General features: G+C 41.2%; 8 protein-coding genes across 12 annotated transcripts; 3 read left to right on the plus strand and 5 right to left on the minus strand.

Moving 5' to 3' along the window:
- The first annotated feature begins 11539 nt into the window (after positions 1 to 11539).
- LOC116883042 (olfactory receptor 7D2) lies at positions 11540 to 12478 on the plus strand. Its single transcript, XM_032883909.1, has one exon. It carries the CDS (start codon positions 11540 to 11542, stop codon positions 12476 to 12478), a length of 939 nt encoding a protein of 312 aa, XP_032739800.1.
- A 14205-nt stretch (positions 12479 to 26683) lies between these two features.
- On the plus strand, positions 26684 to 27619 carry LOC116883043 (olfactory receptor 7D4-like). Its single transcript, XM_032883910.1, has one exon. It carries the CDS (start codon positions 26684 to 26686, stop codon positions 27617 to 27619), a length of 936 nt encoding a protein of 311 aa, XP_032739801.1.
- Positions 27620 to 49772: 22153 nt separating this feature from the next.
- Positions 49773 to 50704, plus strand: LOC116883044 (olfactory receptor 7D4-like). Its single transcript, XM_032883911.1, is given in 2 exon segments — positions 49773 to 49971; positions 49974 to 50704. Coding segments are annotated over 2 exon segments (930 nt in total).
- Positions 50705 to 54327: 3623 nt separating this feature from the next.
- LOC116883051 (olfactory receptor 18-like) lies at positions 54328 to 56441 on the minus strand. Of its 2 annotated transcripts, XM_032883922.1 has the most exons (2): positions 56426 to 56441; positions 54328 to 55256 (listed from the first exon to the last, which is right to left on the minus strand). In XM_032883922.1, the coding sequence occupies exons 1-2, from the start codon at positions 56433 to 56435 to the stop codon at positions 54328 to 54330; spliced, it is 939 nt and encodes a 312-aa protein (XP_032739813.1). In that variant the 5' UTR covers positions 56436 to 56441. The 2 variants fall into 2 exon arrangements, with proteins under 2 accessions (XP_032739813.1, XP_032739812.1); XM_032883921.1 differs by lacking the exon at positions 56426 to 56441 and having other exon boundaries at positions 54328 to 55272.
- Positions 56442 to 68200: 11759 nt separating this feature from the next.
- On the minus strand, positions 68201 to 69127 carry LOC116883053 (olfactory receptor 18-like). The gene has a single exon (XM_032883924.1). It carries the CDS (start codon positions 69029 to 69031, stop codon positions 68201 to 68203), a length of 831 nt encoding a protein of 276 aa, XP_032739815.1. The 5' UTR covers positions 69032 to 69127.
- A 12887-nt stretch (positions 69128 to 82014) lies between these two features.
- LOC116883049 (putative gustatory receptor clone PTE01) lies at positions 82015 to 82889 on the minus strand. Its single transcript, XM_032883918.1, has one exon. The coding sequence runs from the start codon at positions 82872 to 82874 to the stop codon at positions 82044 to 82046; it is 831 nt and encodes a 276-aa protein (XP_032739809.1). The 5' UTR covers positions 82875 to 82889; the 3' UTR covers positions 82015 to 82043.
- Positions 82890 to 89456: 6567 nt separating this feature from the next.
- On the minus strand, positions 89457 to 90419 carry LOC116883050 (olfactory receptor 18). Its single transcript, XM_032883919.1, has one exon. The coding sequence runs from the start codon at positions 90285 to 90287 to the stop codon at positions 89457 to 89459; it is 831 nt and encodes a 276-aa protein (XP_032739810.1). The 5' UTR covers positions 90288 to 90419.
- Positions 90420 to 108006: 17587 nt separating this feature from the next.
- On the minus strand, positions 108007 to 120110 carry LOC116883030 (zinc finger protein 699). 4 transcript variants are annotated; one of them, XM_032883889.1, is made up of 6 exons: positions 119687 to 120110; positions 115604 to 115656; positions 114394 to 114520; positions 110975 to 111073; positions 110268 to 110451; positions 108007 to 109910 (listed from the first exon to the last, which is right to left on the minus strand). In XM_032883889.1, exons 2-6 carry the CDS (start codon positions 115649 to 115651, stop codon positions 108452 to 108454), a joined length of 1917 nt encoding a protein of 638 aa, XP_032739780.1. In that variant the 5' UTR covers positions 115652 to 115656; positions 119687 to 120110; the 3' UTR covers positions 108007 to 108451. The 4 variants fall into 4 exon arrangements, with proteins under 4 accessions (XP_032739780.1, XP_032739777.1, XP_032739778.1 ...); XM_032883886.1 differs by having other exon boundaries at positions 115604 to 115692; XM_032883887.1 differs by having other exon boundaries at positions 119572 to 120110.
- Positions 120111 to 123730: the final 3620 nt, after the last annotated feature.

Here is a 123730-nt window from a genome sequence, read left to right on the forward strand (position 1 = left end):
TAGCTCTGATGAGGCCCACCCACATCAGAAAGGGCAATCTTCTTCACTCTGTCTAGGGGTCTGAATGTCCATCTCCTGGACAGAAATACCCTCACACACACATATACCCAGAACTGACCAAATATTTCCCATCACAGAAGCGTATGGATTGTATCTGATGATTGCAACTAAAAGGTAACAGCCTGCAGAACTTAAACCTCTCCACTGGGATGCAACATTAATGAGTCTGATGGTGAACTGGGAGTAATGTTCACCGTCTGCAGGCCACTGATGGAAGGCAGACGTGCTGATGACTCCAGCAAAGTGTTGGAGATCCTTTCTTTGATTCTGAGTATGTGCTCTCGGTTGTGGTGGTGGTGGTGGGGTGTGCATGTGGCAGGCATGCAGAATGAAAGATCTGATTTAGGGCCGATTCTTCAGATGTGAGAAGAATATAATTAGCCTAGCTGACAAATGCAAATTTGATTGCTTTGGGACTCCAAAGCATCTGAGGGGCATCTGAGACCTTCCATGCAATAGGACATGAGGAGTCAGGAATGGGTAAGGATGACTGTGATGCAAAACTTATCCTGAAGATCGGTATTTCAGGAGAATCTGGCTGTCTTTGGTATCAAAATGGCAACAAAAATTTTCACTGAACACCTTCACTCACCAGTGAGGCTTTAATTCAGGTCCTTATAGCTTCTCATATGGGTCACACATGGGCTGGCACCCTCCTTGCCCATTATGCAGGAGAGATCAGGATGGTTCCCACCTCATCATTGTTCACATCTTTTAAAAGTCTTTCAGCGGCTCAGTATCCCTCCAGGGGAAGGTCCAAACTCCACTCCCTTTATGGTTTGGCTCCTGTCTTCTTGCTCTGGCCTCATTACTGATTCCCCAATCCCCTCCTGTCTTCTGATCCATCCTTTGTATTAAGGAGGAAATTACCCAAAACTTTTAAATTACTCAAAAGGATGGCTGCATTTCTTTTTTTTTTTAAGATTTTATTTATTTATTTGACAGAGAGAAAGAGATCACAAGTAGGCAGAGACAGGCAGAGAGAGAGAGGGAAAGCAGGCTCCCTGCTGAGCAGAGAGCCCGATGCGGGGCTCGATTCCAGGACCCTGAGATCATGACCTGAGCCAAAGGCAGAGGCTTAACCCACTGAGCCACCCAGGCACCCGGCTGCGTTTCTTTTGAACACTACCTTGAAGTATTGCAGAATGGGCCAACTTAACTCTCCCATTTTAAAAAAAAGATTTTGTTTATTTATTTGACAGAGAGAGAGATATCACAAGTAGGCAGGCAGAGAGAGGGAAGCAGGCTCCCTGCTGAGCAGAGAGCCTGACGCGGGGCTCTATCCCAGGACCCCAGGATCATGACCTGAGCTGAAGGCAGAGGCTTTAACCCACTGAGCCACCCAGGCACCCCTAATTCTCCCATTTTCTGAGGGAATGTACCTTCATTTGCTTGAGACCTGGACAGTGTGACATCAGTGCTAACACATAGGAGATTAATAAACTTCAAGTGATTTTTGTCTAGTAGAGATGCAAAATGTTTCTGTTCAGCTAAGAAGATCACCCCAAAGGTTATTGTTCCTTGCCCTGTGGGACAATGAATCTCCATCTAGTAGAGAAGATAACACCAAAAGCTACAGGGTTTAAAAAAAAATTTTTTTTTAAGATTTTATTTATTTATTTGAGAGAGAGAGAGAGAGCATGAGCACATGAGTCAGTGGCAGGGACAGAAGGAGAGGGAGAAACAGACTCCCTGCTGACCAGGGATCCCAATATGGGGCTCCGATCCCAGGATCCCGAGATCATGACCTGAGTCAAAGTCAGACACTTAACGGACTGAGCCACCCAGGTGCCCCAATTTTTAAGAATTTAAACAAGGTGCCAGGGCCTCACATCATTTTTATGGCAATGCCCTATCCCCTTTTTATGAGCTCTTTTTAAAAAATTATTTATTCCTTTGAGAGAAAGAACATGGGCAGGGGGAAAGGCTGAGGTAGAGAGAGAAGCTGAGCAGAGAGCCCAATGAGGGGCTTGATCCCAGGACCCTGAGATCATGACCTAAGCCGAAGACAGATGCTTAACTGAGTCACCCAGGTGCCCCCAAAGCTACAGTTTTATTTTCCTGTATTTCTGCATCCAACTTGGAAACCTCATTTCATTATTCCTTTCCTACCTGTATAAATCCCTGTTCCTCAAATGCTCTGCAAACTAGCTTTACTCTCTTGGCTTCCTCATTAATAAATAAGTCTTTGACAAATACTCACCATATATTTGTATGAGAGTCACATTTTTATCTATCAGAAACTAAGGCTTTGACATCAGATACTCAAGAGTTCTTACGATTCTAGGTACACCCTATGCAATTTTGTAGCTCTGGACCTTTGCATTTACCTTCCCCTGGAGACTTCTTCCTGCCTATTCACCTGGGAAAGTCCTATGTCTCCTCCCACACTCTGTCCTGAAATCTTCATTGACGTGCCCCAGGCAGTGCTGACCACTCTCTCTTTGCACCTCCTCTGTGCCTTCTAGACACCGGCCACATGTGGGGCAAGCTGTCACAGTGCCTGCATGGGTTTGATCCTAAGGCTTTCATCTTCTCAGGGAAGCAACACATTGTAGTTTCCCCCTTATATGCGGTACCTAGCTCAGCGTTAGGCATAAGGGAGACACTTCGTACATGTGTAAAGTTCCCTCTAGAAAATAAAAGGGAGGGATGCTCAAGTGGGTAGAGACCAAGGGGGAGACCGAGAACTAAGAGGCAGGGAAAGGAGAACAGAGCTGGAGATGAGGTAAGGACATAATGCGCAGTGGGGCTTTGACAGCCCTGTCCAGAGCCAGGGACTTTTTCTTGATTTGGGTGGGCTTTTCCTCTCTGCATCTCTACCTATACGCCAGGAAAGCATGCAAGTGAAGTCTTTGGCCCTTGTCTTACCTCTTTGTCACTGCAGTTTCTGAGCAAGGCTAGGGCAGCACAATGGTACTGCTGAAGATTTGGGCTCTATTATATTAGCTTCTCCCAATGGAAGACAAATAAGGGCAGAGAAGCAGGGACCACTAAGCATGGGGGCCCAGGGCCAGAATGACACCTGGCCTGGCCCAAGGGCATTTCCTTCTGACAAGGGAGAGGCGACCCTGAGGTGAAGGGCACAGGAGGATTCTTTGGGGCTGCATTTCCTCCCTTCTCATTAAATAAATTGCTCTTTTGATTGTTTCTGGAGACTCCCCACCCCCTCTCAAGGGGTAGGGAAGTGAATTTTCTGCCATGTCTACACCCTGGGAGAAGAGTTGGAGCCACATGTAGGATCTGCACAACTTCCCCCAGCCCCGGTTCCCCCCACCCCCGGACATACATGCACGTCTTACAGCCCCACTCCTCAGTCCCTACTGGGATGTTTTCTCCCTAAAATATTCCTCTCCTCTTGGGTGTGGCCTCCAGGGTACTCAGCCTCCCTTAAGGAACATCTCACTTCATCTCCAGTTTCTTTACAAATCTAAGGATTGAGAAACATCTTTAGTCAGGTCTTTTTTTTAAGATTTTATTTATTTATTCAGGAGAGGCCAAGAGAGAGAAGCAGAGGCTGGGAGAGGAGTGCAGGCTCCCCACAGAGCAGGGAGCCCAATGCAGGACTCATCCCAGGACTCTGGGATCATGGCCTGAGCTGAAGGCAGATGCTTAACCCACTGAGCTACCCAGGTGTCCTGGAATCATTCTTTTAAATGTTTTTCCAGCATGATCTCATTTATATAAAGGCCCAAAATGGACAAAGCAAATCTCTGGTGCTGGATGTCAGAATAATGATGATCTTGGGGAGTAATGTATATTTCTGGGGTGCTGGCATTGTTCCAGAGCTCAATCTGGTTGGCAGTATGCAAGTATAACCACCACAGAGCATCATCAAGCTGTATAAACCTATGATTTGTTTATCCTGTCTGCTATATTTTAATTAAGACATTCACTTGAAAGATTTCCAGGACACATCCTTAGTTCACACATGCCCTCTTAAGCAACAGAACCATTATTCCTAGACAGATTTCAAGGATAATTTTGATTGCATCCCTTAATAATAATAAGATGCTGTTGATAGCAACTAATTTTTGTAACGGGACAACACGTGTAGGTAATTAATAGTAAAAATGAACTATTTTCATTTTTATGCCCTGGGTGGCTCAGTCATTTCAGAGTCCAACTGTTGATTTCGGCTCAGAAATCAGGGTCCTAAGATCAAGCCCCACGTCCTGACTCATCACTCAGTGGGGAGTCTGCTTGAGATTCTCTCTCTCTGCTCTTCTTCCTGCTCTCTCTCTCTGAAATAAATAAATATATATTTTTTATTTTTAAAAAGATTTTATTTATTTATTTGAGAGAGAGAGAGAGATCACAAGTAGGCAGAGATGCAGGCAGAGAGAGGGGGAAGCAAGCTCCCTGCTGAGCAGAGCCCGATGTGGGGCTCCATCCCAGGACCCTGAGATCATGACCTGGGCCTAAGGCAGAGGCTCAACCCACTGAGCCACCCAGGCAACCCATAAATAAATATTTTTTAAAAAATGAATATGCATCAATTTTAGAAGTCAGACAACTTCTTATATATATATAATATATATCGCTATATATTATATATATGTATGTGTGTTTGTATATATATTATATGGTATATCATATATATGCACTGCGAATTCCCCACCACTTCACCAAATCACTCTATTATTTTCCATATTATTTTGCACACACTATATTATATATAGTATATATAATAAATATAATATATATTAATAATTATATATTAACAAATATATATAAAAGTTACCATTTTAACCACTTTTAGTACACAGCTCAGTGGCATTAGGTACATTCACATTGTTGTGCAACCATCCCCTCCATCCATCTCCAGAACTTTCTCATCTTTCCAAGCTGAGACTCTGTACCCATGAGACAATGACCACCCCCACTCCCTGCTCCACCCCTGGATCCCGCCATGTCTTCTCTCTCTGAATTTGACTACCCTAGGAACTTCCCATAAGTAGAGTGATACAGTTTCTGTCATTTCAGGAGTGCCCTATTTCACTTAGAACAATGTTTCCAATGTTCATCCATGTCCTAGTGTATGTCAGAACTTCTTCCTTTTTTAGGGTGAATAATATTCCCTGTATGTTTACACCACATTTTGTTCATCTGTGAGTCTCACAGTGGATACTTTAGTTGCTTCCAGCTTTTGTCTATGTGAATAAACTTCTGTGAACGTGGGTGTTTAACCAACAGATATTTTAAAGCCTTTTTTTCCAGATTTGTTCTTATAACTTTGGTCAGCTACAGGTATTGGTCAGAACCTTACACAGAAAACAAAGAGAAAGATTTTTTAGATGGATGATAAGACATATTTTTTCAGTTAACAAAATTTTGTTAGGAAAATATCAGGAAAAGTCAAAAAAGGATATTTTTAACATAGGGCGCCTGGGTGGCTCAGTGGGTTAAGCCGCTGCCTTCGGCTCAGGTCATGATCTCAGGGTCCTGGGATCGAGTCCCGCATCGGGCTCTCTGCTCAGCAGGGAGCCTGCTTCCCTCTCTCTCTCTCTCTGCCTGCCTCTCTGTCTACTTGTGATCTCTCTCTGTCAAATAAATAAATAAAATCTTAAAAAAAAAGGATATTTTTAACATAGAAGTTTCAACTGAATGATTGTCCACAGTCTAAATAAAGAATATCAGACAACAGTTGATTCAAATTTTGAAAAAATGCACATAATTTTCTTTAACTGAGTCTTGTGGTGTAAGAGACCCTGTCCAATTAATGTTTTGTTACATTTTTGTCTCAAGGAATTTCTAAATTTATTAAGCAATGTGTTCTGTTCATAGCGTAAAAATATGAATTCATGTCATAGGTTTTTTGAATCTTGCTATTGTGAAGTTTTTGCTAAGACTATTTACTAAAAGGGATGAAGAAATTTCCCATATAATATTTGAAGTCTTATAGTTATGGTTCCAATGGCTGTTGGGTTATACCACTGAGATTACAAATGCTTGTTAAGTTTTATATATATATACATATCGTAGAAAGCTATTTATACTTGTTGACAGGAAAATTCAGCTACTCACTAAAGTTGTGTTAATAATACATTTGACTTTGATTTCATTATTCCAGTTTTAATTTACTCAACTAATTAAGAATGATACATTTCACTTATAATTAAGAGTAAATAATTTTTAAAATAAACGATTTACTCATTTTTAAACATTTTTTAAGTAGGTTCCATACCCAGCTCATGGCTTGAACTCACGAACCTGAGATCAAGACCTGAGCTGAGATCAGAGTCAGTGCTTAACAAACTGAACCACCCAAGTGCCCTTGATTTATTCATTTAAAAACATATGGCAGAACTTGTTTTTATGGTAAATCATGGAATATCAGTTGAATTTTCTACAATCAACTGGAGTGCTTCCTTTGTCATTTAAATATTTTCTCATGTCCAAAATGAAAAAAATACATGGTATTACCTTCCCTCTATTGAGAACATTCTTGACAGATGAAGAGGTCACTTTTCTGCACTCAAGAGGTCAATTTCCTCACTGCTGAGCCACCCCCCAGTCCCTGTATAAGCAGACTCCTCCCCACCCCTTCACCAAATCACTCTATTATTTTCCATGTCAATAAATCCAAAGGACATTGTTCAGCCTTTACTACTTGACCTAGTGTCATCATTTTACACAGTTGACCCTCCCTCTCTTGAAGCAGGACTGTTTATCTACACACCGTGTTCGATACCATATAGCCTATACAGTCACAGTATGGTCACACGAGATTCACTGAGACAGGCGCATCTTTCTTTCTTCTGTGTTACTTTGAGACAGGCCCTAAGTACTGTGGCTATGGGGAGATGGGTCTTTGCAGCAAGGACACATTCCTGAGGGGGAACCTCTTTTCCTCAAAGGCAAATCCATAGTGATGAAAGCTCTTCCAAGAAAGAATAAGCCCATGAGGACAGAGAGATCCATCTGGCTCCAAAGCTGCCTTCCTGGAAAACAGAATTAGCACACACGGGTCTGTTCTGCCATTTTCTCATTACCCCAAAGGAGTTGAATGACTTGAAGAACAGCCCATCAGAGGAACAATTTATTTAATGAAGGGCAAGGAGAAATCATCCCCCCAGGGACTTGAGAAACCATAAACACTTCCCTAGCATCCTCACCCATAGTTCAGCGACACCTGACCAGGAGGAGACTGCCCCTGTGCCTCTCACAGATATGACTTGGTGACAGGTTCTCTCTCCCTGCCATTCTCTGGTATAGAGTCTGTCATCCGCATCTAATAGAGGAGAAAGAGGTTACACAAATATTTCTTTATGCAATGCCAGCCAGTTGAGTCACACGGTCCTAGTGAGTACTGGGTGTGAAAAGGAGGATTAAAAATCAGTTGGGGGAAGGAGGTAGTAGGATGGATAATGACATGGCTGGTTTGTTGTTTTTTTTTAACCTCGGGAATTTATTTCCCTGGTTATTTATGTCTTTTTGGATTCCACTGCTACTATTTTCTGTCGCTGCCAGCTCTAATGGGCCCTCATTCTGGAAACTAGCGACTTCTCAGTGTCACTGGCATGGGCACTTCCTCAAGTGGACTCTTAAGAGTTTCTAACCCACCTGCTCATGGCTTCCTTGTGCTTCTCTAGTGTGGTAGCTCTCAAAATGGAGTTCCTGGAGCAGCCGCAGCAGCATCTCCTGGGAGCTTGTTAGAAATGCATCTTCTAGGGCTCAGTGGGTTGAGCCTCTGCCTTTGGCTCAGGTCATGATCTCAGGGTCCTGGGATGGAGCCCCACATCAGGCTCTCTGCTCAGCGGGGAGCCTGCTTCCCCTTTTCTCTCTGCCGGCCTCTCTGCCTATTTGTGCTCTCTCTCTCTCTGACAAATAAATAAATAAAATCGTTAAAAAAAAAAAAAGAAATGCATCTTCCCAGTCCCTGCCCAAGACCTGCTGACAGAAATTCTGGGGGGAGACCCAGAAATATGTTTTAGCAAGTCCTCTAGGTGATTCTAGTGTGTGCAATAATTGAAGGATCTCTGTCCAGATGGATATCTGCTTCTCCACCCCACCACCACCATGACTTGGTTTCTACCAGGTTGTATACACTCTGTGATTCACGAAATACGTACTGAACTCTCACTCTGAGCCGGGTGTTATCTATGTTGTCACTGCAGTTGTGAATAGGCCTTTCTCTTGTCTTTCCTATTGATTGTTTACAGATCCATAAGAAGCTAATGACATTGATTCATCCTAATTGTGTTTAAGTTGACTTTCTTCAGTGTTGCAGCAGCAATCACAGCAGCAGCTGACAGCGGCCAGATTTGCTTCTGATTTCCTAATATATCGCATCCACTTTTCTGTCTTAGGGCATGTCTTTTGAATAATTGGAGACAATGTTAAATAATTACAACAGCATTTCCCCTTTCAGCTTTTTGTTTCCTTGGTCTGTTTCTTAGGGTTTAATAACAGACCTTGGATTAACCCTTGCTTTAACATAGCTATTCTTGATCACCTTTTGGCAGTATTCTTGATTCCATGGGAGTAAAATTTTACCCTGTTCCCTTTCCATCGGTAACTGTTAGATTTAATTAAATGTATTTTGATTTGTTTTGAAGCTATATTATTTTCTGCATCAATTGATTCATGCTCCATGAATCTTTTTCTGTTTCAGTTTGTTGCTTCCACAGTCAATGTGAGATCAACCTGTAGCTTTCTGGTTTGTAATATATGTGATCGTTTTTGGTTTCAGTCTTTATTCCACTTTCCATGATGTTTGAGTACAAAGCATGGGTGGGGGGGGTGTGAGGAAAAGTAAATTTTGTAACATGTGATCTGAACTTGTGTGGTTTATGATTCAGTGGTGAGAGAGACAGATATTAAAGAATTCCATAAGTAAATGTGAATATATAGTTATGATTTGTGCAGTGAGGAAAATAGCAGGAGACTATAAAGGCATGGATTAGGGGACCACACATGGTGGGCAGGGAAGGCTCAGGGAAGACTCCTCTGAGGAAGTGATGTTTCATCTGAGAAATAAGGACAGGGATGATCACAGGAAAGACAAAGGCATGCAAGAGCCCCGACAGGGAGGGCAGTACTCCACGGGCATGGTTGGGGGAAGAATCACAACATTTTTAGAATTCCTGAGAAGGCAGAAGTGTTGGTGCTTCAGGAGGGAAAGGCTGGTGTGGCCCTTAATAAGACTGGGAAGTCGGAAGGAACCAGCATTGACAGGCAAGCATGGAAAGGCTGTTAAAAGATAGAAAAATCTCAGACAGATCTCCCTTGTGGACACGGAGGCAGACATTGTCAGGTGAAAGCTCTTTCCAAGAGATTTGTGTTGCTTCTGCCTGAGACCTAGAATGCGTTTCATCTAGGACCACTTTAGACTAATTCCCCTGGCTGAGGTTTCTAGGGAAGTGTGAATGTGGGCTCTAAATCTGTGAATGGTCACCTCACCTGCGGTGGCCTTAAAAGTTTGACTCTTTCCTGACAACATCTCATGGATGGGTTTTTCTGTTGTTGGTTTGGTTTTTTTTTTTTCTTTTTTTGGACTGGGCATTGTGTGAAAGTGCTACTTTTTAACTTTTAATTTTGACCTCATTTCAGATTGACAGAAAAGTTGGAAGAACAACATAAATAGCTCCTATGTATATCCTTGACCAGATCCCCCAAATGTTAAATTTTACCACCTTTACTTTTTCTTCAACCATTTTTCTCTCTTCCTCTTCTTCATATGTGTTTTTAGAACCATTTGCAAGTAAGTCACACTGCAAATATGGTACCTCTTTACTTCTCTTTGGTATTCCCTAAAAACAAGGACATTTTCCTCACACAACCACAATACAATGATCAAAATCAAGATAGTAACATTGATATAATACTACTACAAATTTACAGAACTCATTCCTATTTTGAAAATTATCCTGAGGCAAACGAAGGTCCAGGATCATGCATTTCTTGATTGACACATCTCTTAAGCTTCCTTTAATCTGGAACAGTTCTAGACTATCTTTGTATCTGATGACATTGGCATTTTTGAAGGGCACAGGTCAGAACTTGTATAGAATGTCCCTCAATTTGGGTTTGTCCAATGCTCCCTAGTCTTTAGTTTGAAGTCCTGCATCCTTGGCAGGAATCTCAGGGAAGTAACATTGGGTCCTTTCCGGTGCCTCCTACCAGGAGGTACATAACGTTGATGTGCCATTTTGAGGCTCCATAACCATGCGACAGGATTACTATAAAATGGATGCTTAAGATAGGTGGTTAGGATAAAAACAGAGAGGGAGGCAAACCATAAGGGACTCTTAACTCTAGGAAACAAACTGAGGGTTGCTGGAGGGGAGGTCGGGAGGAGGAGATGGGGTAATTAGGTGATGGGCATTAAGGAGGGCGCTTGATGTAATGAGCACTGGGTGTTACATGCAACTGATGAATCATTAAATTCTACCCCAAAACTAAAAATATAATATATGCTGAGTAAATTGAATTTAAATTTAAAAAATTTTTAAAAAGATAGGTAATCAAGAATTCTGAACTCAATGCTGTAGGATTGCATTTTACTTCTGTTGTTATAAAATGGATTTTTTTTCAATTTTGGGGGGTTTGTTTTTATTTAAATTCCAGTTAGTTAACATATAGTATAATATTAGTTTTAAGTATATAATTTAGAGATTCAACGCTTTCTCTGTTTTGTTTTTTTTTTTTTTTTAGATTTCCTTTATTTGACAGAGAGAAAGAGCAAAAGCAGGGGGAGTGGCAGAGAGAGAAGCAGGCTCCCAGGTCAGCAGGGAGCCCAATGCAGGGCTCCATCCCAGGACCCTGGGATCATGACCTGAGCCAAAGGCAGATGCTTAACTGAATGAGCCACCCAGGTGTCCCTGATTCAACACATTCATTCAACACCTCGTGTTCATCACAACAAATGTACTCTTTAATCCCCATCACCTATTTAACCCAACCCCCTACCAGCTCCTCCTCTGTTAACCATCAGCTTGTTCTCTATAGTTAAGAGTCTATTTCTTGGTTTCTCTCTCTCTCTCTCTCTTTAAGATTTTATTGATTTATTAGAGAGGGAGAAAGAAAGCATGAGAGTAGGAAGGGCAGAGGGAGGAGAAGCAGACTCCCTGCTGAGCAGGTAGCCCAACATGGGCCTGGATCTCGGGACCCTAAGACCATGATCTGAGCTGAAAGCTGATGCTTAACCAACTGAGCCACCCAGGCACTCTGGTTTTCCTCTCTCTTTCCACTATAATTGTTTGTTTTGTTTCTTAAATTCCACACGCAAGTGAAATTATATATTTGTCCTTCTCTCGCTGACTTAGTTTGCTCAAGATAAGTGGATGGCATAAGAGATGCCATTTTTTTTTTAGATTTCACTTATAAGTGAAAGGAGACCCAACACTTACACAAAGTGACTGACTTCCTAAATAACGAGTGAAAGGCATGGCCAACATTTTTATTACATGGAGGGTACCAGTTTCCTGCTCATTCGTGTTGCTCTTGTCTCTTCCTTTGTAGCTATATCAGGTATATGGAAGCAAGAAACCGAACAGGAATTTTAGAGTTCATCCTCCTTGGGCTCTCTGAGGATCCAGAACTACAGCCCTTCATATTTGGGCTGTTCCTGTCAATGTTCTTAGTCACTGTGCTCGGGAACCTGCTCATCATCCTGGCCATCTGCTCTGACCCCCACCTCCACACCCCCATGTACTTCTTCCTCTCCAACCTGTCTTTGGTCGACATCTGTTTCAGCACCACCATAGTGCCCAAGGTGCTGCTGAACATCCACACAGAGAACAAAGCCATCTCCTACATGGACTGCCTCACGCAGGTCTATTTTTCCATGTTCTTTCCTATCCTGGACACTCTACTCCTGACTGTAATGGCCTATGACCGGTTTGTGGCCATCTGCCACCCACTGCACTACACGGTCATCATGAATGCCCGCCTTTGTGGCCTGCTGGTTTTTATGACCTGGTTTGTTGGTGTCATGACATCCCTTCTTCACATCTCTCTGATGATGCATCTAAGCTTCTGCAGAGACCTTGAAATTCCACATTTCTTCTGTGAACTGACACAGATTCTCAAGCTGGCCTGCTCTGATACCTTCCTGAACAGCACACTGATATACTTTATGACTGGTGTGCTGGGTGTTTTTCCCCTTGTTGGGATCCTTTTCTCCTACTCACAGATTGCTTCATCCATTAGGAAGATGTCTTCATCCGGGGGGAAGCAAAAAGCATTTTCCACCTGTGGGTCTCACCTCTCAGTAGTTTCTTTATTTTATGGGACAGGGGTTGGGGTCTACTTCACTTCTGCAGTAACTCATTCCCCCCAGCAAGTCTCTGTGGCTTCGGTGATGTACACTGTGGTCACCCCCATGATGAACCCCTTCATCTACAGCTTGAGGAACAAGGATGTGAAGGGGGCTTTGGGAAGGCTTCTCAGTAGAGTGACCTCTTGTCTGTGATGGATCTCTTGGCCCCAGGACTACGAAGTTTTATGGATCCCAAGGGAAAAAACTTTGATTCTAAAGTTTACTCTTGAATCTTGCAAACCCTCTTTCACCTAATCCTGAAGAATCTATGACTGCTCTCTCCTAGTTTCCACACACTTTTAAACAATTAACTTCCACGTTATTTATCTGATGATCTTTCTGCCCTCTCTGCTGTCCAAAAAGTATGTCTTCAATCTTCTCTCTTACTTCCTCACAAGTGAATTCTAACTTGGATTTGGAGCATTTACTTTAGCCTTGTTATCTCAGATGTTGGCAGAGAATGCTAAACTATTGATAATTTACCTTAACTTGTTTCTATGTGCTTTGTTATAGATCTGTGTTGTTCATGTGCATGTATTACCAACAGTGTTTTGGGTTTTTTTAACTGGATAAAATACATATCAAAATACAGTCAGTGTTTCAGTACTTATTATATGGGAAGCCTATGTTAACTTCTCTCTACTATCTTATGAGATTTTCCTCAATGGGAATGATTACTGTCTTCATTTTAGAGTTATGGAAATTGAGAATCTAAGAGCTTAAAAATCTTTCCCAACATTACAGAGAGACCAAGTGGCAAAACCAGGATTCAAACGCATAACTCTGACACTGAGCCCATACTTTTAGAGCAGGCTGCCCAGTTTTTCACATGGATTTCAATGTGTACAGTTCAATGGTGAATTTTATTGCTTGGTTGACAATATTTCTGGTTATCCTCTCCTATTGGATACCCAAAAGAATGGCATTTTCTTTGTCCCTTGAAGTTAAAGGTGGTAATAATAGGTTTTGATGTGTCCACTAAAATATGAATGGAAGTGGTGGGTCCATTCTAGACTGAAACAGTTGAAGAGCTGGTACATTATACTTCATGTTCATTCTTCCCTTGAGATAGCTATTGTGGATGAAGACATCACAAGATCCAAAGAGTCTAGAAAGCTGGCCAATACGTGGGGGACTCCCCTGGATGGTTGCCCAAGTTGGTAGACACTTTTCAAGAGAAAGAAACAAGATTTTACCCAACTTTTGTAGCAACATGGATGGGACTGGAAGAGATTATGCTGAGTGAAATAAGTCAAGCAAAAAGAGTCAATTATCATATGATTTCACTTATTTGTGGAGCATAACAAATAGCATGGAGGACAAGGGGAGTTAGAGAGGTGAAGGGAGTTGAGGGAAATTGGAAGGGGAGGTGAACCATGAGAGACTATGGACTCTGAAAAACAATCTGAGGGGTTTGAAGGGGCGGGGGGTGGGAGGTTGGGGGAACCAGGTGGTGGGTTTTAGAGAGGGCATGGATTGCTTGGAGCACTGGGTGTGGTGCCAAAACAATGAATACTGTTGTGCTGAAAATAAATTTAAAAAAAAAAGAAACAAGATTTTGTTTCATTAAACCAGAATTTGTTCTTTAAATCATTTATTCATTAAATCAAAAATTTTAGTTCTGTTACACACACCGTTGCTGTTTTCAACAATAGAGCCTAATCTATTCTGACTGTTATCTATCCCAAAGCTGGAAATCCACATTTGAGCATTTGTCTACTCTGATGATTTTTACTATCATGCTAAGATTAAACTGAGATCACCTTTTTCATTCCTTTGTGATCCTTCCACTCTTTATTGAGAACTTTAATTCAATTTCACATTAATACTTATACACACAAAAAATACACATGTACATATATATATGTTAATCTGTACATGGCCCACATCCTTAAAAGAGGAGAATTAATTTATTATTGTACCATAAATGCTCGCTCTCCCTCTCTCTCTCTTTTTTAAGAGAGAGTTGTGGGGAGGGACGAGGAAGAGGGAAAGAGACAGCTTCAAGCAGACTCCATGCCCAGCACATTAGCCCAATGTGGGGGTCAATCTCACAGCCCAAGATCATGACCTGAGCTAAAATCAAGAATCAGATACTTAACTGACTGAACAACCCAGGTGTTCCCAGAAATGCTCTTTCAATGGAAGGTAAGTTCCTCTGAAGAAGTAATACTTTCTACGGTAGCCTTGGAGTCCTGTATAACTTAAAATAAGACTGGCACTAACCACTTAGAGGACTGTAGGAGATATCACATTGTCTAACTGGACCCTTCAAGAATATTAGTCTAGTTCCCAAAATGGTAATTTGAATAGGGTTTTTAACTTATAAAATCTCACTTCTGTAGTGTCATAATTCACAATCTCCTTCCAGTATGAGATGTCATATCTCTGACAGGACATGATTTGGATTGGGATTTTGCATCATACTGTTAATACCTTTGTCCATGTATTGTAGCAAACAAATTTTTCAACAGTTTTTTCCTAGAGTTCAGATTCGTCTCTTCATTTCTAAAATGTACTCTACCAACGATATATTTCTGTTCAGTGAGAGGTAGAAATCTATTCTTTCAAAATGAAAAAACAAATCCTTTCTCACACTTTATGTGAGTCCTTTCTTTCCCACTGACTTATAAAGTCACCTTTTAATTTTCAAATTCTCAAACTGCATTTTCTACCTGTTCTGAGGTCAGGCATCTGATCCAATTCCAGCTCTGCCATTCGTAAGCGGTCAGCTTCTCTCTACATCTGTTACTCATCTCTAAAATAAAAATGATAACACATGTAAGGGGGTGCTGTTCATAGTAAATGAATAATGATAAAGACCATGGTGTTTACTATTGGTTTTGTTAGTAGGTTTTATTGACACTGTTATGTTTTTTTATATTCATATCTGATAGGGCAAGTCTTTGACTGAGGGTGCCATCAGACACTTAGCGGGCCCTTTACAATTGCTATTTAAGTATTTTGATTGGCAAAGAACATGTAGCTCAGACTCTAACGGGATATTTTTTAGAGGGAAACGTGAACTATGAGATCATAGCTAGAGAGAGAAGAACTCCCACTGTGAGGGAAAACATGATCACCTTCAAATTTCCCACATTGGAATAGAACTGTCAAGCACAGTTTCCATTTTATTATGGTTTTCGCTCTCCCAATTAGCTAAGCTGTTTAGAAATAAAATAACAAGGGGCATCTGCCTGGCTCAGAGAGTGGAACATGAGATCCTTGATCTCTGGATTGTAAGTTCAAGCCCCACACGGGGTGTAGAGATTGCTTAAAATAAAAGTTTTTTTAAAAAAGTAAGTAAGTAACAAAAGAAATGATTATTTAATTAGAATCTTTGAGCTTTCAACCTTGGATGTCCCTGAAAGGTTAGATGTTTCTTGACTGCCCTTTTGCTCCCAGGTCACTGACCAGGGCAGTAAGGATAATATTCTTGTCCTGCTGACCCCAGGTCTGCTTGGATCCCATAACAAACACTATTTCTGGAGCGTACCATCCATCCGTACAACCACATTCTTCTCCCCCACTATAATCTGTGTGATCCATTTGGGCTCCCAAAGGAAAGAGGAATGTCTAACGTGTGCACCTGAGGTTTTGCTAGCAGTAAGTCCAGGAACAAGGACGTAGTGGCTAAGAGAATCTAGTGAAAAATCCTTAGAGATTTTATATTTGTGACCTTGAAGCGGACTTCAGACTCTAGAGTGAATTAAATAATGTTGATGATGATAACAGATGTGCTTATCTTATTTATAAATTTGATGGTTAATGTATCCCATCAACTCTACCCCCTCAGATTATTAACCAGAATCTGAGTTTCACTTCCAATTTTTTTAGGGAAGAAACATGCCAGGTTGGACCAGACACTACTCTCTGATCCAATTAGCTGTTGTCAGCGGGTAGGACCACAGAGCAAAGTAGGGCCTGAGCACCACCAACAGGCACAGATTTGCTACAATATGAAAGAAATCTGGGGAAAAGGCAGAATCATCCAAGACAAATTTCGGCCCAAAAGAAAATGGTCAAACCATTGATGTGCTGTGTCTTAAATGGACTGATTCTGACCTGGACATCCAGAAGCCGATGGTTCATTGGGATAGATCTGAAAACAATGACTTGTTTGTGATAAAGATCAGAAGGAGAGAATAGATTATCCCCATATGATATCCCCATATGATAATGGCTTCTGTAATCCTTCTTGATGAACGAATATTAGATTGGTAGTGAAAATGTTTGATTTGTTTTTCTTTGGACATTAATATCATAGGAATATTTTTATTTTGGGGGGCTTATATTTGATTTTTGTGGCTGTTACTTTAAAGCAGACTCCATGTCAACATGGGCCTTGAATTCATGACCCAGAGATCAAGAGTTGTACGCTCTACAGACTGAGCCTGCCAGGCACCCTTCCAGTTTGTTTATTTTAATTAATTAATTAATTAATTAATGCTAATTATCCAATTAGCATTGCTTTGCCTGTTTCCTGGCAGAGTCATCAACTAAATGCGAGCAGGAAAACAAACAGGTGTCTCGGAATTTTCTTCTTGGGACTCTCTTCTTCAGACTATTCTTGTCCATATTCCTGGTCACAGTCCTTGAAAACCTACTTATCATTCTCACCATCAGCTCTGGCTATGACCTCCACTCACCCATGTACTTCATCCTCTTTCACCTGTCTTTCTGACATTTGTTTCAATTCCATCATGGTTCCAGAAATGCTGGGGAACATCCATACAGAGAACAAAGCCATTATGTTTGCAAGCTGTATCACTCAGATGTATTTTTTCATAGTGTTTGGGTATTTAGACATTTTCATTCAGACCACAATGGCCTATGACCAGTTTGTGGCCATCTGCCACCTCTTACACAACATAGTCATTGTATGATCTGTTTTTAGCCAACTTTGATCTGACTATACACAGTGAGTCCGTACCACATGGTAGGCACTCAAATATTTGTTAAATAATGAAACCAAATATGACTAAGAGGTTATAGATTCATAGAGGTAGGAAAGAACTTCATGTCATTCATTTCACTTCTTAAAATTTTTAAATGAGAGGATGGATTTCCTTCAGCAAGACTGAATTCCCAGGAATGGATCCACTGATACCAAGGACTGTTTGGGGAAAGATAGATGACTCATTCTGCAAGTACATAATAGAACTTAAACTCTACTACAGTTGTCTAGGAACAAATGTGCCACTTATCTTTTCCTTTATTTCATTAAAAAAATTTTAGTTTTTTTAAAAATTCCAGCATAATGAATATACAATAACCGATACCAAAAGACTGAGATTATTCCCTGCATATTCTCAGATCACAATGCTTTGAAACTGGAGCTCAGTCACAAGGAGAAGTTCAGAAGGAACTCAAACACCTGGAAGCTAAAGACCACCTTGCTTAAGAATGCTTGGATCAACCAGGAGATCAAAGAAGAACTGAAACAATTCATGGAAACCAATGGGAATGAAGACACTTCGGTCCAAAACCTATGGGATACAGCAAAAGCAGTCCTAAGGGGGAAATACATAGCCATCCAGGCCTCCCTCAAAAAAATTGAAAAATCCAGAACACAGCAGCTGTCTCTACACCTTAAAGAACTGGAGAATCAACAACAAATCAAACCAAATCCACACATAAGAAGGGAAATAATCAAGATTAGAGCTGAGATCAATGAGGTAGAAACCAGAGATACAGTAGAACGTATCAATGAAACTAGAAGCTGGTTTTTTGAAAGAATCAATAAGATTGATAAACCATTGGCCACACTAATCCAAAAGAAAAGAGAGAAAGCCCAAATTAATAAAATTATGAATGAAAAGGGAGAGATCACAACTAACACCAAGGAAGTAGAAACAATCATCAGAAGTTATTATCAACAGTTATATTCCAATAAGCTAAGCAACCTAGATGAAATGGATGCATTCCTGGAAAACTGTAAACTCCCAAAATTGAACCAGGAAGAAATCGACAACCTAAATAGACCGATATCTAGCAACGAGATTGAAGCAGTGATCAAAAACCTCCCAAAAAACAAGAGCCCAGGTCCTGACGGATTCCCTGGGGAATTCTACCAAACTTTCAAAGAAGAAATAACACCTATTCTCCTGAAGCTGTTTCAAAAAATTGAAGCAGAAGGAAAACTTCCAGAGTCTTTCTATGAAGCCAGCATTACCCTGATCCCCAAACCAGGCAAAGACCCTACCAGAAAGGAGAATTTCAGACCAATATCACTGATGAATATGGATGCTAAGATTCTCAACAAGATCCTAGCAAACAGGATCCAACAGCACATTAAGAAGATTATCCACCATGACCAGGTGGGATTCATTCCTGGGCTACAAGGTTGGTTCAACATTCGCAAATCAATCAATGTGATAGAACAAATTAATAAGAAAAGAGAGAAGAACCACATGGTCCTCTCAGTTGATGCAGAAAAAGCATTTGACAAATTCCAGCATCCGTTCCTGATTAAAACACTTCAAAGTATAGGGATAGAGGGAAAATTCCTGAACTTCATCAAATCTATCTATGAAAGACCCACAGCAAATATCATCCTTAATGGGAAAAAGCTTTCAGCCTTCCCGTTGAGATCAGGAACATGACAAGGATGCCCACTCTCACCACTCTTGTTCAACATAGTATTATAAGTCCTAGCAACAGCAATCAGACAACAAAGAGAAATAAAAGGTATCCAAATTGGCAACGAAGAAGTCAAACTCTCTCTCTTCGCGATTGACATGATTCTTTATATGGAAAACCCAAAAGACTCCACCCCCAAACTACTAGAACTCATAAAGCAATTCAGTAACATGGCAGGATACAAAGTCAATGTACAGAAATCAGTGGCTCTCTTATACACTAACAATGAAAATACAGAAAGGGAAATTAGAGAATCGATTCCATTTACTCTAGCACCAAGAACCATAAGATACCTTGGAATAAACCTAACCAAAGAGGTGAAGGATCTGTACTCAAGGAACTACAGAACACTCATGAAAGAAACTGAAGAAGACACAAAAAGATGGAAGACCATTCCATGCTCTTGGATCGGAAGAATAAACATTGTTAAAATGTCTATACTGCCTAGAGCAGTGTAAACTTTTAATGCCATTCCAATCAAAATTCCACTGGTATTCTTCAAAGAGCTGGAGCAAATAATCCAAAAATTTGTATGGAACCAGAAGAGACCCCAAATTGCTAAGGAAATGTTGAAAAACAAAAATAAAACTGTGGGCATCACGTTACCTGATTTCAAGCTTTACTACAAAGCTGTGATCACCAAGACAGCATGGTACTGGCATAACAACAGACACATAGACCAGTGGAACAGAGTAGAGAGCCCAGATATGGACCCTCAACTCTATGGTCAGTTAATCTTCGACAAAACAGGAAAAAATATACAGTGGAAAATATACTGTGTTATATTAATCTCAGGTGTATAATAGAATGATTCAAAAATTCTATACATCACTCAATGCTCATCATGATGAATGTACTCTTAATCCCCTCCCTTATTTCACCCATCTTCCTCCCATATCTTCTCTGGCAACCACCAGCTTGTTATCTATATTTAAGAGTCTGGGTTTTTTGTCTCTTTCTTTGCCTTATTTGTTTTGTTTATTAAACTCCACATATGAGTGAAATTATATAGTATTTGTCTTTCTCTGACTGATTTAACTTAGCATTATTCCCTCTAGATCTAACTATGTTGTTTTAATGACAATATTTCATTATTTTTTATGGCTCAGTAATAGAATTACCATATGACTCAGTAATTTCACTACTGGGTATTTACCCAAAGAAGTAAAAAACACTGATTCAAAAAGATATGTGTACCCTTATGTTTATTCCAGATTTATTTACAATAGCCAAGATATGGAAGGAAGGCAAGTGCCCATCAATAGAAGAATGGACAAAGATGTGGTCTATATATACAATGGAATATTACTCATCCATAAGAAAGAATGAAATTATGCCATTAACCTTTGTAGCAGCCATCCACATCCTCAATGGAAGCTCATCTCCCCATTAGTACTTACTAGCACTTACTATGGACTGAAAGTTTCTGTTCCCTCAAAATTCATACATTGAAACCCTAACCCATGAAGTGATGATATTAGGAGGTGGAGCCTTGGAAGGTAATTAAGATTAGATGGTCATAAAGATAAACCCCTCAGGAATAGAATTAATATTCTTATGAGAAGCACAAGAGAATTTGTTTCTTCTCTCTGCCATGTGTGGATACAATGAGAAGTCAGCCATGTGCAACCCAGAAAAGGGCTTTCACCCGAACTTGATTCTCCTGGCACCTACTCTCAGACTTCTAGCCTCCAGAACTGTGAAGAATATTTTTTGTTGTTAAAGCCACCCAGTTTATGATATTTTGTTATAACAGCCCAAACTAAGACATCACTCTTCAAGTAGATGAAAGAATTTGTATAATCCATCCATTTTATGATACAATTTCCCAAATAACCAATATCCTTTCTATGCACTCCAATTTGTCCACTTTCCTGTTTATCAAAATTGTTTTAAATAAGGCTTCCATATTTTTTCTTCACAAGTTGCATCTACTCCAGGTTTTTCCTATAGTAATTTTGTGATATTAGTAATTTGAGACTTATTATCCTGCTTTAAAATAATTATTATTTGTCTTAGGAATAGGTTCAGGGTTCAAATTCAAAAGTTTTGAAAGTTTTTCATTAAAAAGTTTTGAAAAGATAGAACGTGCAAAATACCTACTTATCCTTATTTTTTAATTTTTTTAAAGATTTTGTTTGCTTATTTATTTATTTATTTATTTATTTGAGAGAGAGAGAGCATGAGTGAGGAGAGAGGTGTGGAGGGAAAGAGAGAAGCAGTCTCCCTGGGATCTTGACCTAAGCCAAGGCAGATGCTTAACAGCTTAACCAAAAAGCCATTCAAGTGCCTCCAGTCTCATCCCTATTAAGAAAGGAAGGAGAGAGGAAGGGAAAAAATTGTGTTTATTGTTGGAAAGGTTCAGTTTGATATGTCTGTGAAATACCCCACAAATAATTTCCACTTGGTAGTGGCACGGGTTGATCTCATGGTCTGTTTTAATGGCCTTAGTGGGAGAGAATTGGTTATAAAGGAGCATGTCAGAAAGACAACATTATGCTTGGTTCAGCCTTACTCAAGATCCTTAATTTCTCAGTGTGGCTCCCACTTCCTAAAGACAGTTCTTCCCAAATCCTGATGTTCACGTATCACAAACAAACTCTCATGGACCCTATACACATGGCTGCAGGTCACTATCCAAATGGTGATGGGGTGGACAGTAAACTGGGGCTGGGTTGCCAACTTCTCCCTTCAGAATTATGGGGTTATTCTCCAGATTCAGGGAGTGAGGTCTTCTGACAGCTCCCAGCCTTTAGCCCTCTCAAGAGAATTGCCCTCACCTAAAGGAAGCTGACTCACTTACCCAAGATCACACCACTCGAATCTCTTGCTGTGGGAGCATAACTGCCTGAGAGCCATCTGTACCCACCACTCTTTGCTCTGAGGATGCTGCTGGCTGCTCCCACCCATGGACTGAACACAATAGGATACCAGTGTATGCCAATGTCATGCTCAAACAATAACATTCATGACTGGGGTCAATTAACTCTGCCAAGACGGTGACTGCTCTTTCTGCCATGAGGGACCTCAAGTACCAGGCAACTGCATAACTTGAAGTTCTATGGGACTTTTTTCCATGTCCCTGGAAGTGCTACCCCTGTAGGTGTCAAGAGCTCTAAAGCTGCTGAGGCCAGAGTTGAGGAGACCTGAAGCAAATACTGCCCACTCGGCTCACTTGGACATGACATTAGAGAGGGCTGCTTCTACTAACAAGCCTTGATTTCTGGACCGACATACCCTACACATCAGTGATACAGCACCTTATGATTGTCATTGATTTAGATTGTACATGCATGCTGTGAATTGTGTAGTCAGTATGTGTTGTGTACTCAAATGTCTGCAGTAAATATGATTACACTCTTTGAAATGAAACATGTTCCCTTATTTTCTATTACACAAAAATTTTATTACCTATCCATACTCCATGATTTCTTTATACAATGGTTTACCTCTATCCTCACCATCCCTGACAAAATTTATAGGTGGTTTATATTGGCATCTCTATATCATCCATTCATCAACCCACTCTACCTGGATGGTTTATGACCCTATTCCTCATGTTAGAGATGAAAAATGGAGTCCTCCCTAGCCTCCATGTCACCAGCAAATGTCAAGGGATATTATCAGTCCTCATTTGGTTAGTCCTTTTGACAGAACCAAAACTATTAACCACTCTGCTTTTCTTCAGAAAGAACTTATTTGCCCCCATAACACTGTAGACACCAAGTGATCTTTGAAATCTTCAAAGACTTCTGAAGAGATGAACATCATGGAACGTTCACTCCTGGGTTTGGTTCTCATTGGAGTTAAACATTCCTTGGGTGAAACCTTTCATTTAAGTCAAACCAGAGAAAAGACTTTCCCCTTGAAGAAAATATATTCATCTTGGTCAGCTGTTGTCTACACAGACATAGCATTATCTGAAATTTTTCCGTTCTTTCATCTTTCTATCCCAAGGGAACAGAATTGTTCAGAGAGAACACCAGGAGAACAATTTGTTTAATGAGAAGCTCTAAGAACTTAACCTTTGAGATTCTAATAACAGATCCCTTCTGCCCCTTTCCTACAATTCTCTGTTGTCAGCCTAGGGGAAAACCCAAAAGGGCTTCTCCAAGGCAGACTACAGAGAAGAGAAAGCTTCAGTGATAACCCTCAGAGAGGGTAGGATCATTGCTTCCCAGTCAGGGCTGGAAGAGTATGAGGGAAAAGGGTGAGAAAGTGGGCACTGAGCTTTATCTGTAAAATAATGAAACAGTCCCATATTTATTAATCAACAAAGCTGAAGTTTCTGTATTTAGAAGTTGCTTTACTTGCTACTTAAGTCCGTCTTTTCTAGCTCATGCTAAGTTTCCTCCTCTCTTTCAGAGTCTAGATCTTCTCTCCAGTAAGTTATTTTCCAGTGAGTCTCCTCCTCTTCTCTATTCTTACGCATTAATTGTAGGCTCCTGTTCAACTGCCTGTCCCACTATCTATTAATTAACTACTCACTGAACATCTGTTAAACACAAGGTATTGACTATTTTGTTCCTCCTCTGATTGTAGTTTTCTATTATATCCCCTGACTTACTGATAGCACTTAATAGTTCTGTATTATTTTTTTTTCCTTTTGTATCCACTATATATCATAAATGATGTCATTATTTCGGCATTTGACACTCAGGCTAATTTCCTTTTCTCATCAATCTCTTTAAATGTTCATGAGAATGTTGAATGATTAAAGTTGGAATGAACTGCCTTGGCCTTTCAGGAATTTGACACAAATATTTCAGTATTTTAATGTAAAGCATCCCATTGGCTGCAATTTTCAACAGCTATTCTTCACTGGGTTAAGAAATTGTTCTGGGATGCCTGGGTGGCTCAGTCGGTTAAGCCGCTGCCTTCTGCTCAGGTCATGATCCCAGGGTCCTGGGATGGAGTCTCACATCAGACTCCTTGCTCGGCAGGGAGCCTGCTTCTCTCTCTGCCTCTGCCTGCCACTCTGCCTGCTTGTGTGTTCTCGTGCTCTCTCTCTCTCTCTCTCTCTGACAAATAAATAAATAAATAAAATCTTATAAAAAAAAAGAAAGAAAGAAATTGTTCTTAGTTTCCTCCTTAATGAGAAGCTCTATCCTGGCAACTAACTACAGGAATGGCTACTATATTTTCCTTTTTTTTTTTTTAAGGATTTTATTTATTTATTTATGTGACAGAGAGAGACACAGCAAGAGAGGGAATATAAGCAGGGGGAGTGGGAAGGGGAGAAACAGGCTTCCCACTGAGAAGTGAGCCCCACGTGGGGGCCAATCCCAGGAGCCTGGGATCATGACCTGAGCCAAAGGCAGACGCCTAACTACTAAGCCACCAGGCACCCCACCCCTTTTTTAAAATGATTTTATTTATTTATTTTAGAGAGAGAGTGATAGATAGAGAGTGCATAAGAGGGGGTAGCATCAGAGGGAGAAGCAGAATTCCTACTGACCAGGGAGCCAATGCGGGACTCGATTCTGGGACTCCACTCTGGGATCATGATCTGAGCTGAAGGCAGTCACCTAACCACCTGAGCCAACCAGGCACCCAGCTGCTGCATTTTCTCAAATCCATTTTCTATTGTGATTATGGTTATAATTCCTCTTCATTTCCCTTTATTTGTGGTGAGCTGTTTTTGCAAACATCCTAGCATTAAACATCTTTCCATTCCTAGAATAGGTATGACTTGTTCATGATATGTTACTCTTTTAAGTAGGTATGAATGCATTGCATTTAACCTTACTATTCTATTTTGTGTTCACATTCAGGTATACGATGAGCTTGAAGATTCCCTTTTTTGCATTCTAGTTGACGCTTTTGGTCTCAGTCTTTATTATACATCTAACATTTGCATGTGTTGAACTACTATGTGCAGACACTATGTAAGTCCCTGGGAAAACAATGGTGAGCAAAAACAGCCTCCATTTCTAGCCCATAAAATACATATATATATATCTAGATATCGATAGATATACATTATATATGTAATTTTTATATATAATTACTAACATGATAGGCACATTAAGGAATAGTACAGGAAGCTCCCCATGTGCTCCTCATGTACTCTGTCCCTCCTGAACCTCACTGTCTGCTCTCCATCTCACTGGCCTCTTAAATCCCTTCCATTACCAAGCTCACCCAACTTGGGGAAACTGCAAATTCTATTCTTTCTGCCCAAAATGTGTCCCCTCTCCTTATTTCTCTTAATTAATTAATTACCCATCCTTCCTCTAGCAGCTCAAATATTCATATTTCAGAGAAGTCTTTTCTACCTACTGTCCTAAGCTAAACTGGTCCTCAGTGGTTCTGTTTTCCTTTTAATTAATTAGCATTCTATAGACATTAATAATACTAAAACTTTTTCTATTATTGAGATGTAGGCATTTATTTTCACATCTTAAATTTTCCTTTCAATTTTTAGGATGGTTTGATTTATAGAAGCTTTCAATATTTTTTATCAAATCAATCTTTTTTGCAATTAACTGTTCTGATTTTTAATGTAACACATTCCCACTTGTGAGCATGAACATATAGTATACACTCTCACACATGCTTTGTATTTCATTTTAATGATTTGTGATGATTTGTGATTTTCCCCCTTCTTATTTATGTAGTCCATAGGCTTTTTCTTCTTTCTTGGAAGAATCCACTTTGCAGGTGGTATCAGAAAGAGAGAAGCATAGGGGTTTCATTAACTAGAAGTGCTACATGGTAGTCAAAAGAGGTAACATACCTGTTGGGTTTATGATGATCAGAATTCCATCTTCGATGGCTGCCACAGTTTAAGTAGAATATTGATAAACGATAGCCATACAAGACAAAGTTTTTGTAATGGTAAGAATGGAAGCCCACATTTGTCAAATGTCCTCTGTATGTCACAAGAACCACACTAGAAACATTACATGCATCGTCTCATTCAATTCACTCCCCGGGCTTGCAATGCAGGGAATATTTACTACTCCCATTGTAGAACTGAGATATCTGCAGCTACAAGAGATTATCAACTTTGTCAGGGTCACACAGAAAGTAAGTTGGTAGATCAAATTTTTTATTTCAGAAAGTCTTACTCGAGATCCCTTTTTCTAAATGACAGTTCTATAATACTGTATTTGAGGACCGTTATTTACCAAAAAGTGATTGCCATAAAAGGAATACATTAATGAAAATAGTTATTTATTGACATTGTACTGTGCACAAAAGCATTTTGAATCATTATTTTAAAAAGGCAATAGCAGTAAACACATTTTTAGGGGAGAAAAGATATTTTGAGAGTTGACTATGACATCAGTAGGACACACCAGGTTGCAGAGTGAAGGTTGTTTGAGTTGAAAACCTATCTTAATCATTATGATAGGGTTATCAGAATAAAGAAAGTTATCAAAGATCTTAAATGTCTTCAATTATTTTGGAAGACCATCTCAAGGAAGAAACCGGTTTATATCCACAGATTTGAATAGAAGAATTAGAACCAGTAAGTAGCAGATAAAAAGAGAAAGATTTCTGCCAAGTCAAAGAGAGTCTGAATGATTATGCACATTTAGAATGGAAATGGGCTACCACTTCAATGAGTGGATCACTGGCATTGGAAGGACTAATGAAGGGTAAAGGATGTCCATGCAAAATGGGATCAAAGGTAAATACTAGGAAGTGCCAGCTGGCTATTCATTGAAGGTCGCTTTTGTCTCCTTCTCCAGCAAACACACCAGCTACATGGGAGCAGGAAACAAGACAGAAGTATCAGTATTCCTCCTTCTGGGCCTCTCAGAAGATCCAGAACTGCAGCCTCTCCTCTTTGGCTTGTTCCTGTCCATGTACCTGGTCACTGTGCTGGGAAACCTGCTCATTATCCTGGCTATCCTCTTTGACCCCCATCTCCACACCCCTATGTACTTCTTCCTCTCCAACCTGTCCCTTGTTGACATCTGTTTCACCTCCACCACCATCCCCAAGATGCTGCTGAACATCCAGGCACACAGCAAAGATATTTCCTATATAGGATGCATCACTCAGGTGTATTTTTTTATGGTTTTTGCTGGAATGGATGATTTCCTCTTGACGGTGATGGCTTATGACAGGTATGTGGCCATCTGCCACCCCTTGCACTACACTGTCATCATGAACCCACGACTCTGTGTCCTCCTGGTTCTGATTTGTTGGCTCACCATTTTCTGGGTTTCCCTGATTCATATTCTACTGGTAGGGCAGTTGACTTTCTGTCCAGGCACGGAACTTCCACATTTCTTCTGTGAACTGGCTCAGATTCTCAAGGTGGCCTGCTCTGACACCCTCATTAATAACATCTGCTTGTATGTTGCCACTGCCCTGTTGTGCATGTTTCCTCTCACCGGGATCCTCTTCTCTTACTCTCAGATTGTCTCCTCCTTAATGAGGATGACCTCCACTGAGGGCAAGTATAAAGCATTTTCTACTTGTGTGTCTCATCTCTCTGTAGTCTCTTTGTTCTATGGCACAAGCCTGGGGGTCTACCTCACATCTGCTGTGACCCATTCTTCCCAGAGAAGCTCGGTTGCCTCAGTGATGTACACTGTGGTCACCCCCATGCTGAACCCCTTCATCTACAGCCTGAGGAACAAGGATGTGAAAGGAGCCCTGCGAAGGCTCAGCAGAGCAGCTTCATGTCCATGATGGGCCACTTGCCTCAGAACCAAGTGGACATTGGGGACTGCAAAGGGAAATGTGAACTTGAATCTGTCTTCTTCTCTTCTCATAGACATGTTTGATTTATCCATTCCCCAAAGCTCCCATGAATTCTCTTTTATTTGTTTTTGTATTAGTCTCTCCTCAGCAAATCCCTCCAAAGAATTTTCTCACTTGTCTTCTCTATATGATGTCCATAAAATTCCATGTTTGTCTAGCTTTCTTGTAGCCATTCTTAAGATTTCTAACTTTAGGCTTAAGCTACCTATCCTATTGTGCTGCTGTGGTTGCCCCCCAAATTATCCTCTAAAACATTGAGGTTCTTCACCTTCATTTATTTGCGTGCTTGTTTTCCCCACAAGAAATGGAATGAAATCATGCATGATCATACCAAAGTGTTTACCATATCAGAACTGTGCCTCTTTGTTCCTTCACATGTTTGACTTTACGTCACCTTGAAAAAAATGTCCTGAAGACATTTCCCCTCATTCACCTGACTTCTCAAAAGAAGAGAGTGAAACTGAGTTGGACTATAACCTAGCTAGCTGACACGGAGTTTCTATCCTACTTTTTATATGAACAGTGATGTGATTTTCAACTTCAAAATAAGAATCTAGGGGCGCCTGGGTGGCTCAGTGGGTTGGGCCTCTGCCTTTGGCTCAGGTCATGATCCCGGGGTCCTGGGATCGAGCCCCACATCGGGCTCTCCTGCTCAGCGGGGAGCCTGCTTCCCCCTCTCTCTCTGCCTGTTGCTCTGCCTACTTGTGATCTCTGTCTGTCAAATAAATAAATAAAATCTTTAAAAAAAAATAAGAATCTAGATTTCCGTGATTATATTCATAGCAATATGCTGCCTAGGAAACCTGAGATGTAGCTTCATTCCTTGTGATCCTTTCACCTTTCCTTCCTTCCTCTCTTTCCTTCTTTTACTTGATTTTTATTTCTCATATATGCAATTTTAAGATACACCCTCTAAGATCCTAAAACATGTGATAATCAATACAATAGAATAAGAGTTATTCTCTCACATGGTTTAATTTTTTTTTCTGGGACTTTCTGGAGGTGTCATCAAGAATGGTATTTACACACATGTAGAATGTGTTCAGAACTTAGCTCATCTGAGAAGAATGTTGATAGAATTGAGTGTTCAGTGAAGGATGGAGTGGTAGATGCTGTCCACATTTCTCCACATTACCTGGGATCCTCCCTACATGTCCACCGCATGACTGCCAAATGCCAGCCTCAGCCAGCACCAACTTTGCCCAATAGTAGTGGCAAAAATGCCAGGGAATTATGCCCCAACAAAGACAGCCCTTGATGGAGAGTTATGGGGTTTATCATGTCTTTCACTCACTGGCTAGGATATTTCTGAGGCTTGTATTTTGTAGCATTTTCCAGAATTTCCCTACAGGATGAAAACCCTCTCATTCCCTGTGGAAGCTGACTTAATATAAAAGTAACTGATGTATTTTCTTCCATGTGTCACTTCTCCTCTCTCTCTTACCCATGTTCCATATCCCTTGCTCCTTCCAATAAAGTGCTTGCACATAAATTCTTGGCTCAGCATCGGCTTCTCTGGGAACCCAGAACAAGAAACTAAGGCAAGTGGTAAAGCCTATAATGTATCAAAAAACATCAGGAAAGGAGAAACTTTTGGAGAAAAAACAAAGGGAGCTAAGTATTGAGAGTATAGTTAGGACTGTAAAATTACTCAAAAATTAAAGTTTGTTAGAGAGAAAAGACTAATTTGATGTGGCTTCAATTCACTTTGATTCCATTAAGTCTAATCCATTGTGAATTTATTTTCTGCTGTGTACACATTGAGGAGGGAACCAAATGATTGCAATACAGAGTGGTGAGCATAATAATATTGGTGTGTCAGATCCTGTTGAAAACAAAGGTAAAACTTTTCTACCCACCCTGAGGAATTTAAAAAAATTCTTTAAATTTTTATTTAAAAAATATTTTTATTGGGGCATTTAGGTGGCTCAGTTAAGCATCTGCTTTCAGTTCAGGTCACAATCCTAGAGTCTGGGATTGAAGTCTATATCAGGCTATCTGCTTCCTCTTGGAAGGACCCTGATGATTACATTGAGTTGACCCAGATAATTCAGGGTATATTTCCCATCTCAAGATCCCTAACTTAACAGTACTTACAAAGTGCCTTTTGTCATCTAAAGTAACACATTCCCAAATTCTGAAGATTAGTACCTGGACATTTTTGGGAGGCTATTAATCAGCTTACCACAGGAGATGTGTGATTTAGAATTTGCCAACAATTAGTTGATAAGGCCTTGAACTGAGAATATGGAATCTGTCACAGCACTCCTTGCTGATTTTCAGTGGGCATGATCATCTCATGGTCCTGTCTCACATAAAGATAAGGTTGCTCTAGACAGGTGAACTTAGACAACAAGTGATAGAAAGGAATTCCCTGATTCATCTGAACATAACCAAGCAGAGGCTCAGCTGGACACTGGCACAACTAGACACTGGGGCTCAAACCCCATGAGGATTTCCTTTCAGGCTATCAGTTTTGGTTTCTCAAACTGGCCACTTTCGAACAGAGACATGGAGGCCAGCAGCTCTCACAACTAACACCTCACAGCTGTACTATTTAAGAACTGGAATTACTTTGGCTACTCATGTGCCAAAAAGAAGAAAGGAAAGGAAGGAAGGAAGAGGGAAAGAAAGGAGGAAAGAGAGAAAGAAGAAAGAAAAAGAAAGAAAGAAAGAAAGAAAGAAAGAAAGAAAGAAAGAAAGAAAGGGAAAGGAAAGGAAAGGAAAGAAGGAAGGAAGGAAGGAAGGAAGGAAGGAAGGAAGGAAGGAAGGAAGAAGGAAAGAAAAAGGGAAAAAGAGGGGAAACATCTGAGGAAATTATTCTGATCTGCACAAATATGTTCTCTTTCCAGCTTGGGCCAATCAGCTGTGGTCAGAAAACAATGTTATTAGCAGCCCCTTTAGAACAACATTCATTGTTTACTGAGTTTTTACTGTGTCAGTCATATTTTAGCTTCAACCACTGCAAGGATAAATAGGTACAGGTGTATGGGAAGAGTGGGTTGTCTATGTCAGTCATATTTTATGTCAGTCATATTTTAGCTATATGTCAGTCATATTTTACCTTCACTGCAAGGATAAATAGGTACAGGTGTATGTAAATAGGTACAGGTGTATGTCCTATTAAAAAGCCTGTTCATAATAAATCTCATTGAGTACACATTACATTTGTGAAGAAGGTGAATGCACATCTAGGGGTGGAGTGCTCTGGACAGATAGTAATGTTAATGTCAAAGACGCTGAGGTGGGACTTTCTTTTTTTTTTAAGATTTTATTTATTTCACAGAGAGAGAGAGATCACAAGCAGGCAGAGAGGCAGGCAGAGGGAGAGAGGGAAGCAGGCTCCCCGCTGAGCAGAGAGCCCGATGTGGGACTTGATCCCAGGACCCTGGTATCATGACCTGAGCCGAAGGCAGAGGCTTAACCCACTGAGCCACCCAGGCGCCCCGAGGTGGGACTTTCACTGGGGAGGATGTGGCTGGAGTGGAGAATGGGATCATAATGCAAGAGGAAGACAGGTTTCCACAGGGATCATGTGAGTCTTTCCCTAACTTTGAAAAACTTTTGCTTTCATTTGTTCCGAGTGATGTGAGGAGATATTGTAGGGTTTTGGGCAGACTCATGACACCATAAGACTTAGGACTTCAAAGATCATCCTAGCTGCTGGGTTGAGAATGGGTTTCAAGGTGTGATGCCTGCTTGGGGCCGACAGCAGCAAGCAGATGAGATACATATAGCTACGGCCAGGGTGGTGCTAGTAGTGTAAGGGTTGAGAAGTGGTCCTTAGGGCTATGCTCAGGAGGTAGAACCAAGAGGATAGGTTGTCTGTCAGGACATGAGTATGAGATAAAGAGAGGAGCCAAGATTGGCTCCAGGGTTTGGAGCCTGAACCATGAAAGAATGGAATTGTATCCATTGAGATAGGGAGGGCTATGGTGGAACAAATATGAAAGGAAATTGGACATCAGAAGTTCATGTTTTGAAAACTGAGAATGTTGAAATTAAGATATTGCAAATGGATAAATTTTATAGGATTCCACTTATATGAGGTACTAAGAGTAGTCAAACTCACAAAGACAGAAACTAAAATGGTGGTTGTCAAGGACTGGACGAAGGGAGGAAATAGAAGGTTAGTGTTTAATGGAAACAAAGCTTCAATTTGGGAAGATGAAGAAATTCTGGAGATGGATGGTGGTAATGGTCGCCCAACAATGTGAATGCACTCAGTGCAAGTGTGTAGGAATGTGCACTTCAAAACGTCTAAAATGGTACATCTAACCACAATAAAAAACATCAAGCAGCACAAAAGGAAAAAGAAAAAAAAAGAGATCTATTTTATAATGATATTTTCAATGTCATTATTAAAATAATAGGGAATGATTGGGAGTTTTGATAAAATTTTTAACATTATTCCTCTACTGTTTAGACCAGGGTTTCTCAGCCTCAACCAAAAAATGACATTTGGGGTCTGTATTGTTTGTCATAGGAGGCTGTTCTCTAATTTTATGATGTTTAACAGCATCCCTGAGCTTTACCCACTAGATGCTAGCACCATGTTGTGATAACCAGAATTTGTTTCAGAGAGGTCAAAATCAGGCCAGCTGAGAACACTGGAGTAAAACAATTCCATGAGTGCAGAAGTTGATGGTGTTAGCTTTCAAAGAGATGAGATAACAGAGAAGCAACATTTGGGGGAAGATAAAACATCTTAGAAAGAGGTTGAAGGGCCTGAAGAAAACCCCATTAGCACCATTATTTTGGAAGACAAATGATTGGTCTGGTGATGATCAGTCTGTGCAGATGGTAGTATAAGTCAACTACTTGTAAGGAGAGTGAGAGGTTCCTGTTGTGAGAGTCAAGTTAGGTAAGCTAATGCCTGGCTGAATCCTACCCAAAACCTTCAGTTCTCATTACATGGGCCCTACCAGATGTATGTTCTCACTGAACACAAAGCTATTCACCCCATTAGCCACCATTGTAATTAAGTAATTACTTGTATAATTATTTTATTAATGACTGCCTCTTAAAAACCTTCACCTGAGCTTTGAATCCCATCCCTTTCTAACTTTTGGGGGAACTTACGCTTCATTTGTCTTTTTTAATCCTGTATATTCCAATGTCTGAATGTAATGTTATAATTTCCAATAACATGGGAATGTTCCACATGCCCATTTCCTTCAGTAGAAATATAACTCACTCATAGACCTGTACTCTCCTTTGGGCATTGCTCCAAACTTCAGATTTGGTCTATACATGCTACTTCTGTTTCCCTCATTGTTCACTGTCTGTTTAACCAACTAATCTGGAAATCTTTCCACCTCCATCACAATTTCTCTCCCTAAGGTCTGCAGAGAACTCAGGTGCCCAGTAAATTCTAAGGGGGTATTTCCACTCTTCAAACGCTTGGTTTTTCAGGAGCAATGTCACTAATGACTACATTCTGTTTCTTGAAATAGAGACCTTCTTTCTCATGCATTTCATTTTTGTTACAATGGGATTCTGCAGGTCAACTCTGCTGGGTTTTTTTGTGGGGTTTTTTGTTTGTTTGTTTTTAAGATTTTATTTGAGATAGAGAGAGAGAGTGAGAGCATGAGCTGAGAGACAGAGAAAGAGCGAGCAGCAGGCTCCCCACTGAGCAGGGAGCACTATGTGGGACTCCTGGCATCATGACCCCAGCTGAAGGCAGCCTCTCAATGGACTGAGCCACTCAGTCACCCCATCTACTGGGTTCTTTGTAACATTAACACATCCATCAGGGAGAAACTCCTAACTTTGAAATTAAATCCCGTGAAGAAGGGGAGGCAAGAATTAGGGTAGATTCTTTTTTTTTTTTTTTTTATCCCAAGAAAATAATGTTGGGTCTGTAATCAAAGGAATGAGACTGATACAAAGCAAAAGTCAAGCAAAGCTTTATTTTGCGCCAAGCATCGAGAATCAAACTGACCATTCGGGGCTTCTTCTTACAGAGAGGGCCTCTCCCTGCCTTACAGACTAACTTTTATAGAGCAAAGGCCATGTGGTTGAGCCTGGCCACACACAGGTGGCCAATGAGATTGTAACACACAGAGAAAACTGCACAGCCATGCTAGGTCACACACAGGCGGCCAATTGAACTACAATTCACCCCATAGTAGCTATTTGAACTAGCCTATCACCTTGGTCAGAATTGGCGCCCATAAGGCACCCAGAAGGCGCCCAAAGGGTGGGGTCCACACTCCTTGGTATTTGGGGAGACAGTATGTGCATCCCACTGATTGGATGTCTCTACCTGGCCTGACCCGCCCTTGTATTTGGGTTCTGTTACCTGGGACTGGTTTCCTGTACTGCTTTTAAGTCAGTCCCCCTGGCGGGGTGGGGCAGGGTCAGTTTAAGTTTTACTGCATCAACAACAAAATGGCGGTTCAACCAAGATGAAGCTGCTCTGGCTAAATACGCCCTTACAATAAGATGGTGCTTATTTATTTAGTTAGTTTTATTATTTATTATTTTTTATAGGACCATATATCCTTTGTAGGAAGGTAAAGCTTTTCTAACCTCCAGGAGCATACTCTCTTTGACTGCCTGTGTTTGGATGTACCAAGTAAAGAAGGAATAAATGAAGGAAAGAAATTTGCCTCTCTGCATAGCTATTTTCGGGGAAACAAAAGAGGAAGAAAATTTCATTTCTATTATTCTTTTGATCTTAATTGTCTAAAAAGTACTATGACAGTAGAACAATTTATTGAATGAAGTGCTCTGAGAATTCAGCCTCCAAGTTCCTGGAAACTTTGAATAAGCTCTGGGTGTCTCCAAGGCAGATCATGTTGGGCCTCCCAGAGACATGGGTGGTGAATTCTCTGCCTAGATCATCTCCTTGAAATTTCTGGGGGAAAGTCACTGTAGGAGAAAGAGCCAGGGCAACCAGGGATTTCCCTGATGCCATCTGAAAGAGTCCCGGTAGCCTAGTAAAGGCTCAGGGTGGGGTCGGGTTGCGACATGTAAGCCGTGGAGAAAAACTTTTACTAGGCCAGAGCATTAGGGACACAAACCAGAGCGGTGTCTTTCAAAGTCTCTCCAGATCAGCAGCATCTGCATCTCCTGAGAGCTTGTTAGACATGTAAATTCTTTTTTTTTTTATCATTTTTTTAAATTTATTTTCAGCATAACAGTATTCATTGTTTTTGTACCACACCCAGTGCTCCATGCAATCCATGCCCTAATACCCACCACCTGGTTCCCCCAACCTCCCACCCCCCACCTCTTCAAACCCTTCAGATTGTTTTTCAGAGTCCATAGTCTCTCATTGTTCACCTCCCCTTCCAATTTCCCCCAACTCCCTTCTCCTAACTCCCCATGTCCTCTGTGCTATTTGTTATGTTCCACAATTGAACTACAATTGAACTACATCATAAGTGAAAGCATATGATAATTGACTCTCTCTGCTTGACTTATTTCACTCAGCATAATCTCTTCCAGTCCCGTCCATGTTGCTACAAAAGTTGTGTATTCATCCTTTCTGATGGAGGCATAATACTCCATAGTGTATATGGACCACATCTTCCTTATCCATTCGTCCGTTGAAGGGCATCTTGGTTCTTTCCACAGTTTGGCATGTAAATTCTTGACCTTCATCCCAGATATACTAAATCAGAAACTCCAGGGTCAGGTCCAGCCATTTGCATTTAATAAGCCACCCAGGTGAATCTTATGCTAAAATGAAATCAGTGGCCTGAAGGGATTTGTTGAAATGCTTGATGACCGGGCTTGGGGCTGCACCTTCAAAGGTCTGAGGGCTCTCCATCACCAAAATCTTATCTACAAACAATGATACATCTGTCTTTTGCTTTACAAAGCTTCTGTCCCCTCTCTTTGTCTTTGTTTGAATTATCAGAATGCTAGTAAAAGCTCATGGTTCATTGCAGCAGCCCTTGCATACTCATTAGTCATTTCTTGATATACCATGTTCAGTTGACCATTTCTCTCATTTAAAATCCATTATGATTTAGGGGCGCCTGGGTGGCTCAGTGGATTAAGCCGCTGCCTTCAGCTCAGGTCATGATCCCAGGGTCCTGGGATCCATCGGGGCTCTCTGCTCAGTGGGGAGCCTGCTTCCTACTCTCTCTCTGCCTGACTCTGCCTACTTGTGATCTCTCCGTCAAATAAATAAATCTTTAAAAAATAAATAAATAAATAAAAATTATTATGATTTATCATTTTGTTTTATTTTTTAAAGATTTTATTTATTTATCTGTCAGGGCTGGGGGGACACAAGCAGGGGGAGCTTCAGGCAGAGGGAGGAAGCAGGCTTCTGGCTGAGCAAGGAGCCCAATGCGGGACTCAATCCCAGGACCCTGGCATCATGACCTGAGCTGAAAGCAGGTCAAGCCACCCAGGTGTCCCACGATTTATCATTTTAAAGATAAATCCTTATTTTTCTAGTTCCAGAGTCTGCATCCCCTGCCTCTTTCCCACATACACACCACCACCTACAGCAATGGCTATTAAAGATTATCAAATACATTTTCTGCCTATTGAACTGCTGTCTTTTTTGTCAATCTAAAATTTCCAGGAGGCAATAATTTAGCCAAAGTATGTATTTGGGATCAAAGAATCGCAATTTGGGTACACAGATTTTAGTAGCAACCCAAATAGTGTTCCACCACCAAGAAAAAGTCAGGGTTTTTTACAGCAAAAAGAGAATGCTCACTGCTTACAAGGAATTTTGATAGGTGTTGGTGGCAGAAAGCTAATCTTGGCTAAGGCTGTCACTAAGCAAAAGTGTATTACTATAACATGTCACAGGTGTTGAGGCAGGTGTAAAAATCTTTGGAATTTTTACAATTCTACCTTCAAGGAGGAGTATAGGCCCTCTCCTTAATGGCTTCCCAGGTCCATTTGAAAATACCTTGACATAAATGACTCCACTGTATTTCAACTTTTACTTTTTGTTTTGATATTCTTTTTTTAAGATTTTATTTATTTATTTGACAGACAGAGATCACAAGTAGGCAGAGAGGCAGGCAGAGAGTTGGGCGGGAGAGGGGGAAAGCAGGCTCTCTGTGGAGCAGAGAGCCAAATGCGGGGCTTGATCCCAGGACCCTGGGATCATGTACTGAGCTGAAGGCAGAGGCTTTAACCCACTGAGCCACCCAGGTGCCCCTTGTTTTTGATATTCTTTAAAAACAAAAACAAAATGGAATCACTTATGCCAAGCCTCATGTAACCAAACAGAGATTTAATTAATCAGCTGTCCCAGAAATGGAATTTTAAAATAGATAATCAAAATCACCTCATCTGCACTAGTTAAGTGACCTGCCTGGTGGGGCCCCTGCCACCCCTTACAGAGAAAATAACCTTGCAATACCCAAGCCGCTTTTTTGCTTAGTATAGCTGCCTTGTTCCTACTCCCTTCTGCCTATAAAAGTCTTTCATTTTGTATAGCTTCTTAGAGCTCCTAGGATGCTGCCCAGTTCAGTTAATTTGATATTTTATATATATATATATATATATATATATATATATATATATATATTTATTTATTTATATATTTGTATATTTATATTTATATTTATAAATTCATATTTATATTTATAAATTTTAATATGATGCCAATGCAGCAATAACTAGCACCTCTATCGTGTTATATATTTACCCTTTCTGTTTAGTGGTTGGAATAATTAAGTTCTAATCTCTTAACAGGTTTGGTGATTATAATACAGGATTGCTGTCTCTATTCACTATACTGTGTATTAGGTCTCTAGGACTTAGAGACAATGCCAAAAACAAAACCTAACCAAGATAAAAGTGTACTTTTAATCCCCTGTATCTATTACACCCATCCCCTTATCCACCTCCCCTCTGGCAAACACCAGTTTGTTCTCTGTATTTAGAGTCTGTTTTCTTGTTTGTCTCTTTTTTTTCCTTTGTTCATTTGTTTTGTTTCTTAAATTTCACATATGAGTGAAATCAAATGGTATTTGTCTTTCTCTGATTGACTTATTTCACTTAACATTACACCTCTAGGTCCATCTACATTGTTGCAAATTACTCTAGGCCCATCCACATTGTTGCAAATGTCTTTATTTCTCGTGGATAAATAATATTTCATTATGTGTATGTATATATGTGTATACACACACACACACACACACACACACACATATATATATATATATATATACACACCTTATTTATCCATTCATCCTTTGACAGGCACTTAGGTTGTTTCCATATCTTGGCTACCGTGAATACTATAATGAACATGGGAGAGCAGGTATCTCTTCCACATCCTTTGTTGTTTCAAAACCTATCATGTTTTTTTCCCTCACTTTTAGAATTTTAATGTGATTTAATTTTTTTTTAAAGTCTATCTTGTAAGGTTTTACAGGCGAGATACACACAACACCAGGCGAGATAGGCACAAGGCAAGGTTTATTAAAGGGGCCCTCGGGCGAGGTTCCTCGACTCAGGAGAGGAGAGTCGGGGAAGCTGAACCCAGGAAGGAGTTGAGTGAGCTTTTATTGGGCCAAGGCCAGGTGGGGACTCATAACCATATTTGGTAAGGTTAGAGATTGGGGGTTGGAAAGTCCAAAGTGGCTGGTTTCTGTTTCTCGCATAAGTTTTGGTTTACTCAAGGTGATGTGTCCTTGATAGATGTCCTTCTGGCGGTAAAGTCCTGGGTAGGGGGAAGATGGCAGTCTGGCGGCCATTTTATTGTTCCTCCTGCATTCCCAGGGCCACCAACCCAACATTCTGACTTTTTAACAGGGGTGGCAATTCAGATCTGGCTACTTCTTGCTGGCAGAGGGCATCGTCATAGGGTTCCTCAGATGTGGGCAGGCGGGAGTAGGGATGCAGGAGGAGCTGATTCACAGTGACTCTGGAAACCTCAGGTATGTGAGCCTGGGCCACTGAGGTAATCTGTTGCTGTAGGGATGCCAAGGACTCGGCTGAGACCTCGATGGCTGTTCAGAGCTGTTCAGATAAATCTAAGGTAGCGTCTATGGAGTGGGCTAAGGCCCCGGTGCCCAGTCTGGTGGCCACTAAGGAAGACGCTAAGGAGACCCCGATGACCAGGGGAAGAAATACAGCCCTTTTCTGTTGGGGGTGGGTAGTGAGGATGGCCATTTCCGTTAGGGCTGGCACCCTCCGGGCTGGCAATCTGTGGTGACCAGCTGACTGGACCGTGTGGTATCCCCATGGGTCCATCCAAGTTTCCACTAGAAATAAGTGCCACCTGAACCCAGGGTCACCAGAGAGGCGGCTATGAGGAAGGAAGAGGGTGAGGAGAAGTGGTGTGGGAAATCCATAACCACATGGGCCCCAGGGTCTGGGAAGTCCAGCCATCCTGTGGTGGAGCTCGCTTTAGGCTGGAGATGTGTACCCACGGGTGGTGCCCCAGAAGTTTTGCTGTGGTGGGAGTTGTAAGAATAACTGGCATATATAACATAATAACTGGGGGTGGGTCCACCTGGGCTGTAAGGACTTTGGGTGAAATCCTCGTAGGAGAACCTGGTCCCCGGGATTTAGGGCCTGGGGGAAGTCTCCGCCCCAGCTGTTGGAGGAGGGGATGGTCGCATATGCAAGAGCCCATAAAAGGACTAGTAGGAGAGTCAGATAGGGAAGATAAGATAGGAGGGGTGGAGGAGAAGCAGGGAGGTTGTGATGGAGCAGGAAGGGCCTGCCATCCAAGAGTTCAAAGGGGCTGAGATCCTGTGCTCGCTTCAGCAGCACATATACAAAGGGGCTGAGTCCTGATGGTCTGGGAGGAGAGGCCCTGAGTCGGGTGAGTGCTAGTGGGAGAACAGTTAGCCAAGAGAGGCAAGTTTTGAGAGTGAGTTTAGTGAGTTGCTCCTTGAGAAGGCCTTTGGCCCTCTTGACCTTACCTGAGGACTGGGGGTGATAGGGGATATGAAGTTTCCAGGTAATGATGAGGCTCTCGGAGACTTGTTGTGTGATGCTGGAAATGAAGGCTGGTCCATTGTCCGATTGTAGGGTTCGAGGGAGTCCAAACCTCGGGATGATGTGCTCAGTGAGAATCGTGGAAACCACGTCTGCTGTTTCCTAGCGGTGGGGAAAGCCTCGATCCAGCCTGTGAAGGTGTCCAGGAGAGTTAGTAGGTATCTGAAGTTTTGTGTCAAGGCATGTGAGTGAAGTCAAGTTCCAGTCCTTGCCTAGCTGATGCCCAAGGAGCTGATGGGTGGGTCCTGGTCTGCGGAGGCCGCCCTGGGTGTTGACCGCAGAACAGGTTCGGCAAGCCTGGTGTACATCCTTAATGGTCTTTTGGAGGAGAGGGTGGTAAAAGAGAGGTTGGAGAAATTGGTATAGGGCCTTTGGACCGATGTGGAGAGACTGGTGGATGTCAGTAATGAGGGTGTGGATTAGGCCATTCGGGAGGGCAATCTTGTCGTGGACATAATACCATCCCCTGTTGCCTAACCGGCCACCTAATGTCTCAAGGGCCTGAATCTCCTCATCAGTGTATGAGGGACTGTGGGGAGTGTTGAGGAATAGGAGGGGGGCTAGTGAGGAGTTTAAGGCCATTTGTCGGGCAATAGAGTCGGCCTTGTTTTCCTCAGAGATGGGGTCCTTGGAGGTCTGATGGCCATGGCAGTGGACGATAACCACTTCAGTAGGGTGATTGAGGGCCTCAAGAAGTTTGGCAATGAGAGGTCTATTGATTATGTGGGTTCCCTTGGTCATGAGAAATCCCCTTTCTCACCAAAGGACAGAGTGGGTGTGGGTAATAAGAAAAGCATATTTGGAGTCAGTATAGATGGTGACCTGTTGGCTCTTAGATTAGTGAAGGGCCCTGGTGAGATCCACGAGTTCTGCCTTTTGAGAAGTAGTCCTGATGGGAAGAGGGGCCGCCTCTATGACCGCGTCTAGGGTGACTACCACATAGGCAGCATGTCGCTGTTCATCCGGCGCTATAAGGGAGCTCCCATCCATGAACAGAGTGCGATTGGGGTCAGGCAGCAGCTGATCCAAGAGTCCTGGATGGGAGGTAGTAAGTTCTTCTAGGAGTTGAGAGCAGGAGTGGGAAGGAGTGGTGGTAGACGAGGGTGTTGGCAAGAGGGTGGCGTGATTTAGGCGAGGGGAGACCGAGAGTGTGACCTGGGGGTTTTCTATGAACAGCAGGTGGTAGAGCTGAAGATGGGAAGGAGTGAGTTGTGCCAAGGAGTTGTGGCTGACTAAGTCTCCCAGTCGATGGGGGGAGAAGACTGTGAGGGGCTGTCCTAAGGTAAGATTGAGGGCCTCCTTTGTAAGAGAGATGGCTGCCACTAAGGCCCTGAGGCAGGGCTGCCATCCCTGGGTGGTAACATCTAGTTGTTTGGAGAGATAGGCCACCACCTGGTAGGTGGGACCAGTCGGTTGGGCCAGGAGGCTGGTGGCCAGCCCAGACCATTCATCAGTGAAAAGGTGAAAAGGTTTTGAACGGTCAGGCAAGGCCAGACTCAGTCCGGAAATGAGGTAGCTCCTGAGCTGGTAGAACGACGTCTGACGGAGCCTGGGTCGGTTAGAGGTCCCTGTGGTGTGTCTTTGGCAGCCCGGTATAAGGGCCGGGCCAGAATGGCGAAATTGGGAATCCAATGTATAAAAAAGCCCACCAGTCCGAGGAATGACAATATGTCCTCCGAGTTCTGAGGAGGTTGTAGGTCTTGTAGAAGGCGAATATGATCTCCTGTGAGGGATTTGGAAGTGGGAGTTAGTAATATTCCCAAGTAGGTGACTGAGGGGGTACAGAGTTGGGCATTGGAAGGCGTCACTTGGTATCCCTTGGTGCCCAGGAAATTGAGCGGAGTGGTGGTATCCTCCTGAGAGGAAGGGAGGGAGGGGCTGCAGAGGAGGAGATCATCTACATATTGGAGGAGAGTGCTGGCCATGAGGGTGCACTGTTGGAGGTCTGTGGCCAGGGCCTGACCAAAGATATGGGGGCTATCTTGGAAGCCCTGGGGCAGGGCCGTCCAGGTCAATTGTCCAGAGATATGTGTTTTGGGGTCCTCCCAGGTGAAGGCAAAGAGAAAATAGGAATCTGGATGGAGGGGGATAGTAAAGAATGCATCTTTTGAGATCCAGGACTGAGAAGTGGGTAGTTCATGGGGGTACTTTGGAAAGGAGAGTATAGGGGATGGGAACCACTGGATGGAGTGGGACTACTGACTTGTTGAGGAGGCTTATGTCCTGTACCAGGTGATAGACTCCTGAGGGTTTTTTAACGGGAAGGATAGGAGTGTTGCGTGGAGAGTTAATGGGGATAAGGAGACCCTGCTGTGGAAGGAGGTCAATGATAGGCTTAAGTCCTCGGCGGTGAGTCATTAAGATAGGGAACTGTGGGCGGGATGGAAATGTAGACTCATCCTTGAGTTGTATCTTGACTGGGGTGTGGTGGGTTACTACCACAGGTCTGGAAATATCCCATACCTGTGGGTCTATGGAGGGGAGACAGTCCGGGATAGAGGGTGATTCAGTGCGGAGTAGAGGGAGGATGAGTTGAGCAGAAGTTGAGGGAGAGGGAGAGACCTATGATGGCTTCAAGTTTATGGAGGATGTCCCTGACTAATAGAGGGATGGGGCAGGAAGGGATGATAAGGAAGGAGTATGAGAAGGGGAACCCATCCAGGCGGCATAAAGGGGGGGATGGCTTTTGGAGTGGAGGAAGTACCGTCAATTCCCATAACTGCGACTGGGGAGGGACAAGTAGGACCCGAGTAGGAAGGCAGGATGGAATAGGTAGCCCCCGTGTCCAACAGAAAGAAGATGGACTTACCGGCTACCTGGAGTGTGACCCTGGGCTTGGCGTGGGTGAGAGGGGTGTCTGAGTTCGGGCTCCTTCGATCATCCTCCAATCCAAGAAGTTGAAAAGCGGGACTTACCATCTCAGGGTCACCCCTACATGGAGGTGCCAAGGATCCCCCGAGGCTGGGGCAATTCGATTTCCAGGGGCTCATCATGTGACACTGAGGGCATGGCCTAGTAGGCACTTTGGGATTAGGGCATTGACGGGCCCAGTGTCCTCTGGCTCCGCATTTGAAGCAGGTCCCCAGAGGGATACAGTTTCCCCTCTGTTGTCCCCCAGAACCTGCCGGCCTCAGGGCTGCTACCAGGGCTTGGGTCTGCAGTTGGACTTTCTGTTGGAGTCTGGCTTGGCACTTAAGTTCCGCTGCCTCCTCTCGGGAGTTAAAGACGTTAAATGCCATTTTCACCAGATCAGAAATGGGAGTTTGAGGGCCCTCCTCCGCTTTCTTTAATTTTTTCCAAATGTCGGCAGCTGACTGAGAAATAAAGTGGGTAGCTAAAATAGTCGCTCCTGCCAGGGAGGCCGGGTCTAGGCCAGTATATTGTGTCAGCGCCTCAGTAAGTCTGTTTAGAAATATGGCTGGGTTTTCATTGGGTTCCTGAATGATTTCCCTAAATTTATCATGACTGACCACCTTGTTGGAGGCTGCCTGCATGACGCCAATGAGGCACTCGACCATGCTGTCGCGGCACCGGTGGCCGTCTTGGCCATTCTGATAGTCCCTTCCGGGTTCTATAGCTGAGACCGCCTGAGCGCCAATGGGCAGGGTGGCATCAGTGAAATGGACCTGATCAGCATGTTCTCAGGCAGCAGCCTGAATGCACTCCCTCTCCTCTGTAGTGAGGGTGGTGGTTTGGACCACATGTAGGTCGTGCCAGGTAAGGTCATAGGCCTGGACCAGATATTGGAATTCCTTTATATAGTTATCGGGGATGGCTGAAAAGGAGATGTGAGGGGAGAGTTGGTGGGGGCAATACCAGGATGGGAAGGGGTAAGTTTTTTCAGGAGTTGGGATAGGAGTTGGGAGGGGTAGGGGTAAACGAGGACACCGGTTCAAAAAGCCTGAACATAAGGGACCTTGGCCCATCTGCCTTGGTGTCTGCTGAGGTTAGCTAGGTCTGTGAGAATTTGGTAATCAAAAGTGCCTTCTGGAGGCCATTGGGATTGATTGTCTAATTGGTACTGTGGCCATGCAATGGTACAGTAATGTATGAGACATTGCCTTCACAGGTCCTGGTCCAGTTCCAGGGTCTTAATGTTAGCCAATAGGCACCCTAGGGGTGACTTGGGGTCGAATTTGGATTGGGAGGTCCCCATGATTCCTTGCCGGGCAATCTGAGGGTTGGAGGAAGGAGTCCCCTCGTCCAGCACTGGGTTGCGGAGAGACAGTGCCGACTGCTGCAAAATTAGCACGTCTCCCAATTCCCGGAGTCTTGGAGGTCTCCTGGTGACCGGCAGGGTCCGCCCTGACACGGCCGTGATTAGGACAGGGCTTTCTGGAGAGACTTGGAATCAGGGAAAACTCACCACGGCTTCAGAAGTGGCATTCAGAGAGACAGGTCCAGGTGTGAGTAGGAAGAGGAGAGCCTCCTCACCAGGGTGTGGGCTCTATCTCCTCCCGGGTTTGGGCACCAAATGTAAGGTTTTACAGGTGAGATAAACATGACACCAGGTGAGATAGGCACAAGGCAAGGTTTATTAAAGGCGCCCTCAGGCGAGGTTCCATGACTCAGGAGAGGAGAGTCAGGGAAGTCGCACCCAGGAAGGGGTTGAGTGAGCTTTTATTGGGCCAAGGCCAGGTGGGGGCTCATAACCATATTTGGTAAGGTTAGAGGTTGGGGGTTGGAAAGTCCAAAGTGGCTGGTTTCTGTTTCTCCCATAAGTTTTGGTTTACTCAAGATGACGTGTCCTTGACAGATGTCCTTCTGGAGGGAAAGTCCTGGTTAAAGGGAAGATGGCGGTCTGGCGGCCATTTTATTGTTTCTCCTGCATTCCCAGGGCCGCCGACCTAACCTATCTAACAACTTTTAGAGAATTTGCTACTTCGACCCAAATTGTTCTTTGAAAAACTCATCAGACCCTCTCTCAAGGCATTAGCCAGTGACCTTTTCTTACTACCCTGGCTCATTCACATTTTAACTCGGGGATCTCACATAGTACCAGACCCAGGTCGTTTAGTAAAGATTTGACTAATTAATTAATTAGTGACACATCTAGATTCAAAGCCCCTACCAAAATCTTTCACATCCACTTACCTGACACCCTGACTCTTTGCCTCTTCAGTATTTTTCCTAAGGACTAACAAAGTGCAGAGGTCATTGGGACTTTCCGGGATCTGTTGTTCAGTGTCTTGGGACAGTGTTTCCTCAAATGTCTGATTATTTGGCTTTTAAACGTAGATTCTCAAGATCCATCAGTTCCAAGTCCAGATATATACCCTTGAAAACTGAGGGCAGAAACTCAAATTGATTCTTGCCAATGTTCCTACCAGCATTAGCATTATGGTATGAACAATAGCTAAAAGATGAAAACAGATGAATGGATAAAAGGAATGGGATATATACATACAATGAAATATTATTCAGCCTTAAAGGGACTGAAATTCTGATATATGTTGCAACATGGTTGAATCTCAAAAACATTATGCTAAATGAGATAAGCCAGACACAAAAAGATAAGTGCTGAATGATTCCACTTTCATGCGGTACCTAGAATAAACAAAGTCACAGAGACAGAAAATAGAACAGAGGTTTCCAAGGGTTGGGGTGGTGGGGGGAGGAGGAAGAGGAATTGTTGTTCAATGGAGACAGAGTTTCTATTTGGGATGATGATAAAGTTCTGGGAATGGTGTGTGGTGTGATGATTGTATAATATTGTGAATGTTCTTAATGCTACAGAATTGTACATTTAAAAATGCATAAAATGGTAAATTTTGTCATATATATTATTGTGGACATGTATGTATATCCACAATAATATATATATTAGATATATAATATATATCCATAATAAAAATATAAACAAAAATAAAATAAAGTAAAATTGTTGTAATTTTTTTTCATAGTAGATTCTTAGCCTCTTTTCCTGGAGATACTGAATGGGTAAGTCTGGAGTAAGGTGGGAAGCTATACATTAACACTAGATCCAGATGATACTTTTGATAAAGCTTACCTTTTGAAACATTGCTCTAGGGAACTGTTCCCAGAAGATTGTCCTAGAGACCACCAAATTTAGAACTTGTGAAAAATCCAAATTATCAGACCCAAACCCAGACCTACGGAGACAGAAACTTGGAGATGAAACCCAGAAATATTTTTAAACAAGTACTCAAGCTCATCTTGGTGCAGGCTAAAGTTTGAGAACCATTACTTAGTGACTCCTGGGACCCTTCACCCCTCAACCATCTGCTTAACATGAATACTACAAGTCATTTGTCCCCAAGAGGAGACCTAAGAAAGACTGAAGAGATTCTTCCAAGAGAAAAAGGACCCAGGAGAGAGGAGTCACAGCCGGCCCCAGTGTTACTCTCCCAGGGCATAGGAATTGGCAGGTGAGAGACCCTTTCTCCTGTGGGGTCTCTGCCTTTGAGGAGTCAAACTGATCAGAGAATGGAAAATCTATTGATCAATTTGTCTAACAAGTTTCAGAGGGGATTCAGTCCCCAGGGCCACAAAACCTGTAACACACTGACTTATAGTCACTAAGGCCCATGTAGCACTTTCAAGACACACAAGCCTTCTCTAGGAGAAATCAGTCAGGCCCTGTATAACATGCCTGCTCTGTATTTCTTCTCTTTTGGGAAACAAATCTTTCTTCACTACCCACCCTCCATGAGAGAACAAGATTCAGGAGAGTTGGCCCCTGTGGTGAGCCCACTTTGCCAAGCATGCACAGCCTAGTAAGTGTTGTGGGAAATAGGGAAAAGAGGTGTTTGGATATAAAGGGCATTGACTACTGTTAAGCATATGGCAGGGACATCATGTGATATCTGTGCAGGAGCTCTAGTGGCCAGTTGCTTCGGAGGGTGAATGGGTACACTCCTTGTTCAAAGTTGCTGTTGTGAGTGAGTTTTTACTTTGGTTGCATGTTATTTGGATGGGTGATTGATGGTGATTATAGGGATGAGGAGGAAGAGGCAGATCACCCACTCTTGGATACCATAGGACTTTCCAGAACCACACTGTGTAGTGACACTGTTACCAGTTGGAGGTGTACCAATGGATGCCTCCAGGTACTAACAGACTTTTACCATGAGGTATTGATTTGTTTTCTCCTACCTGGTTCCAAAACTCCAGAGCCTCCACCTTCACTCAGCCTAGACAAATCCTTTCTGAATCCTTCTTTGCCACCTTCATTTGTTGGGGAACACCTCCTGTTTCTTCAAAAGGACCTGTCCTTCTTCTTTCTTCACCCTCATCTGTGTTTCTTATAGAGATTTTCAAGAGTGAAGAGTCCATGTTCCCTGGTATCCAAGGTTATGGTATATGAAGACGCAGGGTGGATAAGGGGGGAAAGAGAAGCACACAGGAAGATCCAACATCCAGTCCCCCCTTGACATTCTACCCTTTTTCTCTGGGAACATCCTGGGAGACACTGAAACTTGCAAGTCCCTATCTCATAGTTCCTGTGATTGCACTTGGGTATCAGGTCTCATCCTTAAGTAGGGACATGGACTCATTAACAAGACATTGGACTAATTTATTCACCTCTTCAGGCCTTTGTTCTCTTCCTAAAACAAGTGGGTTTGTCCCTTCAACATTAATGATGTGATGATTCCCAGCCCTATTTCCTTTTGCCTGCCTTAAATCTAACTTTAACTCCAGGCACCAGGGAAAATTGTGATACAGATCATGTTACTCCTTTGTCACATGCCCTACATGACCCCTATCCTTTATCCATTGTTTTTTTCAAGGTTCCCAGAGATGTGGTCCCTGTTCATCTCCAACCTCATTCTTCACTGTTCCCATGTCCCACTTTTGTTCTTCAGCACATCGCTGAGAGCACTTTGTCCTATGCTGCTTTTTGTGTATGGACATTTTCCCTTGCTGCCTTCTGTGCCAGATAAACCCAGACTCAATCATCAACCTAGACAACTCCTTGCCCAGGGATCTCTTCCTCCAGGAATGCCCCCCTGACTCCATCACTTCAGACTAAATTTGGGGCTCCTTTCTGTACTTCACTTTGCAGACTGCCTTTATCTTAGCATTTAACTCACTGTATTACAATGTTAGGTGTCTACATCCATTAATGTCCCTGGGAGGTGGGGTTCCTCAGGACAAAACCACATCATTAATCGTTTTATCCCCAACAGCTAACACTTAGCCTGTCCCAAAGACGCCCTTCTTGCTCTGGACACTAGAAACAGAAAACAAACATGTATTTGGTACATGCATAAAGGGGAAAGTATAAATGACAAGTGGTTGTATCCTCCACTTTTAATTTCTAACCTCTGGCCCTAAGATAAAATGTTTCTGATGTGTGGGAAACTCTTCTTAAGATGAATGCTATTCCTCATTCCCATCACTCATTTGAATCACAGTCCAGCCCCTATAGGAAATGAAATTGTTTTCCTCGATTCTAATCCAGTTGATGATGTTAATGCACACAACATACTCCAGGAAATAACCAGAATTGTGGGCATTTCCTGTGCACTCTCTGACATACTGCTCAACAGAACAGATTAGAAGGCAAGAAAGTAAGCCACACTTACTAGGGGTCAAGGGAATCTTTTACAAGCTCTCATACTTGAAAGATGAGTCATGATCCTCTCACCAGCGCTCAGCAGAGGTGATTGCAAACTGCTCACCCCACCAAGGGTCCGAACAAAGATGTTCATTCATAGTTAAACAATTTGCCTCTGATGTGATCATTTTTATCATTCCAGAGACACTATCTGCTTTGGGGTTTTTGTGAGTTTTCTTTTTTTGAGATAAAATTGGCATGTAACATTATATTAGCTTCAGGTGTACACCATAATGATTCAATATATTGCACATATAGGGGTGCCTCAGCGGCTCCGTTGGTCAAGAGTCTGCCTTCGGTTCAGGTCATGATCCCAAGGGTCCTGGGATTGAGCCCCACATCAGGCTCCCTGCTTGGTGGGAGCCTGCTTCATTCTCTCCCTCTGGCGCTCCCCTTGCCTGTGCTCAATCTCTCTCTCTCTCTCTCTCTCTCTCTCTCTCAATCTCTCTGGCAAATAATTAAGTAAAATTATAATCTATATAAATATATATATATAATATAGCATATATAATATTTGATGAATTAGCAAAATAATTCCAGTTAACATCTGCCACTACACAGTTACAAAAAAAAATTTCCTTGTGGAAAACTTTTTTAAGACTTTGTTTCTTTATTTGACAGAAAGAGTGAGAGCACAAGCAGGGGGAATTGTAGGCAGAGGGAGAGGGAGAAGTAGGTTCCCCACTGAGCAAGGAGCCGGATGCAGGACTTGATTCCAGGATCCTGGGATCACGAACTGAGCCAAAGGCAGACGCTTCACTGATGGAGCCACCCACTGAGTGATGAACACCACTGAGGATATGACTCAAAATTCTGTTTGTGACCTTAGTATTATTTTATCTTACAGTACTGAAATGGTTGAAACCTTGATACCTATGTTTTCATTAGACATTTTCACCAATATTTAAGTTCACAGATGAAAGATATTTTGTCAAGCAATAATAATGTCCAGGAAGCATCTGGCTCTGTCCCTCCCTGCAGGATGTTGATGGCTCCTGGTACACTAAGCGTTAAGAATTTGTTCATGTGGTTTATCATTTGGTAAAAACATTCTCTTTTTCTTCCTTTCTTTATTATTGAAGAGTAAACCTACATTCTACTCATCCTGAAATAGTCTATCCAGATATTTGAGAGACTCTCAAATATTCTCACCTCTGAGACATATGTATCTGATCCTTTTTTGGGTTCCAGACAAGTTGGATAATCCAGATTAAGTTACTGAGGTTCACCGGGCCTCATGTTCCACATTTGTTTTAGAGAGAGTTTGGACCATTTTATCGCTAAGGTCTAACATGGTTCTTAACTTTTTAGATTTGATGGTTCTAGATATATAGGATAAATGAGTGTCCCAGAGGCCAATGGACAGGGGTTGATCAACATTATTAACTGTTGCATGTAATGAATAACAGAATGTAGGATTCCTAAACTTTGTAATGTTAAGGCTATTATGCACCATACTTCCCTTCAAGAAATAAAAATAGTAGAGAGATTCTGTAGTCTATCTAGTGCCTATTTCTTGGTCATTCCCTGCTTCTTTCATCTAGCTGATGAGTTGGCAACATGGAAGCAAGAAATCAAACAAGTGCATCAGAATTTTTACTCCTGGGATTTTCCCAAGACTCAGTGCCTCAACCCCTTCTCTGTGGTCTGTTCTTGTCCATGTACCTGGTCACCGTGCTTGGGAACCTGCTCATCATCCTGGCCATCAGCTGTGACTCCCACCTCCACACCCCCATGTACTTCTTCCTCTCCAACTTGTCCTTGCTGACATAAGTTTCATCTCCACCACGGTCCCTAAGATGCTGATGAACATCCAAACACGGAGCAAATCCATCACCTATGCAGGCTGCATCACCCAGATGTATTTTTTTATGGTTTTTGGAGGTATGGACACGTTTCTCCTCACTGTGATGGCCTATGACCGGTTTGTGGCCATCTGCCACCCCTTGCACTACCCAGTCATCATGAACCCACAGCTCTGTGGCCTCCTGGTTCTCATGTCCTGGTTCATCAGCTTGTCATACCCCCTGACCCAGAGTCTGTTGATACTTCAGCTTTCCTTCTGCACCAACCGGGTAATTCCACACTTTTACTGTGAACTTGCTAAGGCCCTCACGCTTGCCTGCTCAGACACATTGGTCAATCGTATCCTGCTATATATCATAACTAGCCTTCTTGGCATCATTCCCTTCTCTGGGATCCTTTTCTCCTATACCCGTATCACCTCCTCAATCCTGAGAATCCCATCAACTAATGGGAAGTACAAGGCATTTTCTACCTGTGCATCTCACCTGTCTGTGGTTTCTTTATTCTATGGGACAGGCCTTGGTGTGTATCTCAGTTCTGATGCATCTTCCTGGAGGGGCATGATTGCCTCGGTGATGTACACTGTGGTCACCCCAATGCTGAACCCCTTCGTCTACAGCCTACGGAACAGGGACCTCAAAGGGGCTCTACAAAAAGTTTTGGGGAGAACAATCTACATTCAGTGATGTGAATGCTCGTGCTGGGTTTTTGAACTGACAGGAACAGCAGCCCTTGGCTAATGAAATCCTGCCTCTTGGTGACATTGAGTTTTACTTCTCACCCATCCTTCATAAGTGACTTTGCTCAGAATTGCTTAGTGAGTACTTTTTCTGATGTACCTTAACCTCTTATGTTGACTGCTCTGTTTTCCTCACTCCAACTCTCCACATCCCCTCCTTTTACATTCCTATTACTACACCTCAGCTTGGATTTCCAATCTAGCAGCCACTTTAAGTACCAAATCAGAATAGTTGCATAAGAATTAAGAAGTAGTGCATTTTATCAGTAACTATTGCTAGTTCCTTTACTAAGCACCTTTGGTGTGCCAGGCTGCAGTAGGTGTCTGGAACACAGGAGTGAAGTGGAAAAAAAGAAGACAAAAATCTTTGCCCTCATAAAGCATAAATCCAGGATCTCAGTTTCTCTGATTACATTATAAGTCCAAAGAGACTATATACACTGATGGGTAAATTATTTATTTTGTTATTAGTAAGTTTGAACTTTTCTCCATATGCTTATTGAGTGCATTTCTAAACAACTCTGAGTTTGGGTTTCCAGAGTCCTTCAGCTTTTCAGTGGGTGCCTCCCTGCTGCCCCAGGGAGACACTGAATGAATGAATGCTCCCATTGCTCTTCTCCTTGCCTTGAAATTTCCCTTTCCTGAACTAAGTGTTGGGTTTGTAATTCAAAGAATATTATGGGCCATTTCAACTACCTTGGAACTGTTTTTAAATTTTCTCAAATAAATGTTATTAGTAACAAGGTGTCCCACACAGAGTTCCTTGTGAAGCAGACAATTAGACAATGATTAGCACACAGGATGTTTACCAGGCAGTGCTCCTGGAATCAACAACTGGGCAAGGGCAAATGTGTAGTAAGGAATTTGGCCTCATCTAAAGAGAGATAAGGCTTTGTCCCAGCTCCCAGGGGTAACTTTTAAACACTTGAAATTTCCTAGTGATCTGGAGTGATTGACTATTCATGGAGGGCCTCATAGACCACAACTCATAGTTTATGCTAATGAAATGGCTCAGGATGGAGGTTGTCCATGCCAAAGAGACCAGCCATGTGATGAAAAGGCTGGAGTTTTGGGGAAAGAGATATCAGCCCAGCCTTAGGAGGGAGGCTGGAAATTGAGCTCAGCCATATAGGCCATATTTCAACTAATCATATCTATGTAGCAAAGCCTCAATAAAAATTTTAGACACTGGAACTCAGATGAACTACCTGGTTGGTAACAGTCTTTGAGTATTGTCACAGATATCGTCCCAGGAAAAGGTAACGGATCTGAACTCCAAGGAAAGAAGATAACAAAAGGCTTCACATATGGGATGTTCTAGACCTTGTATTATGTGTATCTTCCTTTGGCTGAATCTAATTTGTATCTTTTTGCTGTAATAAAACTGCAATCATAGTATACTGCTTCTTGAGTTCTATGAGTTATTCTAGTTCATCATCAAATCTGAGGTAGTCCTCTCAGTTTGAATCATTCTAGCAAATTATCGAATGTGAAAAAGTTCCCAAATTTGTATTCAACTGGTCTGATGTGAGAGTGGACCTTGAGATCCCTGAACTTGTGGCTGGTGTGAGAGGGGAGGGCAATCTTGTGGTCGGCAAATTTTTTGCAACAAGGAATTACATTGGAAAAAGTCAAGCCAAACTGACGTCCATCAAAGACCTCTGAAAACGAGCAGGGAGCTCTGGAGGTAAGAGGATGTCTTAAAGTTGGCTGGAATTAGGGCAAAGGGTACAAATGTTTACACCCCCACATCAAACAGTTATCAGATGTGGGTTGCCTCAAGAAGGAGGCATGACCTTGCTGAGGCAGATCCCTATAGGGGTTGAATTCCGAGGGTTGAGGAACGCCCAACATTTGAAGCAACATGTCTCTTATTTCTGACAGGAGATCTTTGTTGTCATTGTGGTTGTTGTTTTTAAGATTTTATTTATTTATTTGACAGACAGAGATTACAAGCAGACAGAGAGGCAGGCAGAGAGAAGAAGTGAAGCAAACTCCCATCTGAGCAGAGAGCCCAATGTGGGGCTGGATCCCAGTACCCTGGGATCACGACCCCAGCCAAAGGCAGATGCTTTAACCCATGAGCCACCTAGGTGCCCCTGTTGTTGTTTTTAATTGTGGAAAAAATAACATAAAATTTACCACCTTAACCACTTTTAAGTGTATAGATCAGTAGTAGTAAGGACATTCACAACCATCACTACCATCCATATCTAGAACTTTTCTACCATCCCAAAATGAAACTGTCCCATTAAACACTAATGCCCCTTTTCCCTACCCCAGCTCCTGGCTCCCACCATTCTACTCTCTGTCTCTGTGAATTTGACTACTATACTCCTCTTATATAAGTGGAAGTATACAGTATTTATCCCTTTGTGTCTAGTTATATAATGTAACTGGGGAGAAATTAGATGGAATAGGAAGGACAATCATCAGGAAAATTAGGATCACCTCTGTTCTGGTAGTTTCTCTCCCATCTATTCCTTGGGAATTGTACACCCCAGTTTTCCTAGGGAAGTTCCAGGAAACTTGATAACTCTTTATTCAAACTCAATATTAATAGTGTCTCATTTCAGCTTCAGAAGGAAATTCAGTGGTTATCCTATTCACTCAGAAATATGATAAAGATGGGACTCTGGGAGGCCTAGTCAGTTGAGCATCTGATTCTTTTTTTTTTAATTTTTTTTATTCATTTATTTGACAGATAGAGATCACAAGCAGACAGAGAGGCAGGCAGAGAGAGAGGAGGAAGCAGGCTCCCCGCCGAGCAGAAAGCCCAATGCGGGGCTCGATCCCAGGACTCTGGGATCATGACCTGAGCCGAAGGCAGAGGCTTTAACCCACTGAGCCTCCCAGGCGCCCCGAGCATCTGATTCTTTATCTCAGCTTGGGTCTTGATCTCAGGGTCGTAGTTCAAGCCCCATGTTGGACTCCATGCTGGGTGTGAAGCCTACTTTAAAAAAAATCTGATCAAGATCATTAAGGCACAGAAATGTATTAGATGTTTTGAACCTTAAGGTAGAATTAGATCCTCCTAACAAATGAGGGTGGGGCAGAATCATAGGAAAATAACAAGATGGGGCACCTGGGTGTCTCAGATATTTACTCTGCCTTTGGCTCAGGTCACGATCAAGCCCCATGATGGGCTCCCACCTCAACAGGGAGCCTGCATCTCTCTCTGCCTCTCCCCCTGCTTGGGCTGTTTCTCTCAAATGAATAGGTAAAATATCTTTTTAAAAAGGAAAAAAACAAGAGAGGGAGAGTTATGATTATTTTGCAATGATAGAAAGAAGACTGCTCATGACCAAGAGTCCTGGGCAATGCATAAAAAAAGTGAGAGGAGTACATACATACACATAATCCTGCAGCAACTATGATTTAAGTGGAGAGTCCAAAATAATCCCCCATTTCCATTAGAGCTATGCTAACAGGAATAGTTGTATAAGCAAAAAGCAGAGATCCATATGGGTATATATACCATGTGGCTGCAGATTCAGAATTTCTTGATGTTGTTGATTCCGTGCATGTTCCAGTTCTATGAACCCAGAAAGATTAACACAAATGCTGATATTAGACTGTTCTGCTGATTGTCCCCCACAGTGCCCTCTTGATGTCCTTGTTCCTCAGGGTGTAGATGAAGGGGTTCAGCATAGGAGTGACCACAGTGTACATCACCGAGGTCACTGCACCCTTCCTGAGGGAGGAGGAGATGGATGAACTGAGGTACACTCCAATGGCTGTTCCATAAAACAAGCAAACAACCAACAGGTGGGAGCTACAGGTAGAAAAGGCTTTGTACTTCCCACCTGTGGATGGGACTCTCAGAATGGAGGAAACAATTCGTGTATAAGAACAAAGGATCCCTGAGAGGGGAACACCACCAAAGATGGCACCAAGAAAATACATTAGTATGGTGTGGATGGAGGTATCAGAGCAGGCAAGGTAGAAGAGTTGAGGTGCATCACATAAGAAATGATGAATTTCCACATTTGTGCAGAAGGTGAGTTGGGACACCAACAAACAATGAATCTGAGAGTCCAAAACGCTACCGAAAAATGACATCAGGACCAATAAGCCACAGAGGCATGGGTTCATGATGACTGAATAATTCAGGGGGTGACAAATGGCCACAAACCGGTCATAGGCCATCACAGCCAGAAGCAGACTGTCCAAACATCCAAACAGGAAAAAAAAGGACACCTGAGTTAGGCAGCCTGCATAGGTGATAGACTTGCTGTGTGTTTGAATGTTCACCAGCATCTTGGGGATTGTCGTGCTGCTGAAACCAATATCAGCCAAGGACAGGTTGGAGAGGAAGAAGTACATGGGCGTGTGGAGGTGGGAGTCAGAGCTGACAGCCAGGATGATGAGCAGGTTCCCAAGCAAGGTGACCAAGTACATGGACAGGAACAGCCCAAAGAGAATGGGCTCCAGTTCTGGATCATCTGAGAGGCCCAGGAGAAGGAACTCTGAGACAGCTGTTAGATTCTGTGGTTCCACGCAGGTGGGACACTTCTCAAATAGAAGAGAGTATTGAATAAACAAAACAAGTGCAGAGACACCCAGCTAAATGCGCCTATTTTGATCCAAGCAATTCGCACTTGCCCAGCATACATCCACTACCTTCAGCAACATTTCTCAATTGTAAACTCTTCTTAGAACTCTTTCCTTACTGGTGTCTGAGCTATTTACCTGTTTCTATATATACCCACTATGAAGACATTGAGCAAAAGAATGTTAGAGAAACATACAAATGTACAAACATGGAAATACCTAATTATACTTGGCTTCAGAACTCATGTTTGTTGCCAGTAAAAATTGAGTTTTCTTGCTTTCCCTGGATGATCCCGTTTCCCAGCATTTCAGCTGCCCAAAGACAAACACTGTCATGAATGTGGTAGATACATTTCCTTTCAATGTTTCCATAATATTAGTACTGATTTATGCAGCCATAAACAGTTTTCTTAAAAACTTACTTAATACTATAATAATACACATATTTTTTCCTGAGTTCTCACTTACTGCAACAATGTTTTAAGTGTCTGTGAAGTACATACATCTATTTCAAGCACTTCAGAAGTGGCATAATATTACCCGAAAGATGAACTTTATTATCTCTTAATTTATTACTACAATATTCACTTTTTAAAAAAATATTTATTTATTCTGAGACACACAGAGAAAGAGACTACAAGCAGAAGGAGGTAGAGGGAAAAGGAGAACCTTAGGCTGCCTTCACACTGAGCACAGAGCCCGATGAGGGGCTCCATCTCAGGAGTCTGAGATCATGACCTGAGCCAAAATCAAGAGTTGGACATTTAACTGACTGAGCCACCCAGGTGTCCCTTATTACAATATTCCTAATAAAAATCTTGTTCCCACCTCCATATTACACAAATGAGAATTTCTAAAATATATGCATAAAAGATGATAACATTGTGAAAAATCAATATGTACAATTTTACTATTAATTATCCTTTTGTTTTCCGAATGGAAAGTATAGACAAAATGAACTTCATGCTTTTATTATCAAGGTATAGAATCAGAAAGATCCCCGAAGTCTGTGTTCCAATGGTCTTTCCATGATAAACCCACAGTAAAATACCTATCTTGGATAAGGAATAATATTTTTATATCACAGATTTCAAAAATAGGCTGCAAAATGCATTACTATTCATAGAAAATCTTATGACCTATAATATTCATGTAGTAAAGCCCCAGTCAACCACTTATCCCAATTCCCTAATTCACAGATAAACTCACAGAATCCCAAGACAAGAAATTGTTGATCCTGTTTCTGTTTGCTCATCTGGAACTAAAGCATGTTTGAAAAGAAAGCAACCATTCTACACTGGTGGAGTGCACAGAGCCCTGGGATGGGAATCATACGGAACATGGAGTATATGTCAACATCCCAACCTCTCCGTGCTGTTATCCTCCATCTAGAAATGGGGAGAACATCAACCATATAAAGATACATGTGGCCCCTAAAAGAAGTTTGCACTTAATAAATACTCATTCATGGTTTGTAAATCAGAATTTACATTATTATTATTGGAATGGTGGGGTTATTGGTGAAACCCAATCCTAAGAAAGGTTTAATGACTTTCACTTTATTATTGATCAGGTAGAAGCCTATCATGTCCCAGGAAATTCACTCAAGAATGCATGGAAATGCATGGGTGCCTGGGTGACTCCATTGGTTAAGTGTCCAACTCTTTTTTTTTAAACATTTATTTATTTATTTGATAGAGATCACAAGTAGGCAGAGAGGCAGGCAGAGAAAGAAGGGGAAGCAGGCTCCCCGCTGAGCAGAGAGCCCGACTTGGGGCTGGATCCCAGGTCCCTGGGATCACAACCCAAGCCGAAAGCAGAGGCTTTAACCCACTGAGCCACCCAGGTGCCCCTAAGTGTCCAACTCTTGATTTTGCCTCAGGTTATGATCTCAGGTGTGAGAAATCAAGTTTGGCCCCCACTGCCTCTCCCTCTCTTAAAAAAAAAAAAAAGAAAGAAAGAAAGAAGAAAGAAAAAGAGAGGGTCAAAATGGTAAAATGTGTCTCAGTTAAGTGCAGTAAGATTTGCCTCCCTTTCTCTTTTTCATCTTTATGGAAATCTCCAGTAATTTTCAAATGAAGAGTCTATTAAGTGGAAAATGATAGGTCTCTTAGAAAATCTGTGGCATAGATACAGATAAGCACTGTTTTATATTTCATCTAGATCTGTGAAACATCATTGGAAGGAAGCAAAGTACCCAGTGCAGGGAACCCATGCTGTCTATGCCCTGTTTCTGAGAACCAAAGAAGGGTCCATTCAATATTTAACAGAGATCACTGGTGCTCTTGCAGCCCACACTGTGCCAAGCAAAGTATAAGCTCTGTGAAATGACTGTGATTCAGTTGCTTCCCTCCAAACACTCAGTATCTACCTGCATAGGGACAAAAAAAGAGTTCTTTCAGGATCTAGGGAAAACTGAACCTTCTGATCACAGGATATTTTAGGTGGATAGATGGTGCTTAGCCTTGATAATGACAATAACAACCACAACAATACCTAAAATTTACCTTATCCTTACTATATGCATCTGACATATTTAGTCACATGTTAGGTGCTCATCTTAATTCTTGCTCAGTACAGTTGTAGAAACTGGCTCAAAGACATTAAGAACTCGCCCAGTGTCATATAGATGAAGGTAGAGGAAATAAGATTCAGAATTAAGTGGTGGGTCTCTGAGGTGCGTGAACTGACTTGTTTGTTCTGTTTCCCTGCACTCCAGAGAGTTTCAGCAGAAGTCCAGAGGTCTTTTCCAAAATTGCTAAGATAATCTTGCAACAGTTTTTTATCTCCTAAGAATGGAATCTAACATATTGACCCCATATCTCCCTTAGAGATCAAGAGGGCCTAAATTTTAGGAATGGGGGAGAAAGTGGAATATGAAGCAAAATCTGAGAGCTGAGGCGAGAAAGAGAGCTGCCCTGAATTGTCATGAGCTGACTCTTTATGATCCCTACCTTCAACTCAGCCATCTTTTCTACAGTTGATGCAGCAGGTGACAATAACTGCTCTCTGGTGTCTTCTAGCATGAACAGCCAAACAGGAAGAGCAGAGAGAGGGGAGGTCTTTGCCTGGAGTAACAGGAAAGAGAGGTGAGAATTGGATAGGCAGGAGAGAAGACTGTCTGGGTAGCCTGTGAACAGTCTTGCTGTCTGCATTCAAACCTGAATTCATGCCCTGTCAGCCCCAGGATCTGGCAAAATTTTAAAAGCTTCTGCATAGTAAAGGAAGCAATCAACAACACTAAAAGGCAACTATGGAATAGGAGACAATATTTGCAAATGCCATATCTGATAAAGGGTTAGTATCCAAAATATGCCAAGAAACTATGACACTCAACACCCCAAAAACAAATAATCCAATTAAAACATGAACAGAAGGCATGAATAGATAATTTTCCAAAGAAGACATACAGATGGCCAACATTGCTCATCATCAGGGAAATGCTAATCAAAACTACAATAAGATATTACTAAAAAAATAATAAAATAAAAATAAAAATAAAAAATAAAAAGATATTACTTCACACCTGTCAGAGTGGCTAAATTCAGCAATACAAGAAACAAAAATTGGTGAAGAAGTGGAGAAAAAGGAACACTCATGTTCTGTTAGCAGGAATGCAAACTGGTAGAGCCATTCTGGAAAACAGTATGGAGGTTCCTCAGAAAGTTAAAAATAGAACTAGCCTATGATCCAGTAACTGCACTACTGGGTATTTAAAAGACAAAATAATACTGATCCATGGGGCACCTGAGTGGCTCTATCGTTAGGCATCTGCCTTGTGCTCTGGTCATGATCTCTGAGTCCTGAGATCAAGTCCTGCCTCAGGCTTCCCGCTCAGCAGGAAGCCTACTTCTCTCTCTCCCACTCCCCGTGCTTGTGTTCCCTCTCTTGCTATCTCTCTCTCTCTCTCTGACAAATAAATATAATCTTTCTTTAAAAAAAATACTGATTCAAAGGGATACATGCACACTGATATTCATAGCAACATTATCAACAACAGTGTTGTTGGGAATCTGTTGGGAAACAGCCCAAGTGTCCATCGACTGACGAATGGATAAGGAAGATGTGCTGTATGTATACAATCGAATACTAGTCAGCCATCAAAGGAATGAGATTTGCAATGGAGCTAGAGAATATTATACTAAGCAAAAGAAGTCAGTCAGAAAAAGACTAACTACTACCATATGATTTCACTCATATGTGGAATTTAAGAAACAAAACAAACTAGCAAAGGAGGTGGGGGAAGAGAGAGAGAGAGGAAAACCAAGAGACAGACTCCTAACAAACTGATGGTTACCAGAGGGGAGGTGGGTGAGGGATGGGTGAAATAGGTGAAGGGATTGAGGAGGAACTTGTTCTGATGATCACTGGGTGATGTCTGGAAGTGTTGAATCAACATATTGTAAAACTGAAACTAATAGTACACCATATGTTAACTAACTTCAATTTATTTTTTTATTATGTTAGTCACCATGTACTACATCACTATTTTTAATGTAATGTCCCATGATTCATTGTTTGCATATAACACGCAGTTCTCTGTGAAATACATGCCCTCCTTAATATCTACCACCAGGCTATCCCATCCACCCATTCCCCTCCCCTCTAAAACCCTCAGGGTGTTTCCTAGAGTCCATAGTCTCTCAAGATTCCAACACCCTCTTTTTTTTCCCGTCCTTCTCCTAACTGGAATTCAAATAAAAACTTTTTTAAAAGGTGAGTTGAACACAAAAATAAATAAATAAAATCTGGAAGTGAAAAAAAATATTGTGCTCCTATCCTTAACTCTGAAATGATCATAATACATGTTGCTGTCTTTCCAGGGTGGTAATGCAGATAAAAGTTTGCAAACTATGTAGAAAATTCATCTCAGTGTCTGGCACATGGAGTCCCAAGCTAATGGTTTGCAACATTGTGTTTACTGATATCATTTCCATCCTCACCATTATCATCACCTTCATGATCATTTGGAGGACTTCGGGAGCAGTTAAAAAGGACCTATTTCCTGTTCTGATGGGAAGATGCCCAGGAGAAATAGAACTAGCAAGAGACAAAAATAGAAATCTAAGTAAGAGTGCTAGGGTCCCTGCCAGAACCAACAACACTAGGTCTTCATAGGGCTTTGAGTTGAATCTTTGCATTTTGGTCCCCTCCTGTCTGGCTATCCCAACTGTCCTAGTGGTCTGATGAGGAGGGAACAATGCTCTCCCTGTCGCTGCTGCATTCAGTCACCCCCACTGTACTTCCTACTCACTAGTCTGTACTGTGTCTCTGCTGGAGGAGGATGGAGGATTGCAGAGCTGGCTGCCGTTCCCCTGTCTTTAGCTGGGTGAGGACTGAGGCTTTGTTTCCAAGACTGCCAGGAAGACAGATTCTGGTATGGGTGTCCTCAAGCAGATGGCTCCGGGAGGAGGAGACACATGTATGGAGCCCACTGACCTGGCACTGATGACTAAAAGGCTGGAAAGCACAGGCTGATTGTTTACAGTTGAGGGCTCAAAGCACTTGGCACATAATTAGTCAGATTGGTCCATGTTCTCCCAATCTCTAAGGACTTGCTATTATTAATTGATGGAGAAAAGTGAATGTACTGGGTCGGCAGTAGTATCTAGACCCCCTCCTCTTCTCAGGAAGAAGCTGACTTCTATTCCTCATTTCTGACTTCCAAGTTACTTATCTCATCGTAAAACTCAGACGCATTTTTTTCAACTACAGAGAGCAACATATGACTTTTATATCTGTACAGCCACTGACCTAATCTTGTAATTTAGAGAGAATTTGGTCTTCTATACCAGGAATGTTATTGTATTTCTGTTTTCTCAGTTAAAATATATGTCTCTAAGGAGAACTTTCTGTTTTTCTTTCTATACTCCTGGTTTGGAGTTTGGAATTTATGCATTGGAGATGTATGTTTTTTTGCTGTTTTGAGAGACAGCTCAGGTTTTAATTATTCTATTCAGTGATGTGTGTTATTATATTAGACAATTGTTTATTTTTACATACTTATCTCGTGACTTGATCACTTGCTTAAATACTTCAGGGGTTCCCAGAGATCTCTACATTCAAAATGTGGATGATCTCAAGGCTTGGCTGGAAGACAAACTCAGAGTTTGATTTCTCATTAACTGATGTGAAGGAAACTTCGGTCTTTACCCAATTAAATTGAGTGTGTAAGAAATTGTGCTTATGTAGGTGTACATAAATGACAGAGGAAAATTTTAGAGAGCCCAAATGACCAAATGACAGGAGTATAGTGGATTGGAAAAGGAGGTGTGAGTGTTGAGATGTTTTAGAATTCTTGAACTGGAGGAAAATCGTATTAAATTGAAGTCACTTGACTTCAGGAAGAGCCCATCCAATACTAAGTTCATTGTCATTGAAGTTGGCAGCCTATTTGCTCAGTGTAAAGACAGAGCAAATTAAAGCAGTTATTAGAGAGCATTTCCAAAAGCCCAGATTGCTACCTCAGAAACTATGTGCAGCATCTGTAAAGGAAAGACTGGTATGTACATGGGTTCCTGGATGTGTAGCAGAAGATGGAAGGACCCAAAGATGACTGATCATGAGAGAAGAAAGCATGGTGACAAAGTGGAATCCTAGTGAGGGGGGTTACTAGTGAAAGGAAAGATCTCTCCTTTGCTGAGGACATGGTCCTTCACTATCCTTGAGTAATGAAAATGAGGATCAGAGTTAAATTTATCCATAATAACAGAGGTGACTTAATCTACAGGCACAATTAGAACCACACAGCCACTGGAAATATCACCACTACTTGAAACCTCAACTGTGTACCCTTGACCAAGAGATATCATTACAATCACCTTTTTAAAAAAGATTTTATTTATTTATTTGTCACAGAGAGAGATCACAAAGAAGCAAAGAGGCAGGCAGAGAGAGAGGGAAGCAGGCTCCCTGCTGAGCAGAGAGCCCGACATGGGGCTCGATCCCAGGACCCTGAGATCATGACCTGAGCCAAAGGCAGAGGCTTAACCCTCTGAGTCACCCAGGTGCCCCTACAGTCACCTTTTTATCCTGAGCTCACTCTGCAATCTCCCCATTGCATCTCACTCACAATCTAGATTTATTCCCTATATTATGATATGTCAGTCAGAGTTCAATCAAGAAAAGAGAAACCACACTAGTTATTACAATGAAACTAATTTTAGTATACATATGATTAAATGCTTTTGTGATAGGCACAAAAAAAATATGGTAACAGAGCCATAACTGTCCAATATAGTGACAACATCACAGGCAAAGAGGCATGGGGAAAAGATTGGGCATTAGTGCTTGTGATCTTTATTACCATTATTAGAAGAATTTAAGGAGAAGCCAGATGGAAAATCAGAGCAGCAGTTTAAAGATTCCCAGCCCCTACCACAGCATCACAACTTCAAGTATAGAAGGGTAAGTTTGGAACAGAAAAAAATAGCTTAATTATCCAGCCCAATGAACCAGTTGTAGAGTGTGGCCAGTAAAGATAAGTAAAAAAATATTACCAAGAATATGAGGGGAAAAACCACATTGGCTATTGTTATAGAAAACTCTTTCATATCTCCTCCTTTCTGATCTCTGATCACTTTGAGATGTTCAGGGTTTGACCATGAAGAACAAACACATGCAAGTTATTTTTGGATGAAAGTTCTGACAAAATTCAAGACTCCTCCACCTTGGCTGCACATTAGATTGGCCTGGGGTGCTGTTAAAAAATTGATCAAGTGGGCTGCCTGGGTGGCTCAGTGGGTTAAGCCTCTGCCTTCAGCTCGGGTCATGATCTCAGGGTCCTGGGATCAAGTTCCGCATCAGGCTCTCTGCTGGGCAGGGAGCCTGCTTCCTCCTCTCTCTCTCTCTCTCTCTCTCTCTCTCTGCTTGCCCCTCTGCCTACTTGGGATCTCTCTCTGTCAAATAAATAAAATCTTTTTAAAAAAATCGATCAAGTGTGGAGAAATGGGAACCCTCCTGCATTGTTGGTGGGAATGCAAGCTAGTGCAACCACTCTGGAAAACACCATGGAGGTTCCTCAAAAAGTTGAAAATAGAGCTACCTTATGACCCAGCAATTACACTACTGGGCATTTACCCTAAAGATACAAACATAGTGATCCGAAAGGGCACTTGCACCCGAATGTTTATAGCAGCAATGTCCACAATAGCCAAACTATGGAAAGAACCAAGATGTCCATCAACAGATGAATGGATAAAGAAGTGGTATATATATACAATGGAAGACTATGCAGCCATCAAAAGAAATGAAATCTTGCCATTTGCGATGATGTGGATGGAACAAGAGGGTATTATGCTTAGCAAAATAGGTCAATCGGAGAAAGACAATTATCATATATGATCTCCCTGATATGATATGATATGATATGAAGTGGAGATGCAATGGCAGGGGGGCGGGTGTTGGGGGGTAGGAAAAGAATAAATGAAACAAGATGGGATCAGGAGGGAGACAAACCACAAAAGACTCTTAATCTCACAAAACAAACTGAGGGTTGCTGGTGGGAGGGGGGTAAGGAGAGGGTGGTGGGGTTATGGACATTGGGGAGGGTATGTGCTATGGTGAGGGCTGTGAAGTGTGTAAACGTGGCGATTCACAGACCTGTACCCCTGGGGCTAATAATACATTATATATTTATAAAAAAATTTTTTAAAAACTGGGTGTGGTACAAAAACAATGAATACTGCTACACTGAAAAGAAATTTAAAAAAAAAAGAACTTCCTTAGCTATTCGGGGTCTCTTCTGGTTCCATACAAATTTTTGGATTATTTGCTCCATCTCTTTGAAAAATACCGGTGGATCACTTCTTGGCCTTTTGGCTAAGATCAAGTGAAAAATACCGGTGGAATTTTGATCAGAATGGCATTAGAAGTATAGATTGCTCTAGGCAGTATAGACATTTTAACAATGTTTATTCTTCCGATCCAAGAGCATGGAATGGTCTTCCAACTTTTTGTGTCTTCTTCAATTTCTTTCATGAGTGTTCTGTAGTTCCTCGAGTACAGATCCTTTACCTCTTTGGTTAGGTTTATTCCCAGGTATCTTATGGTTCTTGGTGCTATAGCAAATGGAATTGATTCTCTAATTTCCCTTTCTGTATTTTTATTGTTAGTGTATAAGAAAGCCACTGATTTCTGTACGTTGACTTTGTATCCTGCCACGTTACTGAATTGCTGTATGAGTTCTAGTAGTTTGGGGGTGGAGTCTTTTGGGTTTTCCATATAAAGAATCATGTCATCTGCAAAGAGAGAGAGTTTGACTGGGGACATCACGTTACCTGATTTCAAGCTTTACTACAAAGCTGTGATCACCAAGACAGCATGGTACTGGCATAAAAACAGACACATAGACCAGTGGAACATAGTAGAGAGCCCAGATATGGACCCTCAACTCTATGGTCAAATAATCTTCGACAAAACAGGAAAAAATATACAGTGGAAAAAAGACAGTCTCTTCAATAAATGGTGCTGGGAAAACTGGACAGCTATATGTAGAAGAATGAAACTCGACCATTCTCTTATACCGTACACAAAGATAAACTCAAAATGGATAAAAGACCTCAATGTGAGACAGGAATCCATCAGAATCCTAGAGGAGAACATATGCAGTAATCTCTTCGATATCAGCCACAGCAACTTCTTTCAAGATATGTCTCCAAAGGCAAAGGAAACAAAAGCCAAAATAAACTTTTGGGACTTCATCAAAATCAAAAGCTTCTGCACAGCAAAGGAAACAGTCAACAAAACAAAGAGGCAACCCACGGAATGGGAGAAGATATTTGCAAATGACAGTAGAGACAAAAGTTTGATATCCAGGATCTATAAAGAACTCCTCAAACTCAACACACACAAAACAGATAATCATATCAAAACATGGGCAGAAGATGTGAACAGACACTTCTCCAATGAAGACATAGAAATGGCTATCAGACACATGAAAAAATGTTCATCATCACTAGACATCAGGGAGATTCAAATTAAAACCACCTTGAGATACCACCTTTACACCAGTTAGAATGGCCAAAATTAGCAAGACAGGAAACAACGTGTGTTGGAGGGGATGTGGAGAAAGGGGAACCCTCTTCCACTATTGGTGGGAATGCAAGTTGGTGCAGCCACTTTGGAGAACAGTGTGGAGATTCCTCAAGAAATTAAAAACAGAGCTTCCCTATGACCCTGCAATTGCACTACTGGGTATTTACCCCAAAGATACAGATGGAGTGAAAAGAAGGGCCATCTGTACCCCAATGTTCATAGCAGCAATGGCCACGGTCGCCAAACTGTGGAAAGAACCAAGATGCCCTTCAATGGACGAATGGATAAGGAAGATGTGGTCCATATACACTATGCAGTATTATGCCTCCATCAGAAAGGATGAATACCCAACTTTTGTAGCAACATGGACGGGACTGGAAGAGATTATGCTGAGTGAAATAAGTCAAGCAGAGAGAGTCAATTATCATATGGTTTCACTTATTTGTGGAGCATAACAAATAGCATGGAGGACAAGGGGAGTTAGAGAGGAGAAGGGAATTGGGGGAAATTGGAAGGGGAGGTGAACCATGAGAGACTATGGACTCTGAAAAACAATCTGAGGTGTTTGAAGAGGTGGGGGGTGGGAGGTTGGGGGAACTAGGTGGTGGGTATTAGAGAGGGCACGGATTGCATGGAGCACAGGGTGTGGTACAAAAACAATGAATACTGTTATGCTGAAAAAAAAAAAAAGAACTTCCATAGGAAAGGCAAGGCAGGGCAGGGTGAAGAGTTTAGGAATAGCTAGTTGGAATAATTTGGTGGGCTTTGGGAATATGGGTGGGTGGTCCTTGTTGCCTGGGACCTGGCCCTGGGATGATGAAGGCAGAAGACTATTCTCTTCTGGGGTCATGAGCAGATAGAGGGTTGATTAATTTGCATATTGCAAGCTGGACCCTTTGCTATGTCTAACAATTTGCTAGTCCTAGAAGTGGTCATCTCTCCCCATCCAGAAAGGTTTTTAAGGGGTCAAAACATCATAATATACAGAAAATTTAAAAATATTTACAATACAATCATAGATGCCAAACTATGGTAACTTGAGCTTCTGTTTTGAGGCACAAAGTGCAAAGGACAGGAGATAAGGAGAGCTCTCCCAAGGCATAGAGACAAATAGATCGCAAGGCAAATATGGAATACTAGATAATTATGCCCTGTCTTTAGGATAAATGATGAATACACACCTTATGGAAAGAAAAAAAACTAAAAAACAAACAAACAAAAAATTTGCCTATCTCAATATTGGTGAAAGTCAGAGAAAAATCTTAAAAATCTATAGCACAAACCTCCCCTTCTTCAAAAGTGCTACTTATCTGCTGCTTACTTTACACAGTATTTTTTTTAATTTCAGATATTATATTTTCAAGCTTAAGAAGTTCTCTATTTTTTGTCTTCCATTTTTCTATTTGCAATATGTACTTTTTTCCATTAAGTCCTTGAGCACATAAAAATAACTGCTTTAAGTTCCTGTTTGCTAATTCCATAATTTCTGCCATTTATGGATATTTTTATGGCCAAATATTTCTTCTGATTACATATTACATTTTTGTCTTTTTTTATATCTAGTAGTTTGGGATAGGACACTCATCCTTGTGATATCATTGAGGGTAAAAATCTGTGTTCTTTTTTTCTTCTTTTTAACAGTCTTGGATATTGCTCTGACAATACTTGTAGTTTATCTTGATGCTTTCAGAGCTCATTTTTAGCTTCGTTAGGTAGTCTGGAGCACCCTTTGGTCCAGACTAGTGTAGCATTGCTACTAAACCGTGGCCCTTTGGGGTCTCTACTGAATCGTAGATCTTCAGAGAGGTCGTTGGACTAGAGTCAGAGTGCTGTTTTCCCAGCTCCAAGTAGACTCACATGCATATCTGAATAGTCAGCAATAAACTCAAAGTCTTATAGAGAAAAAAAACCGATCAAGTTCTTTTTACTCTCCAGTCCAATTAAATCTTAATTGGTTGCGGTGGGACTCAGGCATGAGGATTTTTAAAGTATACCAGATGTTTCAAACATGAAGCCAAGATTGAGAACCAGTCACATACATTTTCTCATACAACCTGCATCAATAGATTTGATCAAAGCCAAAGTTTTATGGGAAATAGACATGACAGTAAAAACGGGTGAGAGAATATTTTATTTTTTATTTAAATTCAATTAATTAACATATAATGTATAATTGATTTCAGAGATAGAGGTCAGTGAGTTATCAGTCTTATGTAATTCTCAGTGCTCATTACATCACGTGCCCTCCTGAGTGTCCATCACCCAGTTGCCCCATACCACAACCCCTCCCCTCCAGCAACCCTCAGTTTGTTTCTTATCATTAAGAGTCTCTTATGGTTTGTCTTCTTCTCTGATTTCATCTTGTTTCATTTTTTCCTCTTTTCTATGATACTCTGTTTTGTTTCTTAAATTCCACATATCAGTGAGATCATATGATAATTGTCTTTCTCTGAATGAATTATTATGCTTAACATAATACCCTCTAGTTTCACCCATATTGTAGCAAGTGGCAAGATTTCAATTTTTTGATGGCTGAGTAGTATTCCAGAGAATATATTTTAAAAGACAGTTTGAATTTCTACAGGATACCTGGGTCATAGGTTACAAATACAGAAGATTCCACAGGTTAATAAGATTCAATTGTGCAGTGATTTTGCCATACATAGAGTCCCAGAATATTCCCTTAATTCCATCAAAGATATGCCAAGATAAGTAATATTTAGATATGACAAATCAGGAGGAATGGGAACCATGAGCTACCAAAATTATATGACCAAAGAGGCATGCTTGCCAATTCCATATGTTTGGTTTTGCAATTATTTATAATTAACAGTTTAAAAAAAAAAGTCAAAGACTAGACTGTTCTGTTGAGGAGCCTCTGCAAAGCCCTCTTGACATCCCCATTCCACAGGTTGTAAATGAAGGGATTCAGCATGGGAACAACTAAAGCATACATTACTGAGGCCACTGCATCCTTCCTGGAAGAATGTGAGACAGCTGAACTGAGGTACATCCCAAGACCTGTTCCATAAAATAAGCAAACAACTGACAGGTGAGAGCCACAGGTGGAGAAGGCTTTGTACTTCCCACCTGTGGATGGGACTTTCAGAATGGAAGAAACAATTCGTGTGAAAGAGAAAAGAATTCCTGAGAGGGGAATACCACCAAAGATGGCACCAATAAAATACAGGAATAATTTATTGGTGGAAGTACCATTACAGGAAAGTCTGAGGAGCTGAGGAATGTCGCAGAAGAAATGAGGAATTTCCACATTTATGCAAAAGTTAAGCTGTGACATCATGAGGCAGTGAAGCTGAGAGTCCAGAAGGCTGATCAAAAAAGACACCAGAATGAGCAGGCTACAGAAGTGGAGGTTCATGATGACTGGGTAGTGCAGAGGATAACAAATAGCTACAAACCGATCATAGGCCATCACAGTTAAGAGTACACTGTCCAAACATCCAAAAAGAATAAAAAAAGACAACTGAACCAGGCAGCCCAAATGAGAGATGACTCTGTTATGAGTTTCAATGTCCAAAATCACCTTTGGGACCGTGGTAGAAGTGAAACCGATGTCAGCCAGGGACAGGATGGAGAGGAACAAGTACATGGGGGTGTGAAGATGGGAGTCAGAGCTGACGGCCAGGATGATCAGTAGATTCCCTAGCATGGTGACCAGATACATGGACAGGAACAGGCTGAAGATTACAGGCTGCAGTTCTGGATCATCTAAGAACCCCAGGAGGAGGAATTCCAAGACACCTGTTAGATTCTGGGGTTCCACATAACAGAGACAGCTTTTGGGAAATAAATGAGAGGGTTTTTTTTTTAAGATTTTATTTATTTATTCAAGAGAGAGAGAGAGAAAGCACAAGAGGCAGGAGAGTCAGAGGGAGAAGTAGAGTCCCCCCCTGAGCAGGAAACCCAATGACGAACTTGATCCTGGGACTCCAGGATCATGACCTGAGCCAAAGGTAGTCGCTTAAACAGTGAGCCACCCGGGCACCCGAAATGAGACTTTCAGTAAAGGAAACAAGTATACAGGTACCCATCAGTGTGTCTATACTTTGGATTCAAGCAATTCATAAATAAAGTATTCACACTTGAGGAAGATCTAGCAAAATTTCTCAGTGGTGGCAACACATTCTTCCTAGAACTCTTTTCTCATTGGCTTTGCTCCATTCACCTGTTTCAATGTGCATCCACTGTGGAAAGACTGGGCTAAAGAAATAAGAAGGGCAAAGATACTTAGAGATTTAAAAATCCACAAACACATTAACATGAGTCTCCTCCTTTAAAGGAAATAAAAGTAATAAGAAATATATTTCTTGCGATCTCCCTGATTTGAGGAAGTGGAGATGCAATGTGGGGGGTTTGGGAGTTAGGAAAAGAATAAATGAAACAAGATGGGATCAGGAGGGAGACAAACCATAAGAGACTCTTAATCTCACAAAACAAACTGAGGGTTGCAGGGGGGGCGGGGAGTGGGGAGACAGTGGTGGGCTTATGGACATTGGGGAGGGTATTGCTATGGTAAGGGCTGTGAAGTGTGTAAACCTGGTGATTCACAGACGTGTACCCCTGGGGCTAATAATACACTCTATGTTAATTTTAAAAATAAAAAAAGAAAAAATAGAAATATATTTCTTCCTTAAAAGGTGTTCTATTAAAGGACACCATTAAGCAGCCAAAAGTATTTTGTTTTATTTAAATGCAGAGAAATTATCTTGATTTGAACAATTTAAAACCCTATAAGATCTATGTAATAAAGTGTTTGACCCATTTTTTGTGTGTGATATTTGATTGCTAACAGAGTTTAAGGCATAATGCTCTCCTAAACACATCTGCTCAACATCTGGGCTAGATGACAAGAAAGCCTGGGTCCTCCAGCTGTAAGACAAGCAAGTTCTGGGGATGTGATGTACAGCATGGTAACTATAGTTAATAATACTGTCTTTCATATTTGAAAGCTGCTAAGAGTAGATCTTAAAAGATCTCATTATAAGAAAAAAAATTTTTGCAGCTATGTATGGTAATGGATGTTAATTGGATTTGTGATGATCATTGTGCAATATTGTATACATTTTGAATCATTATGTTGTACACTGAAACTAATATAATTATATGTCAATTATATCTCCATTCAAAGAAAAAAACAAGGAAGCAAACAAGTCTGGATTCTTCCTCCTTTGGTGACTTTGAGACATTAAACTTCACAAGCATTTCAGACCAATGTAGAAGGCCTGCAATGCTCTCTCTAGACAGGAAGGTCTTCATACAAGGAATAAATATAAATTTATTTATAATATTTATATTATATTATATTATATTATATATAATTATATAATATATATTATATTATATTATATTATAATAAAAATATATTATATTTATAAATATAAATAATTCCCTTTTTATACCCTCTAGTATGTGTGACATTATCAGCCTCAACATCCAAGCCAATTTTTTAATAGAAACCCATCATATTTCTGCAGAGTGTTCTATTTGATGCAGTGAGTGGGGCATGAGACAATGACCACCACCACACAAGGTCTTTCTTCTCTTGCTCTGGCTTACTCGCTGGCTCTCTTGCCTAATGGCAAGCATAAAGTCTGCACTCTCGACTGGGCTGCACTGTGATGAATTTCTTAAGCCCTTCCAATCTTTTCTTATAGATCTAAATTACCTAATTTGGAAATTTCAATAATTACTCGTTTGTTAGAGACAAGAAATGGGATTGGGTTTTTTCTTAATGTGGCCCTAGGTCTTGTGTCTTGGCCCAAACCTATCCATATGTCTTCAAATGAAGCTGTGATGGACACTGGAGTCAGGGAAAGGCTTTTATCCCAATTGGTTGTGTGTTTCAACCAAGCACTGTCCTCTAAGGCTGTTCAGGGGAAACACTGTGCAAGATCTAGGTCCATTAGGTGGTTGTTCATGAAACAATGTCATTGGAAGGGAAAGAGAGGGAAAAGTGGAGTAAGAAAAAGAGGGAGGAAAGGAGGAGGAGAAAAGCAGTCATTTTGTGTCTTGCTGAGGTCTGCATACCTAAAAATAGGCTGGGACCTTTCAATACCTCTGCTGCTCCTGTTGCCCACAGTTTTGCTGCAACAAAGATCCAGATCCCCAGGCTTATAGGGAGAAACATATGTAGTACCTCAGTATTACAGTAAAGGGGTTAATTCAAACCGGATTTAAGCACAGGGTATATAAACCCTAAGAAACAATCACCATCATGGCGGACGTCCCTCACCCTGTAGATCTGGCTTGAGGCTCTCTGGAGAAAGAAATTTACAAATATGAGCAGGATAGAGAGGACCTCCCCTGAAATATATCCAGTGATAAAAAATAAAGAAATGGGAAAAAAAATTAAGAGAAAGAACAACACTTGCATATGGGTAAGGAAACAAAAAACTGAAACAGAGGTAGACAATTTGACCAAGCTGAAAGTCTGAAATGTATTAGAATTCAAAGAACAAAAAATATAAAGTGCTTTTGCATCTCTTCAACATCGGTTCTGAATTAACTTTAATATCTACTGAAATACACCAATTGGCAAACGTCCATGTTCTCAATCACTACTGGGGTTGAATTACAGTAATAGATAGGGATCCACTAAACTTAAACAAGATGTCCTGTAGAATCTTGGGGAGGTTCTTGAACATAAGAACGAGAATAAATATGTCCTCATCTTCACCACTGAAACTATTATCTTGCCCTCAAAGACCACACACAGTGGACATGAGTACTGACCTAATGAGTAATAAATTAAAATTGAATTAAGTCTTTGGCACTGTATACGTAAAACCCACCCAGTTTTTCACCACTTGTGTTTCTCCTTTACTTTTACACAGAATACTTCATTTCTGAAATTCCTGTGGGGGGAAAGCCCCCCACACTAAGCAGTTGTCTACATTAGCTGAATGTCCTACAACTTAACTCAATTCTGACATTACCTGCCTGGAGCAACAAATCCCACAGGAATCTCATAAGACTGCTCCCACCTCACTTCAGATGCCAATCACAAGTACTAGGTCCTTCGTGCTCTAGCCAACTTCTGTCCAATTAAAAACAAAACTGAGGGTTTCTGTGGCTCCTTCTTCGGGGTTTGATTAATTTGATTTGGAAGAATGCCTGGAGGGAAACCACTGAATCTCATTCATCAGTCATACTGGACATCCTTGGAAGAAACGAAAGCTCAGATGGGAAAGCCCCTAGTGTGTATAGAAGCCATATGGACTACACTGGGTTCCTGTGAACTAAAAAAGGGTAATCAATGTAGGTGTGTGTGTGTGTGTGTGTGTGTGTGTGTGTATACATATATATGTATATATATGCATGCATATATATGCAAAGCTGAAACTTTATATATATTTTTATATAATTTATATGTAAGTATGTAAAGTTTTAGCTCAGAATATATAATATATAATTAATATATATAAACAGATACATATTAGTTGCTTACACTGTGCCAACCACAGTGTAGGTACTGAGGAATCAGAAATGAGGCTGAGTTATTTCCCCGCTGACATTCTGTCTGGAGTGCCTTGAAAGATAAAGGAAATGTAGGTTGTATGTTGGTTGCTTTTGGGTTTTTTTTTTTTGTTTTAATATTTTATTTAAATTATTTAAATTTAAAATTTATTTATTTTATTTGTTTTATTTAAAACAAAAAATTTTACTATACCAAATTTCACTACACTACCCCCCAAATATTATAATTTCACTAATACACAAAATTGAGATATTTTACATTCTTTTCTGTACATCTTCAAAATCTGGCATTTTCTACTGATAGAACATCTCAATTTGGACCTCCCACATTTCAGGGGCTCATTAGCTGCATGAAACTAAATTGTATGGAAAGACAGTGCCTGCATCCTGTGCCTTGTGAATAGAGTCTTGCTACTCAAATCCAAACCTGACTTCACCCCCTTTTTACTCCAGGACCTGGTAAAAATTAAATAAGAATGCTGTCCTTTTTTCCTCAACAGTGCAACTCTATCTTGGGGGTGATTATGCAAATGAAAATTAAAAAGCTACATAGCACAAAGATCAGAGCCCAGCTGAGGAAACCCTCAATAAAGTCTTATATTATGGTTTACTCTCCTCATCACCATCATGATCACCATCTCATCATATTCACCATCATTTTGGAGTGCTTGGGGCACAGTTTGGAGAGATCCATCTCCTGCTGTCATGTGAGTGATGCATATGGAAGCCAGAAATGGTGTTATTGGAGGAAAGCAGGATTCTGAATGAGAGTTCTGAAATCCCCATCAGGAAAAAGAACATAAACCTCAGGGGTCTCTGAGCTGAAACTTTGCATATTGCTGCCCTCCATCTGGCCAGCCCCAACTCGTCTAGCTGATGAGGAAGCAGTTCCCGGCTCTCCCTCTTCCATCCACCATCTCCCTGGGAACTCACTGGTCTGTGCTGTACCTCTGCTGGGTCATGACTAGGAGTTTGGATCCACCCCCATTTCCTGCCTGGTGAATGAAGATGGCTGAAACTTTGTTTTCAGGAGTGGCAAGAAGACAGGCTCAGGCATGAATCCTGTTATGCAGAAGATGACTCTGGGAAGAGAAGACAGTATGCAGCCTAACAGTGCTTATAACCAGGAAGGCTGGAGGCACTGGTTATTTATTTATTCCTGTATGACCTTGAGAGCTCAATGCACAGAGCTCATAATTAGCAAAATCGGTGCATGTTATCCCAATCTCTAAGGACTTCCTAATAACAGAAGAAGAAAAGGACAAGTGAATGTATTTAAAAGGGTCTGGGTCCTTTCTCTTCTCAGGAGAAAGCTCATCTGTACACTTGCTTCTGCCTTCCAGCTCAAGATCTTAACACAAAGTACAGAGTCCCTTTTTGTTTTCAGTTTAATATAAGACTTTTTTACTTTGACGTCTGCAAATCCATTAAATCAATCATATAAATTAGGGAGAATTCAGTCTTCTATAACAAGAATCAGAAGCTATTTCCATCTTCTGAGTAAGATTTATGTTTCTAGAAGGAACTTCCTATTTCCCTTTTTTAAGATTTTTCCCCTTATTTAAATGACAGCCCAAGTCCGAGGTTTTCTTTCATTGATGTATGTATGTATTTAGAATATTAATTTTTATATGTTTATTTATAACTTGCTACTTCTCTTTTTTTTGTAATTTTATTTTTTTTCAGTATTACAAGATTTATCGTTTATGCACCACACCCAGTGCTCCCTGCAATACATGCCCTCCTTGATATCCACTACCAGGCTTATCTATCCACCCATCCCCCTCCCCTCCAAAACCCTCAGTTTGTTTCTCAGAGTCCACAGTCTCTCATGGTTCGTCTCCCCCACCAATTTCCCCCAACTCACTTCTCTTCATCTCCCAATGTCCTCCGTGTTATTCCTTACGCTCCACAAATAAGTGAAACCATATGATAATTGACTCTCTCTGCTTGACTTATTTCACTCAGCATAATCTCTTCCAGTCCCATCCATGTTGATACAAAAGTTGGGTATTTATCCTTTCTGATGGAGGCATAATACTCCATTGTATATATGGACCATATCTTCTTTATCTATTCTTCGGTTGAAGGGTACCTTGGTTCTTTCCACAGTTTTGTGACTGTGGCCATTGCTGCTATGAACACTGTGACACAGATGGCCCTTCTTTTCATTGCATCTGTATCTTTGGGGTAAATACCCAGTAGTGCAATTGCAGGGTCATAGAGTAGCTCTATTTTTAATTTCTTAAGGAATCTCCACACTGTTCTCCAAAGTGGCTGCACCAACTTGCATTCCCACCAACAGTGTAAGAGGGGTCCCCTTTCTCCACATCTCCTCCAACACATGTTGTTTTCTGTCTTGCTAATTTTGGCCATTCTAACTGGTGTAAGGTGGTATCTCAATGTGATTTTGATTTGAATCTCCCTGATGGCTAATGATGGTGAACATTTTTTCATGTGTCTATTAGCCATTTGTATGTCTTCTTTGGAGAAGTGTCTGTTCATGTCTTCTGCCCATGTTTTGACATGATTATCAGTTTTTTGAGTGTTGAGTTTGAGGAGTTCTTTATAGATCTTGGATATCAGCCCTTTGTCTGTAGTGTCATTTGCGAATATCTTCTCCCATTCTGTGGGTTGCCTCTTTGTTTTGTTGACTGTTTCCTTTGCTGTGCAGAAGCTTTTGATCTTGATGAAGTCCCAAAAGCTCATTTTTGCTTTTGTTACCTTTGCCTTCGGAGACATGTCTTGAAAGAAGTTGCTGTGGCCAGTGTTGAAGAGGTTATTGCCTATGTTCTCCTCTAGGACCTTGATGGATTCCTGCCTCACATTAAGATCTTTTATCCCATTTGAGTTTATCTTTGTGTATGGTGTAAGAGCAAGAGAATGGTCGAGTTTCATTCTTCTATACATAGCTGCCCAATTTTCCCAGCACGATTTATTGACGAGACTGTCTTTTTTCCCTGTATATTTTTCCTGCTTTGTTGAAGATTATTTGACTATACAGTTGCTACTTCTCTTAAATAAATAAGAGTATCTAACAAGATTGCAATCAACATGTCAGCCAGAACTACAGTCCTCTCAAAGTTTGACTGAGAGAAGACCTGTTTCCAGGCCCACTCACATAGCTGTTGGAAGGATGGAGCCCCTTTAGGGCTGTTGGCCAGAGTCATTCTTTAATTCTCAGCTATATGGGTCTTTCATGGGAAGCTCTCACATCACAGTTGGCTTCCATCAGAATAAGTAGATAGGTAACAGAGAAACAATACACAGGAAGATAAAAGCCAGAGTCTTTTTGTACCCTAATCTCAGAAGTGACATCCCATCAGTTTTGCCATGCTGTGTTAGTTGGAAGCAAGTGACTAGCCCAGGATACACTTAAGGGGATGAGTCTCCACAATGGCATAAATATAGGAGGTGGAAGTCATTGGGAGCATTAAAATCTGCCCACCATGCCGCCCTCGCCCTTTATCAGGACATTGATCTCGAAATACCACAAGACTCTGGAGGTGTCTCTCTGCTTCCCAACATGGTCTACAATGCATCATACTAAAAGGCTCTCAACAAAATTCCCCTACAGAAGATCTGACATGTAGGCAGAAATTGCCTCTGATTTGGCATTTCTGCAGATCCCACGATGTTGATTTAGGACATGTAGTCGGAAGAAGCATATGCAATGTCTCTTCTACCACCAAGGTCCCTCCCTTGACATTACACCAAATTATAGCCATTCTATGCTGAAATTCAAAAAATGTCCCTAGTGGTTTATGATTTCTGTAAATCGAGAAGAATTCATTTTCCCCAGAATGTATTTTCTTTATATTACTTTGTGTTCACAAATCCTAATGTTTAGATAAATGTGATTTGGGCCTGTGGGGTTTTTTCTGGTTGGCAAAATAAGTTGTATGCAAATGATGTTCCCTTGACATATATACCTACACACACAATGGAATATTATTCAGCTATAACAAAGAAGCAAATCCTGCCATTTGCAACAGAGATGGATGTTAAAGGCATGGTGCTAAGTGAAATAAGTCAGAGAAAGACAAATATTGCATGATAGCTCTTATATGTGGAATCTGAAGCAGCCAAACTCATAGAAACAAAAAGTTAAAAAGTGGTTCCCTTGGCAGGGGGAGGGGAGTAGAAATATGTTGGTTAAAGGGTACAAACTTCCAGATATAAGATAGATAAGTTCTGGGGATCTAATGTACAGCATGATAATTGTAGTTAACAATACTGTGTTATATATTTAAAAGTTGCTAAGAAAGTAGATCTTTGGGGCACATGGGTGGCTTAGTGGGTTAAAGCCTCTGCCTTTGGCTCAGGTCATGATCCCGGGGTCCTGGGATCGAGCCCTGCATCAGGGTCTCTGCTCGGCAGGGAGCCTGCTTCCTCCCTCTCTCTCTGCCTTCCTCTCTGCCTACTTGTGATCTCTGTCTGTCAAATAAATAAATAAAATCTTTAAAAAAGTGAAAGAAAGAAAGTAGATCTTTAATGTTCTCGCCACAAAAATGAAATGGTAATTATGTGGTATAATGGAAGTGTTAGCTAACTCTATGGTAGTAATCACCTTGCAATATATTAGGGTACCAAATTGACACATTGTACATCTTAAGCTTACACAATGTTGCCTATCAAATATTTTCAATAAAGTTGAAATATAAATATATCAACCACAGGGTAGATGATGATGATGATGGTATCTATATTTACTTGGTTCTTACCATGTGCACATTGTCTTTTATTTTAAGATTTTATTTACCTATTTGACAGAGAGAGAGATCACAAGTAGGTAGAGAGGCAGGCAGAGAGAGAGGAGGAAGCAGGCTCCCCACTGAGGGGCTCAATCCCAGGACCCTGAGAACATGACCTGAGCCAAAGGCAGAGGCTTTAACCCACTGAGCCACCCAGGCGCCCCTGCACATTGTCTTTTTAATCTTAGAATGCTTCCAGCTAAATATCATTTAAAATGAAGGTTAGAGGCCAAAAAATTATTAAAAATATATCCCAGAACACTCAGGCAATAAGTTAGAAGAGCTGATTTTGCAAATCAGATTTTGGCCTACAAAGCCTATATGTTCAAACCATACACTGGCCTGTTAATATATTGATTATGACAGTTTGCCCTTATTGATCTACTACTACATGCTAAATTATGTTATGTTCAGCTCATTTAATATATCTTCTCAACCAGCCTTTCATTTAAGTGCTCTTGTTGTCATAACTCTATAGATGAGAAATTTAAATAGAAAAATGTTATGTATCATACTCAAAGCCACACATCAGGTTACTTATAAATTACTGGGATGCTTATTTAAATTAACTTCCTTAATGTTATAATAAGATTTTCCATTTGATGGGAAACTACCATCTGATTGAACCATGGCACAATTATTTACAATTACTGCATGGCTTTGGAAGATAAGCTCTATTGCACCTAATTTGCTGCTGAGAATTCGGAGGCTCAGAAACGAACTTTGAGTTGCTAAAGTTTTCAAATTTTTGAGCCCATATTTGGGCAGTGGAGTATTTTCCTATCTCGCATTTTTTTTCTACTATCTCTGTTTCCTATCTTTTTTTAATTTCTTTTCAGCGTAACAGTATTCATCATTTTTGCACCACACCCAGTGGTCCATGCAAGAGGAGCCCTCCCTAATATCCACCACCTGGTTCCCCCAACCTCCCACCCCCCCGCCCCTTCAAACCCCTCAGATTGTTTTTCAGAGTCCATAGTCTCTCATGATTCGCCTCCCCTTCCAATTTCCCTCAACTCCCTTCTCCTCTCCATCTCCCCTTGTCCTCCATGCTATTTGTTATGCTCCACAAATAAGTGAAACCATATGATAATTGACTCTCTCTGCTTGACTTATTTCACTCAGCATAATCTCTTCCAGTCCCGTCCATGTTGCTACAAGTGTTGGGTATTCATCCTTTCTGATGGAGGCATAATACTGCATAGTGTATATGGACCACATCTTCCTTATCCATTCATCCGTTGAAGGGCATCTTGGTTCTTTCCACAATTTGGCAACTGTGGCCATTGCTGCTATGAACATTGGGGTACAGATGGCCCTTCTTTTCACTACATCTGTATCTTTGGGGTAAATACCCAGTAGTGCAATTTCAGGGTCATAGGGAAGCTCTATTTTTAATTTCTTGAGGAATCTGTTTCCTACTCTAATCAAGAATTGTGACACCACATCCAGGGGGCTGTGTGAATCTTCCAGTCCTTTCCTAGGCACTCACCCAAATACAAATCTGGAAACAAACAAAACAAAAACCAAAGTGCTCTCTCTGGATAGAGTCTACCATTTGACATTAAATGACATTACTTTCCCACTTAACAAGGTTCTTTGGCTATCACTTAGGTTTGCATAAACGGATATGCAAATATGGAAATGTAGTAATTTTTATTGGATGGTAACTTCCCCTAAATGTTTGGCTTCATCATCTGTCAATTTCATGCCTTTCTTCAATATCGAAGCTCCATACCAGTGTAGTTGGTAGGTGATTTACCTCAGAAGTGAAAGGCAGGGTAAATTAAGCTAGTTGTTGAACAGGTTTTCAGAGAACCAAGATTACAACCAAAAAACTATATATGACATTTCTAAAGAAAGATGGATACTCTTATTGAAGAACCAAATGGAGGTGCCTGGGTGCCTTAGTCAGTTAAGCATCTGTCTTCAGTTCAGGTCATGGGATCAAGCCCCATGTCAAGATCCCTCCCTGAGTGGGGAGCCTGCTTCTCCCTCTCCCTCTGTCTAACCCCTTGCTTATGCTCTCTCTCTCTCTCTCAAATAAATAAATAAAATCGAAGAAGGAGGAGGAGGAGGAGAGAAAGAGGAAAAGGAGGAAGAGGAAAAGGAGTAAGAAGAGGTGGAAGAAGGGGAGGAGGAGTTGGAGGAGGAGTTGGAGGAGGAGGAGGAAGAATAAGAAGAACCAAATGGAGCCCAAAGACTGATTTACCAATGACAGAAGACAAGGAAGCATGGTAACAAAGTGAAGTTCTAAACAGCCATTACTACAGAAAGAAAAGAACTCATCTTTGTTGACAATATAACCCTTTGCTGCTGAGGATTTTTTTAAATGAAGACAAAGCACTATTTATTTATGATGAAATTTGTGACTTAGTAATCCTCAGGTATCATTAGAGTCACCCGTCTACTGGAAATATGTACTTAGATCTAGTACTTAGATCCCAGTTGTACACTCCTAACAAAGATATATCTTTAAAACCACCTTTATTTTGGGGTGCCTGGGTGGCTCTGTGGGTTAAGCCTTTGCCTTCAGCTCAGGTCATGATCCCAGGGTCCTGGGATCGAGCCCCACATCGGGCTCTCTGCTCTGCAGGGAGCCTGCCTCCACCTCTCTCTCCCCACCTGCCTCTCTGCCTACTTGTGATCTCTGTCTGTCAAATAAATAAAACAAATCTTTAAAAAAAAAAAACCACCTTTATTTTATGAGCTTATTTTGTAATATTCCAACTGCACACAACTCATACCTTTCTCTTTATGTTATAATTTAACATTCAGGGCTCGGTCAAGAAAAAAGATATCAGGGGCACCTGGATGGCTCTGTTGTTTAAATGTCTGACTCTTGTTTTCAGCTCAGGCCATGATCTCAAGATCATGGTATCGAGCCCCCATTTGGGCTCCATTCTCAACATGGATTCTGCTTAAGATTCTCTCCCTCTCCCTCTGCCCCTCCCCCCACTCACGTTCTTTCTCTCTTTCTCTCTCAAATAAATAAATAAATAAAGGATTCAAGCTAATTATTTTAATAAAGAGAATTGAGTGTAGGTAGTTGGTTAAATAGCTTCTGTAGGACAAAGCAAAAAGTGAAACAATGTGGTGAAAAACAAGAAGCCAGTAAATACCAAGGGCCTAGGGGTTTAAAGGGAGTAGTGAACTTTACTTAATTTTAGACTAGAAAGACATTTGCTGGCCATTATTGAAAATATGTAACATCTCTTAACTACAGAAAATGAACTGAGGGTTACTGGAGGGGAGGTGAGCAGGGGGATGGGTTAAATGGGTGGTGGGTATTAAGAAGGGTACTTGTGATGAACATGGGGTGTTGTATGTAAGTGATGAATCACTAAATTCTACACATGAAACTAATATTACACTGTATGTTAACTAACTGGAATTTAAGTAAAAATTTGCAAAATCTTCAAATTTTTACATATATATATATATATATATATATATATATATATATATATATAACAAGAAAGCCAGAGGGAAAATAAAGCAGTGATTTCAAGAGACTCATCTTAGTATTACAAGATAAGTATAGAAAGATGAGTTTGAAGCAGAGAGACTTAACCAGCACAAAAAAAAGTTTACAGTGTTGGAGGTCAATAATTTGAAGAAAACATTTGAAAAAAAAAAATTGCCTGGAACTACAATAATTTTTTTCACAACTTACCCTTTTGAGCTTGATCTCTTTAGGAACTCACATCTAAACCATCTTGGGTGTTTTTTAAAATCCTCATACCTAGACACACACCTGTCCAACTGAGTCAGAATCTCTGGTGATAAGACTCAGTCATCATTATTTATAAGACTCCTCGGAGAGTCTTAACAAAATCCATGGTTGAGGACCAGTAAACAGCGTCCTTAGACATTACCCACATAAACAGCTTTGAGAGATGTAAGATTGGTATGGAAAGTATACAGGAACAACAGAAAAGAATATAAAATTTAAGTACATGAAGAGACTTGTAGGGGCACCTAGGTGGCTCAGTTGGTTGAGCATCCAGTTCTTGGTTTTGGCTCAGGTCATGGTCTCAGGATTATGGGATAGAGCCCTGTGACAGTCTCCAAGCTCAGTGGGGAGTCTGCTTGATGTTCTCTCTCTCTCCCCCTACCTAAGCCCCTCCTCCCCCTCTCAAATGAACAAATAAATCTTTTAAAAGAGAGAGAGAGAGAGTTCTACAATTCACCTGGGTACCAGGGTCATTGAGAAGAACCTCTCATGCATTTGTTATGATGTACAAGGCATCCCAGAATACTCCTGCAACCCAATTAAAAACAAATTTTAAAAAGTAATATTCATATATGAAACATGAAGAAGAATGGGAACTCTAAGACTGAAAAAATAATGTGACCAAGAAAGCAGTATTTGCTGGTTTACATGTTTGGTTTTGCTGATTTTTTTCAACCCACACTTCAAAAAGGATTGTGCACATACTGAGATTAGCCTGTTCTTCTGAGGAACCTCCATAGGGCACTCTTGATATCCCTATTCCTCAGGCTGTAAATGAAGGGGTTCAGCATGGGAGTGACTACGGTGTACACAACAGAGGCCACCATATCCTTCCTGGGGGAAGGCAACAATGCTGATCCAAGGTACACTCCAATAGCAGTTCCATAAAATAAGCAAACAACTGACAGGTGAGAGCCACAGGTGGAGAAGGCTTTGTACTTCCCACCTATGGATGGGACTCTCAGAATGGAGGACACAATTTTATAGTAAGAGAAAAAGATCCCTGAAATAGGGAGAAAGCCAGAGATGGCACCAACAAAATACATGATTATGTTAATGGTGAAAGTGTCAGAACAGGCAAGGTTCAGGAGCTGAGAAGGGTCACAGAAAAAATTAGAAATTTTCATGTCCTTGAAGCAGGTAAGTTGTAACACAATCAAATTGTGCAACTGGGAGTCCAAAAGGCTAGCAAAAAAAGACAACAAAACTAAAAAGCCACAGAGGTGGGGGTTCATTATGACTGAGTAGTGTAGAGGGTGACAGATGGCCACAAACCGGTCATATGCCATCGCAGTCAGAAGCATACCGTCCATACATCCAAAAAGGATCAAAAAAGACATCTGAGTCAGGCAACCCATATAGGAGATGACTCTGTTCTGAGTTTGGATGTCCACGATCATCTTGGGTATTGTGGTAGAAGTGAAACCAATGTCAGCCAAGGACAGGTTGGACAGGAAGAAGTACATGGGGGTGTGGAGGTGGGGGTCAGAGCAGACAGCCAGGATGATGAGCAGGTTCCCAAGCAAGGTGACCAGGTACATGGACAGGAACAGCCCAAAGAGAAGGGGCTGCAGTTCTGGATCATCTGAGAGTCCTGTGAGGAAGAATTCTGAGACACGTGTTAGATTTTGTGGTTCTATGTAGCTTGGACACCTTCTGAAAAAGAAAAGAGGGTTGGAAAAATGAAACAAATGGGCATCCAGCACTGTGTCCCTATTGTATATTCAAGCAATTCACAAATAAATTATTCACACTTGTGGTCATACACCCTAGTGCCTTCAGGGGTATTTCTCAGTGTGACACATCCTATTTCTTAGAACTCATTTCCTCATTGGTTTCTTCATTATTCACCTCTCACCATACACATTTACCCTAGAGAAACTCTCCTGAAGGGTATCAGAGAACCAAGAACTGAGATTTTTTAAATTTTGATGCCTCCTCTGTGCCAAAGTATAGGCTCTGGGGATTCAGAAATAAATGAAACTCAGTTGTTTCCCTCCATATGCTAAAGATGTACTTGTATAAACAAAGGTGAAAAGTCCCGCTAAAGCTGTAGGGAAATCATAATTTTGGGTCGCCAGATATTTAAGTCTAATGACATGAGAATTAGTTTTATCATTCTTAGTAATAAAATATCTAAAATTTAATTTGCCCTTGGGGGCACCTGAGTGGCTCAGTTGATTAAGTATCTGCCTTTGGCTCAGGTCATGATCTCAAGATCCAGCCCCGCCTGGGTCTCCCTGCTCAGCAGGGAGTTTGCTTCTCCATCTCCCTCTGCCCCTCCCCCTGCTTGTGCTCGATCACTCTCTCTCTCTTTCTGTCTCAAATAAATAAAATCTTAAAAATTTTTAATATGCTCTACTTTATGCATTCATCACATATTTATTGCGTGGAAGGCATCCATTTTAATCCTTATTAAGTTGAGGGGTACCTGGGTGGCTCCATGGGTTAAAGCCTCTGTCTTCAGCTCAGGTCATGATCCCAGGGTCCTGGGATGGAGCCCAGAGTCCTGGCATTGAGCGCCGCATCGGGCTCTCTGCTCAGCTCAGGGAGCCTGCTTCCCCCTCTCTCCTGCCTGCCTCTCTGCCTACTTGTGATCTATGTCTGTCAAATAAATAAAATCTTTTTTCAAAAATCCTTATTCAGTTGAGCTGTATCAACTAGGAATCAACTTAGATGGTAGCCCTAATTCTCAGAGATACCAGGGACTTGCCCCATAGCACACTAAGAATAAGTGGAGCAGACAAGTTTCAAAATTAAATTGTCATACTCTGAGTCCCATGAACTTCCTTGCTTCCAGAATTTCTGAAAGTTTTAAGCAGAGGTACAGAGGTTTTAACTACAGGCACATTTGAGATACATTTTTAACCCTACTTGGTTTCCTGAGTAGAAATGGACCTTTTGTGTCTCCTTTTGTGATTGAGAAGGCTGATTATAAGAATGGAGGAGGGGGGCGCCTGGGTGGCTCAGTCAGTTAAGCATCTGTCTCCGGCTGAAGTTGATCCTGAATCCTGGGACAGAGCCCCACATTGGGCTCCCTATTCAGTGAGGAGCCTGCTTCTCCCTCTCCCTCTGCTTCCCTGATCCTGCTCTCTTTCTCTTACTAGCTGTCTATCTCAAATAAATAAATAAAATATTTTAAAGAAAGGATGAAGGAGGAGGTGAACAGTTGACGTGAAAATCCAGGAACAGGGAAGAGAGAGAGAGAGATCTCCCTAAATAATCATGTGCCAGCTCTGTATGATCACTGCCTATGATTTCAGCCATTCTTCCTATAGTTGATGCAGGAAGTACTATCTACTGCTCTCCAACAGTGGTCTGCCAGAAACCCCTAGAGGGAGTGACATAACCATTTTGGGTTGGCAGGGGAGAAGACTAGTCTGATGCCCTGATTCAAACATGGCAGATTCAAACATTCAACCCTTTCTAAGCCACGGCCTGGCACAGTTACATAAAATGCTACACTCTTTTCATTTTATGTAAAATGATAATAATGTGTGCACTTACAATTTGGGATAGATTATGCAGAGGAAATCAAACAAGCTAAGTAAAACACATACCTCATAGCCTGACATTTGGGAAACCCTCAATAAAAGTACATTGTGTTGTAGATAATGGTCAATGTCATCCTCCTCCTTCCAGTTATCATAATCTTACTTCATGATCATTTTGGAGTAGCTTAGGGAAAAGGTTAAAGAGATCCATGTGTGGTTGTGGTGGGGGAGATGCCAACCAGACCAGAAGCAGTGAGAGTGGAAGCATAACTCTTCATGAGAGTTCTCAGAACCCCACCAGAACCAAGAAAACAAATTTCACAGGGCTCTCATCTGGAAATTTGAAACCGATGCCCTCCCATCTGTCTACCTGGTATCATCATGTTTGTGTTGTTGAAGAGGAAAAAATGCTCCTGACAGTCCCTCTTCCAATCACTGTCCCCCTCAGAACTTACGGGGCTGGGATGCATCTCTGTTGGAACATGACCAAGGAGTACTGATCGCCTGTCTGGTGCGTGATGAAGGCTCTGAATCCCTCCTCAGGACTGGCAGGAAGGCAGACTTGGCTGAGACCTTCTGATGCAGATGCCCACAAAGGGAGGAGACACAGGTATGGAGCTACTGTATTAGAACCTTCAAACTAAAACCTGGAGGCAACTGCCAATTATTTACAATTGTATGATTTGGGAGGCTCAATGCACAAAGCACATAATTAGCTAGTTGGCCCATGTTGTCCCAACTGCTGAGGACTTGATAATGGTTGTGTGTGTGTGTATGTGTGTGTGTGTGTGTGTGTGTGTGTGCACGTGCGCGTTTTTAAGGATTTTATCTCTTTATTGAGGGAGATAAAAAGAGTGAGCAGTGGGAGGGGTGAGGGAGGGAGAGAGAATCTCAAGCAGACTCCACACTGAGCATGGAGCCTGACATGGGGCTCCATCCCATGACCCTGAGATCACAACCTGAGCCAAAACCAGGAATCAAACACCCAATCGACTGAGCCACCCAGATGCCCCAGGACTTGCTAATGTTAATAGAAGAGGAAAGGGAAACAAGTGAATGTTTTGGGAAGGGTCTGGGTTCTTCCTCTCCTCAGGAAGAAATTCAGCTGTATTCCTTGCTTCTTCCTTCCAAGTTGTAGAATCGTAACATAAAATTCAGACTTTTTTTTCTTTTTTCTTTTTTTTTAGGTGTCTTATTTTAAGATTTTATTTACATTATTTGACACACAGACGGAGAAATTACAAGTAAGCAGAGAGGCAGGCAGAGAGAGAGGGGGAAACAGGCTCTCTGCTGAGCAGAGAGCCCGATGCGGGACTTGATCCTAGGACCCTGAGATCATGACCTGAGCCGAAGGCAGAGGCTTAACCCACTGAGCCAACCAGGCACCCTTTTTTAGGTGTTTAGTAGAAATTTATTAATTGATTTATATAAGCACTAATACTATATACAATCATACAGTTTTAAAAATAGTTAGCAAGAATTGTTACAGAACCATACATTTATGACATCATTGGGAAGCAAGGATTAATTGTCTATATTTTTTAATGAAAGTCTCATTCTCAAATCTTTCATTAAAAAAGTTTGTTAAAATTATCATTTAAAAAGTATCAAATATTTGACATACTTGATATGTCAAATGTCAACTTTCTCCTTTTCTTTTTTGCCCCTCTTTACTCCCATGTTTAAACTCCACTGTTTAAAGTCTACAAGTATATATGATATATCAAAACTAAGGAATTTATTTAGTTATTTCACACATTTATGTCAAGATGGTCTATCTTTAGTTTGCCTTGGATGTGTTTTATAAAGCCTAGATAATAAACAGTCTGAAATATTGTTTTTCAGCTAACATAAATGAGTGTACTTCGGGTTCCAATTTTATATTATGAACTGCACATGAGAGGGAGGAAGATGATCTGTAAGGACACTTCTTATCCAAAAGCTTATTACTCTAGAGAGAGTTATCTCTATATTGGGTTGCCATTTATAGAGAATATTAAAGAAATAGAGAATATTAAATAGAGAAATAGAGAATATTAAAGAACAAATTATTTAGAAATAGAGTATTAAAGAACACATTATTGCTCTAATGAAATAATGCTTGTACATTTCAGACTTTTTTTCAATTGAATCCTTTGGTGTGTGATTTTGATATCTGCAAAACGATTGTATGAATCATGAAGTTGGACAGAATTCGGTCTTCTATACAAAGAACATGATACCATTTCCATTTTCTCAGTTAATATTTGCTCTAAGGATAACTTGCTATTTTCATTTCTTTAGTTCTTGCTTGGGTTGGCATTTTATATGTTGGAGATTCACAGGTTATTTTTAAGATTTTATTTAAATTCAAGTTAGTTAATTTATAGTATAGTATTAGTTTCAGAGATAGAGTTTAGTGATTCATCAACTGCATCTAACACACAGTGCTCATTACAAGTGTCCTTCTTAATACCCATCACCCAATTACCCCGTCCCCCACCACCCCTCCAGTAACCCTCAGTTTGTTCCCTATAGTTAAGAGTCTCTTATGGCTTGCCCCACTCTGTTTTTCTTATTTTATATTTCCTTCCCTTCCCTTATGTTCATTTGTTTTGGGGTTTTTTTGGCTAATTTGAATCGGACTTCAGTTCTGTTTTTCTCTAATTGGATTACACTGGTATTAGAAAACTATTGATTTTCACATATTTTTGGTAACTGATACTTTACTTAAATACTTCAGAGAGCCTCTCATAACAATACAATCAAGGTGTTGGCCAGGGCTGTAATCATCCCAAGGCTCAACTAGCAGAAGTCCACTTATAATCTTCCTCATGGGGCTGTTGGTAGAATTCACATGTTTGCAGGTTATTACCCAGAGAATTTCCTCAGTTCCTTGATACATGGACCCTTGATGGGGCAGCCTATAACATGGCAATTGAGTTCCATCAACCTGAGCAACAAAGAGAGCAAGACAGAGGCGACAGCAGGAAGAAAGCTGCCTTCCCTCCCACCATCCCCCACTCTATTCCCGGAAGTGATTTCCCAGAATTTCTTCCATGTTCTCATTGTTGGAAACAAGTCACTGTGTCTATTTCACTTTCAATAAGAGGGACATACACAAGAGCAAGAAAACCAGGAGTTGGGGAACACTGGGAGCCTCTCAGGTACTGCCCACCACACAAGTCTCATCCTCTATGAGAACTTTGTGCTCCAAGCACTTCAAGACTCATGTCATATCTGTCTGCTTTCCAACATAGTCCCAAATTTGTCACACAGCAAAAATTCCTAGACAAATTGGAAAATGGGTAGAACTTTCTCTCCATTGGGTATTTCAGCTGATCCCACTTTACTGCTTCTGGTGACACAGGCTCAAGTAGACTCCCTGGTTTCTGTTATACCAGGAGAGCCCCTCCACCACTGGTAAGCCAATTCGTAGCCATTCCATTCCCAAATTTAACAAATGTCCCCAGTGGTTGTGATTTCTGCTAATTAGAAAAGAATCAACTCACTCCAGAGTATATTTTCTTAGATTTCTGTGGGGTTCTCAGCCCTTGAAAACAAACAAACTATGGTTTTGGTTTATCTGTTTTTTCTAGTAGATAAACAGAGATGTGGATAGTTCTACACCGTAACTTTCTAAGTCCTATCTATGCATATTTCCTGACAACATGGATGGACCTATGGGCTATGACATTAAGTGAAATGTGTCAGTCAGAAAAAAACAAATATTGTATGATTTCACGCATATGTTGAATTGAAGAAACAAAACAAATGAACAAAGAAAAAAAGAGACAAACAAAAAAAACAGACTTTTAAAAACAGAGAACAAATTGGTGATTGCCAGAGGAGAGATGGGTGGAGGGATAGGTGAAATAGTTAAAGGGGATTAAGAGTACACTTCTCTTGGGGTGCCTAGGAGGCTCAGTCAGTTAAATGTCTGCCTTTGGCTCAGGTCATGATCTTGGGGTTCTGGGATCACCTCAAGTTGGGCTCCCCACTGAGTGGGTAGTCTGATTCTCCCTCTACCTCTGCCCCTCCCCTTTCCATGTGTGTTTCTCTCTCTCTCTCTCTCAAATAAATAAATAAATAAAATCTTTTAAAAGAGTACACCTATCTTGATGAGCACTGAGAAATGTATAGAACTGTTGAATCATATTGTACCCCCGAAACTAATAAAACACTATATTTAATTGTACTTGAAATAAACAAATAAATAAATACCAAGTTTGAGAATCAGTGACATACCTCCATCCACATAACCTGCACAAACCAATTGGATAAATAAGTGATTTGTATGGAAAACACACAAGAACTGTGGGAAATATGTGAATTTGAAATATATAAAAGGAAAATTGCACATCTTTCTGGGATGCTTGGGTAGCCAATGATAAAGCACAGAGTCTCCGTAGATAAAATAAGACTTAGTCATGCAGTGATTATGATATACAAGGGACCCCAGAATACTCCTTCAGTCCCATTTAAGACATAGGGAAGAAAGCAATTTTCAGATGTTAAGCGAGGAGAGAGATGAAAGCCATGACAACTACAAAAATGATGTGGTGAGAGAGGTAGGATTTCCAGGTCTAGGTGCTTAGTCTTGCTACACTTTCCAACCTACGCTCCAAATGGATGGCACAGGTGCTGCGATCAGATGGTTTTGCTGAAGAGCCTCCACATGGCCTTTTTGATGTCCCTGTTCCTCAGGCTGTAAATGAAAGGGTTCAGCATGGGGGTGACCACAGTATACACCACTGAGGCCACTGCATCTTTCCTGGAAGAACGTGAGACAGCTGAACTGAGGTACACCCCAAGGCCTGTTCCATAAAACAAGCAAACAACTGACAGGTGGGAGCCACAGGTGGAGAAGGCTTTGTGCTGCCCACCTGTGGATGGGACTCTCAGAATGGAGGAGACAATTTTATAGTAAGAGAAAAGGATGCCTGAGATAGGGAGAAAGCCAGAGATGGCACCAACAAAATACATGACTATGTTGTTGGTGAAAGTGTCAGAACAGGCCAGGTTCAGGAGCTGAGAAGGGTCACAGAAGAAATGAGAAATTTCCACATCCTTGAAATAGGTGAGTTGCAACACAACTGAATTGTGCATCTGGGAGACCAACAGGCTGATGAAAAAAGATGTCAAAACCAGCAGGCCACAAAGGCAGGGGTTCATGATGACCAAGTAGTGCAGGGGGTGACAGATGGCCACGAACCGGTCATATGCCCTCACAGCCAGGAGGAGACTATCCAAACATCCAAAAAGCATAAAAAAAGACATCTGAGTCAGGCAACCCATATAGGAGATGACTCTGTTCTGAGTTTGGATGTCCACGATCATCTTGGGTATTGTGGTAGAAGTGAAACCAATGTCAGCCAAGGACAGGTTGGATAGGAAGAAGTACATGGGGATGTGGAGGTGGGGGTCAGAGCAGACAGCCAGGATGATCAGCAGGTTCCCAAGCAAGGTGACCAGGTACATGGACAGGAACAGCCCAAAGAGAAGGGGTTGCAGTTCTGGATCATCTGAGAGTCCCGTGAGGAAGAATTCTGAGACACGTGTTAGATTTTGTGGTTCTATGTAGCTTGGACACCTTCTGAAAAAGAAAAGGGTTGGGAAAGTTGATCAAGTGATGGGCATCCAGTACCATCCCCATTGCATATTTGAGCAATTCACAAGTAAAATATTCACACATGGGGCCATATATTCCAGTGTCTTCAGCAATCTTTCTGTGTCTCCGATCTAATTTTCTTAGCACTGTTTCGTCATTGATTTCTGTGTTATTCACATCTCTCTATACATGCTTTAAAAACACTCAACTGAAGAATGTTAGAGGAGCATGAACATTTGGAGATAATTGACAAATCCATCATTACCACAAAATACACTTAAAGAAGCATACCGAATAGGAAACATTCTTCTCCCTTTAAGGAAAAAAAAAAAATCATTCTAATTAGAGGACACTTAGAAACAGCCTTATTTTATTCAAATAAGTGCAAGAAATTCCCTTTAGAATATTGATAAGCTGTATAATTGCTAGAACTACATTATTGACACTCTAAATTGAAATCAAATGTTTGTAATCAGAAAGATTTTTTTTAATGTGTTCATTATCTTCAGGGGTTTTCATCAGTCTCTGGTTTTTGACATCTCTCCATGGAAATACATGCTCACTCAAATATGTGGGTTGTCTTTTTAAAGTCTTTTTAAATATAACTCTTAACTGTGGGCCTGATAGATTTCAAATTTTGATGAGTATGTTTGGGTTAAATGCACAAAATCATGCGGTATCACTGACCCCATAGATGGTATTAGTGTACAATGCAGCTCTGAGTTATTAAATAATAATTAATTTGTAAAAAATACTTTCTTCCTATCTCTCATCTTATGCAGGATTAAATATCAACCTTACACAATCTCAGGGAAATTGACACTGGTGTTTGACACAGCTCTTTGGGGGTTTTTTGGTCTCTATTTTGCAGTAGTTTGGTATTGGTAAAAGGGCTTATATGTATTTCTAAACCCAAATATTTGGAAGTGCTCTGCCCTCATAAAATCCAACTCTCTTATTTATAATCAAGGAATTTAGGACCATACAAGGCCCCCAAAACCAGGTCTGAAATCTAGCCTTCTTATGCTTCCTTAACTTCAATCTTTACTGAAACAAGGAGAATTCTCCTTAATTCATTCTTTTAAAAATTAATTCCACTGAAGAGTCTGGGATTTTTTTGTTTGTTTGTCTTTTTTTGTTTGTTCATTTCTTTCGTTTCTTAAATTCCCCATATGAGTGAAATCATATGGTATTTGTCTTTCTCTGACTTATTTCACTTAACATGATACCCTCTAGATACATCCATGTTGCTGAAAATAAAGAAATAAGTAAACACATAAATAAACAAAAAATAAATTCTCCTTAAATACAATAATTTTTTTAAGATTTTCTTTTGAAGTAATCTCCACACCCAACCAAACCCACGACCCTGAGATCAAGAGTCACACGCTCCACTGACTAAACCAGCCAGCCAACCCTAAATACAATTATTTTTAAATAAATTCCCTGAAGGCAACTCTGATATTCATTTTTCTTGACAGGTTACACTATGGTTTAATTTAGAGAAAAATCCAAAGATTAAAGTACAAAGACTAACATAACAAACACCTGGGGAGTTTCCACATTGGTAAAATGGTAATGACAACTGAACTTACCTTATTGGGTTGTTTGAAGAAATTAAATAAAACATAAAGTGCTCAGACCTGTGGTTCTCAATCCTAGTTGATTATTATACTTACCCATTAATATTGTAAAATGTACTGATGTCCTGTCCACTGCCTAGAGCCAATTAAATAATAATCTCTACATGCATGATTCTTGGTGGTGCTAATGTATAGCAGGGTCAAGAACAATGCTTTAAGATATTGCCGGGCACCTAGAATATGGTCAGTGACTATTACCTATGATTGCTATAATGAATACCCAATAGCTATATTAAAATATAAGCATTTACTAATATTTGCTTCCAAACTCGTATTTTACAGAGATTTGAAATATTACTGATAAAATTTTAGCTTTCTTTAAATCCCTGCATGATCTCATTGCCCTGCACATCTGTCCCCCAAAGCAACCACTGTCATTAATTAGGTGGGTATATTTTCTTTGGGTGTTTCCATGATGTTATTATTTATGTATTTACAAAAGGTTTTCTTGAAAATTTACCTAAATAGTATGTACTAGGCACACTGCATATAAAGTGTCCTTATTTACTACAACATTGTGTTTAAATCTAGATAATAACACTTCAAGTGATACATAGTATTAACTGAGGAATTAACTTCATTCTGTTTACCAATTGCTTATTTCAACAACCCTATGAAAATCCTTATGCCTTTCTGCATATCATGCAAGTAAGAATTTCTATATGACAGCTGCATGGAGGATATTGTGTTATAAAAATCAATGCAAGTTCAATTTCACTACTTATTGCCTATATTTGTTTTCCCAGAAAAATTAGTTGCTATCAACTACATGCTATTATTAAAGTATACAATCAGAAATATTTCTCAAGTATTTAGTTACAGTCATTCTGTGATAGCTCCATATAAAAATTCACATCTTAACGTAGGGAATAATATTTCCGTATCTCGGATTTTCAAACTCAGCTGTAAAGTGCATTACTGTTGCTAGGAAATCCTATAATCCACCATTTTACTGCCATAAGTGCTCCTGAAAATCACTGGTCCAGTACCCTAATTCACAGGAAGATGTGTAAATCCCTCAACCTGTGTGTGCTAGCCCTGCGTCTCTGGAAATCAAAAGATAAGTCATCTCCAGATATGCGTGGCATCTAAGGGAAGTGGAACTTAATAAATATTTGGTCATTGTTTTGTAATAAGAATTAATTTTTTTTTGCTTTTTTAAAGATTTTATTTATTTATTTGAGGGAGAGAGCACACATGCAAATGCTCACACACAAGCAGGGGAAGAGGCAGACTTGGGATCAGGACCTGAGCCCAAGGCAGATGCTTAACCGACTGAGCCCCCCACATACCCATGTAACCAGAATTTGAATCATTATTGTAACTATGGGCTTACTGATGAAATGCAATTCTAAGACGTCTTAATAACCTTTTATTATGTTATATGGCAGAGAATCTGGAGGCTCTCTTGTCTCAGGTCACTAGAAATCCTAAAAAGTGTTTGAACCTATACAGTTAACTTTATCTTCCCCTTCTCATTCTGCCTTTTCTTTTTCATACTTACAAAAAGCACTGTGATGATTTTTGAACAACTGAATGTTGCAAATGCTATTAAATAGAAAATAATAGAGAGGTGCCTGCTGGCTCAATTGGTTAAGCATCCAATTTTTGACCCCAGGCTCAGATTTTGATTTCAGGGTCATGAGTTCAAGCCCGTGTTGGGTAACATGCTGGGTATGGAGACTGCTTAAAAAAAAAAGAAAGAAAGAAAGATCCTATTGAATGTTTATGACATAGATACAAACAAGCTCTATTTTATCTTTTTTTTTTAAGATTTTATTTATTTATTTTACAGAGATAGCAAGAGAGGGAACACAAGCAGGGGGTGAGGCAGTGGGAGAGGGGAAAGCCAGCTTCCCACTGAGCAGGGAGCCAGAAGCCAGCCTCAATCTCAGGGCCCTGGGATCATGACCTGAGCCAAAGACAGCTGCTTCATGACTGAGCCACCCAGGTGCCCCCAAGTGCTATTTTATCTTATCTCTTATCCCTAAAATGAATGAAGGCACAGGCAGGAAAAGACCAGTATGTGCAAGCCATATTGACTATCCTTTGTTCCTGTGACGCAGAGAAAGTCCTACTCAATATTTAACATATTTGGGGGTTTTGTTGTTGTTGTTGCCTACTCTGTACCAAAGATGATACAAGATCTGGGGAAATAGAAATGAATGTGATTCAGTCATTTCCTTCCAAGCACTCAGTACTTACCTTGTATAGGGATAAAAATTAAATTTTTTTTCAGGAAGCCATTGAAAACCAATCAGATCACAGGATATATTGGTTGAAGGACATAAAGGCTGGTATTAACAACATTAATCAATATTATCAATAATAACATCTAAAATTTTTGCCCTTACTGTATGCATCTGTCATGTTTTTAACCACATTGGTAGTATTCATATTTATTTAGTCCTTACTTAATGGAGTGGTATCAACTAGGAATCAAGTTAGACGACAGTTTTGAGGCTCAGAGATACTAAGAACTTGCTCCCACTTATTCCATAATAAGAAGATAGGACTTAAAATTATATCATGGATCTGAGGCACATGCACTTAACTTCTTTACTCTGTTAAAATTCAGAAATTTTAAAGCAGAGATCTATAGGTCTTAACCAATAGCACAGCTATTGTACATCTTTTAATAGTTTCTGGTTTCCTGAGTGTGGGTGGAACCGGAGACATTGACGTTGTATCTCCCTTTGAAATGGAGAAGCACTAACTTGTAAGAATGGAGGAGGAAGCGGACAGCTGAGGCAAAATCCAGGAGCAGGGGTGCTCATGAGAAATCTACTCTAAACTGTCATGAGCCAGGTCTTTCTATGACCGCGTGCCAGTGATCTTCAGCCATCCTTCCTATAGTTGATGCACCAACAGCTCACCACTGTGGTTTACCAGTAACCTCCACAGAGAAGAGCACAGTGAGCAGAGAGTACATGGACGGAATGACCAGAGAAGTGAAATGGTTATTTGCATCCGAAAGGGAGAATACCGGACAGGTGCATTGTGCCTGGAGTCAGACTCTTTGATTCAAACCTAGCTTCATCCCATTCTATCCCATGACCTGGGACAAGTTATATTAAAAGGCTATAATCCTCTCCTCCGCTGTAAAAGAACAATAATGTGTACCCGTGTATTTTAGGGGTGACTAGGCAGATGAAAAGAAACAGTCTACATTAAGCACTTATTTCAGAGCTTAGGATTGGAATCCTTAGTAAAGGTTCATGATGTCATATATCTGGTCATCTGGTATCATTCCCCTGCTCATCTTCCTCATCACTTCTATGGTCATTTTGGAGTGCTTAAGGGACAGTTTAGAGGGCTTATTTTCTGCTCTGGTGAGGGAGATTCCTATAGGAGCTAGAACCAGTGTGGGAGGAAAGCTGAACTCTGAATGACAATTCTCAGATTCCCACCAGAACCAAGAATACAAACTTCACAGGCCTCTGAGCTCAACCTGCATATCGGTGCCCTTCCATATGGCTACACCAACTCTCCTGCTTATCCTGATGATGAAGAGACAATGCTCCCCCAGTTTTTTCTGTATCCAGTATCTCCAACATCACTCACTGGACTATGGGTCCTCTACGATGGGGCATGACAAAGGAATGATGGTCCATCACTCTTCTTATGCCTGTGAGTAGTGAAGACTTGGGCTCTGTTCTCAGGATGGGTAGGAAGACAGAGTCAGGTGTGGAAACCTCGGTGTATAAGCGACTCAGGGAAGAGAAGACGCACATACAGAGCCAACTGTGCTCACACTGGCCACTGAAAGTTTGCAGGGCACAAGCCAATTATTTACAGTTGTGTGGGCTTGAAAGCTCAATGCACAGAGCTCATAATTAACCAAATTGATCTGTGTTCTCTCCCAATCTCTGAGGGCTTGTTAATATTAATAGACCAGGATCAGAAGGAAAGTAAATGTCCTTTGTAGGGTCTGAGGCCTCCCACTTCTCAGGAGGAGTAGCACCTGTGCTGCTTCTGACTTTCAACTTTCATACATCTTAATAAAAAACCCAGACTTAAATTTTAAGTTAACATACATAAATATGTGAGTTTATCAGTCATCAAATGACTAAGCAATTTAGGGAGAATTAGGACTTCTATATCAAGAATCTGGTAGTATTTTTTGGCTGAGATTAACATTTAGATCAATGGATTTTGAGTCAAGCACATTACCCTCTATAACATAGGTGAGCCTTAACCAATCAGTTGAAGGCCTTAATAGAACAAAGACTGACCTCCCAGAGAAAGCAGGAATCTTGCCATCAGACTGTCTTTGGACGTGAATTGCAATTCTTCCTGTATTTCCTGCCTGCTTAGCCTACCTTGCAACATTTGGACTTAGCAAGCCACCATAATCATGTGAACCAATTTCTTAAATCTCTATATAAATATACACATGTCCTGTTAGGTCTGTTTCTCTAGAGAACCCTAATACATTAATTGCTGTTGCTATCTCATTTAACATTCTTTGACCAGGTGACACTTTCGTTTTCCTTATCAAACTCCAAAATTTAGGATGAGTGCTACTAATTGAGGGGAAAGCCTCAATGGAAATATGCCAGGAAAGTCCACAGTAGCTGTCTAGGGGTGGTGCTAATATCCTTGATACAAGAGTGGCATCACAGATAATAGAAAGGGTATGGGATTTAAAGACACAATTCCACCTGATCTCAGCAACAATTTAAGACTGGTGGCATGTTAGGGCACTTCAGTTCCTCATCAGCAAAAAAACAGCCTGTGGAATGGGAGAAAACATTTGCAAACCACATGTCCAATAATTGGCTAAATCTCAAAAATGTAAAAGAAACTCCAATAAGAACCAAGATGCCCTTCGACGGACGAATGGGTAAGGAAGATGTGGTCCATATACACTATGGAGTATTACGCCTCCATCAGAAAGGATGAATACCCAACTTTTGTAGCAACATGGATGGGACTGGAAGAGATTATGCTGAGTGAAATAAGTCAAGAAGAGAAAGTCAATTATCATATGGTTTCACTTATTTGTAGAGCATAACAAATAGCAAGGAGGACATGGGGAGTTAGGAGAAGGGAGTTGGGGGAAATTGGAAGGGGAGGTGAACCATGAGAGACTATGGACTCTGAAAAACAATCTGAGGGTTTTGAAGGGGCAGGGGGTGGGTATTAAGGAGGGCACGGATTGCATGGAGCACTGGGTGTGGTGCAAAAACAATGAATACTGTTAACGCTGAAAAGAAATAAAAAATTAAAAAAAAAAGAAACTCCAATAACCCAATGGTAAACAAACAAACAACTAATAACCTGATTTTTAAAAATGGGTTAAGGACTTAAACAGATATTTTTGCAAAGGAGATACACAAATAGCTAACAAGTACATGAAAAGGCGATCGGTATCACTATTCATCATAGAAATGCAAATCGTATATATATAAAAGTGTATGTATACTATTATTGTGTATATATACTGCTATACTTGCATAGTATATTCTACTATGTATCTAGTATACAACATATCTATTCAGCCTGAAAAAAGAAGGAAATTCTCTCATTTGAAACAACATACGGTTTGCAAATGTTTTCTCCCATTTCATAACCTTAAGGATATTATGCTAAGTAAAATAAGCCAATCACAGAATGACAAATAATGCATAATTCCAGTTATGTTCAGAGTCAGAGTAGAATGGTGGCAGGAGGGAGAAATGGAGAGTTCCTAATCAAAGGGCATGAAGTTTCAGTCAAGCAAAAGGAGTAAGTTCTAGAGATGTGCAACATTATACCTAAAGTCAATGGTAATATATAAACACTTCAAAATTTGTTAGAAGAAGGGAGCCTGGGTGGCTCAGTGGGTTAAGCCCTCTCCCTTTGGCTCGGGTCATGATCCCAGGGTCCTGGGATCAAGCCCCACATAGGGCTCTCTGCTCAGTGTGGAGACTGCCTCCTCCTCCCTCCCTCTGCCTGCCTCTCTGCCTACTTGTGATCTCTGTCAAATAAATAAATAAAATCTTAAAAAAAAAAAAAAAAGAACTTGTTAGAAGAGTAGAGCTCAGGGCGCCTGGGTGGTTCAGTGGCTTGGGTCTCTGCCTTCAGCTCAGGTCACAGTCCCGGGGTCCTGGGATGGAGCCCTGCATCAGGCTCTCTGCTCAGCTTCCCTTCCTCTCTCTCTGCCTGCCTCTCTGCCTACTTGTGATCTGTCAGATAAATAAATTAAAAAAAAAAGAAGAGTAGAGCTCATGTTAAATGTTCTGAGACCCACATATTAACTGAGAAAATGGAAATACTCCCAGATTCTTGACATAGAAGTCCTAATTCTCCCTAAATTGCTCAATCATTTGAATGCATTTGCTGGCAGATTAAACTCACATGTTTGTTAACTTAAAAATTAAGGGACTATTTAATGTTTAACAGAGATGTTTTTGTTTTTGTTTGTGTTGCCTGTTCTGTGCCAAGGATAGTATAGGCTCTGGGAAATCAGAAATGAGTGAGATTCAGTATTTCCCTCCACTCAGTATTTGTGTAAGAACAAAATAAAAGATCTAGGGAAATTGTGCCTTCAGATCACAGGGTATTTTAATCAAATAGTATGAGACAAGCCTTATATATGAAATCTATTTTATACTTTCTGTGTACATTCATCACAAATACAGTTTCCACTATACTGTTTAATCTTTGCAATTAGAATGAAGGAGAAGGAAGACAGTGTAAGGAAAATGTAGGAGCAGGGACAAGAGAGACCTATAACTGGCTAAGCCTCCTATGATCCATATCTTGATCTCATCTGTCGTCCTATTAGTCTATTACTATAGTCTAGCTGGTGCAAGGGGTGCCCATTACTCCCCACTGAGGGCTACTGGAACCCTCCAAAGTGACCTGGCAGGTAAAATGACAGACTGGGTTGGTAGGAGGTAGATGGCTAGATGACCTGTGTCTGGAGTCTGGATGTGAGGATTCAAATCTGAATTCATACCCATTTTACCCCATGACTTAATACAAGTTATATTTAAATGCTGTGCTCCCTTATTCATCTGTAAAATGATGATGATGTGCAGTCCTCTTCCTTGGGGGAGGGGGGTATACAGATGAAATGAAGCAAGCTACACGGAACGCTTAGCTCTGAGCCTGTCATGTAGGAAGCCAATGAAATTTAATGATCTCATGCTTACTGTCTTCATCGGCATACTTTGGGACAGTTCAGAGACTGGTCTCCTGCCATTGTAGAGCTTGAACCAGTGTGGGAGGAAAGCAGAGTTCTCAGTGAGTCCTTAGACTCTCATTAGAATCAAGAACGTAAACTTCACAGTGCTTGGAGTCAAAACTTTGCACACCCTACCATGTGTGTAACCCAAAGGTCCTGCTTGCCTGGCAATAAGGAAACAATGCTCCCCCAGGCCCTCTTCCATCCGCTGTCTCCCATGGCCCTCACTGGTTGCCCTGTGGCTTTGGTGGTGCATGAGCGAGGAGGAAGGGGGCTTCCCCTCCCCTGCTTGGTGAGCAACAATGGCTGAGGCTCTGTCCCCAGGACTGGCAGAAAGACAAACTCGGGCCAGGCTTCCCGGTGGAGATCACTACTCTGGGAGGAGACACAGGTATGAAACCCACTTGACAGGGACTGGTAGCCTGAAAGGCTGGAGATGTATGCTGATTATGGAATTGTGGCCTGGAGACATGAAAGCAGAGTTGGTAATTAGCTGAACTGGCCCATGAACTCCACTCCCTGAAGACTTCACTATCTTGGAGAACCATAGAAGGAAAAAGTGTCCTTGGTCTTGCTCAATGACTTCTGAGTGTCCCCTCCTCCCAAAAGTTCATTTGGCCTCCTCTAGGCACATACCCACAAGGGAGGCTCTTTCTGTAAAGATCATTTTCACTTAAAAATTCTATTGCAATTTAGATTTATCGAAATAGCATTGATGATGAAATAATATCAGGAATATTGACAAGGATTATCATTTTCCATGCTAGAACCTGAAAATGCCTCTATATTTATACATTTATATGTATGCAAGGAGAGCTTCATACTTTTTTGTGTGTGTGTAAGATTTTATTATTTGAGAGAGACAGCACAAGTGGGGTGAAGGGCAAGGGGAGAAGCAGTCTCTCTGCTGAGCAGGGAACCCAGATACAGAGCTCAATCCCAGGACTCCGAGATCATGACCCAAGCTGAAGGCAGATGCTTAACTGACTAAGCCAACCAGGCACCCCATAATTTTCTTAATACAAATATTCCTAATTCCTTACAGAGTTTATTCCTTGGTAACTTTTTTCTTTGCTAATTTGAGTGACATCATTGGTCTCATTTGTTGTTGATTTATATTGTCATATTAAAAAACAATAAAATTGTGTATTTCCATTATCTAGTACTCCTCTTTGTTTCTAGTTGTTTTTCTTGAGTAGAATTATTTTATCTGAAATTGCATGTCATTGTGAAGAGGAAACACTCTGCGGCTATAAAGCGTTTCAAATAGCGCCTGACATAATCACTCAATAAATCTTTTTGTCAAATCAAGCTATCAATATTTATATAATTCTAACAATGTGCCCTATGTCTGCAAAGATAAAGCAATCTTGATCTTTCATATTTTATTGGCTGGATTCTCTTCTTCCCTTGCAACCACACTCCCTCCATGACATAGGGAGCCATAGGATAAGGATGGTTGAGAAGATACTTGGTGCTTGCCTAAAAGATGCCAAGTGAGGATTATACCAGAATGCTACCCACAGCCCCACCTAACCCCAGCAGTTCCCCATTCAACCGCACCCAATCCTGCCTGTCCTGACTCTTCAGGATTCTTGGACCCCTGGAGGCAGTAGAGTGTAGTATTTTCTGGGGGCACCTGGGTGGCTCAGTTGGTTAAATGCTAGCTTTGGCTCAGGTCATGATCCCAGGGTCCTGGGATCAAGTCTCACATCAGGTTCCCTGCTCAATGGGGAGCCTGCATTTCCCTCTGCCTCCCTGCCCCCCCACACACAAATAAATAACATCCTTTAAAAAAAAAGGAAGAAAAAAGAAAAAGCCTGGGTTCTGGATTCAGTCATAGTTCCACCACATACTATGTAATTCTGGACAATTACTTGAGCTCATTTGTGAATCTCCTTTACCATGTGTATTATGTTGATAATAAGTATCTGCCTTATAAAATTTTTGTGCTGATCAAATAATACATGGAAGTTGAAACAGTGAATGACACAGAGTAAAAGCTCATTAAATGTTATTTTTTTAAACCTCTTCTCTTTACATAAAACCAAGCCAGCCCTCTTCTCTTAATCTCTGAATCAACTCTTTGTTCTCTAAACTCTTCCATAGTCTAAAAACTTGGGGCAGTGAAGGAAGTGTTTCTGCTCCTGCAGAAAGGATGTGATCCCTGCCCCCAGCCCGGCCCCTCCAGTAGCACCTCCTATATCCACCCGATGGTACTGACTTTGATTTATGGCCAATGTCGATAATACTATACACAAAAACTTGTTTCTTATTCCTTGCCTATTTTTTATATGTCCCAATATATTAGCCTTAAAATATATTTAAAATTAAGGGCACCTGGGTGGCTCAGTTAGTTAAACAGCTGCCTTCAGCTCAGGTCATGATCCTGGTGTTCTGGGATCGAGCCCCACACTGGGCTCTCTGCTCAGCAGAGAGCATGCTTCTCCCTCTCCATGCTACTCTGCTTATTTGTGCTCTCTGTCAAATAAATAAATGAAATTTTAAAAATAAATTTAAAATTGAGGAAAGTAACAGGAAAGCAACTATTAGTAAATTGAATCCAGCAATGTGTAAAAGGAATTACACACACCATGGCTGGAGATGTATTCCAGATGTGCAAGGCGGGTCCACTATCTGAAAATCAGGGGGATCCACCATATCAACAGGCTGTGATCATATCAATTGATGCACACAAGCCATTTGACAAAATCCAAAATCTATATTCATGTTTTTTTTTTTAACTCTGCAAACTAGGAAGAGGGGGACTTAACTTGATGGAAAGCACCTCCAGAAAATCCACTGTTGACAGCTTAGCAATAAAAAAGGACACAGTTTCACACAACAACTTGAATGTATCTCAAGGGGATTATGCTGAGTGAAAAAAAAATAAGTCAGTCTCCAGAAGGTTACATACTATATGGTCTCATTTACATAACATTCTTGAAAAAAGCAAAATTATAGGGTTGCCTGGGTGGTTCAGGGGGTTGAGCGTCTGCCTTCGGCTCAGGTCGTGATCCCAGTGTCCTGGGATCAAGTCCCACTTGGGCTCCCTCCTTGGCAGGGAGCCTGCTTCTCCCTCTCCTGCTCTCCCCTGTTTGTGCTATCAGGTGAATAAATAAAATCTTTAAAAAAACAAACAAACAAAAAATTATACAGATGGAGAACACACTGTTAGTTGTTAGGGCTAATGATGGAGAGGTTTGGGTCTGAATACCAAGCAGCTAAAGAGGTTTTTTTTAGATTTTATTATTTATTTATTTGTGAGAGAGAGAAAGAGAGGGAGCACCAGCAGGGGAAGGGGCAGAGGGAGAGGCAGACTCCCCGCTGAGCAGAGAACGTGACTCGGGGCTCAGTCCCAGGACCGTGGGATCTGACCTGAGCTGAAGGCAGACGCTTAATGACTGAGCCATCCAGGTGCCCAAGAGTTCTTTTTGGTGATGGAACAGTTCTGTATCCTGACTATGGTAGTAGACCCATTCATGGACACGGTTCAAACTGCAAAGAAATACACACACACACACCTCAAACTGGCAAAATTTGAGTAAGCTCTTGGATTTCCACTAGGGAAAACCGAGTAATGGATACATGGAATTTCCCCATACATATTTTTTCACAGGTCACTGTGAATCTATAATTATTTCATAAAAAAGAATTTAAACACGCATACACACACTCCAAACTCAGGACTAGAATTAAGTGACTCTTCTGAAGTCACAGAGGTCGAGTTGGAAAGTGAATACCAGCAGGTGTCTTGACTCCCAGGCCAGTTTTCTTTCCATTCCACCACGGAAGCCCCATGACCTTAAGGTAACAGGCACATAAATAGTATTTTTCTGCATATATCTCAGACATATTGCTACTGATAATGTTAATGGTAGAAAATTCTAACTGGATAGGTTTCTAAGCAGACGGGGCATAACAGAAGATGGGCAGTGATACAAGCATCTACCTCAAATAGGTAGAATTAAATTAAACCCAAGTAGAAGGGAATAAACCAAAAATTAAAGAATCAGAAAGCAGAATAAAGTTGGCTCTTTGAAAAAATTAATATATCTAAATCTCTAACAGAATGAAGAAAAAGGAAGAGAACACACATATCACCAATATCAGAAATGAAAAGGGGAGATAATGACAGTTTTCAGACATTAAAAAGAATTATAGGATATTATCAACAAAATTTATGCCAACACGTTTGAAAAGTTATGGAATAGACAGACACAATTTAGCAAAACCAACGCAAGAACAAATTAAAAAACTGACTAATCTTCTGTCTCTTTATATTTGGTGTAACACCAATGAAACTATCTTACGAAAGATTTCTGTGAAGAAAACCCAGAAGACAGATTCACTGGTGAACTGTTCCAAACAGATAAGCACTAACTGGTTTAAATTTTACAGAAAGTCTTCCAGAACAGTTTCCAACTCCTTTTATGCTTTTATGGGGCCACATAAATTTTACATAAAACACAGACAAGTACTTTAAAGGAAATTACAAGACAAACCTCTAATTAACAGACACAAAAATAATTTTTTTAAGTCGTATACTGAGTCTAGCAAAATGAGAAGGCTAATAAGCCAATATCTACCATGTCCAAGTGTAGTTTATTCCAGGAAGACAAGTTTTATCATCTAAAAATCAAGAAATGTAGTTATTCACATTAACAAACTGAAGGATTTTTTAAGACAATGACACACACAGAGAAGGCACTGGATAAAATATTCACTCACAATAAAAAAAAACTTGGCAAATGGGAATAAAACAATTCTTTTCATTATTAAAAGTAATCTATGAAAAACTTGCAGCTATTATTATATTTATGAAATATGGAACATTTTCCCCTAAGATCAGGAACACGGTAAAGATGTTCATATTCATCATTTCTATTCATCACTGTAAACGAGTGAGGTAAAAAAAATAAAAGATAAAATTTAGAAATCAAGTAAGACTTTCTTTTGTTATCGACAGAATTGTACACAGAAAATCCAAAATAATCCACAAACTATTTGAATATAATTCAAGTAATAATAATTTAATTTATAAATGTCATTGGATAAAAAGATCAATGTACAAAAAGAAACTGTAATTCATGCTAGCTGAAAAATCAAAAAGGAAATAAATAAAAATATTTACAAAGCAAAACATACCACATACCTAGAAATAAATTAAAGAGATTCAAGACCTCTACAATTAAGCTAAAAAACACTGTTAAGATAAATTAAAGACAACCCAGGTAAAAGGATGATTACAATACATTTAATTGGAAGACTCAATATTGTAAAGATGTCAATTTCATTCAGGTTATGGCATCAAGTCAATGCAATTCCCAGCATACTCTCAGCATATCTGTGAAAACTGATGAGGAAATTCTAAAAATAACATAGAAACAAATGAGGAATAGAGAAGGCAAGACAATCTTAAAGAATAAAAATGCTAGGGGCGCCTGGGTGGCTCAGTGGGTTAAAGCCTCTGCCTCCCGCTCAGGTCATGATCCCAGGGTCCTGGGATCAAGCCCCGCATTGGGCTCTCTGCTCCTGCTTCCCTTCCTCTTTCTCGGCCTGCCTCTCTGCCTACTTGTGATCTCTATCAAATAAATAAATAATTTTTTAAAAAATGCTGTTAAGTCTCTCACAACCAGATTTCTAAATGTACCACAAAGCAACATAAAGGTTGAGAAGCCATCTTTAGCATTCTAAAGATACACTGAGATGGCATCTGACCTTTCTCAGGGCCTGCTGAGTTACCAGACTTCAGTTCCCTCCTATTGCTAAGACCCCACTAAGCACAACATGCTAGCTGACAGTATTACCCCACTTGCCTACTGCTGCCTCCTCCCCTCGCCATACATCACAATGGTCAGGACTCTGATTGGGTCGGTGCAAACTCTACTCTGGTTTGGGGATGAGCACTCGAGCCAGACCTGAACAAATCAGAGTATTACATTCCCCTGGCCACAGTGATTCGGTAACAAGTGAGCCAATCAGATTCTATTATAATGATCACATTGGAGTTGCTCTTTTCTCCCTGAGACTTCAACCTGCAGAAAAAGCAGCCTGGATCTTCTGGGACCCACAACAGAAAGAGCCTGCCACGAAGAACAGCTAAATGCAAGAAGATGCACAGCCAAGACACGGACACAGAATTCATCCAGGTAAGAGCTTTTCAACCCCAGGATCCCAGCCATCCCTGAAACTAGTTGTACCCAAGGACTTCTCAAAAATCAAACCAATAAATTCCCTTTATAACTCGCAACAATGAGAAGAGTGAAAAGACAAGCCAGAGACAGGGAAAAGTAATCTGCAATGTATATATATATATAATATACATAAGTTATGAATATATATGATATATAACACATGGTTTTATAAATGTATGTGTATGTAACTAGACACAGAAATACACATACATACAATAAAGGACAAGTAAGTAGAAGGAAACCCTTCACATAAAATAAGAACCAAAAATGAATGAAATGCTTCAACAGGGTGCCCTCATAAAAGATACCAAACAGGGGCGCCTGGGTGGCTCAGTCAGTTAAGCCACTGCCTTTGGCTCAGGTCACAACTTCAGAGTCCTGGGATGGAGCCCCGCCTGGGGAATCCCCGCTCAGCGGGAATCCTGCTACTCCTTCTCCCTCTGCCCCTCCCCACTGCCTGTGCTTTCTCTCTATTGAATAAATAAAATCTTTAAAAAAAAAAATTTTTTTAAAGACATCCAAATAGCCAATAAGCACATAAAAAGTATTTACCATCACTACGTGTCAGGTAACTGCAAACTAAAACCAAAGCAGGATATTACCACGTCCTCTGCTGGATGCCTAAGATTAGAAAGGGCTGTCCAACTAGGTGGAACCACTGGAATTTGCATGCATTGCTTTTAGGATGAGAGATGGAAGCCACCTTTTCGAAAAACGGGAATACCTATTGAAACTAAAGCTACAGCCTACCCTATGAGCCAGGGATCTCATTCCTACAAACAAAACATACACCAAGAGAAGTAAGTGTAAGCCAGCAAAAAGAGCAATTAAGGAGAAAGACAACTATCATATGATCTCCCTGATACGAGAAAGTGGAGATGCAACGTGGGGGGTTTTGGGGGTAGGAAGAGAGGGAGACAAACCATAAGAGACTCTTAATCTCACAGGGTAGACTGAGGGTTGCCGGGGTGAGGGGGGTAGGGAGAGGGTGGTGGGATTATGGACATTGGGGAGGGTATGTGCTATGGTGAGTGCTGTGAAGTGTGTAAACCTGGTGATTCACAGACCTGTACCCCTGGGGCTAATAATACATTATATGTTTATTAAAAAATTTTTTTAAATTTAAGTATTAAAAAAAGAGCAATTAAAAGACAAACCAGACATCATGCTGAGAAAAGAAGCTGAACACATAATTTTAAGTATTGTGTTTAAGCACTCAGATAAAGACCAAGAGGATCAAGAAGAAACAAACCTAATAAACTGAATAAAAGTCTAACTGTGGTTTCCTCTGTGGGACAATTATTGAGAAGGCAGATAAATAAGCTTTCTTGAATCCTGAGAACCTCTGTTTATCGGGGTGTGTACGTAAGTACAATTTCATCAAGCTGTACACTGAAGATTAGCAGATGTGCATATTAGTGTATTTTTGCTTTACTGAAACAACAGAAAATGATAAGGGATAAAGGGGAAATATGACGGGAAGGGGAAAGTGCAGCTAGATGTACTGAAGAAGCACAAACCAATTAGTTTTCATCTTTCTCAAATAAAAGAGCAGAAAAATCTGTTGGAAGGTGTCAAATGTAAACCTTCCTCCACGAAAACAGGATGATGTCCTGGTACCTAATTTTCCTTACCGTCCACAGCCCTTCTTGCTTGAGATACCAGAGGACTAGCAGAGATGTCTGTGCCCTGCAGCAAAGTGACGTGATGGGCTTGCACGACACATATTAACAATCCTGCTCTGAACTCGGGCCCCTCTACAGAGCCAGCTGACGTTCCAGAGGGGCTGTCCTATCAGCAAAATGACAATGCCGGAACTTGCCAGAGAACCTAAGAAGCTGTGTATGACCGTAACGGGGGAACTGATGGAGAGGTCTACGGAGCTGCTGCCTCTGACATTACGAGGTTAAAGCATTTAATGTTCTGTTTCAAGCCAGTACTGACTGGTGAAAATGAGCTGGACACAGAAGCCCACCAGGCCCCTATGTGTGTCTCCATCCTGTGGCCCCACTAAATGAAGGATAATAGCTTCTTCCCGCTGCCTTCCAATTCTCATGCAAACTCTGTTTCAGACAACCCTAACCTGGGACTGGATAAGAAATGATTCTGAGAAATGGAGTCCCAACCATGTCCAAACTAACATACACAAGCCAGCTCAACCAACTTTACTTCTAGCTTTCTTGTCACAAGGTCCGTTTTTAAACTCAAAACACTGGGTCCAATTCCCAGCCACTAACGAGGACAAAGAACAAAATACAAAAACAACGTATTAGATATGACTCTCTTTCGAGATCTTTGCACTTACTAATTTCTGTTGAAATGACTTCTTAGACAGGAAAAGGTTTTAACAGTAAAAAGTGATAATCTCAAAAACTTTAGGTTCTTTTACATAAAAAAAAAATATATATTGGGTAGGCAATTTCCAGTAATCTCCCATACTAGATCAAAATGAAATTACCAATTACAAGAAAAAAAAAATCACAAAAGAAATTACAAATACCAAAGCGTTGATACCATTATGACTGCACACCTGGGGAACAATGAGCATTAATTAGATACTAATTTAAAAAAAAAACACCCCTGCCTGATGAAAAACACCTTAAACCCCCTGTGGGTCCAAAAGATTCTGTAACATAAAGAACATTTACATCTCGGCTGAAATAAAGGTACCTGTAATAAAATGTGGTTAGAGCTAAAAAGGTATTAGAGGAAAATTTATCACCTGAAATAATTTATATCAAAAAACAGAAACTGACTATCAATGAGCCAGCAGTCCACTTTACAAGTGAGGTCCTGATCTGTGCTTCTCTTGTGAATTTTCTTATACACCAGAAGTGACATTCACAAAGGCATTCCCACAGGGCATACGGACACGGGTCTCTCTCAGCTATGAGTTCTCAAGTCGTCAAACAGATAAGCAACACTTTTTTGCTTTCTTACATTCACGGTGCATCTCCACCACGTTCCAGCTGTGCTACGAGGGGAAAACGCCTTGCAGACATTCCCACATTTCTTACCATTTACACATTTTCCCTAGTATGAGTTTTCACATGTCTTCGAAAGTAGGCAGGACACACAAAGGCTTTCCCACATTCCTTACATTCATATGGTTTCTCTCCAGTGTGGCTTCTTACATGTCTTCGAAAGGATGAGGGACAACTGAAGGCCTTCCCACATTCCAGACATTCGAAGGGTTTCTCACCCGTGTGCATCCTTGCATGGACAGTAAGGTATGAAGAATGGCGAAAGGCTTTCCCACATTCCTTACATTCATACGGTTTCTCCCCAGTGTGTGTTCTCATGTGGATCCTCAGAGCTGAGGGGTAAATAAAGGCTTTGCCACATTTCTTACATTCATAAGGTTTCTCTCCAGTGTGAGTTCGTATATGAACCGTCAGGTGGGAAGAACTAATAAAGGCTTTCCCACATTCTTTACACTCGTAAGGCTTCTCTCCAGTGTGAGTTCTTAAGTGTTCAGTGAGGGACGAGGAACGGCTGAAAGCCTTCCCACATTCCTTACATTCATATTGTATCTTCCCAGTGTGATCTCTCACGTGTGCTCTGAAGGATGAGGGACAACTAAAGGCTTTTCCACATTCCTTACATTCATAGGGTTTCTCCCTACTTTGATTTTTCACGTGTGTATTAAGGGAAGTGGGAAGATAGAAGGCTTTTCCACATTCCAGACATTCATAGGGTTTCTCTCCAGTGTGTTTTCTCATATGGATACTTAAGGAGGAGGGACAGTTGTAGGCTTTCCCACATTCCTTACATTTATAGGGTTTCTCACCTGTGTGTGTCCTGACATGTACAGTGAGTTTTGAGGATTCACTGAAGGCCTTCCCACACTCTTTACACTCGTAAGGCTTCTCTCCGGTGTGAATTCGTATATGTATTATGAGGTGAGAGGAAGAACTAAAGGCCTTCCCACATTCCTTACATTCATATGGCCTGTCTCCGCTGTGAATCCTTTTATGTTTGGAGAGTGAGGAGGAACAACTAAACGCCTTCCCACATTCCCTACACTCATAAGGCTTATCTCCACTGTGAATCCTTTTGTGTTCCGTCAGGGACGAAGAACAGCTAAAGGTTTTTCCACATTCCTTACATTCGAAGTTCATCTTTCCAGTGTGAATCTTCATATGTACCCTAAAGAAGGAAGAACAACGGAAGGCTTTTGTACATTCTTTACATTCATAGGGTTTCCCTTCGGTGGGATTTTTCACATGCTTCTTAAAACAAGCAAGAAAATGGAAAGCTTTCCCACATTCTTTACATCGATAGGGTTTGCTTCCAGTGTGAGACCTGATGTGATTCTTAAGGGACAAATGATCTGTGAAGGCCTTTTTACACTCATGGCATTCATAGGACTTTACTTCAGTAGTTCTCTTGAGTACATTCAGATGTGAAATTTCGCCCAAGGCTTGTCCACATCGATTCTCTTCATTGCATTCATAGATGTTCTTTGCAACTGGACTTCTTTTAAAAATAAAAGCACATTATTAGTAATAAATAAACTTTTATCATTTTCAGTGACTAGGTACATTTTCTGCCCTGTCAAGTTACAAGTTCAAAGTTCTCACAGAAGGGTCTACAATACCCAATATTATCACTGAGGTTTTCTTGACATACAATTTTTCTGATAATTGCTTACAACTGAACTCTGTGTCAAACACTGAAGATCGCAATGTCTTTTTTGGGAAAAAAAAAATCTTGAAAAAATTCTTTATGAAATCACAATGTTGGAACAAATTCTAGATAAACATTTTTTAAGTTTTATGACATTTTAAGATTCTCTCCTGAGGCATTAGTTTTTCTTTTATGAATGGCACTCACCTCAAATGTCTCTCATGGTTTTTGTTCTGATGACAAATACCCTGGTATTCCCAGTTTTTGTGTAAAATTGATGAGTGAGAATCATTCCTTTTGAATCTCACTATTTTCTGTTCATTGGATATTTCTTGCCCATAAATATCTTGTGGAGCTACTGATTCACTGGTTTTAAACTGACTCTCAAAACCTGAAACAAAAAAGTACAGGCACCTATAAGCAAGGGACTTCTGGCAATGTGGCTGTGTCAAGACTTTGGTAATACGCAGAAGGGTCAAAACGGTAAGCAAGAAATTATTCCATGGAGACTGAGACTGATAGTAACACAAATAAGGTACTATTAGGAAAACAAGGGGGACTTGGCTGGCTCAATTGGAAGAGCATGCAACTCTTGATCTTGGGGCCATGAGCTTGAACCCCACGTGGGGTATAGAGATTGCTTCAATAAATAAAACTTAAAAAGGAAAACAAAATAAAAAGGAACCAGTTCCCTCTTAAAGTGCATATGACCAAATACTAACTTACAAGAAGAAATACGGACAATATTTCAGGAACAAGGGAAGGGTGAGAATACCGATAAAAGTCAAAATAGTAATCCAAGATGGCTGGGAGATCAGACTCCTCAAACAAAACAAAGTTTTGCTTTGCTTTTATTTGATTTTTCCAAACCTAATATTCCCCCAACCAGGACAGTTTTTCCCAAGGACCCTTGCCTTCCTGGTGCTCCCTCTGGACAGGTCCTCCTTCCACTGTCTCCAGGTCCTCCTCTTGTTTCCACTGGGAGATCAGATATGGTGTGTGTAGTGGATATCCTGTTAATGCAGAAAGGCTTATCATGAGGGAAAACAATGATGATCCATAAACATTTCCATGAGACGGGGTCAAAATTTTGCTCTCCTGATACTGTAACAATGGGAAAGAGTGAACTGAATTTCTACAAAATGTCAAAAGTTTTTTTTAAACCAGTGGCGGAGGGGGGAGTAGACAATGACAAAGACAATGACACAGCCTCTGATTTCTAGAACTGATGTGACATTCATTATCTAAACTTTAATATTAGAAGCTCATGTGATACAGCCAGGCCATTTTGTTCTCCTGTTGCACGTTAGTAATCTCACAGAATACCAACCTTAAACAAGATTACTCTGAACATGATAATTTTTTTTTTTAAGATTTTATTTATTTGACAGAGATACAGCGAGAGAGGGAACACAAGCAGTTGGAGTGGGAGAGGGAGAAGCGGGCTTCCCGCTGAGCAGGGAGCCCAGTGTGGGGCTTGATCCCAGGACCCCGGGATCATGACCTGAGCTGAAGACAGATGCTTAACTGCTAGGCCACCCAGGCGCCCCTAGACCATGATAAAATTAAACAAATTGGGCCACTACATAATTTAATCTAAGGATGACTCACCCAGTCACTGGGCACCCGACAAAATACTTAATAATAAAATGTCTACCTCTTTGGGCAGCATCCAACCTAAAGTGACCACCTGTGGACTGGGTTGAGCAGTGTCCCTTGAAAATTTATGGCCAAACAGAGCCATGAAACAGAACAGAGAGGCAGAAACAGACCTACATATGGTCAGCTGATATTTGACAAAGGAGTAAAGGCAGTATGTGGAAAAGATAGTCTTTCCAACAGAGACGGAAACAAGCCATCAACATGCAAGAAAATGAATCTAGACACAGACTTTTACATTCTTCACAAAATCAACTCAAAATGGGGACAGCTGGGTGGCTCAGGTCATGATCCCGGGGTCTTGGGATCGAGCCCCATATCGGGTTCCTCGCTCAGCAGGGAGCCTGTTCTCCCTCTACCTGCCGCACCCCCTGCTTGCACACGTGCTCTCTCTGACATATAAATAAAATCTTAAAAAAAAAAAAAACTCAAAATGGATCAAAGAGCTAAATATAAAATGCAAAACTTTGAAACTCCTCAAAGAAAACATCATATGAAAAGATATCCGAACATGTCATCAGGAAAATACAAATTAAAACAATGAGAAACTGCCACACCTTAGATCACCTATGAGAACAGCTAAAATCCAGAACACCGACAACAAATGCCAGCAAGGCTGTGAACAGCGGCTCTCACTCACTGCCGCGGGGAATGCGAGATGGTCCAGCACTTGTGCAGACAGTCCGGCAGCTTCTTACAAAACTAATCTTACCATATGATCAGCAATCACACTCCTTGGAATTTACCCAAAGGAGCTGAAAACACATCCATACAAAAACCTGCACATGCATGTTGACTGCAGCTTTATTCACAGCTGCCCAAACTTAGAAACGATTAAAATGTCCTTCAGCGGGTGAATGAATAAAACCGTGTTACACCCAGACAATAAAATATTATTCAGAACTAGAAAGAAAAGAATTATCAAGCCATGAAAAGACACGAAAGAAGCATAAATGCACATTACTAAGTGAAAGAAGCCACTGGAAAAAAATCTATATACTGTATGATTCCAACCACAAGATATTCTAAAAAAAGCCAAAACTGTGGGAAGAGTAAAAAGATTGGGGGTTGCCACAGGTTAGTGGGGAAGGAGATGAACTGACAAGGCAAAGAGGACTTTTAGGACCGTCAAAGTACTCTGTATGATACTCTAACGATGAATATGTGCCATTACGTCTTTGTCCAAAGCACAGAATGTTTCTGTGTTGAATGATGGACTCAGGGCGATGACAATGATGTGTCAGCTCAGGCTCATCAACTGTAACAAGTGTGCCACTCTGGCAGGAGATGTGGGTAGTGGAAGAGGCTGTACCTGGATGGGAGCAGGCTGTACAGGAGAAGTCCCTGTATCTACCACTCACTTCTGCTCTGAATCTACAACTGCTCTAAAAAAAGTAAGTGTATCAAAATAAAATAGCCTGTCCCTTCTTGAAACCTCAGAATGTTATTTTATTTGGAACTAATGTATCTTATCTGGAAATACGTAGCTATAAGCAAGTAAAGATGGAGTTATACTGGATTAGGTCGGTCTTAAATCCACTGAGCAGTGTCCTTTAAAGGAGGGGCATAGAGACAGAGGGAAGAGGGCCATGTGAAGATAAAGGCAGAGATTAGAATGATCCAGCTGCACGGGGCGCCTGGCTGGCTCATTCCGTAGAGCATGCAACTCCTGATCTCAGGATGGTGGGTTCCAGCCCCATGTTGGGTGTAGAGATCACCTGAAAAGAAAATCTTAAAAAAAAAAAAAGAAAGAAAGAAAGAAAAAGATATCGCTGCAAACCAAGAAATGCCAACAATTGCTGGCAACCACCAGAAGCTAGGGAGAGACCAGGAGACTTCTGCCATAGAGCCTTCAAAAGGAGCATGGCCCTACTGACCCCCACATTCTGTACTTCCAGTCTCCAGAAATGTGAAAGAATAAGTTTCTGCTGTTTTTAGCCACAGTTTGGGGTACTTTGTTATGAAAGGCCTAGGAAGCCAATACAGCCTGCTTCCAAGACCCATCTCCAAAGCACTCACCCAAAGTACAAACCCAACAATATGTACTTTTTAACACCTTCATTCTGAAACATACCACAGCTCCCCATGTCATGTGTCCTCTCTCTCTGCACTAATAACCCCTCTTGTTTACAGGTATCTTTCTGAGTAAAGAGCATTGATGTCAGTAAAATTCTCATAAGGACCCAAACCACAAACCTCCCTAGGGCCCAAAGTGACCGCTGAAGTCTGTGCCCGCACTTCTAACAGTTAATAAGCCTCAAGACTTTTAGCCACAAGAAAAATAAAAAGACAGGGACGCCTGGGTGGCTCAGTCAGTCAGGCATCCACCTTCGGCTCAGGTCATGATCCCAGGGTCCTGAGATCGAGTCCCACATCTGGCTCCCAGCTCAGCAGGGAGCCTGCTGCTCTCCCTGCTTGTGTTCACTTGCTCTTTCTCTCTCTCTGACAAATAAGTAAATAAAATCTTTAAAAAAGAAAAGAAAAAGAAAAAGGCAGTTCACTATACACGTTTATTGTCATGGTGAAGCCATTAGGCTCTAAGTTCTTTGAGGCCTGTGACAGTGTCGGTCTAATTTACCAATTCGTTCCAATTCCTCAGCCTAAATCCTGGAACAAGATCAATTAGTGAAATTATCTTCTAAACAACTAAATGAAGGAATGTTGCCATTCTTACCTAGTGAGGCCAGGTTCTGAAAGTTTTCCAGCATCACATCTCTGTAGAGGCTCCTCTGAGCCAGATCCAGCAGAGCCCACTCCTCCTGGGTGAAGTCCACAGCCACATCCTCAAAGACCACGGAGTCCTAAAACATCCCAAATATATTCCTTTCAGAAAGGTGCCTACTCTCCCCACGTGTGCAAGAAGATTGATGAGGTTGCTAACATTAGGGAACTAAGAATCAATTCATAGGAAGTTCTGAAGATTTTATGGTCTCCCAACATCTACCCTAGAGTTCAGACACCAGATCTTTCTCTTTCTATTCATTACACCCTCCCTAACTGACCCCATCCTGTCTCATGGATCTAACCACACTTCTAAAACACCAAATTTGTCTCTCACACGATTTGATGGTGACCAATTCCAGTCTTATAATGATCCAAGACAGTCCAGAGCCAATAGCAGAAATGACAGAAATGCTCTAGAGATGAAATAATTTCCACACTGACACAAACAATTTCACCTGCTTCCTTCTTTCCCACCACAGCAATCAGCACAACATAAAAGACTGTGCCAAATTCAATTGAGATTTAAATGCATAAAAATACACTGAGGGGGGCGTCTGGGTGGCTCAGTGGGTTAAAGCCTCTGCCTTCGGCTCAGGTCATGATCCCAGGGTCCTGGGATCGAGCCCCGCATCGGGCTCTCTGCTCAGCAGGAAGCCTGCTTCCTCCTCTCTCTCTGCCTGCCTCTCTGCCTACTTGTGATCTCTGTCAAGTAAATAAAAAAAATCTTTAAAAAAAAAAAAAAAAAACCCCACTGAGGAACAGGGAGCATTCCCCTTCCCCCTTTTTTTTTCTTCCCACAAACCTAAGGCCCAGGAGCCTTGCAAAAATACAACTTGCAACTCAGGCCCACAGCTGGCTTGTACTCTAGGCCAGGGGTCAGCGAACTACAGCATATGGGCTAAATCCAGCCTACTACTTGCTTGTGTAAGTAAAGTTTTATTGGAACACAATAAAACATTTGTTTATGTACTGCCTGTGGCTGCTTTCAAACTAAATTCACGGTTTAATCGCAATAGAAACTCTAGAACCTTCAATGCCTAAGATACTTACAATGTGGCCCCATAGAGAAATAGATTGCTGACCACTGCTTTAAACAATTAGGAGGTCAAGGACTTGGTGGGATGGAAAATGCTTTTGGAGAATCATTAGCTTCTACCTACCTGTGTCATATTTTTCTGTAACTCAGCAGCTCTTCTTTCTTCTTCCATGTTCCCTTCATGAAAAAAGTCAGAGAACTGAGAGGTTAGAGCTAAAGCAGGAGAAAGAAAACACGAGAATCCAGGTCTCCCCACAATTTCCACAACTCATGAGCCTGGATGCTACAGCACATCCATTATGAGGGGCCGCTTCCCTCAAAACACACACACACACGTATAAAGCATATGCCCAAGACACCCAACCAAATACACACTGATCTTTTAAGGAGGTGGAGTAATCTTACCTCCACCAGAGCTTAAAAAAAAAAAAAAAAATTGCTGGGGTCCCTGCTAATTTAAAAAGGTTAAAAATGGCTAAAAGTCCCATGTTCTAAGTTAACTGAAATCTAAAAAAGTTGAGCTGTCAGTTTTCCCATGATAATGGAAAACAAAAAAGAGCAGACAATGCCTGCCACCATAAAATACACACTGTGTCAAATCCCAAAAAGCACTTATAGCTGTGACTTCTGATGGCTCCACTCCCAGTATTTCTTACTTCTGCACCACTGGCAGGCTAACAGGAATTACTGTTCAGCCCAACCACTGACCCCTTCATGGGCTGCAGGGCCTCTGAAACTTGATTTTTGCGAAAAAGCACCAATGGACTAAACTCCACATGTAGGAGGCAGAGAAGACTGCCAAGCTGTGACTCTCCTGCTAAACTGTGCCTACACAATACAGAAGAGCAGAGCAAAACACCAGAAGTGAAGTTAGTAACATGTCATCTCTGACAGTGGCATGTGCAGCTCTAGTACACAAATTTAAAATAACAAAAACACAACAGTTTTTCCCATGCAGTGGATCCAGTAGGACATTTTTTTTAAAGATTTTATTTATTTATTTGTCAGAGAGAGAGAGAGAGAGAGAGCACAGGCAGGCAGAGGCAGAGGGAGAAGCAGGGTCCCAGCTGAGTAGGGAGCCTGTCCTGGGCTCAATCCCAGGACCCTGGTATCATGACCCAAGCCGAAGGCAGCCACTTAACTGACTGAGCCACCCAGGCGTCCCCCAGTAGTACATTTTAAAACCGATAAAAATCACAACATCCTTTACTAAATTAATAACGTGCCATTTGAGCAACTGTGATGTGAGAATGATCTTCCAAAGAGCTTTTCTTTTGGAGAAGCTCTGCAAATCAGGTATTATTACAACCAGGTTATAGCTGAGAAATCTGAGAATCAATTAACCATACACTCAATGTTACCCAGTCAGAAAGCTGCTAAGGTGTATGTAACACAGGATGTATCACACAGACGCGTGTGTGAATGCAGGCCTGTCTGGCTTCAGAGCCTAAACTCCCAATGAGTCTATTTCTGAACATATACCCTACAGTTTAGCTGTTAGTGAGGCCGTTATAACTAACATGATGAGAGTCTAGCCTAGAATTCTGCTGTGCACTACAGAAAGTAGACAGATGAAGTATTCTATTTACATGTCTTATCTTGGGGCGCCTGGGTGGCTCAGTTGGTTAAGTGTCCAACTCTTGAATTCATCTCAGGGTCGTGGGAACAAGCCCTGCATCAGGCTCTGTGCTCAGTGCAAAGCCTGTTTGTCGCTCTCCCTCTGGTCTCTCTCTCTCTCTCCGGAGAGAGAGAAATAAATAAATAAAATCTTTAAAATAAATAAATGTTTTATCTTCCAGCTCCTCTTGACTAGGCTCCCTTTTTGGTCAAGGAAGCTTCCCTTAAGGCCCTTACCTCTTGCTCCTTTATTTCATATTTACTTAGGTAATATTTACTCCAATCCCACTACATATAGTCACAGGGGATATAGCACGGAACAACACAGAAAAATCATGAAGGACACGGATGTTATAATCATGAGGGGGGGCAGTAAATGAACAAGATGTAAAAGGTGTGGTATATGACACATAATAATGCAGCATGTTACAGGGATAAAGAGGCACACACACATTTATTTTTAGCCAGTTAGGAATACTTTTGTGGCAGGGAAGCAGAAAATTAAAAGAAGTGTTTCAGATAACACTGGAAATCCACAGTTGAGTGAGGTACATATATTCACGAATTTATGTGAATATCATCAACTCCCAGAGAAAATAAAACCAGTACGAGTCGGCTAATCATTAACTTAAAGGATGGAAAAAGAATAGCATAAAGGTCTAGAGAAATGAAAGTAGGATGAAATTAATATTTTAAAAAAAATTAAAAGAATCATAAAAATGAACAATGTGCCCTTGAACACTAATGAAATCAACAAAGCTCTAGCAATCTTAACAGAGCATAGATAAAGAGTTATGAATGAATCATAATCACAGATGTTGAAGAAAGAATACAACAAAAAAGTTAACAGAATATATATGAAAATGTACAGATACTGAATGAAATTCTAGAGAGAAATACAACTTTCTGGCAATGATCTAAAATAAATACAAAACTTAATTACATCCGGGTCACCTGGGTGGCTCAGTGGGTTAAAGCCTCTGCCTTTGGCTCAGGTCATGATCCCAGAATCCTGGGATAGAGCCCTGCATCTGGCTCTCTGCTCAGCAGGGAGCCTGCTTCCCCCTCCCTCTCTGCCTGCCTCTCTGCCTGCTTGTGATCTCTATCAAATAGATAAATAAAATCTTAAAAAAAAAAACCTTAATTACATCCAGTCCTAAAAGGAAACAACAACAACAACAACAACAAAAACAGTACTTTAAAAAATGCTCACAAAGGAAATATAAATTACAAATTGTTTCACAGGCAAGTTCACCAAATAAGTAAAGGATTCATAATTCCATTGTAGGGGTGGAAAATACTGTTTTCCTGAGTGTTTCCAAGCCAAAAAAAGTACAACTCAAAACAAAACAGGAGGGAGCCTGGGTGGTTTGGCTCAGAAGATGATCTCAGGTCCTGGGACTGAGTCCCCCATTGGGCTCCTTGCCCAGTGGGGAGTCTGCTTCTCCCTCTCCCTCTCCCCAATCTGACTCCTCCATCCCCCACTCATGCTCTCTCTCTCACTCACTCTCTCTGTCAAATAAATAAATAAATAATATCTTAAGAACAGGAAAGATCTCATTCACACATATGAATGCAAAATAATATAAAAGTATTAGTACAGTCAAGAACTGGATAGAGTATAATCATAAACTGAATTCATTTCCTCCTAGTAATGAAAGTGGTTAAAAATGAATCCTCAATTAATATAATCATCACATTAATAGAAAAAGATCATGTGACTCTTCCCCTTAGATACAGAATAGTGACCGATCTATATCCATACCCATTGCTGATCATTTAACCCACTAGAACTAGAGAAGAGTAGCTTTAATTAGGAAAAAATAATTATCTACAACACCTACAGCAAACATCTTTTTTTTTTTTTTTAAAGGAGGCTCGTGCCCAGTGTGGAGCCTAGCAGAGCTTGAATTCACCACCCTGAGATCAAGACCTGAGCTGAGACCAAGAGACTATTGCTGGGGTCACCTAGGTAGCTCAGTTGGTTGTGGGACTTGATTTTGGTTCAAGTCTTGAACTCAGGGCTGTGAGATCTGGCCCCAGGGGCCGGGTGGGGCTCCCCCTACCCTCAGTGGGGAGTCTGCTTAAGATTCTCCCTCTCCCTTCCCTCACTCTCTCTTTAAAAAAAAAAAAAAAAAAAGTCGGACACCTAACTGAGCCTTCCAGGTGCCCCATAAACATCCTATTTAAATGCTGAAATGATAGAATAATTCCCTCTGGGATCAGGAACAAGGCAAGGATGCAAGTTATATGCTATTCTAGTACTGACTGTCCACTGATGGACACTAGCAAACACACTAAAGAAATAGGAAAGCAAGGTACAGGAATAAAAGAGAAAACGCTGCAAATGACACATGATCTCATTCTCGGTGTGAAATCCAAAATAACCTACGGATAAATGATTAAAAATTATAGCTGCATTCGACGTTGAAGGGGGTTACAGAGATACTAAGTAATCAGTTCACGTTTATGTACCTGAATAAAATGTATCAAACTGATGCCCACAGGCAAGGTAAAATTCACGGATGAAAGATCTGCACCAGGAGGGGAGATGGGAACGGAGTGGAGGCAAACGTCACCCCGCGCTCACCGAACACGCCGAAATCCACTGGCCAGCGTACAGACGAGGTGGAGGCGCTCGTCCCAGTGACCGAATGACAGGGATGCTTTTACTTTCCGAAAAGACAGCAGAGGATGCTTTGGAAGGCCGACTACAGAGGAAGGTGGTTCGCTAACTTCAGCCTGCAGCCGACTTACCCCCGCTGCTAGACGCAGCCCACAGCTCCTGATTCAGTGAGTTTGGAACCAGCCGCGGCAGAGGGGGGGGCCCCCGGTGCTGGGTTCCGGCTGAGGCAGGGGGCACGGCCAGAGCGGCCGTCCGCCCAGTGCCGACCTCTCCCCCTCCCGGAGGCCGGACCTGGGGCTGGCCAGACCGAGTCCGGAAGGACGCGGTGAACCAGGGCAAAAAACTAGCCCAGATGCGAGTGTGGCCCCGTGAAGCTATGGCCGCCAGCTCGCGCACGCGCATGAGCGCACTTCTGCTTCCGGTTTCTGAGCCGCGCACAACGTGAGGGGCGGGGCCTAGTGAGCTGAGCTATAAGGATTGCTAGTCAGGGGGCGGGGCAGGGGCGGGGTAGGGGGGCGGGGCAGGGGCGGGGGGGGGGGCAATGACGGGAGGAGGTTGCTGGCAGCCGCGAGTGCGAGAAAAATGCTAGTTTCTTCTTGCAGAGAGACGCGTTTGGGGCCTGAGGCTGGATCAGCGCAGGACTTGGGGTTGGACGGGGCTCCCAGGGGCCTCCGGTCAGTGGCGGGATTTCGTTGTTTAGGCTTGTGGGGCGGAGCTGGGGCGAGACAGCGCCTAGGGGCGTGGCTTAGTTGAGTTTTCCGAAGGGCAGACTTTAGGGTGGGATCAGTGCGAGGGGCGGGACTTGGTTGAAAATTCTTGGGGTGCTAAGGTCTAGGGGGTGGTCGAGGTGATTAGGGCTAGCGGCGGATATAGGGTTAGGGCCTCCCATCCCGGCTCCGGAGTCAGAAAACCGGACACTCATCAATTGCATTTATACGCTTCTCCACGATGTCGTACACAGGACACAATACTAAGAACTTTGAGCCTATACCAGTTCCTAGGATCTCCCATTCATTTTGTCCTCTCATTAGGTCTTTAGTTTTCCTTTTCATTGTTTTATCGATTACTGCTCTTGCAGAGAAAGGCGATTGATGTAGGTCCCTTTACGTGGAAATCTTGCTCTCCTGTAATACTTGTCAGTCCGTTATGTTGACTTTCCATATAAATAACATTTTCTTATGTTATATATGAGTTCTTATTAACTCATTATAAATAAATGAGTTCTTATTAACTCATTTAATTTTCTTCTTCTTGTTTGTGCAGGGCCTCTCAAATTGTCATAAAGTCGGAAAGAAATCAAGCATTTTTGTCTTTGTTAGTAATGATTATCAAGAATCCTAGGTAAGCTAGGTTGTGTTCTTTTTTTTTTTTTAAGGTTGTGTTCTTTATCAAGTTAATGAAGTCCCTTTTTAAAATCTGGTTTTATGAAGATGTTTTATCAGTTTTTGATCAGTGTCATCAAATGTGTATGCATCTACTGAATTGGTAATGTAATTTTGCTCCTTTAACTCTCTTTATGATATCGTATCTGTATAAAATATTTAATTCTGCATAACTCAACGAATCTATACCTTTTAAAAATTGGTTTCTCGGTTTCCTAGCTTGCTTCTATGGAAGTCTTCACAAACTCTGGAGTATAAAAGTATTTTCCTAATTTTCTTCCACATTTTATTATTTTTAAAACTTTTCAATCTTTACTCTTCCAGGAATGCATTTTGGCATGTAGTGTGAGGTGGACATTTGTTATGCTAACAAGCTGGACTCTGTATATTGGCCCCTAGGTTTATTTCTTCACTATAGGCTAAAACCCATTAACTCAAAAGCCCAGAGCCAAACTCAAACTCAAACTTGTGCATATCCAAAATGGCCCAAACAAGCACATTTTTAGCTATTCAGAGCCTCCCTGCTTTACATACTCTGTGAAACCATCACCCAGCATCTACTGAACATTGGTAAAATAGAGACTTGTGATTAGAAGACACTGAGCTGCTGTGGCCTGTCAGAGCTCTCTGACCACTCCATTCTGCTGAGCACGCTCCCTCCCAGATGCCGTTCTGCCTCAGGGGTTTCCTTGCTCTCCTCCCTTCTGAATGGTGGCTCCTGAACCATAAGCCTTTGGATAGTCCCATGGCTGGGACTTTCCCTCTCATGCAACTCTGTCCAAGTGCCACCCTGTCAAAGGAAAAACAGTGGTGGATTTAAGGTGGTAAAACATTTTATTCAGTACTATTGCAGCATGGAAAAAGAGACCTCAATATAGAACCAGGTTCAATTCCGAATATCCCATGGGCAAATGAGAATTTATAGCCAAGGGGCATGTTGGAAGTTGATGGATGGAAAATTACTAAGGGGAAACATCAGAGATAAGAGGGGTTCCTGGATTCCTAAATCAACCTAACAGGACTCTTGCTGAAGGCAGGCCAGATGATTGGATATCCCCTGAGGGATGAGGAACCTGAGTAGATATCAAGGATGATCAGATATAGAGGATGGGAAATTCTGGCCTAACTGACTTGCTAAAATTAGACAATACAGAGAAGTCCAAAAGTCAAGATCTAGTGGCAGGGGATTTCAGGAGAGCCTGAGTAGAGTTTGGTGAAGAAGAGAATCTTTGTCAACCCAGTAAAGCTCATTGGATGTTACGGCTTCTTGTGGTCCTAGCTTTTTCCTATATCTGCCTCCAAATCTCTCAGATTCCCTACAGGAATCTGGTGATCAGGATAGGACTGAGGTAATCAGGAAAGAGGTATAGGGACCACACACTCAATAGGGCAATCAATCAGCAAAGCTATACTGGACAGCCTCAAGTGGTTGAAACTCTAAAACACCTCTCGTCTGTTTGGTGTTGCTCTGTGCTGTTTTACTCTGTACAGTTTTTGTGATCTCCCACTATGTCTCAGCCTCACCAAGTGGTGGTGCAGGTGAAGCAGGCAGGCTGGTCCAAGGACTCGGAAGAGGGTCCCATGGGACCCGCCAAGAGGGTTCTTGGCTTCTCGAAGGACAGAAATCACACGCAAGCCAGAAAAAGTGAAAGCAGAGTTTACTGAGTAGTGTGAGTGACAGAAAATAACAAATGGAGTGTATGGGAGACTTGAAAAGGAAAAGAAAATGAGTCTTGTCCTTGGTTGGTTGGGGTTAGGGGTTGATATTGGAAAGGGGTCCAGAGTACATGTCTCTTGAGGGGACCAGGATGAGGTCCATTCAAAGGCAAGTGTCCGGTGAACAATAGGTATCATGGCAATAGGTAGGGGTATTGATGCCAGTATCAGCCGAGGCTTCTTCAAAACAAATGTCCTGGAATGTGTTTGGGATCTGGCTCTGCTTAGGTGTGATCAGGTGTTTGGGGCCTAGGACAAAACTCAGAGAATGATCAACTTCCTTGCATCCCCTTTGAAGTAGGAGTATAGCTTTTTTGGCTTATTCAAAGGTAAAATATTAAACATGAGTAAATGGGGCCTAACAGCAAAATAGCAGATAGAGCCAATCTAAAATGGAGTCAGGGGTGCCTGGGTGGCTCAGTCAGTTAAGCATCTGCCTTCTGCTCAGGTCATGATCCCAGAGTCCCAGGACTGAGACCCTCACCAGGTTCCCCATTCAGTGGGGAGTCTGCATCTCTTTCTGCCCCTTGCCCCACTCATGCTCACTCTCTCTCTCTCTTTCTCTCAAATAAATATATGGGTACTTGGGTGGCTCAGTTGGTTAAGTGACTGCCTTCGGCTCAGGTCATGATCCTGGGGTCCTGGGATCAAGTCCCACATTGGGTTCCCAGCTCCATGGGGAATCTGCTTCTCCCTCTGACCTTCTCCCCTCTCATGCTCTCTCTTGGTGTCTCTCTCTCTCTCTCTCTCAAATAAATAAAATCTTTTTAAAAAAATAAGTAAATATATAAAATCTTTTAAAAAATTTTTTATAAAAATAGAGGTGCCTAGGTGACTCAGTGGGTTAAAGCCTCTGCCTTTGACTCAGGTCATGATCCCAGGGTCCTGGGATCAAGCCCCACATGAGGTT

The sequence above is a fragment of the Lontra canadensis genome, unplaced genomic scaffold, assembly GCF_010015895.1.
Source record: "Lontra canadensis isolate GAN:19392208 unplaced genomic scaffold, GSC_riverotter_1.0 scaffold88, whole genome shotgun sequence".
NCBI classification, from domain to species: domain Eukaryota; kingdom Metazoa; phylum Chordata; class Mammalia; order Carnivora; family Mustelidae; genus Lontra; species Lontra canadensis.

Bases quoted from the DNA above. Each gene is read 5' to 3' on its own strand.
- LOC116883042 (XM_032883909.1), top strand. From the start codon at position 11,540: ATGGAAGCAAGAAACCGAACAGGAATTTTAGAGTTCATCCTCCTTGGG.
- LOC116883043 (XM_032883910.1), top strand. From the start codon at position 26,684: ATGGGAGCAGGAAACAAGACAGAAGTATCAGTATTCCTCCTTCTGGGC.
- LOC116883053 (XM_032883924.1), bottom strand. From the start codon at position 69,031: ATGTATCTGGTCACCATGCTAGGGAATCTACTGATCATCCTGGCCGTC.
- LOC116883049 (XM_032883918.1), bottom strand. From the start codon at position 82,874: ATGTACCTGGTCACCTTGCTTGGGAACCTGCTCATCATCCTGGCTGTC.
- LOC116883050 (XM_032883919.1), bottom strand. From the start codon at position 90,287: ATGTACCTGGTCACCTTGCTTGGGAACCTGCTGATCATCCTGGCTGTC.
- LOC116883030 (XM_032883889.1), bottom strand. From the start codon at position 115,651: ATGGAAGAAGAAAGAAGAGCTGCTGAGTTACAGAAAAATATGACACAG. The intron at 111,074-114,393 runs GTAAGAATGGCA...CTGCATTAACAG, and splicing joins TCAGAACCTGGCCTCACTAG to GATATCCACTACACACACCA. The intron at 110,452-110,974 runs GCAAGGGTCCTT...TTTTTGTTTCAG, and splicing joins CCAGAGGGAGCACCAGGAAG to GTTTTGAGAGTCAGTTTAAA.